This window comes from Pinus tabuliformis, chromosome 4_2 (genome assembly GCF_031772625.1).
Source record: "Pinus tabuliformis cultivar Carrire ecotype Pingquan chromosome 4_2, CPIR1, whole genome shotgun sequence".
Taxonomy (NCBI): Eukaryota; Viridiplantae; Streptophyta; class Pinopsida; order Pinales; family Pinaceae; genus Pinus; species Pinus tabuliformis.
In genome coordinates this window covers 516,022,562-516,166,740 of record NC_142304.1, presented here as the reverse complement: position 1 = coordinate 516,166,740, position 144,179 = coordinate 516,022,562, and the positions used below count along the sequence as shown (strand labels likewise).

The 144,179-nt window shown below is 36.3% G+C and overlaps 1 protein-coding gene across 4 annotated transcripts; it reads right to left on the bottom strand.

Moving 5' to 3' along the window:
• Positions 1 to 25,265: 25,265 nt before the first annotated feature.
• Positions 25,266 to 131,545, bottom strand: LOC149170253 (nicotianamine aminotransferase 1-like). Of its 4 annotated transcripts, none has more exons than XM_089428967.1 (4): positions 131,392 to 131,545; positions 130,707 to 130,975; positions 25,853 to 26,192; positions 25,266 to 25,522 (listed from the first exon to the last, which is right to left on the bottom strand). In XM_089428967.1, exons 1-4 carry the CDS (start codon positions 131,431 to 131,433, stop codon positions 25,271 to 25,273), a joined length of 903 nt encoding a protein of 300 aa, XP_089285093.1. In that variant the 5' UTR covers positions 131,434 to 131,545; the 3' UTR covers positions 25,266 to 25,270. The 4 variants fall into 4 exon arrangements, with proteins under 4 accessions (XP_089285093.1, XP_089285092.1, XP_089285089.1 ...); XM_089428966.1 differs by lacking the exons at positions 130,707 to 130,975; positions 131,392 to 131,545 and adding exons at positions 61,170 to 61,459; positions 61,659 to 61,829; XM_089428963.1 differs by lacking the exons at positions 130,707 to 130,975; positions 131,392 to 131,545 and adding exons at positions 39,544 to 39,833; positions 40,028 to 40,241.
• Positions 131,546 to 144,179: the final 12,634 nt, after the last annotated feature.

The following is a 144,179-nucleotide window of genomic DNA, read 5'->3' as shown; positions in this document are numbered from 1 at the left end:
CTGGTTTTGCTCTGCAACTATCTCTCGAGTATCTGACTATGCTTTGCTGACACTGAACTCTTGTACTTCCCGTATCACAATGTTCCTCGTGCTACTTTAAATACTTGGGCCCACATACCAAAGGTATTGGGCCAACTGAGGAATCCCATACACAACAACTTGATATGATCTATTGATTAAGCCCTCCTTTGCTACATCTAGATTTTGTTGTTTCTCATCCTTGGACCTTGCCCGATTTGGCATACTCGAGTATTATATCCTCCTCCATCTGAGGATAAGGTTGCAAACATAGCGAATTCATCCTCCAACCTCACGGAAAATCTTTGAGTTCCAAAACTACTTTTCCCTTAAGCAACTTTCTCATCCTTCTTTCTTTACTTTTCCATGAAAAATGCATCCTTAATCATCAAAAACCATTACACATTGCCTCAAGGAGTATATTTCAGTGATTTACAAGTTATTACTGTTATGTTTGCTATTTGAATAGGTTTTTGTCTTTCAGCTATTGAACACAGCCACATTTCGCAGCTAATCGGCTGTTCCGTAGCCATCTTCACGCTTTTGTAGGTTACAGGTGTCAAGAGAGGAAAAGGATCACATGGGTAGCTGGGAAAAACATCAGAGCATGGATCGTATCCTATCCATCTGGCCTAGATCGATGAGGAGGGATCCGGTTAAAGGAAAGTCAACTATAGAGAAACCTATGGCAAACAAGACTCTATTTTGCAGACGGTTCTCAGTGATGGGATCCAAAGCATTCTCCTGAGACCACAGACTTCATATGCCACCTGTGCAAATGGAATCTAACAAGCCACTACCATAGATTTATGTTTCCAAGTAACCAGGGACAAGAATTCCGCATACTGGCCTATCTACGTGTTTTGTTGTAGCTAATTTCTCTCTTCAAAACAGTTGTATATTTTTCTATAAATACCAGCGTGTAGAACGCAGAACAAGTCCAAGTTTTTGCTTATGTAATAGTTCAGATTTCCGCTTTATAATTTGAATAACTCAGTGCTCTGTTTTAATATTAAAGATTGTTTTCAATGGATACCTGAAGCGTTGTGTAATTGAGTGCTTATAATCCGAGACCTTTGCAGAGGGCCCCTGCGTGGTCAAGGGTACATTTTATTTCTGTTTTGTCTTTCATAGTTCAATTGTAAATTCACTGTGTTTTTTTTCATAATGTTTATAATCGTTTTCTAACTCTGTTTATAATGCAACTTGTGTCATCTTTTCACTAACTCAGAATAGTTTCATTTCAGCGCAGAATAGTTCTTGGTTTTCACTGCTTTCTAGTTTCTTACCAGTGGTTTTAGGCAGTGTTGCACTAATCGCCAAAAAATTGCAATAAAATCGTTTTATCGCGATTTTCAAAAAAAAAAGAATAAAAATCGAGTTTTTTTTAGCCGATTTTTTGGGGAAAAATCGTGGGAAAAAAAAAAAAAATTATTATTATTTTTTGTTTTTTTTAAGTAGGAATAAGTGACCCAAGCTACCCCTGTCACCAGTAGAGGACATGGTCTACCTCCTGTAGCTCCTAGTTCTTCAGCTTCTAGAGCACAGCAGAGTCTACTGCCAACTCCACCGACATCTACATCTAGAGGGGCAAAGGAAATCAGTAGTATTAGACTTTAGTTATTTGGTTCATTTCATTGTATATGACATTATGACTCATGATATGAGATACATTATTATATTTTTTGTTGATATTTTGAGGCTGAGTTGGGAGTCATGAGTCAGGACTTACTATTCAGGACATGATTCACTGTTATGTGTGATGTGGCACTAGAAATGATATTAAACATCTTATATATTAGTTCTTTTATCATATTTATGTGTCAATGTATTTATTTTATGTTGTAAATGCTTTAGAAATTAAAAAAATTGCAAAAAAATGAATATTTTTTAATGTTACGATTTTTTCCCGATTTTTACCGATTTTTTCCAATTTTTTCCCCATGCCAATAATATCTCGATAACGATTAGTGCAACATTGGTTTTAGGTTGATGTCAGTAGCATAAATTGATTCATTTCATTTGTTGTTCATTAGTTTTTTAGATTTTGAATTAAGTTGTTCAATGCCATTTTCTTATTAGTCTAGTAGCTCATGTTATAAATGAATATTTCTAAAAGCCCTTTCAGTTGATGGTTAATCTTCAAACTAAGTGGTGAAATGTTCCATTTGTAAATGAGTCTTTCTCTACATTTTTATGTTTACTTTTCTTAGAATAATGAAGAATGAAATCTCTCAAAATGCTATCACAAGGAGGTGGTTCTCCGTAAATTGTATAGCAGAGTGACAAAAATACTTCATTTAGCCTTGCTTTCATAATAGAATAATTGCAACTTCATTTTCAATTATAGTTTTTCACTTAGTTTAGCTGCAATTCCATCTTCAGTTGTTCATTAAAATTTTGATTCTGAAAATAGATTAGACAATAATGATAATCTTATTTCCAGTATTTCATTTTTATCATAGATAGCTACAATCTCATTTTCTCATTTAAGCTTTGGTTTTGTAATTAAGTAGATAGTAGTCTTAAGTCCTTTCAGTGTATGTTTTGGAAACTATCATAATAGTAAGAAGAGAAGCTTTGTTTTCATTTTTCTTGTTTAAAACTTTACTTCCAAATCTGGCTTAAAGCACTTTTGGCTCTCATTTCATTTCTCTAGATTCTTAGCAGCAATAGATTAAGATTTTGTAGATTACATTGCAGAACATTAGGAATCAAAGAGCAAAACCCCAAAACAAACATAAACTCAAAAATAGTGAGGTAAGAAGGGTTATCTAGCACATATAGTGCACTACACTTCATCAGTTTACGATACCCGGATTGCTAATTTATGTAGCAATTTAGGAAACTAAATTGACTGAACATTTTGGCACCGTTGTCGGGGAAGTGTAACTAGGTAGCCTTATCTCTTACATTCAAAAAAAAAAAAAAAACAAAACAAAACAATGGCATGCATAGAAAACGAGACTCTAGGGGTAGATTTATAGCTAGGGGCAGAAGTTCGATTTCCACAACTCCACCTACTCCACCAAGAGCTAGAAAAGACACACCTCCATCCCAGACTCATACTCCCAGCCATAGGATTCCTGGAATTCAAGTGGCAGCAACTCAATTAGAAGATTCTCCCACTTCATCTACTAAAACAGACTTAGGAGAGAAGACCTTTTTCACCTCTACAGGGGAGCCTATTGTAGTTGAGGAAGTAGGAATACCTAGTGAAGAAGAAGATGCAGAAACTCTCTCCCATAATCCATTAATAGAAGAACCAGAGGACTCTGAAGAAACTATAATGGTAGAAGAAAAACAAGATGGAGAATTCTCACTATTTGGAGGAGGGGGTAGAGGGAGAGGTAGAGGAAACAATGGAGGAGGTAGAGGTAATAATGGAAGAGGCAGAGGAAATAGGGAAGTAGATAACTCATTTGGATTCCCTATAGTAGATGAGGAAACACTTACCACAATGAAAAACATTTCACCATCTGTCCTCTCAAAAACTCAAATTGTTCCCTTCAACACTAAAAGGGGTTGCCTTGAAGTGGTTTATGGGGTTAGTCACTCAATCCATTAGAACTTGGAATGACATGAAACAGGCATTTTTGGATAGATATTTAGATTATTGTATGCCTACCAATCATAAGGATGAAGTGTTCAAAATGATGCAAAAGGAAGATGAAAACTTAGAGGATTTGCTTGAGAGATTCAACTATAATTTGAAAAGAGCTAAGATGAACAATCTAGATGAAGAAACTTTGAAAGCTCTTTTGTTAAAGGCCATTAGAGATGAATGGATAGATATCCTTAACATGATGGGGAAGGGAGACATCTCTCAACTTCCATTGAATGACATAGCAGAACTATGTGTTCATCTCTCAAGAGGGAAATCTAAAACCAGGAAAGGACCGAGAGATCCTTCTCTTGTTAGAGCAAACAAATCTGCAACCGGATCTGTAAGTAGGGCAGAAATTGGCAATATGCTTGATGAGTTTAAAACTGATATTTTAGGGAGCCTTAGTGAGCAGCTAGACACCCTCAAAATCCAAAACAAGCAGAAAATAGAGGTTGATGCTTTAGCCATCTTTTGTCCAAAATGCAGAGAAAAAAACATGCTCTAAGGGAATGCCCTTTAGATGCAAAATTGTAGAAACTTGTATGATCTGTTCAGAAAGTCATGAGACCAAGGGTTGTCCTTCAATCCTAGGTCTTAAGGTTGTCTTTCAAGAGGAAATGTCCCAAATTCTATAGAACCTCTTTGTTTTGTTGCAACAAGACCTTGGCAGGGGCAACAAAATCAAGGATTTAAAACCCAACGTATTTTCAGCCCCACCAAATTGGAATTCTTGGCAGCAACCTTGGCCTCAACCTCAAACTCAGTATCAATCTCAACCATGGGCACAAGGGGTACAAAATCCTTATGGGAGATTTGCTCAATATTATCAATATCCTCCATCTTATCAGAGCTATCCTCCCCCACAAAATCAACAGCAAAATCAGCAACCACAACTTCCAAATCAAAGCCCTCAACTTTCATTGCCATTTCCACAACAACCTCCACAACAAAGTCAAAATCCTCAACTCTTACTTCCATTTCAACAAAAACCAAATCAACTACCAGCCAACCATTGCCAAACCCCAATAATAAAAACCCTCAAAATGCTTACATGGTAGAAGGACAACAATTTCCTACTTACATGATTGCTCCTCTAGATCTTAATGATGTTCAACTTAGATCTGGTAGGATATTAGAAAAGGAAAAACCTTCTATAGTCATTCAAGAACAAGATGCTTCTGAGGATGATTCTCTAAAAGTCAATAAAAATTTTTGAGGGAACATCCCTCCAAAACCAAACCATTGAAAAAGGAAAACAAAAAGAGTCAATAAACACAACTCCTATCATTGAGCAACCAGCATCTATTTCTACACCTCCTTTTCCTGAGAGATTACAAATTGATAGAGGAGTAGAAAAACAGATCTTGTTGCCCAATTATGACTTCCTAGATGAATTGAAGAATGTTTGTATCAAAATTCCTTTGTTACAAGCCATTAGAGAAATTCCAATTCTAGCTAAAGACAATAAAGGAGTTGAGCATCAAAAGACCAGGAAGAAAACCAAGAGAAACAAAAAGAATTCACCTGGTAGGAAAGATAGTAGATATCATGATGGGAAAGATTGCCATGCAGAAATATGTGGATCCAGGAAGTCCAATTGTCAAGACACATATAAATGGGATTGAAATTCCAAACACATTGATTGACTTAGGGGCAGCAATAAACATTATGAGTAGACAAACTATGGAGCAGCTTAAACTTCCTAACCTTCTTTACACACCTACCTTACTACAACTTGCAGATAGATCAGTAATTAAACCAGATGGTGTGCTAGAAGACATTTCAGTCTCCTTAGATTCTTGGGAATATCCTGTTGATTTCATGATTTTAACTCCCAAGAATAATCTAGGAGGACACCCACTCATATTAGGAAGACCTTGGTTGGCCACAGCTGATGCTTTTATTAGTTGTAGATCTGGTGACATGTACATTTCTGATGGTAATTCAACAAAGAAATTTACTTTGTATCCTCTAGCAAAAGCAATCACAGAAATAGATGACAAGGAATGGATCGATGATGAAGATGTTATTCAACCTATCTTTACTATATCAAAAATTAGTGAAGATAGTCAAATTTTGAACACATTGGAAAATTTTGAAACATCTTCAAAATATGATCATGCACAATTCCAGGAAAAATCTAATGTTGAATACTTGTCATCTAGGCAGATGTCTCTCTATTCTATGGAAGAGTTTGGTAGCTCTACAATTGAAATTTTTCCAAGAAGGACAATGAACATAAACAAAAATTTGGAGAAACTACAACAAGAAGAGCTAACCAAAATATTACAAAAGCATTCTACTGCATTTGCATGGGAGTATACTGACATGAAAGGTATTGATCCTAAGACTTGCATCCATCATATCTATATTGAGGAAAACAGTAGACCAATCAGACAACCTCAAAGAAGAATGAATCCAAATCTTAGGGAGATTGTGAAAGAAGAGCTCCAAAAATTACTCAATGTAAACTTCATTTACCCAATCTCAGATAGCCAATGGGTTTCTCCTTTGGTAATTGTGCCTAAAAGAATGGTAAATGGAGGGTGTGCATTGATTACCGAGAATTGAATAAAGCAACCTTGAAAGATCACTTTCCTTTGCCCTTTATAGATTAGGTATTAGATACATTAGCAGGTAAAAAGTATTTCTCATTCTTGGATGGTTTTAGTGGTTATAATCAAATTCAAGTAGCACCTGAGGATCAGGATAAAACCACATTTACTTGTCCATGGGGAACTTTTGCCTACCGAGTGCTTCATTTTGGGTTATGTAATGCACCAGCAACATTCCAAAGAGCAGTACTAGGAATTTTTTCTGATCTAAAACACAATTGTGTAGAGGTGTATATGGATGATTTTACAGTCTATGGTAACACATTTGAAGAAGCTTTGGAAAATTTGGAAAAAGTCCTTAAAAGATGTAAAGAAACAAACCTTTTACTAAGCCATGAAAAATTCTTTATGATGTTTACAGAAGGTATTGTTTTAGGACATCACATTTCAGAAGATGGGATTAAAGTGGACAAATCAAAAGTTGAAGTCATCTCTAAGTTACCAATTCCAAATTGCCAAAAAGATGTTAGAAGTTTTCTAGGATTTACAGGATATATAGAAGGTTTATAAAAAACTTTACCAAAGTAGCATCTCCACTCTTCAAATTGCTTACAAAATATTGTGAATAAGCAAAAATATCTGAAGCACCTATCTTAAGAGGACCAAATTGGAAACTTCATTTCCATATTTCTACAGATGCTTCAGATGCAGCTCTAGGCGCTGTATTGGGACAAAAAGATTTGATTCCTTATGCCATTTACTACACAAGTAAAAATTTGACACCCACTGAGTTGAATTATACTGTGACTGAAAAAGAATTCTTAGTTGTTGTTCATGCAATTAACAAGTTCAGACACTATATAACAGGCTATGAAACTTTTGTTCATACAGATCACTTTGCAATTAGATATTTGATTAATAAACCTATTACTAATGGCAGAGTTACAAGATGGCTTTTACTTTTGCAAGAATTCAACATTACTATGCTAGATAGACCTAGAAAACAAAACACAGTTGCTGATTTCTTGTGAGGATTCAGAATATCAAAGAAGACTCTCTAGTTGAGGATAAGTTTCCCGATGAATATCTATTTGCAGTAACTACTCAAACTCCTTGGTTTGCAGATGTTGCTACCTTCACATTTATTTCCTAGAGAGAAAAGAAAGATTATTCAAGATAGTGCAAGATATTCATGGATCACTAACGAATTGTATAAAACAGGGCCAGATCTTATGATCAGAAGATGTGTCAGGGAAGATGAAATGCCTGATATTCTCAAAGCATGTCATGATGAGCCGTGTGGTGGACACTTTGCTGACAAGAGGACAGCCTATAAAATCCTTTCTTTAGGATATTATTGGCCATCCATCTTCAAAGATGCTAAAGAATATGTCAGAAGGTGCAACAACTGCCAAAGGGTAGGGAAACCTGCCCCCTCAAATGAAATGCCATTACAACCTCAGGTACTTATCGAACCCTTTGAAAAATGGGCTTTAGACTTTATTGGACCTATTAATCCTCCATCCAAGCAGAAAAAGTATATATTGGTATGCACTGATTATGTCACCAAATGGGTAGAAGCCAAAGCATTACTTTTTGCTAATGAAAAATCTATAGTTAGTTTTCTTTTTGAGGATATTTTTACTCGCTTTGGTGTTCCAAGAGAAATTGTGACAGATCAGGGAACTCAATTCACATCCAACATGATGAAGAGGCTTATGGAAGAGTACAAGATCAAGCATAGGAAATCCACTCCCTATCATCCACAAGCAAATGGTCAAGTGGAGTCTACAAATAAAGTGATTGAAGGAATCCTCACCAAGACTGTGCATCTACATAGAAGAGATTGGGCAGAAATGCTTCCTGAAGCCTTGTGGGCTTATAGAACTACATGGAGGAACACAACAGGACATACACGTTATGAACTTGTTTATGGAAAGCAAGTCCTGTTCCCCATAGAGTTCCAAGTCAAAACTTTCAAGATGGCAGTCCAGTTGGGGATGGATTTATCAGAAGCTCAAAAGCATAGACTGAAGCAGTGAAATGAACTTGATGAAATCAGATAAGAGGTTGTTCAAAGAACTGGTCTAGTTCAGCAACAAAGGGCTAAGTGGCATGGCAAATACATCAAGGACAAAAGGTTTCAAAAGGGAGATTGGGCACTGTTATTTGATTCAAAGTTTAAGGATTTTCAACGAAAGTTTCAAATTCATTGGCTTGGGCCATATGAGATTGAAAAAGTTTTCAGTAATGGAGCAGTAAGAATCAGAACAATAGATGAGAATCAAACTCCTCTCCTTGTGAATGGTCATAGGTTGAAAATTTATCAAAAACCAATCTCAAAGGAGGAGTTCATCAAGATCTTTCAAAATAATTCTGAAATGAAGTTGGTGAAGAAGAATCCTTCTTCTCCACCAACTTAGTCTTCGTTCTTTTCATCATATCTAAAAAAAAAAATGTATAAGATTGAAAACCAATTACTGATTGGCATGCTTATACAAAAAATACAGGGTGAAAATCAGAAGACTCTGACACCCTATATTTTCCAAAAAAATGGTGACTCATTATGCATTCTGAAAAATTCATTGTTTTATTTCATTTCATTCTATTTTACTTCTGCAAGTTTCACTTCACTCCACTACCATATTCCACCAATAAATTTTTCTTCTCCAGCATTTCTTCCATCTCCATTTTTCATTTTCCATTTTGTCATATTTTCATCCACACAGTCATCTCCATTTCATTCATTCATAAAGTCACATTTTATTCTCTGTTTTACATTCCGCAGTTGTTCTCACGTTCCGCAGTTGTTCCAGTTCTGTAGCTAATCCTATTCTGTAGCCAATCTGACTCTGCAGTAACAGTTTGATCATTAGTTCAAGAATAAAGAGGCCAGTTCATAATAAATTTCATATGCAGGTAATGGAAGAGAAAAAACTTTTGAAGAGATATCAACATCTAAGCACCTGCAGAAGCAAACAACAAAAGATTAGCAATCGGAAGTTATGGTTCTAGAGGTAAGAACAAAACCATAGAAAATTTTAGGGTGAATGTTCGCCCTTTGACGAAATTAAGGGGTTTTAAATTTTTAGTGGGCGAATATTTTGTATCATAGTACATTTTTACAGATCACCTCAAATAGCCCACCTTATATTAATGGAGAGGGTAAAAAAAGTAAATTTAGCCCTTGAAATTAGGAGTTACAACCTTTCATTCGCCCATTTTCAAGAATAGGTTTTATTTAAGTGAATCCATTCGCCCATTTTCAAGAATAGGTTTTATTTAAGTGAATCCTATGGGCCAAAGGCCCAAATACCATATTTATAAAAGAGGTATGGTAATTTAATAAAAATAGAAATAAATGAGAGGTATGGTAAATAAATTAAATAAAAAATTATATTTACTCCATAAGTCACCTTATATACATGCAAGGGTGTAAACAAATAAAAATATAAGTAAAGTGGAGGTATGGTAAATAAATAAAAATATAAATAAACTAGACGCATGGTAAATAAATAAAACCTCTTTTTTATTTAGTCCATAACCCTCGTTCTATTTATGAAAGCTCAAGAAAAAGGTTTTATTTAAGTGAATCTATGGGCAAATACCATATTTGTAAAAGAGGTATGGTAAATTAATAAAAATATAAATAAACGAGAGGTATGGTAAACAAATAAAACATTTTTTTATATTTACTCCATAAGTCACCTTATATTTACGAACACTCAAAAATGCGTTATATTTAGTTGAAACCTATGGGCAAAATACTATGGGACAAATACCATGGACTAGATTGTTATTAATACCATACAAAAAAACATTATTAACCCTAATTTAGTATTAATAAAAATAAAAATGGCACATGGTATTGACCCATGTTATTCACCTGGAATGTAGCCTATTTAAATGGAGGAATTAAACTAGCATAGATCCATCTTTACTCTGGATCTACTAACCCCAGAGGTATAAAATATCGTGATATGCAAACTAACATAGAGTGAAAAAATATTTGATCCGATCAAGAGTAAAAATGAATGTTGTAATTTAATGTACGTTAAACATTTTAGCTTCGTTAAAATAAAAAATAGAATAAAAATCAACTATTACTTTTATTAATTTTTATAAATTACTAATAGTAATTTTTAAGCTCCAAGTTTATGATAACCCATGGTATTGACCCATGGTAATACCATGGTATTCATGTGAGCATAGACTATTTAAAGGGGAAATTCTATCATCTTAGATCCATCTTAATTCTGGGTCTACCAAGTGCTCAGAGGGATAAATAGATTTCATCCCCCTAAGAGTGGTAGATGTGGAGTTAAGATGGATATAGGTTGGTTTTTATGATAATGAAGATATTAAATAGACTTAGGAAATTATATTGTAAAAACATCTTAAGGTGAATGGTTAAGGCATAGACATTGGACAAGTATATTTGTATACTTCTGTTTTAAACTAAAACAAATCCAGGGGTAAAAGGAATGGATTGATTACACTAGTCATCCTTCTACAACTTTCCAACATATGCTGGAGTAAACAGATTGTAATTTGGGTAATTTTTCTAATTGCAAACAGGAACATACTTGTGTATTGGCAGGGTGGTTACGAGGTCCCTAGAAGTGATGAATTTGAATTTTTCTTGGTTTTATATATAGTATTAGGTTTTTTCTCATGCTTTCTGTGAATGGCACGGGTGAATTTTATCCTACACCTACTAGGTTATCGATATGTAATTTCGGTAATTTTGATTTCAAAAGATATTTCAAAGAAATGCAATGATTTCATTTGTGTATTCAATAAACACAAGATTTTATAATTGAGTAAAATATTCGCCATGCCTAGTGAGAGATTCGCCAAAAAATTATATATACATATCATATTATTGATAAAATCGCCTTCCATTTTTCCTATATACCATGGAGATTCGCCCATTTATTATAAATGTAAATTTAGGGGGGGTTCTTAAAATTTTCCCTAAACAAAACCCTATTTCAAAAAGCAATACAAAACATAAATTGGATAACCGTATAATCACACTACTCCTTGATTTATCATTATGAGATTTGATTGTCGTGATGATTCCACCACACCTTCCAACTTTAATGCCTAACGGTCTAATGATGCAATCTCTGTTTTTAACTCGTACTTAACTGTACTTCTCCAGCACACCTGTTAAATGGTTAGATTCATGACATAACCCATTTGAATACGACTCTTCAAAACCCTACTGTTCATTTATTACACCGAGTTCTCTCTTATACCTCCGCAACCTTCTTGTGCATACAAACACGCTACTACATTAAGCAGATAGTCATTCTGTTTTCGTAGTCTCTGTATATAACAGTCCCTCTGTTTTTCACATAGTTTACGTGCGCAACGACTCCATTTCATATATCCTCTGCACACTCTGTTTTCACGTATTCCATGCAAACAGCTTCTCTGTTTTCATATACCCTGTATGTACAACCATGTTATTTCATGCTCATAGTCTCTGTCATTTCATCCCCATATCCATAGCTATCTTTGCTTCCATATACCAGTTGTTCCACTGCCGTATCCACAGTCTTCTTCACACAGTCACTTCATTTTCAGATAGTAAAGGGAATTTTGAAGAATAGCAGAGAACAGAAGTGATGGGTCTCATCGTCAGAACAGAGCCTATAGGAGTGAAGTACCTGGAAGGTTATCCTCAGTTAAAAGGAATGTTGAAGAAAGCTAGCTGGTTGAGTTTCATTGAGAAATTCGATGGTCATCATAAAGAAGTCACCAAATCATTTGCTAGATTGTTTGATGGGATGGACGTGGAGATTGGTGACATAAAGTTTACAGTGACCGAGTCTTTTATGTTGAAGCAACCGAGCTACCAAGAGTAGGAGAGAGGTGGTTCAAGAATAAAGAATATCATGATGAAACTTGGAAAGTCATTCTCCAAAATCCAAGTATGGATACTTCAGTTTTTAAGAGAGGAATTCCCATCTCTGCACTTAAGGGTAAATGGAGTAGCATGTTATTAATTTATCACATGCGAGGGAAGATTTGGTTCCATGTATGTATATCACATAAGACTGTTGATGAATTTTCTTGAAAACAGAACCATCAATCTCCCATTTTTCCTGTTGAATAGTTTGAGGAGAATGGCCACTACTGTTCAGAAGAAAATGGAAGCCATAGAAACCAATCTTTATCACCATGGTCTAGTAAAAATTTTAGTTGAATATCACTTAAAGAGTGTAGGAGACACATGGGAGAACTTTTTGATCAGAAACTTTTTCCAAGATGCACCAGAATTGCCTGAGGGAAGTTCTGTGAAAAGAAGTAGGAGAAGGAAAACCAGTCTCACCATTCAAAATACTCCTGAAACTTCAGCTCAGAAAAACAGTGAAGAAGAGCCCATCTCTGAAACATTAACAGAAATCAGAAAGCAGACAAAATGGAGGAGAAATATGAAAGAAAAAGTTGAGGAAATCCATAGAAATACTCCTGAACCTTCATCAAAGGATAAACAATTACTTTCTAAGAGCTTAGTCAACATCTGGGATCAGTGCAAGAAAGAGAAAGAAAAGGGAAAAAGAAGAGAGGTTTTAGAGGAAGAAACCATAGGCTCCCAAAGTTTGAGGAGAAGTTCTAGACTCAAGGGCAAAGTGAAGAAAGCAAAATCAAAAGAGACCCAGTTCATAGATTTGGGAGAGGAAACTCCAACTCAGTCCTAAGACAATATCTCATTTGAGCAGAGCCCACAACACTCTCCTCAACAAAACTTTGAAAACAACCCAAAGAGAACCTCTCCAGGAATTGATCCAATCCAACAGTAGATTTATGATTACATTGAGTCACTAGAGAAAAGGAATACATTAGTGGATCAAGGAACTTCATCCAACCCTGAGCAGCCAGCCACATCACAAGAGACTTTGACTAGCTCACTTAAGCAGGAAATCTATGAGCTAGAGGTTCTAAATAGGCACATCCAGAGGGAAAATGAAGCCTTAAAAGAACAAAACAAGTTGGATAAGATTATCCATGATAACACTATGCTTCATTTGGGTCTTTGGCACAAGAAGAACAGAAAACTAAAAAGGAAAAACAAGAAGCTAAAAAAGGCTCTCATTAACCTCAAGTATAGATTTCTCATGAGGAAGCCTAGGATGGCAGTTGCAGCAAAGAAAAGCAAGAAGAGGTTGGATGTTTTGGCTAAAGTCTCAGAGCAAATGCAGTAGGAGGAGGGAGTTCACAATTTTGATTGCATGGGGACATGCAATAGTCTCACAGTGGGGGTATGTTGAGTTCCAAAACTACCTTTCCCTTAAGCAACTTTCTCATCCTTCTTTCTTTGCTTTTCCATGAAAAATGCATCCTTAATCATCAAAAACCATTACACATTGCCTCAAGGAGTATATTTCAGTGATTTACAAGTTATATTGTCATGTTTGCTATTTGAATAGGTTTTTGTCTTTCAGCTATGGAACGCAACCACATTCCACAGCTAATCGGTTGTTCCGCAGCCATCTTCACGCTTTTGTAGGTTACAGGTGTCAAGAGAGGAAAAGGATCACATGGGTCGCTGGGAAAACATCAGAGCATGGATCGTATCCTATCCTTCTAGCCTAGATCGATGAGGACTCCGGTCAAAGGGAAGTCAACTATAGAAACCTATGGCAAACAAGACTCTGTTTTGCACACGGTTCTCAGTGATGGGATCCAAAGCAGTCTCCTGAGACAACGGACTTCATATGCCACCTGTGCAAATGGAATCTAACAAGCCACTACCATAGATTTATGTTTCCAAGTAACCAGGGACAAGAATTCTGCATACTGGCATGTCTACGTGTTTTGTTGTAGCTGATTTCTCTCTTCAAAACAGTTGTATATTTTTCTATAAATAACAACGTGTAGAATGCAGAACAAGTCCAAGTTTTTGCTTATGTAATAGTTCAGATTTCCGCTTTGTAATTTGAAGAACTCAGTTCTCTGTTTTAATATAAAGACTATGTTTTCAATGGATACCTGAAGCATTGTTGATTGAGTGCTTATAATCCGAGACCTTTGCAGAGGGCCCCTACGTGGTCAAGGGTACATTTCATTTCTGTTTTGTCTTTCATATCTCAATTGTAAATTCACTGTGTTTTTTTCATAATTTTTATAATCGTTTTCTAACTCTGTTTATAATGCAGCTTGTGTCATCTTTTCACTAACTCAGAGTAGTTTCATTTCAGCGTAGAATAGTTCTTTGGTTTTCACTGCTTTCTAGTTTCTTATCAGTAGTTTTAGGTTGATGTCAGTAGCATAAATTGATTCATTTCATTTGTTGTTCATTAGTTTTTTAGATTTTGAATTAAGCTGTTCAATTCCATTTTCTTATTAGTCTAGTAGCTCATGTTATAAATGAATATTTCTAAAAGCCCTTTCAGTTGATGGTTAATCTTCAAACTAAGTGGTGAAATGTTTCATTTGTGAATGAGTCTTTCTCTGCATTTTTATGTTTACTTTTTTTAGAATAATGAAAAATGAAATCTCTCAAAATGCTATCACAAGGAGGTAGTTCTCCCTAAATTGTATAACAAAGTGACAAAAATACTTCATTTAGCCTTGCTTTCATAATAGAATAATTGCAACTTCATTTTCAATTATAGTTTTTCACTTAGTTTAGCTGCAATTCCATCTTCAGTTGTTTATTAAAGTTTTGATTCTGCAAATAGATTAGACAATAATGATAATCTTATTTCCAGTATTTCATTTTTATCATAGATAGCTGTAATCTCATTTTCTCATTTAAGCTTTGGTTTTGTAATTAAGTAGATAGTAGTCTTAAGTCCTTTCAGTTTATGTTTTGGAAACTATCATAATAGCAAGAAGAAAAGCTTTGTTTTCATTTTCTTGTTTAAAACTTTACTTCCAAATCTGGCTTAAAGCACTTTTGGCTCTCATTTCATTTCTCTAGATTCTTAGCAGTAGTAGATTAAGATTTTGTAGATTACATTGCAGAACATTAGGAATCAAAAGAGCAAAACCCCAAAACAAACATAAACTCAAAAATAATGAGGTAAAAAAGGTTATCTAGCACATATAGTGCACTACACTTCATCAGTTTACAATACTCGAATTGATAATTTATGTAGCAATTTAGGAAACTAAATTGACTGAACAAAATCCTCAATCTTTGTCGATGTTGTTGTCTGCTTTCCCTTCTTGTCCTTCTTCCTCTTCAGACACTAACTAACATAGTGACCAACCTCACCACATTTGAAGCACTTGACCATTGGCAGGTCTTTCTTCTTCCTTTCTCCTTTAGAGTCCTGTCCTTGCTGGGACCTTTCTTCGCTTTTACCTTCCCTGCAAGAGCGATGCTTTCCTCTTCCTTCTCCACCTTCGGTCCCTTGCAACTGCTGCTAGTAGTACCATCAACAAGACTAAGCCTTAGCTCTTCTTGAGTGAAGTCACTCCACAGGCATTCCGGATCTGGTAGCTTATCTCATCCAGTAATCACCTGAACAAACGTATGCCATTCCTTGGTAAACTCATTTAGAGTTCAACGCACCATTTCACCTCTGTTGGCTTCTCTCCAAGCGTTGCAAGTTCATAGGATGTTATCTCACCCTTTCACATTTTGACTGTCCTCAACTTCTCTTTGAGAATCATCTTCTGACTCTCGGAAGGATCCTGGTACAACTTGACGATGGCATCCCACATCTCCTTTGCAATTCCCTTCTCTGCAATATGCGGGACAATATGATCTCATACTCCGTCGAGGACCATCCTCTTAGCCTTGGCCATGTCCTTCCTGTAATCATGTAACAAGATAGGATCTACTAGTACAGCTACAATTGTTGTCACAAACTCCTTCAAACCATGCTCATCCAAAAGGAATAGCATCTTGGCCTTCCAGATGCCAAAGTTGGAGGCTCCATCCAAACTATCCTGATCTCTAGTCTCGTTGCAACCATCTTCTTTGAAAACTGCGAAACTCAATAAACTAGAGAAATTAACTCACTCCTATTGGCAAATCAATCTAGAAATACTGAGTTTCCTCTACACTAACTCGGCTTCCTTCTGCAGATTTGCACCCTCAGCCTTTGGAACTCGCACTGCATCCTGCAACTCGACCTGGCAATTGAGAAATGCTCCGAAAATTCTTTCCAGTGAATATATTGCCTCCCTCTGTCCTCCAAAGCTACTCGCACCTCCTCTAGCAACTGGAAATGAAATTACTACTTCAAATCTATGAACTAGGTAAATTGGTTATTCTTTTTGTTGCTTTATCCCTCCTCCTACAGATAAATCAGTCTTTCTCTGAGTCTGAGAATACTGGAGAAATGAAACCCTCGTGTGCTTTCTCTTCCTTGCCCTGTGCTAATCTACTACTACAAAACCCTTATGCTGCAAATATTTGTGCTAGATCGGTCTTTCTCTGAGTCCGAGAATACTGGAGAAATGAAACCCTCGTGTGCTTTCTCTTCCTTGCCCTGTGCTAATCTGCTACTACAAAACCCTTATGCTGCAAAAATTTGCGCTAGATCTGCTCTGCGAAACTTTGATCTGCTCACTGGAAGCCCTTCTGGCAACCTCACTGTCTGTTGCTACTACTCCAAGACAATTCACACTTTTCCTCTGAACTGGATTGGAAGTCGAACTGCTGCCTCTCTGCAATTTGTACTGCCTAGATAGGTCGGGGCAGATCTAGTTCTTTGTGCTTCAGATCTCCTCTGAACTGCACAACCCTCGCTTCTAGAGCCTCTGATCCAATCTTTACTACTTTGATCCCATGTGAAATTTCCTCGATAGCAAATACACTAGATATTTATCTTCTAACTACTGTACTTTATTTGTCTTCTATAAATTACTTTATGGCAAATAGCAATAAATTCACTATTGCAATCTTCACAATTAAAAACGTTGCCTAATATAAAAAATGGAACTAAGAAAATATGCACACATAAAAATATGACACCATTATTTATGGACAATTGTCCTTGGAAAAACCCCGAAGAGAAAATTAGTGTAGTAGATGAGAGTTTTATTATTATCTTCAACAATTTGAGAAATATTACAATTGCTTGCCTTTCATTAGCAAGCCTCCGACAAATACTAATCTCTACTGGCAAAATTTTATTGGAGACTAATTGTCTCCCTTTGGAAACCAATTCGACCTCCTAGCCACTCGCACTTCCTCCTGGCACTCGTACTGCCCTCCTGAAATGCGTAGATTTAGCTAAGGATAACTCGCACATCCTTGGGAACTCTTTCCTGCAAGTCGTTCTACCTCCTGTCGCTGCTTAGACCCACTCGCTCAACCTCCAGGAAATAGATCCGGCCTCTGGCAATTGAAACGTGGTCTTTCCGACAAATCACACTCGATAAATTGGCTAACTCGCATTGTTATTTTTGGCCTCCTTCTGCAAATAATTTGGCCTCCTCTTCCTGTCTCCCAAAACTAGAAAATAATGAGGAAATCTCCTCCAAACTCTTGCTCCCAAATATTTGTTGAAACCCTTGCCTCTAATGCTTCCCTAGCTTCAATTGTGCCCTTGTTGAATACTTGCCACTGGGTAGTTGAACTACTCAGCTCAAAATTGATGCCTTCTCCAAACCCTTCGACCTGCTCTTATAATCTCTTATTGGAGTCTCAATGGCCACAATCATATCTCAACCGATGGCTAAGATCATGTTGACTTCATCCATGGACGTCTCTAGAGAAAAATCGAACTTCCCCAATTAATTCACTTTAATTAACCAATTTTCCTAAGTTAGACTTATGAAATATTTAATTATTGGCTAATTAATTTAATTGAGGTGTCTCCAAGTCTTTTCTCGCGAAACCTTTTTTGGGTTTTGGAGATCTCGTGTTCCTTAGCATCTTAGAGATCATAAAGACTAGAACACTAGTTTGTCGCTACCCCAAAAACTAACATCATCTTGTAAGTGCCTAATGTTGATGGAATTTTTCTCTTGAATTTGTTTAATGCATGGAATTGTTGCTTCTAGAATGTGCTAAGTGTGCCATAATTATTGAAAATTAATTTTGAAATACTTTCTAGTTGGGCATTGCATATGTTATTCAATGTATGGCAGGTAATGAATGTTCCTAATGGAGGAAATTCTTTAAACTCTCAATGAAACTCCATTATCTTTTGAAGTGGGTAAATGCTTAATCTTGGTGCCTAGGGCATCATTTTTAAGCCTCCTTAGAGATGATTTAGCTCATATTAAGCTTCCTAAGACTCCATATGCCCAAAAGACAAGGCACTAATCCAAGTCCTTGGTGGTCAAACTTACTTTTTCTCCATAAATTCTCCTCTCTAAATTTCGGTCCTCTTAAGGTAGGATGACTATTTGGGGCATAGAGTGAATTGCATAGCAAGAGGTTTGGTGGGATTCCAAGAGCCTAAACATCAAGCCTAGGGTCTTGACTACATGACCTCAAAGTTTGGTGGGCATCCACTTGGATTTCATCCATAAAATCTCTTGCCCTAAGTGTTGCCCTAAGAGGGAAACCCTAGCTAGTTTTTCCTCGACTTAGGGACTTCCTTGAGGGTTGTATGAGCTTAGTACTTGATGAAGTATATCATTAGAAGCTCTTTCTTCTCATTGCCTTGATCTTGGAAGTACCTTCATCCACGACAATTCATGAAAACCGAGGTCATGTGCAATCCATTACTAGGTCTCTCATAGAGTGTGAAATGCCTTTGAAGCCTTATATCACAACCTTTGAGAATTCCTTGAGAGGTCCTCTTGCATCACCTTGCACCTTAAACCCTAGAATAACTATTATAGGTGACCATTATCTTACCAAGACTCCTCCCATCAGTGAAAGTACATAAAGAGCATTGGAACCCTTGTTGTGGTGACAGTGGACCATTGTCCCATTTTTAGCACTTAGTCTAGCTCTTGTCTTGTAGGTTTACCTCTCCAAGGCCTGCTAAATTTTGTGGTAACAAGGCCTAGAACTTGGTATTCTTGGACTTCCAAGTAGCATTAAAGCACCATCTCTCTTGTTAGGATTCATATTCTTCAAGAAAAATCGAATTGCAGTAATATATGTGGTACCCTAGAACCTTACCAAACAATAGGTTGTTTCCAATCTCTCCAGTCCTCACTACGAAATTTCCTTGAATGCGGAAAACAGAGTTCATTCTTCTAATTGATTAGTAGTTTATTTGTTTATGGCAAATAACGAATAAAGCACTCATGCATTATTCACAATAAAAATATGCTGCGGAATATAAAAATCAGGAACTGAGAAATAGATGCATACATAAAAAATAGACATCAATATTTTTAGACTAAACGTCCCCTGAAAAACCCTGAAGGGAAAATTGATGCAACAGACGAGGGTTTATTTTATTATGCAACAATTTGAGAATAATTACAATCTAGATGCCCAATTGGCTACCCTCTGGAAATATATTGGTAAAATAAACGGGTGATCAAAGATCTCCTCTACTAATCAACTCGGACTCCTCTGGCTAGTTCGAACCCCACACTGGCTACTCACACTGTTACCTCTAGATAACTTGCATTGCCTGGAAACTAACTCAGAGTGAGTCGTCATATCTCCCTTTGTCACTAGTAACCACTCACTCTACCTTTCAGAAATAGATTTGGCCTCTAGCTACTGATTTGTGGCTCTTCTGACAACTCGCACTGGGCTTTCTGGCAATTTGCACTACTTGTACGACCTCCCTATAAATGAATTTCGGTTTTTCTTGCCACTTCGACACTAGAAAATCACTGGGAAACTCTCTAGAATCCTGCTCCCAAATTATTTGTTGCTCCCTCTCTCTGATGCTCTCCCTCTAGCTTGAACTACGCCCTTATTGAATAATGCAAATTGGGTAGCTTGATCTGTCGAGATGATCACTCTAATGCAACTGATGCTTTCTCCAAGCCCTTTGACCTGCTCTCGTAATCTCTCGTTGAGACATCAACAGCCATGATTTAATCTCGATTGGCGACTAAGATCAATTAGACTTCATCAATAGAAGTCTCTAGAGCAATCTCAAACATCCTTAATTAATTATCTTTAATTTACCACTTTTCCTAAGTTAGACTTAGGAAATAATTTAATTATGGCAAATTAATTTAATTAAGGTGTTTCCCAAGCTTATCTCGCGAAACCTTTTCTGGGTTTTGGAGATCTAGTGTTCCTTAGCCTCTTAGCATCATCTGATACTAGAACACCTGTATGATGCCACCATATACTAACACTCACAGAAAACACCAGTTTGCGTTGGCCTTTGAAAATCATCAATTCTCATAACAAGAGACCTTTTGTACTTGGTCGCACACCCATTCCTCGCCCAAAGTAGCTTTATCTCTTTCAAACTAAATCAATGGTCAAAATAAGCAATATATTCCCCAAAGTGGAGTTTTTTTCCACCTAGAATTAAAGATCGGTTCAGTAAAAGACTCGATCAAGCTATAGTTAGTATTTTGTACATCTTGTTACCAAATCCAACATCAAATATTCTTCCAAACACAAAATTTTGTCTATAAACTATTCCGAAAAAAGCTCTTTAACTCTTGCCACACCATGTTGAGCAAAGTGATCTTGAATCATTTTCCTTGCTCTGAAACTAGCTTCTTTTGTTCATCCTGAAAAAGGAAAAACTCATTTCTTCTACTGTGGCACATGCAGATGAGTTTCTATGCTTCTCCAACTGACAAGATGTATCTATCGATTAATCACCGTCTTTTTCGTGGTCTTCTAGGTTAGTATGCGCTCTTACAATAACAAAAAATTTCATATAAGCATGCCTTCTATTAGTATTTTCAACAACCAAGTTACCCACATGCCCATTTGATGTTTTGTTCAGAAAAGTCTCCGGCATTATGTTTAATAACGATCACAATCACGGGGGCCACTGTAATCTACTAAGCATAACCCACGAAAGAACATGTGATAAAAATTGTGAGAACGAACATGGCTACAGTTGCCCAGACAAATTATGCAGCGCCTACAGCGCGCAGCCCTATGACTACCCTACCAATTTGGCCCTTTCAGCTGACTCGGGTTTCGACCTCGGCTCACCCTTCTGCTGGACAAAACAATAACTTAGCCTTCTCTAGAACAGATCTCCTTCAACAGAACTTCTAACTTGTGGCTACTCCTTTAACACCTACTTCGATACCATGTTGAATTTTCTACAAGATGAACCTATCGAGAAATCTATGCCAAAAACCAAGTCCAAACTTTAGTCACTTCATCCTTTTGTTTTTTCTCCCTCATGTCTTACTCTAGAAGAGAGATGATGATGAGTGAGTGATCAAATAAAGTGCCACATCATCTATATATATACAAGTTGAATGGGTGCATTTACCCCAAGCGACACACCCTTTCATGGTGGGGCCAACTTGTCCCTTTTGAGCTTACATGAAACCCAAGAATAAAATTTGTTTTATTTTAATTTCTATAATTTTTCTAAGTCAACTTAAGAGGCCTCTTGGCAAGTGGGAATACCTCCCAATGCTACACAAAAATCAACAAAGAATACATTCAAGATTGATCAATCATCAAATCACCCCTTGATTCATATTAGCCTTCCTCAAAGCATTAAGAGAGAGCACATGATTGCATAATGGTTAAAGTATATGTCGATGGATGACCCACCTTCCTTGAAGAAGGAATGTCGGATGGAGAAAGAAATCTGACCATAGCAATTTGTGGAGGGTCAATGGCATCATGTCATGTTGATCAATAGGGCTAGTGGTTGGTTAGCTGTCCAAGTTTAACGCCCTAAGTCAGATAAAACAGAAACTGATGAAATTTAACTTCACAGTGAATTCATAACCTGAATTTAACAATTCACAGAAGCTCTAAGTTTGAAAAATTAACAGAATTTTAATGAAATTTATACTCAGAATATCCAAAGAAACTAAAATTCAACCATTCATTTACAGGTACTTACCTAAATTTTCGTTTGAAGTCAATCCCGAACTGTGGTACCTCCAAATTTACTCCCATTACTAAAGTGACCAAAACCTCCTTGCCAAACTGGGCACAATCTCGGTACCCAGCTCCAAAATACTTCAAAATTGAAGCACTCTGGTCCCCGTGCCCAAAATCTTCAAGAACAATCAAGACTTCACTCTCCGTTTGTGGCTCTCTGTTGTAAATTCCTCCTCTCCTCTGAAAGCAAACTTCCCTTTCTTATATAGGGCCCTCATATGTTTCAGAGCGGTGATTTCCCGTTCCAGATTCCTCCAGCGAAGGGTTAAGGTGATAAGTTTTGGTTTACGTCTGAACAAGCATCCGCCACCTACATCTATGGTTGATAGCATGCTCCTTTTAACTCTTATTGTATTCATATACCACATATATGCTACGTGACTTTATATTATATATATAATGGATTTGGTTAACTTTGCATAGTGGGTCTTTTATGCTTTATTTTCGTTTAGTTCATCATTGGTATATAATATTCATACGTACTTTGGTCCTTGTTATTTTGTTTTTTTAGATAATATAACATATGTATCTTTTAGTTAATATTTATTTCCTTTAATTCCTTTGTATTTTATTTAATATATAATTTCATTAATATAATTAATAATTATCAAAAGCCCCAAGGGTTAGCTCAACTAGTCAAATAAGTGCCTTGCCGTTCGGGAGGTCATAGGGTCAATTCTCCCCGAAGCCCTTGGGGTTAGGCCTAGCTATTGGTCACAGGGCTTGATACCCTTGATCAAGCTCAAATATTTTTGTGGACGTAGCAGCCACCCAGTGACCGTGGGTGTCCGTGAACCACGCGTGAAAAAAAAATTAATAATTATCAATAATTAATACAATATTAAGTTATGATTCTTATTTAGTTAACATAATTAATAATATTATAGTTACCCTTTTATTTTATATAATACTCTGAATTTACTTTTGTTCTGAATAATATGTTAAATATATATTATCATGGTGGTATATATAGCAAGTCATCCACCTTAATATGTTCATTATATTCTGACAAGTTTAGGTATTTACTCAGTATGTCAATAATTCATTCATTGGACTTTTCATAAATGGTTAGCACATATACTAATGCAGTACATGCGATACATGCATATGTAGCTATCATATGCATGTCTCGCATGCATGCTTATATTTCTATGTTCCCTATAACTCGAGGTGGGTCATTACACCAAGGACAAGAAAAATTTCTCCTATGGGTTACCCACTTTTTAGTGGGTAATAAGGACAAGAATGGTTCATTTGGAAATGTTGTGAGAAGATAGTTTCCTTGCAGGCTTCCAATCACAAGCTTCATAATGAAGTTGCATCCTTACAAGGTATTAATGACAAGTATATTAGTGAGATTGCTTCATTGAAGCATACCATTGCCCATTTGCAGAATAACAATACAAGGCTTAAGAAGCAGTTTAATTCCAGATGGAAACTAATATCTGACATCAAAATGAGATCAATTTATTGTCTCTGTTGCCCAGTTTCGTGGGGAGCCTATTCCATTTCAGAGTGATATTATCTATCTCTTTAACAAATATGAAAGCTGAGGCATGATTGTGATCCAATGATGCAAATATCATTTTGGGGAACATATCACGAATATCAAGACTTGAAGCATGATCATGATCCAATGTTGCAAATATCATTTTGGGAATATATCATCGAGAGTCCAGAATGAAACTTATTGGGAACACCAGGGAAAATACTGAAAAGTTATCAGCAAAGAACATACTTAAATTAAAATAATTCTGAAAACACCAGAAAATTTGGCAACCTGAAAAACTTCGGAGAATTCACAAAGATTGGGAGAAATCAGAGATATTTGCAACATTGTTATGATCTCCTCCCCTTCAGTTGGATGACATAAACAATTTCATCCAGAATTTGCAGAGCAACAGTCAAGACCTTGTAGATGCAGTAAGTGATTTGATAAGTACTAAAGGCACATTAGAAGTTCTATCATAACAAATTGCAAAATTTTGCCTCTTTCTTTTTTGAGGAATACAAATAATCTTTGTTAGCGTTGATTGAAGGAAAGGCCAATGCAACAGGAAAGCTTCTTCCAAGACAGCTAGGGCTTAAAAAACTCCCAGGCCTTCTATATGCATTACAAAACAAAGGCGCCAACAACTTTATCATACGATGCTGTGAGCAAAAGGGTTTAAAACAAAACTCCTTGCCAAGAACGCTTCGCAAGCAAAAAGCCCTGTTTAATCCAATGTATGAGAAGGGACTTATTTTTTAAGGGATGAATGGGAATCTCAGTAGGGGGAGAACGCATGTTTTCTTGAATAAGAATCAACAAACTTGAATTCGTTTTCTTTTTCATTTATTTTATTTATTAATAGGAGATTTGGTTGTCTTATTGTAATTTTCTACAAGGGTCAGCCCAAAAGAATTCATAGTTTTGAAATTTCCAATCTTGTTAACGCCTCCCAGAACCAATCATCAAGATACACACAAGAAGGAACAGGCATTATCAAATTATTAGATATGTAAATAGTTATAAAAAAATAATTATACGATTTAGTAGGATTTAGTGTATGCTTCTAAGTTTGATTGATTGTTTTAATCTGTGGCTCATTTATCATATGTAATATACTTAGTATATGACATATATCTTTGATACAAAAGTTGATTGCCAGTTCAAAGAATATTGTTTTGCTCTTAAGAGGAGAAACAGATCCAATATTAGTCAGCAGTATTGCAACAGATATAAATCAGAACTAATAGACACCGATTAATAAACACCCTTCTTTGCATGTTGAGCTTCAACACCATAAAATTTAAGTTTGCAAGAATAGGTACTTTAGCATGAAGATTTTCACAGTCATTAACTTGATGTTGATGTAAGCTTCTGGTAAACTGTGCGTTGTGTTCAATGATGTGCCCGACGTTTCGGAGTGTTCACCTGAAATGTCGGGCACATCAGCGAAAATAACACACAGTTTACCAGTAAGCTTACATCAACATCAAGAATAGCTACTGTTTGTATCCATCATTAGTCATGAATATTCAACAGTATCCTGACATAAACAAAAAACCTAAAACGTAAGAAAAGATATGCCCTCAATTCATTTGGGAAAGATATCAAGTCTATCCATGGAACATTCTCTGCCACTTCAATTTAGCAGTTTTTCATCATACAAAATAGTTATTAATTACAGTACAAACCTGAGATTTCCTCAGAATACCATCTGGATCACATGTCGCAAGCCAACCAATCCGCCAACCAGGAACCATCCATTTCTTCGATATGCTCCCAAGAGTAATTACCGGTACAGTTGATGCAAAGAATCCCATTGGAATGAATGGCTTCTCACCAAAGACAATATGAGCATAGACTTCATCTGAGATTATTAACAAACCTAACCTTTTAGCTGTCTCTGCAACCTGCATGGTAGTTTAAACTTTCAATTTACCAACAAAAGAAAACAAGAAATGTCATAGGTATATCTATGCACAGATCAATGCAAAGCCTTGTCCTCTTAATAGATTATAGACAGGTTTTTAGAAGAATAAGAAAATTGAGGTGGAAATAAATATCTTTCCATGATAAAAACATTTTCCTCTCATGGACCATGAATATCTAGCTCAATATCTAGCTGCAGCAAATTATATATCAACTTCGATTAATAGAAGATATTTAAATTAGTAGTTCATGCAAATAAGAGAAGCCATCAGTATAGAAACAGTTAATTATGTCGCCAAATTACAGCCCACCTTAGCCAAATGATCATGGGTAAAAGTAGTGCCGCATGGGTTGCTTGGATTGATAATAACCATTGCCACTGTGTTGCTGTCTGCAATTGTATGAAGTTGATCTAGATTGATTTCCCAACCCCTTTCTGGAACTAAATCATAATGCCTTGCTTCAATGCCTTTGTATGCCATTAATGCTTCATATGCTGGAAATCCTGGTCTTGGGAGGAGAATATTTGCACCTTCACGAGCCAAAACTGAGAGAACCAAATCAATTGCTTGTGAACAGCCACAAGTCAGGTAAACATCATCCTCAGACAGCTTAAAGGGCAACCCACGAGAAAGATAATCTGCAACCACTCTGAAAGTGAAGCTATGCAGATCAGCATGACAAAAAGGTTATGGAAAAAATTATGATGGTCTTACTTTCATAAATGGTAGCTAAATCTTTGAAATTCGTAAAATTAGAAAGATGAAGGCCTGTCAAAATCATGAATCACAGGAACAACTACTCCACTACTAATTCACTTTTCAGTGTGACTCATCATTTACTGTAAGTATAACAATCCCACTACTATTTCTTATTGCACTTATTCTGATTTATGTTAAGTACTTCATTATCGATGTTTGCACAGTGTTGGGAACAATATGTAGCCCTTAAATATGTAATTGTTTATTGTTACAACTCTAGGTTTAGATTATTGTATTTAAATCTTAGAGTAGATAAACACCAAATCATGAAACACACAGACCAAACACCATGGGACAAAATATAGCCATAGCAGACAAAGTATCAATAGAATATAATATTCCAGCTGAAGTAAAGCCAAGTGTAAACAGTAATAGGGCTTGTGATGTCAACCCTAAAATGAAAAAATTCACCATGGAAATGGGGTGATTTTGAGGCAATGATTTACAAACCACCTGTAGAGCCCTTCCAAAATCATAACGCACTTGCCCTAGTTGAATTTGGCCCTAGCCCTAGCCTAGCGGCTTGCCTTAAAGGGCCGAAAATTCGGAAACGAGAAAATTTGAGTTTAAGGAGGTTTTATGGTGTGATCTCCTATGCGGAAAGGCTAGTGCTTGATTTTGGGTGATGGAGTCTAGAGAGAGATCTACTTATGAAGAAATCAAGCCCTAGAATGGAGTAATGGATAATGAAAAACCCTAGCTATCATTTTATGAGGGAATAAAATCATTAAGGAGCGATTGACATGAAGGATCAATCAAGGGATTGTCACACACTCTTAAGGGTAATGCATACAATACCATTGCCAAGATTTCATAGAAAAAATATTCAATAACAACTAGCACATAGAAACCCTAATAAATAATCATTCCATGCAATAGCCATAAAAGATATTCAACAATGTAGAATAATTACAAGAAAATGCATGAGCCAATCCTTTATTATTCCAAAATGACGTCTCCAAAGCAAGAGGATGTCTCCACAAGAAAATACTCCACAAAAGATCACATCTCCACAACAAATAAGTCTATTTTAGCTAGGTCGAAACCTCTTAGAGAGGTTGAATTGATCCACAAGTGATGATGAAAAGACAGATGAGGTGACCTCTATTTATATGATGTCTACCTCAATTAATTTGTGACTAATGAAGCCCCTAAATCAAATATGACATAAAATAACCTTAGATTACAAGCCAACCCACTAGTTATGTGACAAAATAAGCCATAAATGCCCATAGGTGCGAGTCGTAGGCTCTAGAAAAGCTAACATCATGCCCTTTTAGGACTCCAAATGACATGTCATGCCGAGATGAGGTCTGGAAAAGTGTCATGGTGTCAAAATCATCCAAAATTTGATGAATGTCCTTAAATCCTCCTATGGGGTCCCAAGTCCAGCTAGGGTGTCATCAAGTCATCTCCATGAGTCTCCAACTGTCAAAATAGGGCCTCCTTCGTCTAGTGTTAGGGCTTCCCCAGGTGCAACAAGCCCTCCCAAGCCTATCAATGGGAGACCATCCTCATCTGGGCTTTTAATCAGGTCCTTCCGATCAAGTTGTGTCAAGACCAACCTATGGGCATGCTAGGTCCAGTGGTGTCATCATGAGGAATCCTACGTACTAGGTCAAAGTGGACCAACGTCCTAGGTCCTAAGGGTGCTCTTAGGCATGCAACATCTACTCAAGTCATCAGGAGGCTGAACTTTCTCAACATTGATCTGCTAAGCCATCTATCTCTTTAAAGAGGCACAGGTACCTACGAAATGGGTGCCCTCAAGGCCTGGGTGTTGTGGACCACCTAATAAAAACAACATGAACTCAAGTGAAAGCAACCATCCATCAGAGACTAAGATCATATGTGCATCTAAGTGGACCAAACTTGAATGTTAGGGGCACATTAATACTTCAAACAAGAATCACCTTCCAATATCTAACTAGACCAAGTTCCATAAAGGTGTTCCCTACCTTGATAGAGGTGGCTAATGGTCAACCCTATTAGGTGCTTCCAACCCTCAAGGGGAGGTGGCATTTCCAAGGTCAACCCCTCAATCAATTGGTGTTAGTGTAAATGTATGAGAATGGAGGATAAAGGCTGCATGGCCAAGTGCCATGGTCATCGAGACCAACAAATAGGGAGTCCACATCTTGAGTGTATGAATGTAAGGAGGGATAAATCGTGGAGGCATGAGTTACCCTACTAGACCTGCTTTCCCACCCCTCTAGTGCGCCTTTTACTTCTTCTCAATAATGCTTTGTATTACAGTGCATAGCTCAAGGGTTAGAGCTTGCTCTTTATGATGTAGCATTTATACTACCCCTTAAGATGAGACAGTTCATCGCTCATCAAGGCTGGGACATGTAAGGTTTCCTTTTGATGTAAAGGAGCATCATGTGCTCAAGAATCAAGTGATGACTAATGAGAAGGGTAGAGCTCATGCTAGGCTTTTTCCCACACGCTAACTTATGTCCCAACCATCTTTTGCATCTTGATTTTCTTCTTTTTGTTTTATTATGGCCATGTATGCTTTTTTTATTCTTTTAGCTACATCAACATCCAAGGAAATAGTTTTTCGGCCCTACTCAATGAGTATGGACATGTGGGTCCCAAATCCTAATGAACCAATGACAAGTTAGACCCAAAGAAAGGAGGTGTTATATGGGGCTTGTAATGTGTGATGTAAAGTCTCACGTATGGTATAGGGGATAATGAACATGCTATCTCAATTCAAGTTTTCCAAGTAGTGCCCCTCTTATGACCCTAAGGCCTTGAGGGAGGTTCACTAGACTAGGGCTAAAGATTAAACCAGTGTTGCAAACATCTTGATTTTATCTCAAAATCACGATTTTTTGGCCTAGCCGATGTTTGCCGATTTTTAAAGATATTTTTATGGTATCTTAATTTTTCCGATATTTGTCGATTTTTTAAAGATATTTTCCAAATTTTTAAGATTTTTTGGTTTTCCAGACCCTTGCCGATTTTATCCCGATGTCGATGTTCGCAACATTGGATTAAACCCCCTAATAAGGTAAGAGAATAGATTCACAGTCAAAATCAATCAATCTTCTAGATTACCCCTTTATCCATACCAAATGCCCAAAACAAACAAGTATAAACACCCAATTGCAAAATGATCAAAGTACCTCTTGAATAGCATCCCGCATTCATTCAAGTGCAAATGTCGGATGGTAAGAGGCACATGGTTGATGCAAATGGTGGAGGCACATGGCATATCATCGTCAAATAGTTGATCCGAATTGGATCATTATATTGTTTTTCATCCATCTCGATGCATTTGGAGTGGAAAAAGTGGAGGAATCAGCTCACGGGACCATTTTTACCAGTGGACCCAGTTTGGCAAAACGGGGTCTGAAACCTTCCGGGAGCTATTTGAGGCATCACACGACGTTTTTGGGGGTAAAAATTTGGTGCAATAGTGCAGCACCTTTACATGTTATTCTACACGCAGATCTTTCCAACAGCGCAAGAAGCATGTCAATCAAAGTTTGTATGCAAAATTTATGCCATGCAGAAGTTGACCTTCCTATTTTCACACCTACAGTTCAGGAGGATGTCACGTCAACCCCCATTATTCTTGGAAAAGGGGCTAGCGACGTGTTTGTGATGTAAAGGACTCTAGAAGCATCTATTTTGTAACTCTAGTTAAGAGTTGATGTAATCAAACTTAACCACTAATAGGCTATCAGGTTGCGTTATAACGGGGCCACTAGGAGGAAGAGGCATTCCATTCTTTCGAGAGCATTTTGTTCCATAGTTGAGCAAAGATATCTAGAAGAGATAGGAGGTAGAGCACACACAGAGGATCTGTGCACTATAGCAGCCCAAGGGCTACAAGCATTACTTCTTTGTACCTGCATCCATATTTCCAGATAGAGAAAAACAGCGATGCGGCCTCACCTTCCAGTTGGGTTTTCACCCGAAAGGGTTTCCCAGAGAGCATATCTTGTGTCTTATGTGTGTTTGAGCTTATTTTTGCGTTTTCTACTTTTATGCATAATTTCCATTCGCATGCATGTGCTAATTACAGTTAAATCCACAAATCTTAAAGTTTAATAAACTGTAATAGTGTAAAATTTCAGTATTTTAATATATTATTATTAGATCTGTTGTGATGAACTGTCCAGTGGAATATCCACAGCAGTTTACGGATCATTTGGTATCAAATTCAGGTTTCTTTGGGTATTTTGTGGAGATTGTAAGGATCTAGATCGACAAGGCCGAAAATCGTAAAACCCTAATCATAGGCAACGAATCTATAAACGAACCTCGTGATCCTGCAGAGGTGAGGTTTTTGTGGCTCGAACAACAAGTCGCGGATATAAACCGCAATGTAAACCTCCTCATGGCAACCCTAAGCAATAAGATGTGGATATTTGGAGAAGATGGGGGTTCAAATGCAGAGGACAAATCAGAAGGGTGATTAGAAGATCGGGAAGACATGGAGAACCAGCCGAAAAAAGAACCCAGAAAAGATCAACCCAATTCGAGTGTCGTGAATCAATCCTTGTTTAAAATGGAAGCAAAGTCGATATCAATCCATACCACGGCGAGATCGACACTCTAAAGATGAACCATTGGAAGCAGCAACTGGAAGTTTATTTTAGCATCCATCAGAACGAGGAAGAGCAAAATATCTCATTCGCGTGGCTAAATTAAGAGGGCCATGCACTGACTTGGCGGGAGAGCCACACAGAAACCCTGAGGTTGGAGGGAGAACCTCCAGTGACTAAGTGGGAGGATTTCAAAACCCTCATTAAGTCACAGTTTTATCCCATTGGGTATGTGGAGGACCAGTGGATCCGGTGGCATTACTTCAAGCAAAAGTCAAGCCAAAGTGTGCAGGAGTACACCACAGAATTCAGAAAGATGGCTATAATGTTGGGATCTCTCCAAAGAACCCAGATGTACTCCTCAAATATTTGGGGAGTCTGCACCGCCATCTGCATGAGCAAGTGATATTGTTCAAGCCCAAATCGGTTGACGAGGCTTGTGTACAGGCACATTACCTAGAGAACATAGGCCTGAAAAGAGCGCAACCAAGTGGATCGAAGCAAAAAGAGCAACAGGAAGTTTCTATCGAGGGGAAGAAGAAGCAAAAAGGGGGAAAAGATAAAAAGACGACAACCACAGCACATGAGTGCAAAGATCCTAGCAACCACTGAAACATTGATGGCCATACAAAGAAGTGTTGGAAGTTGCATCCAGAGCTAAACCTAAAGAACAAGAAGAAAGATAATAAGAAGAAGAATCTCATGGCTACTGATTCGAGCAACCAAGTTGGAAACAACTCAAATGTGGATGAGAAGATCGTTTGTACATCAGTGTAGAAGGAGGTGAATCTAAGTAGCCTTCAGCAACAGGAAGAGAAAGAAATGACCAAAATCTTCTATATAAAGATACAAGTCAAGAAGACAAAGATTGATGCTATGTTTGACTCGGGATCACGGGCGAATCTCATTGCAGCAAAGCTAGTCAAGAAGTTAGGGTTGGAAGTTCGTGATCATCCAAACCCATATCCACTGGGATGGGTAAATAAGGATGCAGAGCTGAAGGTAACAAAACAATGCAAAATTAGATTTTCTCTCAGTGTTGATTTTATGGATGAAGTAGATCTGGATGTGGTACCCCTTGATGTATGTGGAGTCGTGTTTGGGAGTCCATACATGTACATGTGTGATGCAATATTCATGAGGAGAGTTAACCAGTACTGACTCATCAAGGATGGAAAATCGTTCATCATGGACGCAAAGAAAGGCAAGTCGAAAATTTCACTGGTAAGTGCCAACCAAGCCAAGAAATTGATCAGTTCCAGCAAGAAGTGTGTTTTATTGTTTTTAAGAGAAAATCAGTCTGAAGAGGAGTCAATAAGAGGCAAGGTATCCCTGGAGGGATGTACTAAGAACATAAACAACAATTGGAGGAGTTGTTACAAGCATACAAGGATGTGTTCCGAGAGCCTAAAGGGTTACCACCTAAGAGAGAAGCAGAGCACAAGATCCAACTATTGCTAGACTCCCCATTGCCATTTATTGGGATGTATAGTTAGTCTATTATAGAATCATGTGAGGTGAAGAAACAACTGTTGGAACAGGGTGTCATTCGACCGAGTACATCACCATGTGGGTCGCCCATCATCATTGGACCTAAGAAGGATGGGACATCGCGGATGTGTATAGATTATAGGCCATTGAATAAAATCACGCTCAAGAACAGATACCCCCTACCCAAGATAGATGATCTACTAGATCAGTTGCAGCAAGCAAAGTATTTCACCAAGTTGGACTTGAAGTCTGGATATCACCAGGTTCGAGTCAAAGAAGAAGATACATGGAAGACCGCTTTCAAAACCAGACAAGCTTTGTATGAGTGGTTAGTTATGCCATTTGGCTTATGTAATGCACCAACTACATTTATGAGATTAATGAATGATGTACTACGCCTTTTTATAGATTCATTTGTTATTGTTTATTTGGATGATATACTGGTATATAGCGCTACTTGGGAGGAGCTTATGTCACATTTGACGCAGGTGCTGGAAACATTGAAGAAGCACCAGCTAAAAGAAAATCTCAAGAAGTGTGAGTTTGCGCAGCAGTCCTTGGTGTATCTGGGGTATGTGACTGGTGGAGGAGAGTTCAAGATACATCCTTCCAAGATGGAGGCCATCATGAAATAGTTGGTGCCTACTAATGTTTATGAGGTCAGAAGTTTCATTAGTGTAGCACAGTACCTAACGAAATTCATAGCCTCATTTTCAGTGGTAGTAGCACCACTCCACGCCATAACAACAAGTGGCAAGAGTTTCTAGCGGGGAAAAGGTCAACGAAGGGCTTTTGAGGAGTTAAAGAAGAAGATCAGTCAAGCACGAGTTCTGGCATTACCAAACTTACAGCAGCCTTTCAAAGTGGAGACAGATGCAAGTGGGTATGCTATGGGAGTTGTCTTGATGCAGGGAGGAAGGCTTGTATGTTACCATTTTGTAGTTTTTCATGGGGCAATTCTTAACTACCCTACCTACGATAAGGGGTTCTATGCCATGGTGCAAGTTGTGAAGAAGTGGAAGCACTATCTAATGGGAAAGGAGACAGTAATCCACACGGATCACCAGTCGTTACAGTGCTTGCAGGCCCAGAGTAAGCTATAGCAGAACAGGCATTACAAGTGGATGGGGTTTTTACAACAGTTTCATTTGGTGAACAAGTATAAGAAGGGCAGCACAAACAAGTTGGCCGATATGCTTTCAAGGCCACCCACATCAAAGATTACATCTTTGGGGACTCTTATGGACATGGAGCCCTTCACCCATGATGCATACAAAGAGGCATATTCAGAAGATGAGGACTTCAAGGAGGTGTATCAGCAGTTGCAGATTCAAAGTCATGTGCACGATGGCAACAACACCGTTGACTACCATCTCTAGGATGGGTTACTTTACAGCTTGGATAAGCTATGTATTCCTAAAGGTGAGAGTTTGCAGCTGATTAGAGAGGATCACAACTCCAAGGTTGCAGGGAACTTTGGTGTATGGAAGACCGTGGCTAACTTGCAAAGGTATGTGTATTGGCCCAAGATGCAAGAGCAGGTAGCTAGGTTCATAATAGGATGCATGCTTTGTTGTACAAGCCTAGCAATAGGAAACAGGGTCTATATCGTCCCTTACTTGTACCAACTTGTCCTTTGGAAGGCATTTCCATGGACTTTGTGGGAGGTTTACCGACAACCAGGAAGGGATATGATTACCTGTTCATGGTAGTTGACAGGTTCAGCAAGATGTGTGTTTTGATGCCCTGTAAAAAGACCATCAGCGGATAGGTCTGGGTGCACTTTGGGATACCAAGGAGCATCATTTCAAACAAGGACACATGATTTCTCAGTGCATTTTGGACTACATTGTGGGAGAAGATGGACACAAAGTTGAAGAGATCTACAACATTCCATCCACAGACAAATGGGCAGACAGAAATAGTCAACAGGACTTTGGTGCAGCTTCTGAGGGGATACAATCAGAAGCATCCGAAGATCTGGGATGAAAATCTGGTATATATACAACATTCTTATAACAAAGCAGCCCACACTTCTACAGGAAAGTCCCCATTTGAGACTTGTTTTGGATATTTGCCACCTTCACCTTTGGATATTTCATATGGGCAACAAGGAGGAGTGAGGGAAGATCTTACAGGAGATGCTTTGAGGGCTAAAAAATTTATAGAGAACATCAGGCAAATCCATCTACAAGTACAAGATACACTGCAGAAGTCGCAGGAGAAGTATAAGGCCAGGCATGATCAACACATAACAGAGAAATCATTCAAGGTGGGAGACAGAGTATAGCTACAGTTGAACAAAGAGAGGCTACAGGGGCTTGGTAAGAAAATCAAAGCTCTAAGGTATGGTCCTTTTGAGATACTAGAAAAGGTGGGTGATGATGCCTGTCGACTCTATTTACCACCATATATGCGCATTTACTCAGTTGTGAATGTAGAGAATTTGAAACTCTATGAGCCTTCCATGCTAAATCAGGAAGAGGAATATGTCCTACATTCTGTGGAGGATTTGGCACCATACGTTTAGGTAGAGTTGACAGAAGATACAGTTTTGCAAAAGAGGTCCAAAACTACAAGACAAGGGCAACATGACCTTTGGCAGATTGGGTTGAAGGGACAACTTCCAAGCAAAGCTAAATGGTACACCAAAGAGAAGGTGGAGGAAAAATTTCCTCACCTTATTCAGTAAAAGCTTTTGGGGACCAAAATCCTCCCAAAATGTGGAGTTGTGATCTAAATTGGATCATCATATTGTTTGTCATCCATCTCGATGCATTTGGAGTGTAAAAAGTGGAGTTATCATCTCATGGGACCATTTTTACCAACGGGACCCAATTTGGCGAAACAGGGTCTGAAACCTTCCAGGTGCATTTTGAGGCATCAAACAACCTTGTTTAGGGGTAATACTTTGTCGCTCTTGCGCGACACCTTTTATATATTCTACACACAAAGATCTTTCCAACAATGCAAGAAGCGCGTCAATCGGAGTCTGTATGCAAAATTTATGTCACTCAGAAGTTGACCCTCCTATTTTCACACCTATAGTTCAGGAGGATGTTGCGTCAGCTCCCATTATTCATGGAAAAGGGGCTAGACACGTGTTTGTGATGTAAAAGACTCTAGAAAAGTCTATTTTGTAACTCTAGTTAAGAGTTGATTTAGTCAAACTTAACCACTAGTAGGCTATCGGGTTGTGTTATAACCGGGCCACTAGGAGGAAGAAGCATTCCATTCTTTTGAGAGAATTTTGTTCCATAGCTGAGCAAAGATAGCCAAGAGAGATAGGAAGTATGGCACACACAGAGGATCTGTGCACTATAGCAACCCACGGGCCACAGGCATTACTTCTTTATATCTGCAACCATATTTCCAGAAAGAGAAAGAGAGCGAAGCGGCCTCACCTTCTAGCTAGGTTTTCTCCCTAAAGGGTTTCCCAGAGAGCATATCTTGTGTCTTATGTGCGTGTGAGCTTATTGTTTCATTCTCTACTTTTCTGCTTAATTTTCATTCGCATGCATCCGCTAATTACAGTTAAACCCATAGATCTTAAAGTTTAATAAATTATAATAGTGTAAAATTTCAATATTTTAATATATTATTATTAGATCTGTTGTGACGAACTGTCTAGTGGAATATCCAAGGAAGTTTATGGATCAATAGTGGTTGTCAGGGGTTGTTCGCTGGCTATCTATCCAACTGGCTATCAAATGTAGGAGAAAAGTTTTCTTCTATGGGGTTACCCATTTTGGTGGGTAACAGGGCCAAAAGTGCAAGTCTTGGGAAACTTAGCTAAACAGTCTTTATTATAGCACAGAAGATGCTTCCGCTCATTCAAATATTTTTCATAAGATGGTTATTGCTTGCATGTGATAATCAACAATGCACTCAATAAAAAGAAAAAAGGTTTTACCCATGGTAAATTTATATCATGAAGCATATGTTATCTTTCCCTCCTATGGGGCCTTGCCCTTGGGCTCCTATTAAGAGGTGTGATTACCTAGAGAATTTACAAAGCTTTCAAATATTTACAATTGAAGCTTTGATGTTTACAATAGCTAAATTTGGGGATATTACGTGAAAAGCTTGAAAGAAGATGATAAATTAGAAAATAATGGTTACAAAAAAACTAGCGTAATGGATAGATAAAAAATTATATGGAAAAAACAGGGAATGTTGCATGAAAACCTTGAAAGAAGATGATAGCATAGTGGATAGATCAAAAAATACAAGAAAAAAATTTGCGTATGTTTCATGAAAGCCTTACAAAAGATGATAAATTAGAAAACACTTGTTACAAACTTACACCAAACTAAGTACAAAGAATCAACCAAACTAGCGTAATGGAAAGAATCAAAGAGAAAAAATACAAGAGAAAAAAAATGAAAATAACAATAGCAATGTAGAATGAAATTGCATTATATAGTTGGAATTGTACAAATTGAGCATGTTCAAAAAAGCATAACATGAATCCATAGGTGTTCCAAGGTCCAAGATGGACAACACTATACGGGAACACAAAACAATGCATGAATTATAGTAGCTCCAAAACCCCTTATTGGAAGAGAGTCAAGGGAGTCATGGAGAAAAATCTGCCAATGGATAGTCACCAGTGTTGTGATGGTAGCAAACCTTTCAAATGCGGTCCCAAGCCCAAATCCTTCACACATAATTCCGGGTTGCAAAATCACAGCCTTTCACACACATTTCCCAACTCATATGGCTAACAATAGCATGCTCCTACCACCATCACCCAATGGATGCAGCATAATGAGATGAATAAAGGACACTTAGGGGCTAGTTCTCACAGTATCTAGCCACAATTCAGCCAGTTCGCAAGCAACAACACAGCAGCTAGACAAGATGGAAAAATTCAAGGGCGCAAACCAACAAAGTTTCACCATGATCACTATGAAAGAATACTAACATGAGCACTCTTCACTGCTATCGGTATTTAAAGAGGCTTCCAAAGGTTTCTAAGGTTTTAAAAGTAGTACGTAGCAGTTTAATTGCCAGATTATTAGTGGCTTGTTGAGGAAATTACATTTCTTTAATTCAGTGCAGCTTTATGAGAGACTGGACCTGCAAAATCTACAGAATACAATTAGGAACATGCCACTTGTCCCCATACATATTCATTTACAGGGATCATTGAAAACCTTGGGCAATGCCCAAGGTAGAATTTACATTACGAAACTTGGCCTATTTTTTCCTTGCATGGGTCCTTGGCCTTGGGCTCACATTATAACATAGAACAGAATCTTTATAAGGGTTTCACATATTTACAATTCGGGGTCACATCAAGGCATATAATTACAAAGAACATTTATAAGACTTTCACATATTTATGATCAAAGCCTTTGTTGTTTGCAATAGCCAAAATTGTTGGCACCATATGAAAACCTTGAAATAAGATAATAAATTAGAAAATAATTACTACACCAAAAATTAAAACTAAGTACAAGAACCAAGCAGGTTGACCTAACGGATTCATGAAAAATACCCAAAAATAATTGCGACAGAGAACGGAATTGCATTATGCAATCGCAACTGTACAGATTGAACATGTCAAATGAGCATAGCACGAAGCCTATTAGGCAAAAAGAACCGTGAAAAGTAACAAAGGTCCTTCGACAACCTAATTCGCACTAACAAACAAAATTGCATTATGCTTTAGTACCTCATAACAATAGTGCACAATGCACTAAAATATCAATATGTACTAAGCAAATGTGTCCGGGCACTTGTGAACTAATACTAGTTTGTGGACCAACCTCTCTACCTACAAGCAATTGCTTGCATATGTGGCCATAGAAACACTGCAAGTTGGTATCATAACTTCAATGGATGTTTGTTTTTGTTGTGTTGTTTCAAAAAAAGATATAAAAGAGCAAATCCAAAAAAGTCACTAAAGCAAAGTTGGATGAAATCTTTGAGAAGTTTGCAAAAGAAATCAGGTTGTTGGAAAAGGACCACAGACATTAAGCCAAAACCTCAAGCTATGAGGATGAAGAGGAGGTAAACCCTAACGGAATGGGAGGTAACAACCATCCAAAGTCGTCTGCCTCACAAAACTGTCACAGGCCCATTTTCAACCTTTAGATAAAGATCCCATAATACAACTTTGGAGGTGAAGTAGAAGTGCATGCATGGTTAAACAAGATCAAATTAGCATTCAAGGTGCAACAGACTCACAACCAAGAGGATAAGTAAATGTGACCCTACAACATTTGGATGGAACAGCTCATAACTTGGGGCGAAAGATGCATTGTTAGAAACCAAAGACGGGACTCTGGTGAGTTTGCAGATGCATTAACCAAGAGAACAGACTGTAACTAGGAAGATCCCTACAATGTTCAACTCATGCACATGTTCTAGAAGGACGTGACAGTCAAAGAATACGCTGAGAAGTTACATATCTTGGAGTCAAAAGCCATTGTCTCTGCAAATCTGGTACAAAACATCTACATCTCAAATATGAGGTTAGAAATTTGAACCAAGGTAAGAATGTTTGAGCCGATATATTTGGACAACACCATCACTGTAGTTAGAAGAGCAGAGTGTCATGTTGAAGCTATCCAGAGAAAGGTACTTCGCTCTAGTATAAATGGTTATGGAAATAATAGGAAGACCAAGGAAAAGTATGAAAAGTCTCAACCCAAAAGCCCTAGCCACTAGCCTGGCCAAAGATCTAATCCCTCAAATTCCTTTGACGTAAGTGCTCTCAGCCATACTTTAAGGGACATTTCTGTAAACCTCATAAATTTTTTATGGTGAAGATCTGAATTTAAATATAAGGAGGATGCTCTTCTTGAACAATAAATGAAAACTTTGGGCCACAAGAACAATCGCCTCCACCATTAGAAACAGAGGAGCCTACGATCTCCGTTGCTGCAATGATTGAGTCGAGTTGTCTGCATACCTTCAAGTTTTGTGCGTATTAAAAATCAACAACACGTCGTTCAGGTTGATCCCACGTTACCCCGAACATCCCAATAAGAAATAAGTTAACCGATTGCGTTTCCGTCTTGATGCATACGATCACTTCCCCATGAGCATCACAGACCCTAACAGGTGTGACCCACATGGACTCACAGTGGAGGACTATACCCTCAATTATGACTTTTCAATTTTTTTCTTTTTTAAAGAATATTTAATCGTAAGGGCAAAAGTTTACTTGATTATTACCTTCTGCTTTGTGGCAGGCCATTACCAGGAGAATAGCCATTATATTTACCAGTTCTAATGACCTCTATTAACGCATCTTCAACATGAACGGACGTTCTGAAGCACTCGAATGCAGAGGGATCTCCATTACCGAGAGGAATTATGCTCTTCCCGTCAGGATTCAAATGCGACATCACATAGTCCAGAACACCTCGAACTCCTAACATGTTATGGCTACATCCCATGATGGAGTCACTTGGACTGAAATTCCACTTGTTGGAGCCTGTGCAGGCTGTCTGTAAACATTCATCCTTGATAAACAATAAATTTCACGTCAAATGTGGGGCACAATCTTGAAATACAAGGCAAAGTAAAGAATGAACAAATTTAAAGAAAACTTCACTCTCATTTAATAGAGTAAGCGTTAACAAATTGGCTGGTCAGTAATCTCACACTGAACTTGAGTTTAAAATAAGAGAACCCAAACACATGTGAGGGGGGCTACCTTTACCATGACACCGTTACAATCAGCTAGCTGCTTCGGCTCCGCCATGGTTCTGGTGAAGAATGTCTCGAACAGAAGCAGAGTAGAGGAAGGAAGGCAATCTAAGAATTTAATAGTTTCGACTATTTTATCGCAGGCAGTTGACTTGCAGCTTGCCGTTGTTATGGTCTTTAGATGGGAATTCTCGGCATTTTCGGAGGATCGTCCTCAGTGCACGCAGAATTAAAAGTGTATGTTTTTTCTAAATCATTGTTGAAATCTAGTTGTATATAAAATTAGGTTTGAATTTGAATCAGGAAAAATCAATTTTTTTTTATTGAATAATTCAATGATATTTCATTTTTGAAATTTTATGGTTAATATTTCAGTATATTTAAATTGAGTTATAATATAAATTAATAAATGTTTTTTGAGGAGAGTTTTTTTTTTTTGAAAATTACATCAAAATTTATTTTGCTATGCGTTTGAATTAGTAAGTGTGGTTTATTGTATGGATAAGATGAAGAACTACATGGTTACAGAGCGCAAATCAATTGATGGCTAGAAAAAATAGGGATTATTGACCAAGGAAATGGACTCTGCAAAAACGATAATTGGTTACAGAGCGCAAATCAATCGATGGCTAGAAAAAATAACGATTATTGACCAAGGAAATGGACTCTGCAACAATGATAATTGACTTGACCAAGAAATAAAGATGGGAAAATTAATTGTTTAATTAATTAATTAATTAGATAGTTAATTGTTAGATCTATTAATCTCTATTCACTTAAACTACAACTAAAATCTAATCAGGAGAGAGAGCTCTGGAGCCCGCGGAGAGCACGCCTGTGACGAGAGCAACCAAAGCTCGCCAACACGACTGCCTTCTGGAATGACCACCTAGCTGATGGATGAACCAGCCCTCGCAAGCTGCCATAGCCCTCCAAGCTTAGACCTCTTCGACATTCCAGCCCGTCCATGACACGTTTCGGCCTCTTCACCGCGACAAACATCCTTTTCAGAAATCTTGCTACCTCGCTCATCCGACTATCCACCTGGCATTGTTTTGAGGAACATGCATGTTTGTGCGCCTTCCTCGGACATCTGCCTCTACGTCGATATTCCTTAATCCTCTTTTAAGCTCTCCTCCTCCGTCTGTTGCGGGATTTTTCGCTCTCCGCTGTTCACCGTCCTCGTCTGCGCGTGGCTTGGACACGCCTGTTTTGAGACCGACGGTTTTGCTGCTCTTGCGCATCTACAGGTGTTCTCGTCCGTGGGCTACATCTCTATATCAGGTCAGTCTATCGACTTTTTCTGTAAATGCTCTTTTTTCCTCTTATAGAATTTACAATGATTTATGTTATGAACCTGAGGCTTGAGTGTTTTTTAGTTCAGCGTAATGCTCCGTAATCTGTCTGTTTTTAGGTTGATATTTTCCCCCTAAGAGACCCTACCTTCTAGCCAGCCTCGGTAAACTTCTTCCTGTCCAGAATGTTCAAAGCGTTTTTTCAAAAACTTAGTAATTTTTTCTATGTTTACAAGCCATGCTCAGACTTTAGGCTCAGAATTGGGCAATGGTGGTGTGTCTTTGAGGTCTACTGTTGCTGTATTACATGCCTCTGAGACCCCAGTTTCGAATCCTCTGAACTCACAAGTTCTGGTTTGGCTCTCCCTTCTATCACCGGAAAAATTACTCGGTGATCGTCATACCTTTTCCGGCAATACAACAATTTTCAAAAAAAATCTTTGGAAATTGAGTCTGACGTCCATCCTTTATTTCCACTTGTGTCATCTTATCACAATATCCTCAGATTTTTCTTTTTTAAACCAAATCGGTGGCCGGCTGCTAGCTCTATTTAATGTTCTCTTTCATACTCTGACTTCCCCCTCTGAATTAATCAATTCAGATCTGTCCTTCCTCGGTTCACTTCCGTTTTCTCGATCATTCTTTATGCCCTTTCATTGTCAGAACAAATCCATAACATATCCAGGCAATTACTCCATCCACGCCTTTCCTCCTGACAGATGACAGTGAGCCTTTTCCTTGGTACTTAACCGGATTTTCTCGATTCCCTGGAAGATTTTAAAATGGACGACAGGTTGGATGCCGATGCCACGGAGGCATTAATCAAAGCCACCTTGGAGGCTGAGAAGACGCGGAACAATGCCACGTACCCAGGGAGCTGGCATTCAACTTTAGACGAGGTATTGGCCCTACCAACCTCTTTCAAGGCCGACAAGATAAGAAAACATTCATCCCCCTTGAAAGATGATAAGGCGGCGACACAGAAGGCACCTCCCCCTCTCCAGAACCGTTACAATAGGTCGAAGAATCCTGTCAAAACTGCGGCTCCGCCCTCAGCAATTAACCTTGACAGCCCCTTCCTAACAGAAAGGATCGAAAGTCTTCAAAATCTAGCGCTGATCGGGAGATGGCATTTCCCTGAGATGAACGACACAGAGATGAGGAAATGGCTGTCAATCCACTGGAAACCGGTCATAGGCTACACCCCTGTCATCTCCAGCCTCATGAAGGAGTGGTATTGTTTCCACTTCCTTCACCCTGCCGATCTTGAGGCCATTCTAAAAGGTCCATGGGTTTTCAATCGGAGTTTTCTTGCTTTATATAGATGGTATATCGGATATGATCCTTTAAAAAACACCCCCTCAAACAGCCTCATTTGGGTAAAGCTCCCAAATCTCCCGCTCGAGCTCTGGTCAAAGGAAACCCTCGAGATGATAGGAAACTCTATTGGTCGATTTATCTATGTCGACCCATGGTGCTTGGGTGAAAAGGACAAGAGGATAGCTTGGATCCTCATTGAGAAGACCTATAAAGGTGGATACCCAGATCACATTGAAATAGCCTGGCGGAACCAGTCCATAAAGCAACGGTTAGATTTCTGGGGAATTCCGTTCAGGTGCGCTACTTGCCACAAAACGGGCCATCTCATCAAAAACTGCCCTCATAAAAGGATTCCAAAAAGCCGACTCTTCAGCCGCAAAGATAGAAATCTATCCTCATCGGCTAGCATCTCTGCCACCGAGCTGCTTGATGAACAGTTACTCGTTGCTTCCCCCCCGCGGGACAATTCCCAGCACACAAGACCACAACCTAGAATCCCGGACTTTTCTTTCGAAGTTCCGAACAGCAGCCCTCCAGTTCTTCATTGCCCTCATATTCCGGAGCCAGAGGACGACAAGCCTGTTCCTTCCCCCGCCCCTCTTCGAGTCGATCATCTCTCTATTGGCTCTCTTCCCATCCCCATTTCATCCTCCCCCTCTCCCCCTGATCACCCCCCCTTATCCCATAATAAGGGCAAACTGCCTTGTGGGTCGATCACTCCGGTTAACTCTCCTGCATCTTCACCGGTCAACCAATCCGACTCTGACCTAGATTTCCTCCTCAGCAGAAAATCTCTTGAATTGGAACCTTTAACCATTCACAAGCCTCGGCTCCAATCTTCCCCCCTCATAAGCCCGGATTCTGCCAAAAACATTACTGTCCGAAAAAAAGGAAAAGGTGGGAGCAGACACTTCAGAGGAAGGACTACTATGACAGACAAAGGGATTCAGAACCTTTCTTTGGTTGAAGTCCCCATCCATGGAATGTCGGAAACACAGCCTCTTAGAGCATGTACGGCTGGACAGTCTTCCAAATGACCCACATTATCTCCATGAACATCAGGGGCCTTGGCGTTGACCCCAAATTCTTAACGCTGAAGGATCTTTTTCATTCCTCAAGCCCGCGAATAATTCTCATCCAGGAGACCATGCATAGCAGTGAGGCATCTATTTCATACTTTAGGAAAATGCTCCCATCGTGGTATATGGTGGCCACTGGAGCTCAAGGTCTGTCAGGTGGCTTAGCGACTCTATGGGACCCTCTCAGAATCAGAGCCAAAGCCTACAGGTGTTTTGCAGGAATCATCATCGCGGCTTCCATCAGGGGCAAAAAACACCCAATCAACATTCTAAATTTGTACGTGCCATATAGAAATAGAGCTCCCTTCTGGGACAGATTTTTTGCATCAGATATATTTGATATTGAAAATCTGATGATTGCAGGAGATTTGAATCTAACGCTGAGTCCAGATGAATGTTGGGGAAACTGTAAAAAAATCGATCCACTTGCAGAAAAAATTAAACTCCAGCTTCTAAATAACAACTTGATAGACATCGCCCCAGCAAAAATGAAGCCAACATGGACAAATGGTCGCTCTGATAATGCCTATATAGCTAAAAGAATGACCGTTTCCTTATGCACATCAGCATCATTGATAACATGGGAATGCCTTTTTCTTCAGTTGGAAACACTCATGTTTCGGATCATAGACCTATTTTTCTCTCCTGGCAAGATAAAAAAATCAAAACTGGATATCATTTCAAGTTCAACAGATCTCTTCTTCAGGATCCAATCTTCAATGAACACATCTCAAAAGCTTGGAATGATCTATCCACAGGTCCAGACTCCCATCTATTGCTTTTTAGAGATAAAATGGCAGTAATAAGGAAAATGGTTAAGAAATGGCAGATCGAAAAAAGGAAAAAGGACAGGATGGAGCTCAGAAAAATTCAAAGAGAGTTGGATGACATTCAAAGGGTCTTGGACAATGGCAAATGTACGCTCAGCATGAAATGCACCATAATGGATCTTGAAAAGAAAAGAATAAAACTCCTAAAGCAAGAGGAATTATATTGGAGGCTCAAAAGCAGAGCCTTATGGCTCAAAGAAGGCGACAAAAACACGAAGTTCTTCCATAACTTCGCTAATGCCAGACGAGAGAAAAATGCCATATGGAAGATAAAGAATGGAAATGGGGAATTATTGGTTTCCCAACATGATATCGCAAAAGAGGCGGTAGAACATTTTAAAAAACAGTATAGCAGGGAGCCAGATGCTGCCATCCAGGATATTCTCTGGGGCATTGAGTTAGTCCCTCAGATGTTCAATGATGAAAAAAATGAAGCCCTGTTCAGTCCGATTACTGAAGAGGAACTCCATCGAACTATAAAGTCATTTAAGCCAGACAAAAGCCCCGGCATTGACGGCTGGTCAATCGAATTCTTCTCCCATTTCTTCGACCTCATCAAGTTCGACCTGCTAAAGATGGTGGATGCAACTAGGATGTCGGGCAGTATTCACAACCTCATCTCTTCCACTTTGATTGCCTTAATTCCAAAAACGAGGGAGGCAGAATCTTTCAGCGAATTCAGACCTATTTCTTTATGCAATATCTCTTTTAAGATCATTACAAAGATCATTGCAGAAAGAGTTAAAGGTACTTTGGCTTCATTCTTAACTAAGGACCAGTATGCTTTTTTGAAGGGCCGTAACATCATGGACGCAGTCGCAAATACACAGGAATGCCTTTATTCCATGGCTACAAACAATATTGAGGCGGAAATCATGAAGTTAGACCTGCAGAAAGCTTTTGACTGCCTCGATTGGGGTTTTATCAAATGCCTTCTTGCAAAGATCGGTCTGAGGGCTTGTGCCATTCGATGGATCATGGCGTGCGTGGAGAATGTGAACTACGCAGTCATCATTAATGGAATCCCCTCCCATTTCTTCCAGGCCGAAAGAGGCTTGCGCCAGGGCTGCCCCCTTTCTCCTCTTCTTTTCATTTTAGCCATGAATTCTCTCAGCACTCACATCAACAAAGCAGTTGCAGACAACAGATGTATGCCTATAAAGATCTGCAGACAAGTAGATATATCGCATAATCTCTTCGTTGATGATGTACTCCTTTTCGCAATGCTCTGTATATCAACATGGAACAACTTGAAGTGCATTTTAGACAGATTTCAAAAGGCCACGGGTCTATTTATCAACAAAAGGAAATCCACTCTTTATTATAATTCTGACAATATGGAAACAGTAAAAGCGATTTCAGAATTATTTGGCATCGAATCCAAACCCATATACGAGGGACTCAAATATCTGGGTTTTCACCTCAAGGCAAAAGGCTATTCTAAGCTTGATTGGCTCTGGTTAACCGCAAGATTTTATAAAAAGATCTCAGCCTGGGAACATCGAAGCTTATCTTTAGCAGGCAGGGTCATTTTATCCCAATCAGTATTGCTGCAGATGGTCGTTTATTGGGCGCACCTCTTTTTTCTCCTGGCAAGTATTATTCATGAGCTAAACAAAATCACGGCCAACTTCATCTGGGGTGGTAAGTCGGAGAGATTGAAAATCCACCTCTCCAAACTGGATCATATCTCCTTGCCTAAACGCCTGGGTGGGTGGGGGTTAATGAATCTGAGATCTTTTGGAATGGCCCTCTTATGCAAAACGCTATGGCGTGGGACTTTTGGAGAAAGTCCATGGAGTGACACTATCAAATTTAAATATCTAAAAGGTAAAAATCTTGAATTCTGGTACCGAGCCAGATCCATAGGCACCAAACAGGGATCAGCAATCTGGTTAAGTCTCCGGAAAATACAGAGTCTCTTCCTTAAAAATCTCAAATGGAAAATTCATTCAGGCCATCGTATCTTCATCGGTATTGACTCCATTGCCTGCTGCCGGGGATCTTTTTCTTTCCCTGATCCACTCTTATTTGCACTTCACAGAAAAGGATTTTTTACATGGAACCATCTCATCTCTGATTGGCATGGCTCTGTTCCCCAATGGAAGGACGCGAAAGACCTTCGCCTCCCCGATGACCTCTGCTCTTCATGGATCGCCGTTCAATCTTCTCTTAAAGGTAGTGGAATCCGTAGACATGGCTCCCTAGATTGCCTTGTTTGGTCAAGCGCTCAGGACCATGCACGCGTGAAGGAAATCTATCTTGGCATCATCTCTTCAAGGGCATTGCATGCGACCCCAATCTTCCCCATGTCTTTCTGGAAAACTGGATGCCCCCCAGGATGATCTTCTTCGCATGGCTGGTCTACTACAACAAGAATCTCTCATGGGATAATCTGAGAAGAAGAGGATGGCAAGGTCCCAGCCGATGCAGGATGTGCGAATCTGACGAAGAAACAAATCTACATATGTTTGTCCAATGCAGATCTTCACAGCTTATCTGGTATGATTTAGCAATTTATTTTGGTTTTCCACATGTTGTCTTTGACTCTATTCATGCAGCTTTCGCTTGGTGGAGCTCCCAACAAAAGCCAATGAGCTTCCTTTTCATCATCATGATATGGTGCGCCTGGATCTGGAGGAACCACAATATCTTCCGGGATTCAAAAGCTCCCTTTTCCAATATTTTCCTTTGCATCATTGCGCTATTTGAATCAATTTTAGCATAGCTATCCAACAATTATCTGTTTTTTTGTATTTTGGTAATTTTGATCCAAGATGTGATGCATATATGCTTTACAGTGTTTATTAAATCACAGGTCAATCTGCCTTATGATTTCTTTTTCTGGACTATCTGTTTTCTGATCATTTCTCTATATCATAGACTGTGGCTTCAAATGCCACCTTTATGTACATCACAGACAATTATATTATCTTAATATAATCAAATCTTGCTTTTTTTCTCTAAAAAAAAAAAAAAAAAAAACTAAAATCTAATCACTTAATATACTCTATATTACTTAAAACCATATAAACTATAGGAATTATTCTAGGATATATAAATGATTATTAATTAGATAACTAAGTTTGTTATATAGTTGAGTAATTAAATCAGTGTATTTATTTAACTATATATATAACAAAATATGAACATATATATTTATTTAAATGATTATTAATTAGATAACTAAGTTTGTTATATAGTTGACTAATTTAAGTTAGTGTATATATTTATTAATTAGATAACTAAATGTGTTATATAGTTAACTAATTAAATCAGTGTATTTATTTAACTATATATGTAACAAAATATGGAGTATTTTCTTAAATAAAAATAAAACGAAATTATGTTAATTCTATTATATGTAACTATTTTTAATTTATTAGAAAATTGGATTATGAAATTTATATATCTTTCAATCTAATAATGGGATGAATGGGATTAAAACTAATGTTTAATAATCAATCAAATGATTATTTTATATGTTTATAATTATTTTAGTTATGTTTAGTTGTAAAATATTATTTATTTATATAACAAGTTCAATAAAGCCAAATAAGGTAATTATTTTAAAAAAAAAAATTATAACCTAATAACAAAAACATCTTTTATATATATATATATATATATATATATATATATATATATATATATATATATATAGCAAAGGGGAAACAACAACCCAGAAGAGGAAAAAACCAAAGAAGAAATCAAAAACAAGAGGGAAACAGGGGCGAGCTTGGAGGAAAGGGCAGGTATCTAACAGCTACTGATCTTCCATCCGTCATCCCTGTTGAGATTACTCGGCCTCCTTTCAATTTCTATGGCCTCCCTAAACTTCCGGTGATGAAAATGCGCAATTTTGGCAATTACCCGGCCTCCTCAATACAAATATGGTGCTTAGTCTTCTCCACATGCTCTGCCAGAGCTGAAGACCGAGTCCTTCCATGTTTGATGTCTACTGAGTGCTCATGAAGGTGCTCTATTAATCATAGGATTCATGAGCACTCAGTGGACATCAAACATGAAAAGACCCCTGGCAGAGCATGGGGAGAAGACTAAGCACCATATTTGTATTGGGGAGGCCCTGGTAATTGCCAAAATTACGCATTTTCATCACTGGAAGTTTAGGGAGGCCATAGAAATTGAAAAGTGACCAAGTAATCTCGCCCCCTCTTTTTCTCTTGTTTTTAATTTCTTCTTTGGTTTTTTCCTCCTCTTATGGGTTGTTGTTTCTCCTTTGCTTCTATTATATATATAATTATTATTATTTTTAAATATTTTATTTTTATTTTCATTTATTTATTTATTTATTTTATGTGTATTTTTATTTATATATATATTTATTTTTGTTTTTATCGATAAGATGTTTTTGTTATTATATATATTTATTTTTATTTATATTTATATATAAGTATGAGTGTGATTATACCAAATACCAATAAAATTGTTAGAATTGTTCCTATGATATATTGTCCTTTGTGTAGTGAAATCTGATACATTTGAGGGATTGCTTAATAAATCATATTTCAATAGATGTCTCCTAGGTACATCTTACAAAATCTTTCTGAGGAAAAACAAAACTTGCAACAAGCATACATAGGTGCATATTATTGTTTTCCTCTGTCTGGAGTAATCTCCCTTTTTGCCTACCTGCATCACTGGAATCTTTGAGGTTGAGATTCATGGCAGAGATTTGATCATGTAAAGCTACAATCTGTAAACAAAGTTTGTTTGTTTGTTTCATCTATTTGTCTCACCAACCTTCCCTTCAGGTTTTGGATTATGGAGATTGACAACAGTTGTCAGCTGCTCCTACTGCTTCATATCAGTGAGAAACATGTCCAGTTGCATTCTGTCCATTTGTGCTAAATCTGTGTACCTCTTTCCTAGCACTTACATCTGGTACACCCCACTTTGTTGTTCACGCCATGTTGCAGTCTTTCCACCGCCTTGTCGCCTGCACGTGCAAGAAGACAAACAAGGATTCATGTTGCTCCTGGCACTTTCCCTTTCTCCCGGTGCAGTACTTAATAAACAACACGTCAAATGTGGCGCATAATCTTAAAATAAAAACTGAACAAATTTAAAGAAAACTTCACGGGTTAATAAATTGCTCGGTCAGTGATCTCACACTGAACTTGAGCTTAAAATAACAAAACCCAAACGCAGGTGAGTTGACTACCTTTACCTTTACACCATTATAGGCCTCCAGTTGCTTCCGCTCCACCATGGTTTTGGTGAGGATTTTTTTGGAACGGACCCAAATTAAAGTAAGGAAAAACAATCTAACTATTTAATAGTTTCAAATATTTTATGGCTAGATCTTGACTCGTGGTTGTTATGGTGTTAGGTGGGAATTTTATTTTTATCTAATTGTAGGATGTCTCCACAAGAAAATACTCCACAAAAAATCACATCTCCACAACAAATAAGTCTATTTTAGCTAGGTCAAAATCTCTTAGAGAGGTTGAATTGATCCACAAGTGATGATGAAAAGACAAATGAGGTGACCTCTATTTATATGAGGTCTACCTCAACTAATTTGTGACTAATGAAGCCCCTAAATCAAATATGACATAAAATAACCTTAGATTACAAGCCAACCCACTAGTTATGTGACAAAATAAGCCATAAATGCCCATAGGTGCGAGTCGTAGGCTCTAGAAAAGCTAACATCATGCCCTTTTAGGACTCCAAATGACATGTCATGCCGAGATGAGGTCTGGAAAAGTGTCATGGTGTCAAAATCATCCAAAATTTGATGAATGTCCTTAAATCCTCCTCTGGGGTCCCAAGTCCAGCTAGGGTGTCATCAAGTCATCTCCATGAGTCTCCAACTGTCAAAATAGGGCCTCCTTCGTCTAGTGTTAGGGCTTCCCCAGGTGCAACAAGCCCTCCCAAGCCTATCAATGGGAGACCATCCTCATCTGGGCTTTTAATCAGGTCCTTCCGATCAAGTTGTGTCAAGACCAACCTGTGGGCATGCTAGGTCCAGTGGTGTCATCATGAGGAATCCTATGTACTAGGTCAAAGTGGACCAACGTCCTGGGTCCTAAGGGTGCTCTTAGGTATGCAACATCTACTCAAGTCATCAGGAGGCTGAACTTTCTCAACATTGATCTGCTAAGCCATCTATCTCTTTAAAAAGGCATGGGTACCTGCAAAATGGGTGCCCTCAAGGCTTGGGTGTTGTGGACCACCTGATAAAAACAGCATGAACTCAAGTGAAAGCAACCATCCATCAGAGACTAAGATCATATGTGCATCTAAGTGGACCAAACTTGAATGTTAGGGGCATATTAATACTTTAAACAAGAATCACCTTCCAATATCTAACTAGACCAAGTTCCATAAAGGTGTTCCCTACCTTGATAGAGGTGGCTAATGGTCAACCCTATTATGTGTTTCCAACCCTCAAGGGGAGGTGGCATTTCCAAGGTCAACCCCTCAATCAATTGGTGTTAGTGTAAATGTATGAGAAAGGAGAATAAAGGCTACATGGCCAAGTGCCATGGTCATCGAGACCAACAGATGGGGAGTCCACATCTTGAGTGTATGAATGTAAGGAGGGATAAATCGTGGAGGCATGAGTGACCCTACTAGACCTGCTTTCCCACCCCTCTAGTGCGCCTTTTACTTCTTCTCAATAATTCTTTGTATTACGGTGCATAGCTTAAGGGTTAGAGCTTGCTCTTTATGATGTAGCATTTATACTACCCCTTAAGATGAGACAGTTCATCGCTCATCAAGGTTGGGACATGTAAGGGTTCCTTTTGATGTAAAGGAGCATCATGTGCTCAAGAATCAAATGATGACTAATGAGAAGGGTAGAGCTCATGCTAGGCTTTTTCCCACGCGCTAACTTATGTCCCAGCCATCTTTTGCATCTTGATTTTCTTCTTTTTGTTTTATTATGGCCATGTTATGCTTTTTTTATTCTTTTAGCTACATCAACATCCAAGGAAATAGTTTTTCGAACCTACTCAAGGAGTATGGACATGTGGGTCCCAAATCCTAATGAACCAATGACAAGTTAGACCCGAAGAAAGGAGGTATTATATGGGGCTTGTAATGTGTGATGTAAAGTCTCACGTATGGTATAGGGGATAATGAACATGCTATCTCAATTCAAGTTTTCCAAGTAGTGCCCCTCTTATGAACCTAAGGACTTATGGGAGGTTCACTAGACTACGGCTAAAGATTAAACCAGTGTTGCGAACATCTCGATAACATCCCAATTTTAACTCAAAATCACAATTTTTTGGCCTAGCCGATGTTTGCCAATTTTTAAAGATATTTTTATGGTATCTTAATTTTTCCGATGTTTGTCGATTTTTTACCAATATTTTCCAGATTTTTAAGGTTTTTTGGTTTTCCATACCCTTGTCGATTTTATCCCGATGTCGATGTTCGCAACATTGGATTAAACCCCCTAATATGGTAAGAGAATAGATTCACAGTCAAAATCAATCAATCTTCTAGATCACCCCTTTATCCATACCAAATGCCCAAAACAAACAAGTATAAACACCCAATTGCAAAATGATCAAAGTACCTCTCGAATAGCATCCCGCATTCATTCAAGTGCAAATGTCGGATGGTAAGAGGCACATGGTTGATGCAAATGGTGGAGGCACATGGCATATCATCGTCAAATAGTTGATCCAAATTGGATCATTATATTGTTTGTCATCCATCTCGATGCATTTGGAGTGGAAAAAGTGGAGGAATCAGCTCACGAGACCATTTTTACCAGCGGACCCAGTTTGGCAAAACGAGGTCTGAAACCTTCCGGGAGCTATTTGAGGCATCACACAACGTTTTTGGGGGTAAAAATTTGGTGCAATAGCGCAGCACCTTTACAGTTATTCTACACACAGATCTTTCCAACGGCGCAAAAAGCACGTCAATTAAAGTTTGTATGCAGAATTTATGCCATGCAAAAGTTGACCTTCCTATTTTCACACCTACAGTTCGAGAGGATGTCACGTCAACCCCCATTATTCTTGGAAAAGGGGCTAGCGACGTGTTTGTGATGTAAAAGACTCTAGAAGCATCTATTTTGTAACTCTAGTTAAGAGTTGATGTAATCAAACTTAACCACTAATAGGCTATCGAGTTGCGTTATAACGAGGCCACTAGGAGGAAGAGGCATTCCATTCTTTCGAGAGCATTTTGTTCCATAGTTGAGCAAAGGTATCCAGAAGAGATAGGAGGTAGAGCACACACACAGGATCTGTGCACTATAGCAGCCCAAGGGCCACAAGCATTACTTCTTTGTACCTGCATCCATATTTCCAGATAGAGAAAAAGAGCGATGCAGCCTCACCTTCCAGCCAAATTTTCTCCTGAAAGGGTTTCCCAGGGAGCATATCTTGTGTCTTATGTGTGTTTGAGCTTATTTTTGCGTTCTCTACTTTTCTGTATAATTTCCATTGCATGCATGTGCTAATTACAGTTAAATCCACAGATCTTAAAGTTTAATAAACTGTAATAGTGTAAAATTTCAGTATTTTAATATATTATTATTAGATCTATTGTGACGAATTGTCCAGTGGAATATCCAAGACAGTTTACGGATCATTTGGTATCGGGTTCAGGTTTCTTTGGGTATTTTGTGGAGATTGTAAGGATCTAGATCGACGAAGCTGAAAATCGTAAAACCCTAATCATAGGCGACGAATCTATAAACGAACCTCGTGATCCTGCAGAGGTGAGGTTTTTGTGGCTTGAACAACAAGTCGCGGATATAAACCGCAATGTAAACCTCCTCATGGCGGCCCTAAGCAATAAGATGTGGATATTTGGAGAAGATGGGGGTTCGAATGCAGAGGACAAATCAGAAGGGTGATCGAAAGATCGGGAAGACATGGAGAACCAACCGAAAAAAGAACCCAGAAAAGATCAACCCAATTCGAGTGTCGTGAATCAATCCCTGTTTAAAATGGAAGCAAAGTCGATATCAATCTGTACCACAGCGAGATCAACACTCTGAAGATGAACCATTGGAAGCAGCAACTGGAAGTTTATTTCAGCATCCATCAGAACAAAGAAGAGAAAAATATCTCATTCGCGCGACTAAAATTAGAGGGCCATGCACTGACTTGGTGGGAGAGCCACACGGAAACCCTGAGGTTGGAGGGAGAACCTCCAGTGACTAAGTGGGAGGATTTCAAAACCCTCATTAAGTCACAGTTTTATCCCATTGGGTACGTGGAGGACCAGTGGATCCGATGGCATTACTTCAAGCAAAAGTCAAGCCAAAGTGTGCAGGAGTACACCACAGAATTCAGAAAGATGGCTATAATGTTGGGATCTCTCCAAAGAACCCAGATGTACTCCTCAAATATTTGGGGGGTCTGCACCGCCATCTACGTGAGCAAGTGATATTGTTCAAGCCCAAATCGGTCGACGAGGCTTGTGTACAAGCACATTACCTAGAGAACATAGGCCTGAAAAGAGCGCAATCAAGTGGATCGAAGCAGAAAGAGCAACAAGAAGCTTCTATGGAGGGGAAGAAGAAGCAAATAGGGGGAAAAGATAAAAAGACGACAACCACAGCACACCAGTGCAAAGATCCTAGCAACCACTGAAACATTGATGGCCATACAAAGAAGTGTTGGAAGTTGCATCCAGAAATAAACCCGAAGAACAAGAAGAAAGATAATAAGAAGAAGAATCTCATGGCCACTGATTCGAGCAACCAAGTTGAAAACAGCTCGGACGTGGATGAGAAGATCGTTTGTATATCAGTGTAGAAGGAGGTGAATCTGAGTAGCCTTCGGCAACAAGAAGAGAAAGAAATGACCAAACTCTTCTATATAAAGATACAAGTCAAGAAGACAAAGATTGATGCTATGTTTTACTCAGGATCGTGGGCGAATCTCATTGCAGCAAAGCTGGTCAAGAAGTTAGGGTTGGAAGTTCGTGATCATCCAAACCCATTTCCACTGGGATGGGTAAATAAGGATGCAGAGCTGAAGGTAACAAAACAATGCAAAATTAGATTTTCTCTCAGTGTTGATTTTATGGATGAAGTAGGTATGGATGTGGTACCCCTTGATGTATGTGGAGTCATGTTTGGGAGTCCATACATGTACATGTGTGATGCAATATTCATGAGGAGAGTTAACCAGTACCGAATCATCAAGGATGGAAAATCGTTCATCATGAACGCACAGAAAGGAAAGTCGAAAATTTCACTGGTAAGTGCCAACCAAGCCAAGAAATTGATCAGTTCCAGCAAGAAGTGTGTTTTATTGTTTTTAAGAGAAAGTCAGTCTGAAGAGGAGTCAATACGAGGCAAGGCATCCTTAGAGGGATGTACTAAGAACATAAACAACAATTGGAGGAGTTGTTACAAGCATACAAGGATGTGTTCCCAGAGCCTAAAGGGTTACCACCTAAGAGAGAAGCAGAGCACAAGATCCAACTATTGCCAGACTCCCCATTGCCATTTATTGGGCTATATAGGCAGTCTATTATAGAATCATGTGAGGTGAAGAAACAGCTGCTGGAATAGGGTGTCATTCGATCGAGTACATCACCATGTGGGTCGCCCATCATCATTGGACCTAAGAAGGATGGGACATCGCGGATGTGTATAGATTACAGGGCATTGAATAAAATCACGCTCAAGAACAGATACCCCCTCCCCAAGATAGATGGTCTGCTAGATCAGTTGCAGCAAGCAAAGTATTTCACCAAGCTGGACTTGAAGTCTGGATATCACCAAGTTCGAGTCAAAGAAGAAGATACATGGAAGACCGCTTTCAAAACCAGACAAGCTTTGTATGAGTGGTTAGTTATGCCATTTGGCCTATGTAATGCACCAACTATATTTATGAGATTAATGAATGATGTACTACGCCCTTTTATAGATTCATTTGTTATTGTTTATTTGGATGATATACTGGTATATAGCACTACTTGGGAGGAGCATATGTCACATTTGACGCAGGTGCTGGAAACATTGAAGAAGCACCAGCTAATAGAAAATCTCAAGAAGTGTGAGTTTGCGCAGCAGTCCTTGGTGTATCTGGGGTATGTGATCGGTGAATGAGAGTTGAAGATAGATCCTTCCAAGATGGAGGCCATCATGAAATAGACGGTGCCTACTAATGTTTGTGAGGTCAGAAGTTTCATTGGTGCAGCACAGTACCTAACGAAATTCATAGCCTCGTTTTGAGTGGTAGCAACACCACTCCACGCCATAACAGCAAGTGGCAAAAGTTTCTAGTGGGGAAAAGGTCAACAAAGGGCTTTCGAGGAGTTAAAGAAGAAGATCAGTCAAGCACCAGTTCTGGCATTACCAAACTTACAGCAGCCTTTCGAAGTGGAGACAGATGCAAGTGGGTATGCTATGGGAGTTCTCTTGATGCAGGGACGAAGGCTTGTATGTTACCATTTTGTAGTTTTTCATGCGGCAATTCTTAACTACCCTACCTATGATAAGGGGCCTTATGCCATGGTGCAAGTTGTGAAGAAGTGGAAGCACTATCTAATGGGAAAGGAGACAGTGATCCACGCGGATCACCAGTCGTTACAGTGCTTGCAGGCCCAGAATAAGCTACAGCAGACCAGGCATTACAAGTGGATGGGGTTTTTACAACAGTTTCATTTGGTGAACAAGTATAAGAAGGGCATCACAAACAAGTTGGCCGATATGCTTTCAAGGCCACCCACATCAAAGATTACATCTTTGGGGACTCTTATGGACATGGAGCCCTTCACCCATGATGCATACAAAGAGACATATTCAAAAGATGAGGACTTTAAGGAGGTGTATCAGCAGTTGTAGATTCAGAGTCATGTGCACGATGGCAACAACACCTTTGACTACAATCTCTAGGATGGGTTACTTTACAGGTTGGATATGCTATGTATTCCTAAAGGGGAGCGTTTGCAGCTGATTAGAGAGGATCACAACTCCAAGGTTGCAGGGCACTTTGGTGTAGGGAAGACCGTGGCTAACTTGCAAAGGTATGTGTATTGGCCCAAGATGCAAGAGCAGGTAGCTAGTTTCATAGTAGGATGCATGCTTTGTTGTACAAGCCTAGCAATAGGAAACAGGGTCTATATCGTCCCTTACTTGTACCAACTTGTCCTTTGGAAGGCATTTCCATGGACTTTGTGGGAGGCTTACCGACAACCAAGAAGGCACATGATTACCTATTCATGGTAGTTGACAGGTTCAGCAAGATGTGTGTTCTGATGCCCTATAAAAAGACCATCAACGGATAGGTCTGGGTGCACTTTGGGATACCAAGGAGAATCATTTCAAACAAGGACACATGATTTCTCAGTGCATTCTGGACTACATTGTGGGAGAAGATGGACACAAATTTGAAGAGATCTACAACATTCCATCCACAGACAAATGGGCAGACAGAAATAGTCAATAGGACTTTGGTGCAGCTTCCGAGGGGATACAATCAGAAGCATCCGAAGATCTGGGATGAAAATCTGGTATATATACAGCATTCTTATAATAGAGTAGCCCACACTTCTACAGGAAAGTCCCCATTTGAGACTTGTTTTGGATATTTGCCACCTTCACCTTTGGATATTTCATATGGGTTACAAGGAGGAGTGAGGGAAGATCTTACAGGAGATGCTTTGAGGGCTAAAAAATTTATAGAGAAGATCAGGCAAATCCATCTACAAGTACAAGAAACACTGCAAAAGTTGCAGGAGAAGTATAAGGCCAGGCATGATCAACACATAACAGAGAAATCATTCAAGGTGGGAGACAGAGTATAGCTACAGTTGAACAAAGAGAGGTTGCAGGGGCTTGGTAAGAAAATCAAAGCTCTAAGGTATGGTCCTTTTGAGATACTAGAAAAGGTGGGTGATGATGCATATCGACTCTATTTACCACCATATATGCGCATTTACTCAGTTGTGAATGTAGAGAATTTGAAACTCTATGAGCCTTCCATGCTAGATCAGGAAGAGGAATAGGTCCTACATTCTGTGGAGGATTTGGCACCATACGTTCAGGTAGAGTTGACAGAAGATACAATTTTGCAAAAGAGGTCCAAACTACAAGACAAGGGCAACATGACCTTTGGCAGATTGGGTTGAAGGGACAACTTCCAAGCAAAGCTAAATGGTACACCAAAGAGAAGGTGGAGGAAAAATTTCCTCACCTCATTCAATAAAAGCTTTTGGGGACCAAAAGCCTCCCAAAATGTGGAGTTGTGATCTAAATTGGATCATCATATTGTTTGTCATCGATCTCGATGCATTTGGAGTGTAAAAAGTGGAGTTATCATCTCATGGGACCATTTTTACCGGCGGGACCCAATTTGGCGAAACGGGGTCTGAAACCTTCCACGTGCATTTTGAGGCATGAAACAACCTTGTTTGGGGGTAAAATTTTGTCATTTCTGCGTGACACCTTTTATATATTCTACACACAGAGATCTTTCCAACAACGCAAGAAGCGCGTCAATCGAAGTCTGTATGAAAAAGTTATGTCACTCAGAAGTTGACCTTCCTATTTTCACACCTATAGTTCGGGAGGATGTCGCGTCAGCCCCCATTATTCATGGAAAATGGGGTAGACACATGTTTGTGATGTAAAAGACTCTAGAAAAGTCTATTTTGTAACTCTAGTTAAGAGTTGATTTAGTCAAACTTAACCACTAGTAGGCTATCGGGTTGTGTTATAACCGGGCCACTAGGAGGAAGAGGCATTCCATTCTTTCAAGAGAATTTTGTTCCATAGCTGAGCAAAGATAGCCAAGAGAGATAGGAAGTATGGCACACATAGAGGATCTGTGCACTATAGCAGCCCACGGGCCACAGTCATTACTTCTTTGTATCTGCAGCCATATTTCCAAAAAGAGAAAGAGAGCGAAGCAGCCTCACCTTCCAGCTGAGTTTTCTCCCTAAAGGGTTTCCCAGAGAGCATATCTTGTGTCTTATTTGCGTGTGAGCTTATTGTTTCATTCTCTACTTTTCTGCATAATTTTCATTCGCATGCATGCACTAATTACAGTTAAATCCATAGATCTTAAAGTTTAATCAATTGTAATAGTGTAAATTTTCAATATTCTAATATATTATTATTAGATCTGTTGCGACAAACTGTCCAGTGGAATATCCATGGAAGTTTATGGATCAATAGTGGTTGTCAGGGGTTGTTGGTTGGCTATCTATCCAACTGGCTATCAAATGTAGGAGAAAAGTTTTCTTCTATGGGGTTACCCATTTTGGTGGGTAACAAGGCCAAAAGTGCAAGTCTTGGGAAACTTAGCTAAACAATCTTTATTATAGCACAGAAGATGCTTCCACTCATTCAAATATTTTTCATAAGATGGTTATTGCTTGCATGTGATAATCAACAATGCACTCAATAAAAAGAAAAAAGGTTTTACCCATGGTAAATTTATATCATGAAGCATATGTTATCTTTCCCTCCTATGGGGCCTTGCCCTTGGGCTCCTATTAAGAGGTGTGATTACCTAGAAAATTTACAAAGCTTTCAAATATTTACAATTGAAGCTTTGATGTTTACAATAGCTAAATTTGGGGATATTACATGAAAAGCTTGAAAGAAGATGATAAATTAGAAAATAATGGTTACAAAAAAACTAGCGTAATGGATAGATAAAAAATTATAAGGAAAAAACTGGGAATGTTGCATGAAAACCTTGAAAGAAGATGATAGCATAGTGGATAGATCAAAAATACAAGGAAAAAATTTGCGTATATTTCATGAAAGCCTTACAAAAGATGATAAATTAGAAAACACTTGTTACACCAAACTAAGTACAAAGAACCAACCAAACTAGCGTAATGGAAAGAATCAAAGAGAAAAAATACAAGAGAAAAAAAATGAAAATAACAATAGCAATGTAGAATGCAATTGCATTATATAGTTGGAATTGTACAAATTGAGCATGTTCAAAAAAGTATAACATGAATCCATAGGTGTTCCAAGGTGCAAGATGGACAACACTATAGGGGAACACAAAACAACGCATGAATTACAGTAGCTCCAAAACCCCTTATTGGAAGAGAGTCAAGAGAGTCATGGAGAAAAATCTGCCAATGGATAGTCACCAGTGTTGTGATGGTAACAAACCTTTCAAATGCGGTCCCAAGCCCAAATCCTTCACACATAATTCCGGGTTGCAAAATCACAGCCTTTCACACACATTTCCCAACTCATATGGCTAACAATAGCATGCTCCTACCACCATCACCCAATGGATGCAACATAATGAGATGAATAAAGGACACTTAGGGGCTAGTTCTCACAGTATCTAGCCACAATTCATCCAGTTCGCAAGCAACAACACAGCAGCTAGACAAGCTGGAAAAATTCAAGGGCGCAAACCAACAAAGTTTCACCATGATCACTATGAAAGAATACTAACGTGAGCACTCTTCACCGCAATCGGTATTTATAGAGGCTTCCAAAGGTTTCTAAGGTTTTAAAAGTAGTACGTAGCAGTTTAATTACCAGATTATTAGTGGCTTGTTGAGGAAATTACATTTCTTTAATTCAGTGCAACTTTATGAGAGACTGGACCTGCAAAATCTACAGAATACAATTAGGAACATGCCACTTGTCCCCATACATATTCATTTACAGGGATCATTGAAAACCTTGGGCAATGCCCAAGGTAGAATTTACATTACGAAACTTGGCCTATCTTTTCCTTGCATGGGTCCTTGGCCTTGGGCTCACATAAAGACGTATTTTTACATAGAACAGAATCTTTATAAGGGTTTCACATATTTACAATTCGGGGTCACATCAAGGCATATAATTACAAAGAACATTTATAAGACTTTCACATATTTATGATCAAAGCCTTTGTTGTTTGCAATAGCCAAAATTGTTGGCACCATATGAAAACCTTGAAATAAGATAATAAATTAGAAAATAATTACTACACCAAAAATTAAAACTAAGTACAAGAACCAAGCAGGTTGCCTAACGGATTCATGAAAAATACCCAAAAATAATTGCGACAGAGAACGGAATTGCATTATGCAATCGCAATTGTACAGATTGAACATGTCAAATGAGCACAGCACGAAGCCTATTAGGCAAAAAGAACCGTGAAAAGTAACAAAGGTCCTTCGACAACCTAATTCGCACTAACAAACAAAATTGCATTATGCTTTAGTACCTCATAACAATAGTGCACAATGCACTAAAATATCAATATGTACTAAGCAAATGTGTCCGGGCACTTGTGAACTAATACTAGTTTGTGGACCAACCTCTCTACCTACAAGCAATTGCTTGCATATGTGGCCATAGAAACACTGCAAGTTGGTATCATAACTTCAATGGATGTTTGTTTTTGTTGTGTTGTTTCAAAAAAAGATATAAAAGAGCAAATCCAAAAAAGTCACTAAAGCAAAGTTGGATGAAATCTTTGAGAAGTTTGTAAAAGAAATCAGGTTGTTGGAAAAGGACCACAGACATTAAGCCAAAACCTCAAGCTATGAGGATGAAGAGGAGGTAAACCGTAAGGGAATGGGAGGTAACAACCAATTATGACTTTCCCTCAATTATACCCTCAATTATGACTTTCCAATTTTATTTTATTTTAAGAATATTTAATCGTAAGGGCAAAAGTTTACTTGAGTATTACCTTCTGCTTTGTGGCAGGCCATTACCAGGAGAATAGCCATTATATTTACCAGTTCTAATGGCCTCTATTAACGCATCTTCAACATGAACGGACGTTCTGAAGCACTCGAATGCAGAGGGATCTCCATGACCGAGAGGAATTATGCTCTTCCCGTCAGGATTCAGATGCGACATCACATAGTCCAGAACAGCTCGAATTCCTAATATGTTATGGCTAAATCCCATGATGGCGTCACTTGGACTGAAATTCCACTTGTTGGAGCCTGTGCAGGCTGTCTGTAAACATTCATCCTTGATAAACAATAAATTTCACGTCAAATGTGGGGCACAATCTTGAAATACAAGGCAAAGTAAAGAATGAACAAATTTAAAGAAAACTTCACTCTCATTTAGCAGAGTAAGTGTTAACAAATTGGCTGGTCAGTAATCTCACACTGAACTTGACCTTAAAATAAGAGAACCCAAACGCATGTGAGGGGACTGCCTTTACCTTGACACCATTACAATCATCTAGCTGCTTCGTCTCCGCCATGGTTCTGGGTGAGGAATGCCTCGAACAGACGCAGAGTAGAGGAAGGAAGGCAATCTAAGAATTTAATAGTTTCGAATATTTTATCTGCAGCTTGCGGTTCTTATGGTGGTTCTTATGGTGTTAAGTCGGAATTCTCGGCATTTTCGGAGGATCGTCCTCAGTGCACGCAGAATTAAAAGTGTATGTTTTTTCTAAATCATCGTTGAAATCTAGTTGTATATAAAATTAAGTTTGAATTTGAATCAGGAAAAATCAAATTTCTTATTGAATAATTCAATGAAATTTTATGGTTAATATTTTAGTATATTTACATTGAGTTATAATATAAATTAATAAATGTGTTTTGAGGAGAGGTTTTTTTTTTTTTTAAATTACATCAAAATTTATTTTTCGGTGTCTTTGAACTAGTAAGTGTGGTTTATTGTATGGACAAGATGAAGAACTACATGGTTATAGAGAGCAAATCAATTGATGGCCAGAAAAAACGGCGATTATTGACTAAGGAAAATAAAAATAGGAAAATTAATTGTTTAATTAATTAATTAATTAGTTAGTTAATTGTTAGATATATTAATCTCTATTCACTTAAACTATAACTAAAATCTAATCACTTAATATACTCTATATTACTTAAAACTATATAAACTATACGAATTATTCTAGGATATATAAATGATTATTAATTAGATAACTAAGTTTGTTATATAGTTGACTAATTAAATCAGTGTATTTATTGAACATATATATTTATTTAAATGATTATTAATTAGATAACTAAGTTTGTTATATAGTTAACTAATTAAATCAGTGTATTTATTGAATATATATATTTATTTAAATGATTATTAATTAGATAACTAAGTTTGTTATATAGTCGACTAATTTAAATTAGTGTATATATTTAATTATATAAACTATAGGAATTATTTTAGGATATATAAATGATTATTAATTAGATAACTAAATTTATTATATAGTTGACTAATTAAATCAGTGTATTTATTTAAGTATATATGTAACAAAAGATGGAGTATTTTCTTAAATAAAAATAAAATGAAATTATGTTAATTCTATTATATGTAACTATTTTTAATTTATTAGAAAATTAGATTATGAAATTTATATATCTTTTAATCTAATAATGGGATGAATGGGAAGCCCCAAGAGTTAGCTCAATCGGTCAAATCAAGTGCCTCGCCAATGGGAGGTCACAGGGTCGAATCCCAAAAGCTCTTGGGGTTAGGTCAGTAAATAGGCCGAGGGGTGTTGATGCCTTCGGGTGGCGTCCACTCAGTGTTTAAAACCCTGGACGTAGCGGCTACCCACTGACCCGGTATCCGTGAACCAGTAAGTGAAAAAAAAATAATGGGATGAATGGGATTAAAACTAAGAGTTTAATAATCAATCAAATGATTATTTTATAGGTTTATAATTATTTTAGTTATGTTTAGTTGTAAAATATTATTTATTTATATAACAAGTTCAATAAAGCTAAATAAGGTAATTATTTAAAAAAAAATTATAACCTAATAACAAAAACATCTTTTATATATATATATAAGCAAAGGGGAAACAACAACCCATAAGAGGAGGAAAAAACCAAAGAAGAAATCAAGAGGGAAACAGGGGCGCGTTTGGAGGAAAGGGCAGGGATCTAACAGCTACTGATCTTCCATCGGTAATCCCTGTTGAGATTACTCTCCTTTCAATTTCTGTGGCCTCACTACCCAGCCTCCTCAATACAAATATGGTGCTTAGTCTTCTCTGCATGCTCTGCAAGGGTTGAAGACCGGGTCCTTCCATGTTTGATGTCCACTGAGTGCTCATGAAGGCGCTCTATTAATCATAGGATTCATGAGCACTCAGTTGACATCAAACATGAAAACCCTAGTAGAGCATGCGGAGAAGACTAAGCACCATATTTGTATTGGGGAGGCCCTGGTAACTGTCAAAATTACCGCATTTTCATCACCGGAAGTTTAGGGAGGCCATAGAAATTGAAAAGAGACCAAGTAATCTTGCCCCCTCTTTTTCTCTTGTTTTTAATTTCTTCTTTGGTTTTTTCCTCCTCTTATGGGTTGTTGTTTCCCCTTTGCTTCTATTATATATATAATTATTATTATTTTTAAATATTTTATTTTTATTTTCTTTTATTTATTTATTTGTTTTATGTTTTATTTATTTATATATTTATTTATTTATTTTTGTTTTTATTGATAAGATGTTTTTGTTTTTTCTCAATCAGTCTACTCCTATTATTTATACAAAAAAGTTACAGCAAGGCAGCTGCCTTGAAAAGTCTTGCCATGAAGTTGGAATTTTACAAGTTATGCTTGACCTCAGTACACAGAAGACCTACAACAGTATTTTTGACTTCGCATGAAACTCAAAATGATCCACAGCTAAACATCGCTAAACATAAACGAAACATTGACTGACAGAGCCCTGAAACATGCATTAACATCGAGACTCAAAAAAGGAGGCGAGCTCCTACTTCAGAAACTGCAAAGAGCGGAGGCACGGGCTGGATCAGTCGTCCTCGGAGGTATATGGCTCCTCAACGACCCTGCACCCGAATTGAAGTGAGTCCTCAGAGTCAGATTGATGAACCTCTGAGCCTGTAGGCTCTCCTCGTGCTGGCGCGCTTGGACCTGCTGTGGCTTCAGAATTCACCACAGAAAGACCTCCCATGACCTGGCGCTGATTATCAATCGGATTTGTCGTCCTCTGGTCTGCAAGAACCCCAGGATGGGCCGCTCCCGAACCCCGGACATCTTCACATTTTTCAATTGTAACTGAAACTATGAAAGTTGAGTTGGCTAAAGAACACGAGATGCGGTAGCGGACAGTGGGCTGAGCATTATGCTCACAATCATCATTCCTGACTCACCCTCGACCCCTGCCCCTGCCACTTCTGGTGGCTGGAGGATTGCTACGACCAAAATCCAACGCATCCGAGGAAGGGTACGAGATGGGGGTGGACCGCTGATGGGTGGCGCGACCGTTGGAACCGCCTCGCCTGCTCCCCATTCTGGGCCTTTCACGCGGCATGGTAACGTGCAGAGGCTTGTCCAAGGAGCGGATACACAGAGAGGAATAACAAAGAACCCAGTGCCCAGAGAGAAGCGGAAACGGAACCCCGACGAGTCTGGAAGAACCTGGAACCAGAGCCAAGCGAGTAGAGAATGCTCTTGAGCCGAGTGAGGGTATGACAGGCAGAAGCTCGCTAACAGAGTGGCTCAGGGATACATTCAGAGCAGCAACCCATAAGGCCACAGTGGTCTGCGATGAAGCCGCGGGAGTGATGGACTTATTGAACGCCATAGCGTAGATAACCAGGAGACTGTAGGAGGAAGTTAATGCGGCCTTTAATATACTTGTGCGAGACCAGCTCGCCCGCCCAGAGATATAACCCGTGGCGTGCTTGGGCTAACACCTGCCTATTCGGTGCGCCTCCATCGTACCATATGACCTGTCAAACACCTGCATCCAGGAGATAAGATGTTTTTGTTATTATATATATAGATTTATTGATAAGATGTTTTGTTATATATAAGTATGAGTGTGATTATACCAAATACCAATAAAATTGTTAGAATTGTTCATATGATATATTGTCCTTTCTGTAGTGAAATCTGATACATTTGAGAGATTGCATAATAAATCATATTTCAATAGATGTCTCTTAGGTACATCTTACAAAATCTTTGAGGAAAAACAAAACTTGCAACAAGCATACATAAGTGCATATTATTGTTTTCCTTAGTCTGGGAGTAATCTCCCTTTTTGCCTACCTGCATCACTAGAATCTTTGAGGTTGAGATTCATGGCAGAGATTTGATCATGTAAAACTACAGTCTGTCAACAAAGTTTGTTTGTTTGTTTCATCTATTTTTCTCACCAACCTTCCGTTCAGGTTTTGGATTATGGAGATTGACAATAGTTGTCAGCTGCTCCTACGGCTTCATATCAATGAGAAACATGTCCAGTTGCATTTTGTCCATTTGTGCTAGATCTGCGTACCTCTTTCCTAGCACTTACATATGCTAAACCCCACGTTGTTGTTCACGCCATGTTGCAGTCTTTCCACCTCCTTGTCGCCTGCACGTGCATAAACAAGGATTCACGTTGCTCCCTGCACTTTCCCTTTCTCCCGGTGCAGTAAATAAACAACACGTCAAATGTGGCGCATAATCTTAAGTGTGACTGTGGTATACTTAGATCACAATTTCGAAAAAAATTAGAAATTTGGGGTTGGGGTTGGGCATTTCACAGAAATTTTTGTAAATTTTGGTTCTTGCTGATTTGACATGTTTCAAGATATCAATAGTGCTAAACTTATTTCCAATATCAAAAACTAATTCAAACACTCTTGAGATTAGATTTATGGAAAAAAATATTACTATATTTCAAAAAAAAATTACTGTATTGACAAAATTATGGATTTCCTATATTTGGCATCAATCCAAAGAAAATTAAAAGTAAGATGGGGATGGGGATGGGGGTGGCGGTGCGGGTGAGGGTCGGAGGGTGCATTTCGCATAAATTTTTATAAATTTTGGTTATTGCTGATTTGACATGTTTCAAAGTATTAATAGTGCTAAATCTATTTCCAATATAAAAAACTAATTCAAACACTCTAGAGATTAGATTTCATGAAAAAAAATTATTGTATTGACAAAATTATGGATTTCCTATATTTGGCATGAATCCAAAGAAAATTAAAAATGAGATTTTTTTTTTTTAACAATCATTCTTGAAATCTAGTTGAACTAATCGGATGAATCAATCTGGTTGGCTATTAATTGTTGTGAAGTTTGTAATTTTAAATTTTGAATGTTGTGAAGTATGTAATTTTGAATTTTGAATATGTAATCTGGGTGGCTATTATTTGCTGTGAAGTTTGTAATTTTAAATTTTGAATGTTGTGAAGTATGTAATTTTAAATTTTGAATATATAAATTTATTTAGTATGGATTTTTTTTTAGGTTTTTATTATGTAATTTAAATAATAATATATAATTTAAATGGTTGGTTTTAATTTTTTATTTAGAAATTAAATAAAATTAGTTTTTAAAATATTAGAAATATTGAATAAATATTAATAAAATTAAATTTAAATTTGAGTGAGGGAAAAAACAATTTTGAATCTTATTTTTGAAATTTTGTTTAGTTAATATTTGAAATGAGATATGAGTGGTGGGGGCAAAACTATGGTGGAGATGGCTAAAGGAATTGATAACCCCTTGGGCCAAGCTATGGAAATAGAAGTATGCAAATAATTGGCAAGAAAGGGATCACATTCGAATGTCTGAGCTCATCAAGGGCTCCCACATTTGGAACAATGCATGGGAGAATAGAGCCATTGTTCAGAAGCATAGTTTCTGGGAGATCAGAGATGGAAACCTAGCTTGGTTTTGGGAGGACAACTGGCAGCAAGAACCTAACTTGTTAAGAGAAAAACTAGCCAATCTCAAGAATGACACTGATAGTAAAGGTTTACTCAAGGTAAGTGATTTCTGGGATCAGGCGAGGAACAAGGGCAAATGGAGAATATGGAAGGACCTGGTATATAGTGAAGAGACCCCTTTGAAGGCCCAGGCAGAAGCTCTTGCAGTGATCTTGGAACAGAGAAAGATTTTGACTTCAACATCGTCTGACCAACTGAGATGGGGAAGAAACAACGAAGGCAACTTCAACCTCAAAGAAGCCAAGAGAATGGCCTTAGGGCTCGACTTTCCAAACCCTGATAAGGTATGGAAGGAACTATGGCAGAACCCACACTGGATGAAAATCAAATTGTTCATGTGGTTGGTGCAACATAAAAAAAATTCTGACTTGGGAAAACCTTCGGAAAAGAGGTGTAGCCGGTCCATCTAGATGCCATTTGTGTGAATTACAAGAAGAAACAATGGAACACCTACTCAACCTCTGCCCATTCATCTCTTCCTTGTGGAACTGGGTGGCTTCAATCTTTAGACAAACGAATAGGGACAATTTAAGCATCACTGGCACTTTGAAGAATTGGAGGAAAAACTTCTCAGAAAATGAAATAATCAACAAAGCTTGGACTCTTCTTCCAGGCTTTTTAATCTAGGATGTCTGGAAAGAACATAACAATAGGATTTTCAAGAACAAAATTGGCTCATCCCAGAGCATCATAGCTCAGATCATTAGACAGCTCAAAGAGACTGTGGGAACCCTTCTAAAGAAACCCCCCGAGAACCCACCTCAAGACCAGGATGCAAAAATACTATTGCATTTGGGTCTCCAGTTGCCTTTCCCCTAGGGCATAAGCAAGATTATAAGTCATACAACAGTGGATAAGGACTTCTAGCAACCTCCTCCTCATGGTTTTTTGAAATTTAATATAGATGGAGCCTCTAAAGGAAACCCTGGGGTAGCTGGTTATGGCAGAGTCATAAGAGATGAGTAGGGATACATAAAAGTTATCTTTCATAGTCATTTGGGGAATGCCACTAATAATATGGCGGAACTCATGGCCTTAAAGCAATGCCTAGAGATCTTGATTGAATCAAATTTACATAATGCCATCATTGAAGTTGACTCTGAATTGATAATTAATTTGGTCAAGAAGATATGCAATGGAACAGCACCAGAAAGAGTGTCGAAACACTGGCAGTTATTGCAGGTCTATCAATGCATACAATCCCACCTGAGAGCCCTCTGGCGAATGAAAGAGTACTCTGTTCAAAAAGCAATAGAAGATATGATTGGATGATGATACCATAAGGGAAATTGAGTGAGGACTGTCACAGACAAGCTACCAAAGATAGGGAGCACTTTCAAAATATGAGAAATAAGCAGAGAGAATGCCAATGGAAACAACAAGAATTGAACCAATCACAGGGAAGAAGCAAGTGATAAATTGCGGGCAGGTTGGCAGGCGACTAACCAAAGATTGCCCTGAACTCCATCATCCAATGGATTTCGAGCGGAAAAATGCACGTAGGTTAATTCTTCAAATGGACCTGAAATATTATAGAGTGGTGGCTTATTTACTCTTCAGGTCCATAAGAAACAGCAAAGAGTGGGCAAGTTGACGAGATCTTTTAGGAAATCCTTCATCCTATGGATTTCGAGTAGAAAACTGCACGAAAGATAATTCTTCAAACGGACCCGAAAAATTATTGTGCTGTGGCTTATTTACGCTTCGGGTCCGTAAGTAAGGTTAAAGTGTGGGCAAGTTGTCATGATCTCCTTGGAACTCCTTCATCCTATGGATTTCTGGCGGAAAAACTGCATGATTGTTAATTCTTCATTCGGACCCGAAAAAGTATAGTGAGGCGGCTTATGTTTCTCTTCGGGTCCGTAAGAAGGGATAAAGTGTGGGCAAGGTGTCGACCCGAAATCAGCTTATGATCGTTGGATTGCACGAGGGGTGGATCGCATGGTCATCGCGATTAAAAGTTTATCGAAGGTTAAGGATGATGCTTGGGTCACTTGTGGCAGTTTTGTGGGCCTTCGGATCTGTGGGCCCTTGTTACCAAGGGCTTTCTGGTATTTTGTTGTACGAGAGTTGAGTACTTTGGAATCTTTCAACTTCTCCTTCCGGTTCGATTAGCAGGTCTCCAGTTCGCTGGTTATCCAGAGCGACACCCTAAGGGCGGACAGATCATGGTGTTATTTTGGATTCTTTGCACTCTATGTTGGGCAGATTGTTTTGTCAACTGTTCTTTTGTAGTCTTGTTGGAGTTAGGTTCGAGGTTTTGATTTCCCAGATGTCTGTTGAATTTTCACAGAGTTGATGCTATCATGTTGGGCTTTGTTAAAGAAGTGTACATTATGTATTTTTTAGATTAATGGAAGGTTCCACTCTTACTTGATAATAAAAAAAAAAAATTGAAATGAGATATGACATAATTGAATGAATCAATCTGATGGGCTATTAATTGTTTTGAAGTTTGTAATTTTAAATTTTGAATATATAAATGTATTTAGCATGGATTTTTTTTAATCTTTTATTACGTAATTTTAATAATAATATATAATTTAAATTGTTGTTTTAATTTTGTATTTAAAAATTAAATAAAATAATTTTAAAAATATCAAAAATATTGAATAAATTCGTTTCTTTAGGTCCGATAGACCAAAGTTTGGTCTCAGTGGAAGTTAACCACCACCATCATCATCAATAAAATTAAATTTGAGTAAGGAAAAAAACAATTTTGAATTTTATTTTTAAAATTTTGCTTAGTTAATATTTGGAATGAGATATGAAAGAAATTAATAATATTTTAGTAAATGTTGTATGGTGTTTGTGTGAAAAATTAAAAAATATATAATAGATAATTAAATATATTTTTTTTAATTAAAAAATAGAAAAAAAAAACGCAAAAAAATAATTCATGTATCTATCTTAAAAATAAGAAAAATTAAAACATATTCCTATTATCTTTCTTTTTTTTTTTTTTTTTCAAAAGGTGGAAAAACCTATCAAACTCAGTTTGTCAAACCAACAGTGAGGACAGCCATCTCTGGCTGCTATCCGCGAATGTCAGTTGACACATCACTGTTATCAAGGAAAACCACGCCACCTGAAATAACCCGCTGGTGGTCCGTAAGGGAGCAGACTTTCACTCCTGCCAGATGCCTCTGGGTCTTGGGCCGTTAACCTGTTTCCTTACGTCCGAGGAAGACGAGCTCTTAGCCAAGCAGAAGCAGTTTTAGGGCATACTCCAGGCCCAAACATATTCCTATTATCATAACCAAATAGGTCTTTACTATTTCATATTCATATATATATATATATATATATATATATACAATTAAATAATTTATAGCTTTTAATTAAATAATTTTTAACTTTTTCTATGAGTAATAAGTTTTTTAATTTCAATTTATTATGTTTTTAATTTTGATTTTTTTCAATCCATTTGTATAATAGACTTTATTTTTTTTCTATTTTAATGTACTGACTTTTAATTTTGATTTTTCTAATTTTTTTTTTTTGTATTTTTCTTTTCTTTTTATTTTCAATTAGTTATTTAAAAAGACTTTAATTTTTTTCACCAATAAAACAATTAAAATTTTAATATATTACAAAAATTATATATATATATATAAAAAGTCAACAATAAATCAAATGTTAACATCCTTACCTATTTCTATTAAAAATAGAAATTTTATAATAAATTTTTAGAAAATAAAATGATAATAATATATTTAATTATGTTATAAGTATTATTTAATTTGAGCTTGAACTATATTCTAAAATTGTTTCTATTTGGCTAACTTTCTACTTTGCTAAGAGTTAGTCTTCTTGACATAAAGAAAAAGCTAACAACCTAAGACCCAAGGGCATGGCTTTCCTTAAATAAAGATGATGTGTCAACATAGTAGCCAAGAAATGGTTATCCTCAATGCTAGTGATTTTCTTTAAATATAGATGATGAGTCAACATAGTAGCCAAAAAATGATTATCCTCAATACTAATTTGACAATTAAATTATGATAGATTTTTCTATTATGTAAAAAAATAAATATTATTTAATAAAAATAGATTTATATTTATACTATAAATAAAAATACAAAATTAATTAATACAAATTTATGAATATATATATATATATATATATATATATATATTTTTTAATATAAATTAAACATTTTAATATATAGATTATATTTAAATTCTAAATTTTATTTACTTAAAATTTAAGAAATATAATTAAACAATATAATAATATTAATTTTCTTAATATAATTTATAATTCACCATAAGATGAATTATAAGAAAATCATATAGATTTTTAGAATATATAACCAGTTTAATATGCAGCCTCTTGATTAATACTAATTCTTATGGAAAAAGTACCTAATACTTAGTTATATTAAGTGCATGATTTAAGATTAATTCTTATGGAAAAAGTACATAATACTTAGTTATATTAAGTGCATGATTTAAGCACCACAACCTTAGTGGAATGGGAATCCAATTGCTAATAATATATTGGTGCAGTCAGTGACAATTAAATAATTAAACTACCAAAAAAAATATTATGATTTATCAAATATATTAATGGAAAAAAGGTGAAAAAACATTGTTATTAGAGAGAATACAACTTATAGGTTAATAAGTATTTATTGTTAGAAATAAGTATGATAATGAATTGAAAGAAAATATTATGAAAAAAATCATATATTTAATTTTTTTGGATAATTAATTTATGAGGATATTTGGGGATAATATTGTTATTAGAATACAACAATAAGCAGCAAGCTTAGCGATTAGAGGTTTTTTTTTTAACAAATTTTAATTCTGACAAACTGATTTTAAACCACATAGAATTAGTCATCCACCAATTAAAAATTAAAAATACAAATTTTAAAATTTTAATTTTACCAAAACTTTAAAAAAACTTTGCAAGTAGTTTTTAAAAAAATGCAAATTAATTAAAAGTCAAAACATTTTGATCCAAACTAATTACAATATACTATACCTTCAAACAAATATAAAAATATAAAATAAAATACTTTAATTATTATATATACTCATTCGAATATCTATAAAAACTTGAACATTTAAGGAAACATCAAGAGGTTACAAGATCAATTCATTGAGCCATGTAGAATTGTAGGTTACTTTCTTTAGCGAACCCTTCATCAACAAATCATTTTAATATAATATATATAAACTAGTGAAATTTATTTTAATGTAGTGCAGTGTAAATTTTTTAACAATGCAAAAGTTATAAAAGTTTTGGATTGAATTTTTTTTTTTTCACCAAACTATTTTATTATTAAAAAATCGTATATTTTTATTTTTATTTTTTTGTCAATATTTAATAAATATAAATTTAAAGTAAATATTTACTAATATATTTCAATATTTAATAAATTTAAATTTAAAGAAAATATCTAATAATATATTTATAACTATAAAGGTGAATATAACTATAAAGGTGGTAGGTGCGAAGAGAATTCCCTTCAATCCCAATGAAATCAAGAAAACATTTTTGAATGAGAACTGGGTAGAACATTAAACAACTAAGTGGTGATAATAATTTGTTCCAAGGGTTGATGATAGTTGTATCAAAAGACTTATTGCAAATGGGGACTTGACATTAATCATCAAATTGATGCTAACAGACTCTCTACACCAAGTAATTGCAACTTTATAAGAACTATCATGAGAATAAGGAAAAAAGTTGCTAGGTTTGAAAGTGTGGAGTATTTTCATATCCTAAGGATGCTTAATAAAGAGGTAGATTGTCTAGCAGGGTCATTCTTATAGGCTACGATAAGATAACAACAAAAAGTGGGGACACACTTTTCCACGTGCCTTAAGCATTAGTCCATAGTTATGATTCAGACTTGCATAAGAGACAATCAACATGTTAATTTACATGGGTGGATCAACTAGTGTTCATAGTGACTGAGAAGCAATATGTCAATGGTGCTCTCTCAATCAATGATTAACATGGGAATAGGCTCATCAATTACTTTTGTTATTAGAGTTTTATTCTATGTGGAATAATGGATTTTGTTACAAGTTTGAAGTTTGGGGACTTTTGATGGTTTAGAGGCCTATTGTTCTTGGTTATGTTCCATCTTGGGATGAATTGAGGCTTTAAATTGGACTTAAGTTCTCTTGGATTGCCCTTGTGATGCCCTGTCACAGGTTCTTAACTCACATTTGCATGGCCTAAGTCTTATTGGCTCTTAGTTGCATGGCTCATGTTCTCTTGGCTCTTGGTTGCATGGTTCATGTTCTCTTGGCTTTATTTCACATGACTTGGCTTGGTCTAGTAGGCATGACTCATTCATCTCTATCTTTTTAGTTTAGTGGCTCGAATTTTGTCTGCTCCTCCTGAAGTCCCTTGGCTATCTTTGTGCAAATTTGTAAAAGGTTAGTCCTCTCTCATGCCTTTTTCTCTACTTCCCCTTTTCTAAGGAAATGTTTGAAAACAATCAAATAGTTGGGTATGCTAGAATTTAGATACAGGCAGGGTTAAGGTGATATGTAGTGTTAACAATATGGACCATTGGGCATCCTAGGAGATGCACATTGTGTGAGACCATCTGCATTAAAAGAGTTTTAAGAAAACAAGAAAAATATGTTGTTGATAATAAGAACTTGATTTTCTCAACTATTGGTAGGATGCAATTCAAGAAGCAGGTCAAAATTTCTAAATCTAACTTCACATTAGAAATCCTACACAATCAAAAGATACAAATTGAAGAATTTCAAGCTAAGTGTTTCCCTCTTCAACAATCAACTATGAGTCTAGTAAAAAGTACTACTCCAACTAATTCAAATGTTAGGTTGTCAAATAGATTTGTAGTGGAGAAAGCAAAAGAAGATGACACTGTGTAGCAACAATAAGAGGGTGTGGAAATGTGAACGTGGATCAAAATTTTCTAACCAACACACAAAACTAGGAGGGTGTGGAAATGTGAATATGGATCAAAGTATTCTAACCAACACAAAGAATTAGGAGGAAGCACACTATGACATACTTTTACCCATAATAATGTATAATGTTTTATATAGTTTACTTATGTTAAGAGCTTTTTTCTAAATCTACATTATATTAATAATAGTTATCCAAAATCTTTCACAAAGATTCTTTTATTTTACCTTCTAAATTATTAACAATTCTCATATATATATATATATATATATATATATATATATATATATATATATATCTTATGATAGGTTTTCCCACTGAGTAAAAATATAATTTAACTAATAATTTTTTTTAAGGAAAGAAATCAACCTCCCTCTTAGCCTTAGGGCTAGAATGAGGTTGTTGGTACCAAGCCAATGCACAAGTATACTCACTTAAGAGTTCATAAGACTAGAAACCAACAATATTCATTAGCTCAAAGTCATTACAACAATACTCATTACGACATTATAGCTCATCATTTCAATAGCAGGGATATGACACAGAGTGGGGAAGATAGCAACCATTCCACCCAACCACCCAAGGTAACCCCAATTGACATTATTACGTCGAGAGGCTCTCTACAACCCAATATGGGGGATTTAACCTATGATATGTAAGATTGCAAGTCAACATTTTTTAAATGTAGGCTCTATTTTAATCACGTTGTTTAATTGTTTAATCGTTTAATTTTATATTTCAATTTTATTTTATTTTTTTTCTCTATTAATATAATTATTTTTTTTAAAATGATTATGAGGATTTATATTATAAAAATAAATATGGGATCCAACCATGAACTATTACATTTCTTTAGAGTTTCCAATATCCCATGTGGGTTTGAGATTGAGAATGTAGGATCAATCCAAATCCTTGAACGAGAACTCCATATTATAAAAAATGTATTCCCTTTCCAACTAAATATTTTCCAAAATACTCCCAAGATCCAAATACATTTACATTCCATTTCTTACTACCTATCGATTTGACTTTGACTAACTTCTCATTTTCCTTGGCGAGATGATTTTTCCCTTTTTCCCAACTTGGATCCAACTTGTTTTTTCTACTAAATTCAAAGAATCACCTTTCTTTGAGTGATCTTTGTTGTCTTTGTCACTTTTTTCGTTTGACTTATCAACCCATGAATTTTCTTTTTCAGTCTTGGTTCCTATGAGTTCAATGGAGGATCTAGAATTCATAAGGGTTTGATGGGCATGAGCCTCCTATATCTCTGCTTTTGGTAGATCCTCTTTGACATGCACTTCTTCCTAACTTATTTTGCTTCCTCTTTGTCTTGGATCTCTTCTTCCTTGTATATTGTATAATGTTATATACAAGCACCTTCCCACCATTTGGGCCTCCAACTATTTTCCTGATTCTATTATTCTACAGTCACTTGGGACAATTCTTGATTACATGCCTTGTTTCATAACACATTCGACAATGGAATGAGACATTTTCATAGTCAATCTTCTAAACCCATACATAATTTGAAGCCATTAGGTTTATCTCGACAAGAAAGCCTTTATTAAAATCCATCTCCACGCATATTCAAGCATAAGTGGTCTTAAGGAAATGCTCAGTTTCTGAACTATGACAATAAAATTTCCCTATTGCATTTTGAATAGAAGTTAACTAAGAAATATTCCAAAGATGCAAGGGGAGGTTCAGGAGCCTTACCTAAACATAAATCAAGGGGATTGTTGTTGTAACTGAATCAAAAGAAGGAGACCAGGGTTGCATGAAGAGACCAACACTACCCCAAAACCAGGGTCTGGAATCCAAAATAATCAGGAGGTTGAACTCTCTCAAAATTGCATATGCTACACCATCTATCTCTCTAAAGAGGCATGGGTACCTGTGGAATGGGTGCTCTCAAGGCCTGGGTTGTTGTGGACCACTTAACAAAAAAAAATGAACTGGAGTGAAAGAAACCAGTCATCATAGACTAGGATCATATGTGCATCTAAGTGGACCAAACTTGAATGTTAGAAGCATGTTAATACTTCAAACAAGGATCACCTTCTAATATCTAACTAGACCAAGTTTCATAAAGGTGCTCCCTACCTTGATAGAGCTGGCTAATGGTCAACCCTATTAGGTGCTTCTAGCCCTTAATGGGAGGTGGCATTTCCAAGATCGACCCCTCAATAAATAGGTGTTAGTGTAAATGTATGAGAATGGAGGAGAAAAGACTTCATGGCCAAGGGCCACATGATCATCGAGACCAACAAATGGGGAGTCCACATCCCAAGTGTATGAATATAGGGGGGAGAAATCATGGAGGCATGAGTTACCCTGCTCGGTCTACTTTTCCCACCCCTATAGTGTTCCTTTTACTTCTTCTTGATAATGCTCTATGTTATTGTGCATAGATCAAGGGTTAGAGCCTGATCTTTATGATGTAGCATTAATATTACCCCTAAAGATAAGATAGTTCATCGCACATGCAAGGGTTCCTTTTGATGTGAAGGAGCATCATGTGCTCAGGAACCGGGTGATGGCTAATGAGAAGGATAGAGCTCATGCTAGGCTTTTTTCCATGTGTTAACTTATGTACCAACCATCTTTTGCATTTTGATTTTCTTCTTTTTGTTTTATTGTAGCCATGTTATGCTTTTTTTAGTCTTTTAGCTACATCAACCTCCAAGGCAATAGTTTTTTGGCCCTACTCAAGGAGTATGGACATGTGGGTGCTAAATCCTAATGAACCAATGACAAGTTAGACCTGAAGAATGGAGGTGGTATATGGGGCTTGTAATGTGTGATGGAAAGTGTCAAATATGGTATAGGGGATGGTGAACACGCTATCTCAATGCGGGTGTTCCAGGTAGTGCCCCTCATATGACCCTAAGGCCTTAAGGGAGGCCCCACTAGACTAGGGCTAAATATTAAACCCCCTATTAAGGTAAGAGAATAGATGTATAGTCAAGATCGATCAATCTTTCCGATCACCCATTTATCCATGCCAAATGCCCAAAACAAAAAAGTATAAGCATCTGATTGCAAAATTATCAAAGTACCTCTTGAATATCAGCCCACCTTCATTCAAGTGCAAATGTCGAAACGTGCAAGGCACATGGATGATGCAAATGGTGGAGGCACATGGCATATCATCATCAAATAATGGTTGTGAGGAGTTGCTGGTTGGTTGGATATGCAGTTAGCTATCAAATGTGGGAGAAAAGTTTTCTCCTACGGGGTTACCCATTTTGGTGGGTAACAAAGACAAATGCAAGTCTTGGAAAACTTAGCTAAATAGTCTTTATTATAGCACAGAAGATGCTTTTGCTCATTCAAATATTTTTCATAAGATGGTTGTTGCCTACATGTGAATCAAAAATGCACTCAATAAAAAGAAAAAGGTTTTACCCAAGGTAGATTTACATGATGGATCATATGTTATCTCTCCCTCCTATGGGGCCTTGCCCTTAGGCTCCGGTTATGAAGTATAATTACCTAGAAAATTTACAAAGCTTTCAAATATTTACAATTGAAGCTTCGATGTTTACAATAGCTAAATTTAGGGATATTGCATTGAAACCATGAAAGAAGATGATAGATTAGAAAATAATTGGTACAAGAAAACTTAGCATAAAGAACCAACCAAACTAGTGTAATGGATAGATAAAAAAATATAAGGAAAAAAGCTAGGAAATATTACATGAAAACCTTGAAAGAAGATAATAGCATAGTGGATAGGTAAAAAATACAAGAAAATAAATTGGGGATATTACATAAAAGCCTTGAAAGAAGATGATAAATTAGAAAACACTTGTTATACCAAAACAAAACCAAGTACAAAGAACCAACCAAACTAACATAATGGAAAGAATCGAAGATCAAAGATACAAGGGAAAAAAATGAAAATAACAATAGCGATGTAAAATGCAATTGCATTATGTAGTTTCAATTGTACAAATTGAGCATGTTCAAAAAAACATAACATGAATCGATAGGTCTTCCAAGGTGCAAGACAAATGAGACTATAGGGCAACAAAAAACAATGCATGACTTACAATAGCTCCATAACCCCTTACTCGAAGACAGTCATGGAGAAAGATCTGCCAATGGATAGTCACTACTGTTGTTATAGCAGCAAAGCTTTCAGATATGGGCCTAAGCCCAAATCCTTCAGACATAATTCTGGGTTGCTAACTCACAGCCTTTCACACACATTTCCAAAGTCAAATAGCTAATAATAGCATGCTCCTACCACAATCACCCAATGGATGCAACCTAATGAGATGAATAACTGACACTTAGGGGCTAATTCTCATAGTAACTAGCCACAATTCAACCAGTTTGCAAGCAACAACACTTTAGCTAGACAAACTTGAAAAATTCAGGGGCGCAAACCAACAAAGCTTCACCATGATCAATATGAAAGAATAATAACGTGAGCACTCTTAGCTACAATTGGTATTTATAGAGGCTTACAAAGGTTTCTAAAGTTTTAAAAGTAGTACGTAGCAGTTCAATTGTCATATTATTAGTGACTTCTTGAGGAAAATACATTTCTTTAATTCAAAGCAACTTTATGGGAGATTGGACCTACAAAATCTACAGAATACAATTAGGAACATACCACTTGTCCCAATACATATTCATTTACAGGGATCATTGAAAACCTTGAGCAATCCCCATGGTAGAATTTACATTATGAAACTTGGCCTATCTTTTCTTTGTATCGGTTCTTGGCTTTAGGCTCACATAAAAACATATTATTACATAAAATATAATCTTTATAAGGGTTTCGCATATTTACAATTTAAGATCACATCAAGACATGTTGGGTTTCACATATTTACAATTTAATATCACATCAAAACATTTAATTACAAAAAATATTTATAAGACTTTCACATATTTATGATCAAAGCCTCTGTTATTTGCAATAGCTAAAATTGTTTACCATATACAACTTTGAAATAAGATAATAAATTAGAAAACAATGGCTACACCAAAACTAAAACTAAGTACAAGAACCAAGTAAGTTGACCTAACGGATAGATGAAAAATACCCAAAAAAAGAATTGGGGCAGAGAACGGAATTGTATGATGAAATGGCAATGTTACAGATTGAACAGGTCAAATGAGAACAGCATGAGGCCTATTAGACCAAATGAACCGTGAAAAGTAACAAAACGTCCTTCGACAGCCTAATTCGCACTAGCAAACAACATCGCATTATGCTTTAGTACCTCATAACAATAGTGCACTATAATATCAATATGCATTAAACAAATGTGTCCGTGCACTTATGACCTAATACATGTTTGTGGACACTGCAATTTGGTATCATAGCTTCAATGGATGCTTGTTTTTGTTGGGTTGTTTAAAAAAAGACAATAAAGGAACAAATCCAAAAATGTCACTAAAGCAAAGTTGGATGAAAGAAATTTGCAAAATCAGGTGGTCAGAAAAGGACCATAGAAACTAAGCCAAAACCTCACCTCAAGCTAGGAGGATGAAGAGGAAGTAAACCCTAAGGGAATGGGAGGTAACAACCATCCAAAGTCGTCTGCCTTACAAAACTGTCACAAGGCCATTCTCAACCTGCAGAGAAAGAGCCCACAATACAACTTTGAAGGTGAAGTAGAAGTGCATGCATGGTTAAACAAGATCAAATTAGCATTCAAGGTGCAACAGACTCACAACTAAGAGAATAAGTAAATGTGACCCTGCAACATCTGGATTGAACAGCCCATACTTGGGGTGAAGCATGGATTGCTAGAAACCCAAAAAGGGACTCTCGTGAGTTTGCAGATGCTTAACCCAGAGAACAAACTGTAACTAGGAAGATCCCTACAAAGTTCAACTCATGCACATGTTCCAGAAGGGCATGACAGTCCAAGAATGCATTGAGAAGTTAAATGTCTTGGAGTTAAAAGCCATTATCTCTGCAAATCTGGTACAAAACATCTGCATCTCAAGTCTGAGGTTAGAAATTTGAACCAAGGTAAGAATGTTTGAACCTATATATTTGGACAACACCATCACTGTAGTTAGCAGAGCAGAGTGTCATGTTAAAGCTATCCAGACAAAGGTACTTGGCTCTAGTAAAAATGTTATGCAAATGATAGGAAGACCAAGGAAAAGTGAGTATGAAAAGTCTCAACCCAAAAGCCTTAGCCACCAGTCTGGCCAAAGATCTAATCCCTCAAATTCCTTTGACGTAAGTGCTCTCAGCGATGCTTGAAGGGACATGTCTGTAAACCTCAAACTTTTTATGGTGAAGTTCTGAATTTAAATCTAAGTTGGATGCTCTTCTATGATAACTGTGGGCCACAAGAACAATCGCCCCCACCATTAGAAACAGAGGAACCTACGATCTCCTTTGCTGCAATGATTTAGTCGGTTTGTCGGATACCTTCAAATTTTGTGGGTATTAGAAAACAACAACACGTCGTTCAGGTTGATCCCAGCCTTGCCCCGAACATCCAAATAAAAAATAAGTTAAACGATTGCGTTTCCATCTTGATGCATACGATCACTTCCCCATGAGCATCTCAGACCATAAAAGGTGTGACCCACATGGACTTACAGTGGAGGACTATACCTCAGTGATGACTTTTGAATTTTTTTTTTTTAAAGAATATTTGATCACAAGGGATATCCTCCCATTCTGGTTTTAAGGTACATCTTTGGCTTATTATGACCTGGGTTCAAGGAGTAAGCTTTTTTATCTGTGAGTTTTTGTTTTAGTTATGATATATCTATTTTAAGGTTGTTGGATATATTTTTGCTGTTATAGTTACAGTCGTTAAATTTGATACCAGGCCTCGCTCAGATTAATCAACCTCACCCAAATCTAATGAGTCACAAATTCACCACAGTTTAAACAAAAAAAACATATTTAATCACAAAACCAAAATTTACTTTATTATTACCTTCTTCTTTGTGGCAGGCCATGACCAAAAGAATAGCCGTTATATTTACCAGTTCTAATAGCTTCTATTAACACATCTTCAACATGAATGGACGTTCTGAAGCACTCGAACGCAGAGGGATCTCCATGACCGAGAGGAATTATGCTCTTCCCGTCAGGATTCATATGCGACATGACATACATCAACATACTTCGAATCCCTAACATGTTATGGCTAAATCCCATGACGGCCTCACTTGGCCTGAAATTCCACTTGTTGGAGCCTGTGCAGGCTGTCTGTAAACATTCATCCTTGATAAACAATAAATTTCACGTCAAATGTGGGGCACAATCTTGAAATACAGGGCAAAGTAAAGAATGAACCAATTTAAAGAAAACTTCACTCTCATTGAGCAGAATAAGTGTTAGCAAATTGGCTGGTCAGCAATCTCACACTCAACTTGAGTTTAAAATAAGAGAAACCAAATGCATGTGAGGAAACTGCCTTTACCTTGACACCGTTACAATCATCCAGGTGCTTTGGCTCCGCCATGGTTGTGGTGAGGAATTCCTCGAACAGAGGCAGAGTAGAGTAGGGAAGGCAATATGGTTGTCGTGAGGAGTTCCTCGAACAGATGCAGAGAGGTAGAGTAGAGTAGGGAAGGCAATCTAAGAATATAATAGTTTCAAATATTTTATCCCTGACCTTTGACGTGTGGATATTATGGTGTTTAGTGGAAATTATTTTTTTATATTTGGCATTTTCCTTCCATCCTCTCTTGCACGAAGAATTAAAAGTTTTCCTACATCGTCGTTAAAATCTAGTTGACATTCCCTGATGGGTGAGAATCCTGGAGTACGTGGCAAATTGAGTCTCATCACTGTAAATAACTGGTGTGCGGGTGGAGGAATGGCCTCCTTATCCTCTCGTCTGAACTGACGTATTCGGGTGTAAAGGCGTTGTGTGAAATATCTTAATGTCTGGTTGAGTGTGGACGTCAAGCGGGATGGCTCATAGCTATGGCTTTTGTGTTGGCATTTCAGTTCTGTGTTGTGTTTCTGGTTGGTATTCTGCGAGCAAACGGAAGCAACGACAATGGATTTTCAGAGCAGGGTGGCAGTTGTTGAACTTCCCCTCCGACTCTTGACAGTGTAAATTTACCATTGTTATTCTCCAAAGGCGGCACGCTGTGCTTCTCTGCGCATGCACAGAGTGCCTAAGGTGGTTCGAGTAAGTTGGTATTTCTAGTTACGTTGGAATTTAGAAGGTGTGAATTGTTGGTTTGTTGGACACTGTTGGAGGTGGTATAGTTGGTGGTGTTGTTGGGGGTGGCGGTCGCTGTGCGTGGGATACTCTGTCTCAGGCGTTTGGATCGAGAATTGGTGTGCCTTATGTCTCAGTGGGTGTTTTCTTGTGTGATGTGGGGATAACAGAATTGCCTCCATGAAGGTTGCTGTGGAGGTACGCTGGTGTGGTCTGCGAGAGGCCCCTTAGGGAGCTTCGGCCAATGGTGAGATTAACTCGTCCATTCTATCTCTATTTCCTCAAGCTCTCGACGCTCTGAAGGGTCAGAAACTTGGAGTGCACAATTGGTGGAGTGGTAGTAATCAAGTTGTTGTGTGTGGTTGTTTGTGGAGTAGTTTGGGTGACGAGAGGTCTGGGCTTTGGTTGAGGTGGTCTTGGCGATTTACAGCAGGTTGGGCCCAAAAAGTTGTCGGTGCCTCCAACACTCTTAGTCGAGTACAAATAGTGGTGTTGTTGGTTTGTTCAACATGCGGTCTCCCCTCAGCGTGGGTGTTCCTCCCTCCCTGCCAAGCCAGGCTCAGCGGAGCACAAGGACCAGGATAGGCCAATTCAATCTTTGGCACTGGGAATGGTGGCCGCTGGGACACGCCGGGGTGGCAAGACTATCGATCGCTCCCAGCAGATGGGTGTTGGAGTGCGTGGTGGTCGCGGCGTTAGCGAATAGACGACTTGTCGTGGAGGGCGGTCTCAACAACCTCAGTGACGTGGTGGTGTGTGTTAGTGTCAGTCTTTGAAACCTTCCTCCAGTGATCAAACATGCTCTTACAAAGTGATTTTAAGGTGTCAAGGTCAAATTTTGTCATTTCAATGAGTCTTCAAGCAAAATTTGGTCACTAGGTATTAGGTTTAGGGTTTGTTTTCACTCTTTTCAAAGTTGTCCAAATGTCGGTCCATGTCACCATTTAGTTGAGTGTACCATCATTCAAAGGGTTGTCATCATCATGTCAGGTTCCAATGGGTCATTTTACACCTTGTTCATGCTTTAGTCGTGCCTAGGTAAGGTTCATTTCCCTCTCCTAGGGTTTTGAAGGTAATGTCTCTTGGATGGTCAAATCATCAGCAAAACTTGTATCATGATGTTCATACACCCTCCCCTATCCTTAATGTACCTTATTAAACACTTCCCATGACTGATATCCCTTAAATTCCTCATTTTCACACAAACCCTAGTTTCTTGCTACAATTTGACAATTTTCTAGGCTAGGCCTGTGTTTTGTCCTTTTGGACCCCTTCCCCTCACTAAATCTTTGAAATTCCACTTTCCCCTGCTTCCTAACATCCCTCCCTACTTCCCAAAATTTTCTCAAGAATTTAGAAGCCCCTTATCCCCTTCATTTCACTTCATTTCGACAAATCCCCTGTTCCACACATCGGGATAGGTTTTACTCCAATGATGTTTATGAGCAAGAAAAGATGAATTTGTGAAAACGGAGAGAGGTTTTTGTCCAAAATAGGCCAAGGAAGAAAAACCTCCTTCACTTTTTACACAAGTGTCATGGTTTTAGAGAAATGACAAAAAAACAATTGCCTTAGGAGAATTGATGCACCTCTGAAGTGACCTTGGGAAAATCAATATTTCTCCTAGCTTGGTTGGCCAAATGACTTGCTTGATGAGTCAAATGATAACTAGACACAAAGAGATTTCCAATGAGCTATCATGAGCTCAATTTGAAGTTGATTAAGAATTTCAAAAGTTGACTGCAACAGCACTCTGCCTTTAGGTAGCCTCATTTTGCACATTTTGACTAGTCTTGAGAGATTTGACTCTTGACAGGGAAAATGAACTCCAAATTGAAAAATTCAAGTTGTGTTGGAAAGTAGACTCAATCTTCCCCTTGGAGTGGGTGTTCCTCCCTCCCTACCAAGCCAGGCTCAGCGGAGCACAAGGACCAGGATAGACCAATTCAATTCGTGGAGCTGGGAATGGTGGCCGCTGGGACACGCCGGGGTGGCATGACTATCGATCTCTCCCGGCAGATGGGTGTTGGAGTGCGTGGTGGTCGCAGCGTTAGCGAACAGATGACCTGTCGTGGAGGGCAGTCTCAACAACCTCAGTGACGTGGTGGTGTGCAACATGGTGGTAAGGTCAATCGGGGGTCTGGCAGACATTTAGCTCCCAGCCCGCGGGTAATTCAACACTGTTGTCTGGAGAATTGTCACGAGCTAATTCAAACTTTGTTGGATCGGGTGGAGTCAGCTGAAAGGATCCGAAGGGAGGAGCATGTTGAGCTGGTGGACACCCTGGATAGGATGCACTACTTTCAGTGCAAAGTTAGAGAGTGCATGGTGGTGGTCTGGTGTGGCCAAAACCATCTTTCAGAAAAAGTGGAAAAGCTGTAGACATGGATGGTGCACTTCGAAGGGCATGTCCAGTGCAACTTCTGCCCTCCACCTCCTCCAAGAATAGCCTTGAATAATGCAATGTGCATCACGTCGAATGACTAGCATGCCCTCAAGTGTTTTCTATGTGTTGTTTGTCTTTTGGTGTTTGTGGCCTTCCCGTTTATGGACGATGTCCTTAGTCTCTTTTTTGTATTTTTGTCACATGTTGCAAACAAGTGTCAACAAACTTGGTCGAGGTGAGACCACCTACTTTTTGTTACTCCGGATGTATATCTCTTTTGCGAGATGAATAGAATTTCGACTTAAAAAAAAAAACTAGTCGACATACCGATCGTTGTTAGGATGGTAATTTTAAATTTTGAATATCTTTTTTTTGGTCTTGGTTAAGAATGTAATTTTAAATTTTAAATATGTAAATTTATTTAATATTAAGAAAATTTTCACAGCCTTTTTATTATATAATTTTAGTAATAATTTACAATTTTAATTATCTTTATAAATTCATTTTAATTTCGATTTCCAAAGTGCCCAGAAAAATCAAATCTCTTTTTATTTTAAAAAAGATTGCATCTAAAGAGATTTGATTCCTTTGTGCTTAGTAGGCACAACCTCTCAAGGCTTGGTGCACACAGAATTAAAATAAATTTAAGCTGATTATTTAAAATTTCAACTTTTCTTTCACTTTTTTTTATAAATATATTGTCATATAGCTACATGTGACAAAAAAATAATTTTAAACATAGTTTGAACATCCAAACTTTCAAATAATTTATAACAAACTAAAATATTTATTCAGAAATATTTTAGTACATGCCTAAGTTTTTGTTAACATTTATGTAATTTCACTTCACATTAATAATATTTTTTTTAAATAGAAAATGTGTTTATAATTGAATAAAACAAATGTGAAGTTAAGCCTAAGTTTTTGTTAACATTTATGTAATTTCACTTCACATTAATAATATTTTTTTTAAATAGAAAATGTGTTTATAATTGAATACAACAAATGTGAAGTTAATTAATTATGTAGATGATGGTGGTTAATATTATACTTAAATTTTATAAATTTATAAAGTTAAAAAAATTAATATATAAGTATTATAGTTTACTTTTTTATATTTCAATTTTCAAAATTTTAAAATGAAAATTGTATTCATTATTAAAGAAATCAATTAAAGTTTTTGTAAAACCAAATAAAAAGATGAACTCCGATTAAAACCTATTAAAATTGATAATCTAATTTTGCTGGAATTTTATGAAAATTTGATTATAAAAAATAAAAAATTATACATATCTTATCTTTTTCAAATTTGAATTTGTATTTTTTTTAAATAACATATTTTTTTTAATTTTTTTTAATAATATATTTTTTATATTTAAAAATCTAAATTAATAATAATAATTTTTTTTAATTAAATTCTATTAAATAAAAAAAACGCAAGTTACATCAAAACACAAGCAACAAGAAACTCTTTAACATTTAGGTGTCACATCCCAGAAACTCTTTAACATTTAGGTGCCACACCCCAGAATTGTTTGTAAGTTTTTCTTTTCCTGCCTTTCTCGTATGTACATCAAACCAACCAACAGAGGTTACAATTGAAGATAATGTCATATACTCATTTTTTAGAGAGTTCCATCGCTATTGGCTCAACAGAGAACAAATTTTCTTTGTTATTGTCTCACTGGTTGAACTCATGGGTGCACTTATACCCTCCATAAAAACATTAAGGAGAATTTAGGGAATCATGCAAAAAAAAAATACCGTCATGAATTAGTAATTTTAAGTATATATATACACACACACACACAAAAAATTATCTTAATTTAAATATAATTATTTTTAACAATGTGAAAATTTATGAAAAATTTAGACTTTTTCACCAAACTATTTTTTTATTAAAAAATATTTAGCTTTATTTTTTCCATTTTTCTCAATATTTAATAAATATAAAATTAAAGTAAATATATTTCTCAATATTTAATAAATATAAAATTAAATAAAATATATATTAATATAATTATAACTGCAAGAGTTGTAAGTGTGATGCAACATCAAACAATTAAATGAAAGCAATATGTTTGTTCCAAAGGTGGAAGATTATTGATGATAGTTGTATCAAACAACTTACTATAATTGGAGATTAGACATTAATAATCAAATTGATGCTAATAGCCTCATCATAGAGTGATGGGAAGGTTAAAGAACCATCAAGAGAATAAAAAGGAAAGGCGCTAGGTTTAAAAGTGTGGAGTACTTCCATCTCTCAAGAACTATAAACATGTGGCATGTTCATTCATATAGGTTGCCCTAAAATAAGAAAAAAAAGCGGGGACACAATTTTACACATTCCTTGCAGGAGAAACAATCAACATGTTACACATTCATATAGGTTGCCCTAAAATAAGAAAAAAAAGCGGGGACACAATTTTACACATTCCTTGCAGGAGAAACAATCAACATGTTACTTCACATGGGTGGGTTAACTATTATTCACAACAACCAAGGAGTAATATGTCCATGGTACTTTCACACTCAATGATTAATGTGGTAGTAGGCTCATCAATTGCTTTTGTTATTAGAGTTTTATTCTAGGTGGAATAATGGATTTTGTTACAGGTTTGAAGTTTTGAGACTTTTTATGGTTTATAGGGCTATAGTTCTTGGTTATTTTCCATCTTAGGATAAATTAGATAAATTAGGGATCTGCATTGGACTTTGGTTCTCTTGGATTGCCCTTATGGGGCTTTATCTGAGATTCACAACTTAGGGTTGCATGTCTCGGGTTCTATTGGCTCTTTTTTGCATGGCTCATGTTCTCTTGGCTTTATTTCACATGGCTTGACTTGGTGATCTAGTAAGTATGACTCATTCAACTCTATCTTTTCGGTTTAGTGGCTAGAATTTTATTTGCTCCTCTTGAAGCCCTTTGGTTCTGTTTGTGCAAATTTGAAAAAGGTTAGTCCTCTCTTGGGCCTTTTACTCTATTTCTCCTTTTCTAAGGGAATGCTGGAAAGTAATTACATAGTTAGGTATGCTACATTGTTAGATACAAGCAAAGTCAAGGTGTGATGTAGTGTTAGCAATATGGAATATGGGCATTCTAGGAGATGCACATTGTGTGGAACATAATCATATAGTTAGGTATGCTACACTATTAGATACAAGCGGAGTTAAGGTGTTATGTAGTGTTAGCAATATGGAATATGGGCATCCTAGGAGATGCACATTGTGTGAGACCATAGACATTCAAAGAGTTTTAAGAAAGCATGAGGATTATATTCTTGATAATAGGAACTGGATTTCTCAAAAATTGGTTGGATGCAATTCAAGAAAATGGTCATAAATTCTAAGTATACCTTCATCCTTCATAGTCAAAAGAGACACATGAGTTTAGTAAAAAATACTACTTCAAACTATAAGTTGTCAAGTTGCCAATTTTGCGATAGAAGAAACAAAAAGAAATAACAACATGTAATAGAAATGAGAAAATATGAAAATGTAAATGTGAACCAATTTTTCTAAAAAAACCTAAAAAAAATAAAAAAAAAAACTCACTTTAACATATTTTTATATAGCATACTTTTACCCATAATAATATTTAATAAAATTTACTAATTTTAATTTTTTTCCCTTTAAAACCTATATTTATAATAATCACCCAAAATTTTCCACATAATTCTTTTGTCCTATCTTTTAAACAATTCCAAAAACAAAAAATTTAACTGTTATATTATCTTATATTAATGTTGTATTAACCAATACATATTTAACAATTTCTTAATACAAAATATATTCGTTATTATCATCCTATATTATTGAAGTATTAACCCATACTTATCTAACAATTTATTAATGCAAAATATATTCGTCATTATCTAAATTATTTGTTTCATATATTCGTCATTATCTAAATTATTTGTTTCTTTCTTAAAACTATTTTTATAAAAATAAAAATAAAAAATTTAACAGATCAGCTTTGCCAGCGCCATAACATTTTTTCCTCTTTGTCTTTCATAGAAAGAATATCCAAGTAAACTTTGTACACGTGGAGATTAAAAAATCTTATTGACTGTACGTATCGATTTTGGAAATCTTTAAAAAAAAAAATGCTCACGTGTTTCATCGATTCCTGGCGAGGAAGTTGTATGGAGAGGCCAGTCGATGGTGGGTTATTTTATTTTAAGTGGGGTTTAAGTTCAATTGAATTTCATATAATTTGGTTGGAAGTCGCTATTGCATTTTATACAAATAAAATAAAAAATTATAGAAATATTTTATTTATAATTTATATTTTATATATTAAAATATTAATACAGGTTTTAGTTATATTTGGGAGTAGAAAATATATATTTATGAATTTTTTTATATGTGTATATATCACTATAAATTTATTTTAAGTATGGATCTAATATGAGATTAGAGGGATTAAATTTCTTCATGTGCAAACTTCTTTAGAGTGTAAAATACAATGTGTTATTTTTCATTGTTTAAATTATATTTTTGAATGCTAAATAAAGTATATATGTGATCAATTAAAAATTGTAATCATAAAACTTATTTTTTTGTTGTATATAAATATATATGAAGTTGATATTGACATAAATTAGTTAACATAGATCTTCAAATAGTTTATATAAATCTCTTGCTGAAATATTTTTGGAAAAAATAAAATTTATTCACACATTTACAACATACTCATTTTTTTTAATTATTGGCGACATTATTTTTCTATTTAGAACATATTTTTTATTTTTTATATTTATTTTAAAAGGGCAGGGACTAACGAGCAAACTTACACATCCCCTCATATATTGGGGTATAGAATGAGTCTCTCTGCTGAAACACCTCCTCACACTGGGTTGTAGAATGAACATCTTGGCTCAAACTATAAATATTTTTTAAAATATTACATGTATATACCTGTGTTATTTTTGTTATAAACTTTCAAAATGTTATATGTCAACTCCATATTAAAAATGAATGAATTACAAATCTCCCTAAAGACACCTTATTAATAGAATAAGAATTCTTTCTTTTTGATATATATAAAATCTACATTAATTTTTTTTAACTAATAAAATATTTGTTATATATATATATATATATATATATATATATAGATACATACATACACAGTGGAATATTTCATTTATATTTTACATTCTACATTTTAAAATGTTAATACATGTGCCATTCATTTTTGGAAGTAGAAAACATAGATTCTCTCTCTCTCTCTCTCTCTCTCTCTCTCTCTCTATATATATATATATATATATCATTTTTGTTTATTAATATTTATAATGTTACATATCAACTTCATTTTAAAAAATGAATGAATTACAAATCTTTCTAAAGAAACTTATTAATGGAATAAGAATTCTTTATATATATATATATATATATCACATTTTATTAGTTCTTCTTTTTCTTTCTTTAAAAAGAGAGAGTCCTATGGATATATGTTTTCTAACCCAAATATGATTGGGGCATGTGTTAACATTTTAATGTGTAGAATGTGAATCATACATAAAATATTTCAATGTCAACTATGTATATACTATACAAAACAATATATATATCTTTTGTTTTTTATGGGCTTCCATAAGCTACTCACCTATCGAGGCCTAGGCAACCCTCATTTGGAGAAGGTCTTCCTATATGGGGCATTCATTAGAGTCTCACGGCCAAGCACCTTCTTGGCATGCTCTAATGACATGTGCATGGAGTCTTATGACCAAGTACCTGTTTGGTGTGCTCTAATGCACTACTCATGGAGTCTTATAGTAAAGGTCATGATTATGAATTGTTTGATGAGATAACAAAGTGCCATAGGTTGTAATGCCATCCAGACAATATTCTTCCTAAGTTTCCAGCTCCATGATTCCACGTGTTTCACAACATTTAACTTTCCATGAGATATACTCAAAATTTTCAAACAAGAAATTTTAATTTCCCAATCCTTGCTTCATCCAAAAGCATGAGACTTTTAGTCTTGTTGTTGGGCTCCCTTGTAGGTGTTGTTAATATGTCATGGTGGCTTTGGTCTCACACCCCATTCCAACACTTTGTCTACAACCTGATATTTCAATTAACCAATGTTTGTTAGTGTTATATACATGCAGTCTCCTTATTGCATAATTTCATTACTGTCTGAAGTGACTTTAGAATTGTTACACCCATAAAAATTCTATCACTCCAACTATCTTCCAATAAATTGAAATGATATTGTCATTGCACTTTACACATGTGCATCACATTTATTCCAAGAATTTCACAATACAATTAAACATTTATTTCAATATGCTAATGAGTCTTGATTGAGAATGCATTTCTCTAAATTCATTAGAACTTTAATTCTCCATTTCAAATCATTGCATATTCCATACCAAAGGCCTCCTACCTTCATCATACCTCTTCTTAGTATCCAAGAAAAACATGCATTAATTTGAAACATTTTTTTTCAAATTTAGTTAAAGGAATTCTTACCCAATTCCTTTCCTTTACCCTATTTAGCTAGGTTTACTACCTTCCTCATTTACTTTGTTTCCATTATCAACACTTTCAGGTGAAGCCTTTTGATGCATCCAACTAGTTGGTGTTATTTTTGTTGTTGCAATAATCAACAATTCTTGAAAGGGTCTCAACCTCACAAACCAATCACAAATTCATCAACTCAACTATTCATAGATATCAATGAAAAATTCATAAAGACATTTTTCATTTGTATCCAATTCAAGCATGTCCTTTTCCATGTTATTCACATGCTGTCAGTTTCCAACCTTTATCATTTTCATTAATGCTCACAACAATGTCAAGAGCATAAGCATAACATATTAATACTGATAATTATCAACAGTAGATCATTCTTGCCCACTTTCCCAATGGATGTTCCATGTGGTATGGAATCCATTAGATAACTTCATTTTGTTACCCAAAACATGGTAACTACCATTTCATCATTCGCATAGTGATCATATTTTTTATTTAAATATTGGCCATTCATCTTAATGTTATGATGGTTCTCAACTAATGGCCTTTTAGATCAAATGACATCATTATACCTTTATTTCAATTTCTCATCTCCCTCGTATTCATAGAAAAGATAATACACAAATATATCAACCATGCGCAATTTCATGAAAGAAAAATTACTCCTTATGCTATTTTCATAGTTGTCATGTCATTGTCCATTTTATTCATGTGGATCTAGCTAGTCCACCTAGCTATTGTGTCATCTTCTTCTACCTTTTACTATCACCCATCTGATGTACAAGATTCAATCAGGGTCTTGCACTTCCAGTTGGGTTTTTTTTCAACTATTTTCTGGAGACCTTTTTTTTTCCTTTCCCACAACCAACAAACCATTAAGACCAAACCATAAAAGGAAAGAAGAAATAATGAAAACAAATAAAATCCACAATAGAAACACATGAAAAATATACGAAGCGACATGGTCATGCTCAAAGTCAACAAACAAAACAACAAGGAAAATGTGAAGCCAATGATAATAACATAGTCATGTAAAACATCCCCATCATTCATTAGTTCCCAACAAACTCAATCCCTTATGTTTTGGTGTTTAGTGTGTCCATCACCAACATGTGCACAAAATTTTAAGCAGAGTCCTTCCCAAGGTTTATAACAACCTCAAAAATCTAACATCCCTCTAAATAATTCATGAAGGGACTTTTCAACATTTCAGAGAGCTTGAGGGGATGCTCCTTCCTCTCTTTCTAGATTACATGTTGCCAGGTCATGTGCCTAGAATTCACTTGAACCGTTCTTCTTCTTTCATTGTCTATTAGGGTAGTCCTTCTTTAGATGCATCTCTCCACAATGCCAACATGAAATTAGGTATATTTTCTCTCTAGCCCAATGATGCTCCTTTATGGCCTTGTCAGAATGACATTCCCCTATATCTTCGGAGGTTGATGTGTGTTGCAACAACTCTTTCATGTATGATAAGTGTTTTAGCATCATTTTGTTCAACCTTTCCTACTCTTTTTTATTTCTAATGAGCCTTTTATTCTTTGCCTTGCAACTCTTCAACTCAAGTTTCGAGCTCTTGAAGGTTTCTACTCTATCAGGGGAACTTTCCCCTTCTTGCTCATGATGGACTTGGTTTGTGCTATGTTGTACCATAATGTTGTCCTTCCTTTTATTTCTTGCTGCAACTAGGTCTTCTTATGTGTTGTCACACACATATAACTGTTAGTTATATAAACATAAACAATTTGTCTTGTTACCTTCCCATGCCAACACTAAACATGTTGGCCTAAAGTGTGCTAATTTATTGTTGTTCACATATCTAGAACTCATGTCAGCCACATATTCCAAAAATAAAAATGTGCATATCAACATGTTTATAACCATATCATTATTAAGTTTGAAATCAGGTGGAGTCGGCTAAAAGAGGAGCATGTTGAGCTGGTGGCCACCCTGGATAGGATGCACTACTTTCAGTGCCAAGTTAGAAAGCGCATGGTGGTGGTCTGGCGTGGCCAAAACCATCTTTAAGAAAAAGTGGAAAAGTTGGAGACATGGATGGTGCACTTCGAAGGGCATGTCGAGTTGCAACTTCCGCCCTCCACCTCTTCCAAGAATAGCCTTGGATAACACAACGTCCATCACGTCGAATGACTAGCATGCCCTCAAGTGTTTCCTATGTGTTGTTTGTCTTTTGGTGTTTGTGGCCTTCCCGTTTATGGACGATGTCCTTAGTCTCTTTTTTGTATTTTTGTCACATGTTGCAAACAATGGTCAACAAACTTGGTCAGGGTGAGACCACCTATTTTTTGTTACTCTGAATGTATATCTCTTTTGTGAGATGAATAGAATTTTGACTTACAAAAAAAAAAAAAAAATCTAGTTGACATAAGGGTCGTTGTTAGGATAGTAATTTTAAATTTTGAATATCTATTTTTTTGGTCTTGGTTGAGAATGTAATTTTAAATTTTAAATATATAAATTTATTTAATATTAAGAAAATTTTCACAACCTTTTTATTATATAATTTTAGTAATAATTTACAATTTTAATTATCTTTATAAATTCATTTTAATTTCGATTTCCAAAGTACCCTGAAAGATCAAATCTCTTTTCCCAAAGTGCCCAAAAAGATCAATTATCTTTTTATTCTAAAAAAGGTTGCATCTAAAGAGATTTGATTCCTCTGTGCTTAGTAGACCTCTCAAGGCTTGGTACACACAGAATTAAGATAGATTTAAGCCGATTACTTAAAACTTCAACTTTTCTTTCACTTTTTTTTTTTTTTTTTTAAATATATTGTCATATATCTACATGTGGCGAAAAAAAACAAATTTAAACATAGTTTGAACATCCAAACTTTCAAATAATTTATAACGAACTAAATGTCATGAATATATACTAAAATTTATCATATTTTAAATATAATTTTTTGTAACAATGTGAAAATTTATGAAAATTTTAGATTTTTTCACTAAACTATTTTTTTATTAAAAAATATTTAGCTTTTCCATTTTTCTCAATATTTAAGAAATATAAAATTAAAGTAAATATATACTAATATAATTATAACTTCAAGAGTTGTAAGTGTGATGCAACATCAAACAATTACGTGAAAGCAATATGTTTGTTCCAAAGGTGGAAGATTATTGATGATAGTTTTATCAAACGACTTATTATAATTGGAGATTAGACATTAATAATCAAATTGATGCTAAATGCCTCATCATAGGGTGATGGCAAGGTTATAAGAACCATCAAGAGAATAAAAAAGAAAAGCACTAGGTTTCAAAGTGTGGAGTACTTCCATCTCCTAAGAACTATAAACATCTCGCATGTTCATTCATATAGGTTGCCCTAAAATAAGAACAAAAAGTGGGGACACAATTCTACACATTCCTTGCATGAGAAACAATCAACATGTTAATTCACATGCATGGGTTAACTATTATTCACAACAACCAAGGAGTAATATGTCCATGGTACTTTCACACTCAATGATTAATGTGGTAGTAGGCTCATCAATTGCTTTTGTTATTAGAGTTTTATTCCAGGTGGAATAATGAATTTTGTTACAAGTTTGAAGTTTTGAGATTTTTTATGGTTTACAGGGATATTGTTCTTGGTTATTTTCCATCTTAAAATAAATTAGATAAATTAGGGATCTGCATTGGACTTCGGAATTTAATAAAATTTACTAATTTTAATTTTTTTCCATAAAATCTATATTTATAATAATCACCCAAAATTCTTTTGTGCTATCTTTTAAACAATTCCAAAAACAAAGAAATTAACTATTATATTATCTTATATTTAGGCCGATAGGCCTTCCTTTGAAAGGGACCTTTCGTCGTCTTTCTCATTTTGACGCTGACACCTGGCGAACTGACAATTAGCTTCGTCTTTGTTCCTTTGTTCCTCATGCTGACACGTGGCATCGGATTCCAATGGAACAACCGCGAGTTTTTCAGTCTTTCAGTCTCGTGCTGATAGGTGGCGTCAGAATAGAGCGGGATTCAGTTAAGTTCTTGTTAAGTTCTTGGAACGGATTCAGTGTTCTTATGCCTTTAGCGTCCTGTGGCGTCAGAATAGAGTGGGATTCAGTTAAGTTCTTCAGTGTTCTTATGCCTTTAGCGTCCTGTGGCGTCAGAATAGAGCGGGATTCAGTTAAGTTCTTGGAACGGATTCAGTGTTCTTATGCCTTTAGCGTCCTGAGTTCCTTAGACTTCTCATTGTTTATGTTCTGACTTGCTTAAACTTCTACTGTTCATGCCTGCAACTTACTGTTCATGCCTGCAACTTCCTGAGATATGTTAGGCACTTCTGCATTGATGGTATTGTTTAATGTGCTTTTGAGTGTAGTCATTTGTGGATAGTGTCTTTCTTTCTGAGCTCCTTAAAGTTATTTCCATGTCTTGAACTCTGTGAAGGATTTCAATTTTCCTCTTCAATTCTTGCAGGAAATCAGGACTTCTGATGGTATAATTTCCCTCTTTTTAAGTTCTCTAAAGCTGTTGCCACGATTTGAACTTTGTCAAGGATTCCAATATTTGATTTTCAAAACCTTTTCTGATAATTAGATGTCATAAGAGCAGTTTGGACTTTGACAGCAACCATATAATTTATAATTTGAAACAGTGGGATAATGAGAAAACTGGTGGTGGGTATTTCTTGCTTTATTTACTTGGCTACTTCATCTTTCTGCTGCTGCAAATCACCTGTCTTTGATTTTCTCCAGGCCGAGTTTCATGCGTTCCATGCAGCTATTCACTGTTGGAGCCAATTGCATCACCCTCGGACCACTGGCTGTAGCCATGTCAGGCTTTAGCCATTCAATACAGATTGCTTGGCTATCTTCATTCAATTCTCTATCTGATTCAATGGTTATTCTTCTCTGTGGGTTTCACCAGCTTCTGCATGTTGTTGTGCAGCTTCTGCATGTTGTTGTGCAGGTCATAAAACTGTGAAGCAAAACCTACAAATAAGTCCCCCTATTCTTCTCTCATCTCAGCCATGGCTCACAAGACTGAAACTGTTCCTGTGATTCCTCTATAAGGCATATTCTTTATCCACACATCCTGCCCTTTCTTCCCTTTTTCTTGAGCTTTTTAATGAAGCACATCGTCAAGAGCATTGGAATTTTTTGCCTTGTTTTTTGTGCTCAGGAGCAGGGTCATCAATGCGCAGATCAAGCCCCCGTCGTGAATCAGCATAGTCGGCGACGACGTCATGAGGTTCTTGAGCCACAGGATCAAAGAGTTTTCAGTGCATGCTCCACCATGCTCGAATGATGACGAAGTCGTGCTCACAAAAAATGACAATGCAGGGTTGGGCTGGTAGGAAGGCATCGAGCTCGGGTGATAAGAAGGCGTCGGGCTCGCAAAAGACGACGATGCAGGGTTGGGCTGGTAAGGAGGCATGAAGCTCGAAAGCCTCCCGGAACTCAATCTTGCGACCTCTATGCGCTCTGTTGGCTTGAATCCCTGCATAAATAAGAAAACCAGGGATCGTGGCCACAAAGTGGGAGTGGGATGTCATCATCAAAACCTTACCACTTTCCATTTCCTATTCTGCATAGTTATCTCTATACTCTTCGAGTTCGTTGTGCAAGGACATTGGGCTCATCGGCGATTCTCCACGTTTTAACTTTGCAAGGAACTTGTTGACACGTTAATACGTCTTCCCACCTCCTCCACAATAACTGACTCTTATTCCTACAATCGTGCATTGTTTTCATTCATTAAAAATGAAATTTACTATATGGTTCATCCATTTTCCATGTACTCAAAACATCCGTCATCGCTCGACGGTTCAAGTCTCCCCTTGTAGCTATGAAATATATGCGGTTGACAGTTCAAGTCCCGAGAGACAACTATTCAAAATGCGAGTTGGTAGCGATAATTTATCCACAATCTTTGAATTTTAATGCTTGGCAGTTGTTGCCTGAAAGCCGCAATATTGTTTATGATAACTAATGACACGTTCGCATCCTAACGGCATAGATACACATACTGATTTGTTTTAGTAGAACTGGCTAAAAGCGAACGTTGGGATTATGAAGTGAAGTTGGGATAATGAATTCGCTCATAAGAGTCCCCTTGCTTCCAGTTAAAGCTATCGCTCGATGGCGGCCCTTTCTACCCTTCTTACGTAGAAAGTTAGGGCTCGGTCTTGCTTGCTGGATGGGACGGAGTTTGACTAAGAATTCTCTAATCAACTCCGTTCTCGTCTCCTCGCTCCGAAAGTTAAAAATGGAAAATTCCCACTGGATTACATTTAGTGACTTTTTCCGGTAAAATTAAAAAGAGATGTTTCCATATTACCTTGAAATTAAGGAAAATCCTCGAATTGGCGAGCTACACTTGTAGATTAATAAATTTAAAAGTGAAAACCAGTATGATTCGATATTATCTTAGATTTATTGAAATTAAATCGAAAACCTTTGAATAAAGATGATGGAAACAAAAAATCTTGAGAATGAAAGGCTTCAATACAAACCCTTACGCAAATCCACAAGTGAAGGAAGATGAAACATATAATATATTTAACCTAGCAATATCTTTCCATGAAAAGCTTCAATACAAACCCTTATGCAAATCCACAAGTAAAGAGAGATGAATTAGATAATCTATTTAAGCTAGCAAGATCTTTTCACATTACGTTGAAATTTAAAAGTGAAAACCAGTATGATTTGATATTATCCTAGATTTATTGAAATTAAATCGAAAACCTTTGATGAAAAGCTTCAATACAAACCCTTACGCAAATCCACAAGTAAAGAGAGATGAATTAGATAATCTATTTAAGCTAGCAAGATCTTTTCACATTACGTTGAAATTTAAAAGTGAAAACCAGTATGATTTGATATTATCTTAGATTTATTGAAATTAAATCGAAAACCTTTGAATAAAGATGATGGAAACAAAAAATCTTGAGAATGAAAGGCTTCAATACAAACCCTTACGCAAATCCACAAGTGAAGGAAGATGAAACATATAATATATTTAACCTAGCAATATCTTTCCATGAAAAGCTTCAATACAAACCCTTATGCAAATCCACAAGTAAAGAGAGATGAATTAGATAATCTATTTAAGCTAGCAAGATCTTTTCACATTACGTTGAAATTTAAAAGTGAAAACCAGTATGATTTGATATTATACTAGATTTATTGAAATTAAATCGAAAACCTTAGTATGATTTGATATTATCCTAGATTTATTGAAATTAAATCGAAAACCTTTGATGAAAAGCTTCAATACAAACCCTTACGCAAATCCACAAGTAAAGAGAGATGAATTAGATAATCTATTTAAGGTAGCAAGATCTTTTCACATTACGTTGAAATTTAAAAGTGAAAACCAGTATGATTTGATATTATCCTAGATTTATTGAAATTAAATCGAAAACCTTTGATGAAAAGCTTCAATACAAACCCTTACGCAAATCCACAAGTAAAGAGAGATGAATTAGATCATCTATTTAAGCTAGCAAGATCTTTTCACATTACGTTGAAATTTAAAAGTGAAAACCAGTATGATTTGATATTATCTTAGATTTATTGAAATTAAATCGAAAACCTTTGAATAAAGATGATGGAAACAAAAAATCTTGAGAATGAAAGGCTTCCATACAAACCCTTACGCAAATCCACAAGTGAAGGAAGATGAAACATATAATATATTTAACCTAGCAATATCTTTCCATGAAAAGCTTCAATACAAACCCTTACGCAACTCCACAAGTAAAGAGAGATGAATTAGATAATCTATTTAAGCTAGCAAGATCTTTTCACATTACGTTGAAATTTAAAAGTGAAAACCAGTATGATTTGATATTATCTTAGATTTATTGAAATTAAATCGAAAACCTTTGAATAAAGATGATGGAAACAAAAAATCTTGAGAATGAAAGGCTTCAATACAAACCCTTACGCAAATCCACAAGTGAAGGAAGATGAAACATATAATATATTTAACCTAGCAATATCTTTGCATGAAAAGCTTCAATACAAACCCTTACGCAACTCCACAAGTAAAGAGAGATGAATTAGATAATCTATTTAAGCTAGCAAGATTTTTCACATTACGTTGAAATTAAGGAAAATCTTTGAATTGGCGAGTTTTTCTTGTAGATTGATACGTTTAAACATAAGAACCGGGAGATTCTTTCCTATTTGTCTTCTTCCCATTTGTCCTTCATTTAGAAATTTTATACAACATTACTTCTCATTGCACCAACGAGCTTGCTGGAAAAAAAGATACAAAGAGACATGATGTACTAAGTGTTAGACACATGTTGTACTAAGTGTTAGACAGACTTCTGTAATTTGATGGCTTTTGGTGGAAATCACTGTTGTAACACAAAGGGGTTTCATCCCTTGAGTGGAACACATTTTTATGTAATGTACTGGAGTTTTTATTCACGATGAGGGTTTTCTTGAGTTTAAAACTGTGTTGTGTGTCTCCCTGTTGTGGGTTTAGAAATCTTATGCAACATTACTTCTCATCACACCATAATGATACAGAGAGACAAGCACACGATGTCAAACAAACATCTGCAATCTGATGGCTATTAGTCAAAATCACTGTTGTGAGATAAAGGGGTTTTATCCCTTGAGTGGAACACATTTTTTATGTAACATACTGGAGTTTTGTTCCCAAAGAGGGTCTTCTCAAGTTTAAAACTGTCTGTTGTGTGTTTGCCTGTTGTGAGCTTAGAAATCGTACGCAACAGTACTTCTCATCATACCAATAAGCTTCCTGAAAAATTTGATAAGAGGGACAAGTCACACATCAGTGTCACAGTCAAACAAATTTCTGTAATTTGATGGCTATTGATGGAAATCACTGATTGTAAGATAAGTGGTTTTTATCCCCTATCTACAAATCAGTGATTTTGGGATCAAATCCCACAAGCTTTTGAAAGCAAAACCAATGAATTATCAATATAATTTTACCATAATAAAAAAACAATTAGAAGGCGTTTAGCGAGCTCAAATTGCTCAACCGTTAGGGCTTGAACCAACATCTCTTCTAGAGAAATTCAACAATTCTAATTTAATAATCCTATCGGCCTATCTTTGTACCTTTTGGGACAATTGCTAGTAATAATGTTATATTAACCCATACATATTTAACGATTTCTTAATACAAAATATATTCGTTATTATCATCCTATATTATTGTCGTATTAACCCATACTTATCTAACAATTTACTAATACAAAATATATTCGTAATTATCTAAATTATTTGTTTCTTTCTTAAAACTATAGTTATAAAAATAAAAATAGCTATAGTTATAAAAATTTAACAGATCAGCATTGCCAGCGTATAACATTTATTCCTCTTTGTCTTTCATAGAAAGAATATCCAAGTAAACGTTGTACTCTTTTAGGAAAAAAAAGCATATTTACACGTGGAGATTAAAACATCTCACCAATTTTGGAAGTGTTTCACCAATTTTGGAAGTGTTTGGAAAAAAAAATCGTCTTGACTTTACGTATCGATTTTAGAAATCTTAAAAAAAAACTAACGCTCTCGTCATATTTAGTTTTTCACGTGTTTTCATCGATTCCTGGCGAGGAAGTTGTATGGAGCGGCCAGTCGATGGTGGGTTATGTTATTTTAAATGGGGTTTAAGTTCAATTGAATTTCATATGATTTGGTTGGAAGTCGCCATTGCATAGTATACCAATAAAATTATAGAAATATTTTATTTATGATTTATATTTTATATATTAAAATATTAATACATGTTTTAATTATATTTGGAAGTAGAAAATATGTATTCATAATTTTTTTATATGTGTATATACCACTATAATTTTTTTTTTAAGTATGGATCTAACATGAGACTAGAGATCAAATTTCTTCATATGCAAACTTCTTTAGAGTGTAAAATACAATGTGTTATTTTTCATTGTTTAAATTATATTTTTGAATGCTAAATAAAGTATATATGTGATCAATTAAAAATTGTAATCATAAAAACTTATTTTTTTGCTGTATATAAATATATATGAAGTTGATATTGACATAAATTAGTTCACATAGATCTTCAAATAGTTTATATAAATCTATTGTTGAAATATTTTTGAAAAAAATAAAATTTATTCACACATTTACAACATACTCATCTTTTTTAATTATAGGCCACATTATTTTTCTATTTAGAACATATTTTTCTATTTTTTATATTTCTTTTAAAAGGGCAGCACATCCCCTCATATACTAGGGTGTAGAATGAGCCTCTCCGCTCAAACATCCCCTCACACTGGGTTGTAGAATGAACATCTTGACTCAAACTATAAATATTTTTTAAAATGTTACATATATATACGTGTGTTATTTTTGTTATAAACATTTAAAATGTTATATGTCAACTCTATATTAGAAATGAATGAATTACAAATCTCCCTAAAGACATTTTATTAATAGAATAAGAATTATGTCTTATATATATATATATATAAAATCCACATTAATTTTTTTTTAACTAATAAAATATTTGTTATATATATATGTATGTGATAGTGGAATATTTCATTTATATTTTACATTCTACATTTTAAAATGTTAATACATGTCCCAATCATTTTTGGAAGTAGAAAACATAGATTCTTTCTCTATATATATATATCATTTTTGTTATTAATATTTAAAATGTTACATATCAACTTCATTTTAAAAAATGAATGAATTACAAATCTTTCTAAAGAAACTTATTAATGGAATAAGAATTCCTCATATATATATATATAACACATTTTATTAGTTCTTCTTTTTCTTTCTTTAAAAAGAGAGAGAAAGTCCTATGGATATATGTTTTCTACCTCCAAATATGATTGGGGCATGTATTAACATTTTAATGTGTAGAATGTGAATCATACATAAAATATTTCAATGCCAACTATGTATATACTATACAAAACTTTATATATATATATATATATATATATATATATATATATATATATATATATATATATATATATCTTTTGTTTTGTATGGGCTTCCATCAGCTACTCACCTATCGAGGCCTAGGCAACCTTCATTTCGAGAAGATCTTCCTATATGGGGCATTCATTAGAGTCTCACGGCCAAGCGCCTTCCTGGCATGCTCTAATGACATGTGCATGGAGTCTTATAACCAAGTATCTGTTTGGTGTGATCCAATGCACTACTCATGGAGTCTTATAGTCAAGGTCATGATTATGAATTGCTTGCATGAGATAACAAAGTGCCACAGGATGTAATGCCATCCAGACAATATTCTTTCTTGGTTTCTAGCTCCATGATTCCACATGTTTCACAACATTTAACTTTCCATGAGATATACTCAAAATTTTCAAACTAGAAATTTTAATTTACCAATCCTTGCTTCATCCAAAAGCATGATCTCATTAGCATGAGACTTTTAATTATGTTGTTGGGCTCCCTTGTAGGTGGTATTAATATGTCATGGTGGCTTTGGTCTCACACCCCATTCCAACACTTTGTCTACAACCTGAAATTTTGAATTAACCAATGTTTGTTAGTGTTATATACATGCAGTCTCCTTATTGCATAAATTCATAACTGTCTGAAGTGACTTTAGAATTGTTACACCCATAAAAATTCTATCACTCCAACTATCTTCCAATAAATTGAAATGATATTGTCATTGCACTTTACACATATGCATCACATTTATTCCAAGAATTTCATAATACAAGTAAACGTTTATTTCAATAGACTAATGAGTCTCGATTGAGAAATGCATTTCTCTAAATTCATTAGAACTTTAATTCTCCATTTCACTTAGCAGGCTTACAAAAATCATTGCGATATTTCATACCAAAGGCCTCCTACCTTCACCATACCTCTTCTTGATATCCATGCAAAACATGCATTAATTTGAAACAATTTTTTTAAAATTTAGCTGAAGGAATTCTTACCCAATTCCTTTCCTTTACCCATTCAGCTAGGTTTACTTCCTTTAATTTCTTTCCATTATCAACACTTTCAGGTGAATCCTTTTGATGCATCCAACTAGTTGGTGTTATTTTTGTTGTTGCAATACTCAACAATTCTTGAAAGGGTGTCAACCTCACAAATCAGTCACAAATTCATCATCTCAACTATTTATAGATATCAATGAAAACTTCATAAAGGCATTTTTCATTTGTATCCAATTCAAGCATGTCCTTTTCCATGTTATTCACATGCTGTCAGTTTCCAAACTTTATCATTTTCATTAATGCTCACAACGATGTCAAGAGCATAAGCATAACATATTAATACTGATAATTATCAACAGTACCCACTTTCCCAATGGATGTTCCATGTGGTATGGAATCCATTAGATAACTTCATTGTGTTACCCAAAACATGGTAACTACCATTTCCACTTTCATATCATTCACATAGTGATCGTATTTTTTATTTAAAGATTGACCATTCATCTTACTGTTATGATGGTTCTCAACTAATGGCCTTTTAGACCAAATGGCATCATTATACCTTTATTTCATTTTCTCATCTTCCTCATATTCATAGAAGATATAATACACAAATATATCAACCATGCACAATTTCATTTAAGGAAACTTCCTCCTTATGCTATTTTCATAGTTGTTGTGTCATTGTCCATTTTATTCATGTGGATCCAGCTAGTCCACCTAGCTATTATGTCATCTTCTTTTGCCTTTTACTATCACCCATTTGATGTATAAGATTTAATCAAGGTCTTGCACTTCCAATTGGGTTTTTTTCAGCTCTTTTCTAGAGACCTTTTTTTTTCCTTTCCCACAACCAACAAACCATAAAGACCAAACCATAAAAGGAAAGAAGAAATAATGAAAACAAAGAAAATCCACAATAGAAACACATGAAAAAATATGGCTAAATCCCATGACGGCCTCACTTGGCCTGAAATTCCACTTGTTGGAGCTTGTGCAGGCTGTCTGTAAACATTCATCCTTGATAAAAAATAAATTTCATGTCAAATGCGGGGCACAATCTTGAAATACAAGGCAAAGTAAAGAATGAACCAATTTAAAGAAAACTTCACTCTCATTTAATAGAATAAGTGTTAAGCAAATTGGCTGGTCAGCAATCTCACACTCAACTTGAGTTTAAAATAAGAGAAACCAAATGCATGTGAGGAAATTGCCTTTACCTTGACACCGTTACAGTCATCCAAGTGCTTCAGCTTCGCCATGGTTGTGGTGAGGAATTCCTCGAACAGAGGCAGAGTAGAGTAGGGAAGGCAATATGGTTGTCGTGAGGAGTTCCTCGAACAAAGGCAGAGAGGCAGAGTAGAGTAGGGAAGGCAATCTAAGAATATAATAGTTTCAAATATTTTATCCCTGACCTTTGACTTGTGGATATTATGGTGTTTAGTGGAAATTATTTTTTATACGTTTCTGCTGAATATATTCGGCATTTTCCCTCCATCCTCTCTTAAGTGCACGAAGAATTAAAAGTTTTCCTACATTGTCGTTAAAATTTAGTTGACATTCCCCGATGGGGTGAGAATCCCGAAGTATGTGACAAATCGAGTCTCATGACTGCAAATAATTGGCGTGCGAGTGGAGCACTGGTCTCCCTATCCTCTCGTCTGAACCAACGTACTGGGGGTGTAAAGGCGCTATGTGAAACATCTTAATGTCTTGGCAAGTGTGGAAAACAAAGATCTAAGGAGCGGGATGGCTCATAGCTATGGCTTTTGTGTTGGCGTTGTAGTTCAGTGTTGTGCTCCTGGTTGGTATTCTGCAAGCAAATGAAAGCAACGATAGTGGATTTTCAGAGCATGGTGGCGATTGTCAAGCTTCCCCTTTGACTCTTAACAGTGTAAATTTACCATTGTTCTTCTCCAAAGGAGACACCCCGTGCTTTTCTGCGCATGCATAGAGGGCCTAAGGTGGTTCAAGTAAGTTGGTATTTCTAGTTATGTTGGAATTTAGAAGGTGCGAGTTGTTTGTTTGCTGGAGGCTGTTGGAGGTGGTATAGTTGGTGGTGTTGCTGGGGGTGGCGGTTACTCTGCGTGGGATACTCTATCTCAGGTGTTTGAACCGAGAATTGGTGTGCCTTATGTCTTAGTGGGTGTTTTCTTGTGTGATGTGGAGATAATAGAATTGCCTCCCTCAAGGTTATTATGGAGGTCTGTGAGAGGCCCTTAGGGAGCTTCGCCCAATGGTGAGATTAACTCGTCTATTCTATCTCTATTTTCTCAAGCTCTCGATGCTTTGAAGGGTCAGAACTTGGAGTGCACAATTGGTGGAGTGGCAGTAGTCAAGTTGTTGTGTGTGGTTGTTTGTGGAGTAGTTTGGGTGACGGGAGGTCTGGGCTTTGACTGAGGTGGTCTTGGCGATTTACAGTGGGTCGGGCCGAGAAGGTTGTCGGTGGCTCTAACACTCTTGAGCCGGTACAAATAGTGGTGTTATTGGTTTGTTCAACATGCAGCCTTCCCCTCGGTGTGGGTGTTCCTCCCTCCCTGCCAAGCCAGGCTCAACAGAGCACCGGGACCAGGATAGGCCAATTCAATCTGTGGAGCTGGGAATGGTGGAAATTGTGACGCGTCGGGGTGGCAAGATTGTCGATCGCTCTCAGCAGATGGGTGTTGGAGTGTGTGGTGGTTACGACGTTAGTGAACAGACGACTCGTCGTGGAGGGCGGTCTCAACAACCTTAGTGACATGGTGGTGTGCGGCGTGGTGGTAAGGTCAATCGGGGGTCTGGCAGACGTTTAGCTCCCAGCCTACGGGTAATTCAACACTGTTGTCTAGTGAATTGTCGTGAGCTAATTCGAACTTTGTTGGATCGGGTGGCGTCGGCTGAAAGGATCTGAAGGGAGGAGCATGCTGAGCCGGTGGCCACCTTAGATAGGATGCACTACTTTCAATGCCAAGTTAGAGAGCGCATGGTGGTGGTCTGGCGTGGCCAAAACCATTTTTCAGAAAAAGTGGAAAAACTAGAGACATGGATGGTGCACTTCGAAGGGTATGTCTAGTGAAACTTCCGCCCTCCGCCTCCTCCAAGAACAACCTTGGATAACCCAACATCCATCACGTCAAATGACTAGCATGCCCTCAAGTGTTTTCTATGTGTTGTTTGTCTTTTGGTGTTTGTGGCCTTCCCGTTTATGGACGATGTCCTTAGTCTTTTTTTTGTATTTTGGTCACATGTTGCAAACAATGGTCAACAAACCTGGTCAGGGTGAGACCAACTATTTTTTGTTACTCCAGATGTATATCTCTTTTGCGAGATGAATAGAATTTCGACTTACAAAAAAAAAATCTAGTCGACATATGGGTCATTATTAGGATAATAATTTTAAATTTTGAATATCTAATTTTATTGGTCTTGGTTAAGAACGTAATTTTAAATTTTAAATATATAAATTTATTTAATATTAAGAAAATTTTCACAACCTTTTTATTATATATATATATATATATATATTCGACAAAGACTAATTCTATTAACTGAAAAGTAAAATAATACTACAAGGTGTTGAGGCCTCGGATAACATCACCCGAGAACACTCAACGCAGCAAAACTACCCCAGTATAGGGCGAACCTGGGAGAACCAGTTATAGAAAGCTAGAGAACAGATGTAGAAACCAGAGATAGACCAGCATAACATAAGGAGAGACCCGAAAGCAAGACAAAAACTTTCCCTAGCTACCCAGAAGATCTTTATACTGCCACTGCCCGAGAGGAATAACAAAACCATCTGGCTGTAGATGCTGAACCAGAACTGCAATCAAAACTGCCTGAATTTGACCATATGAGACATCAGCAAAACCAAAAAAGTTTGGGCAGGCCCAGGTGGCCTTATACAACCACGTCCTCACTCAGAGGCACCTCCACCACCGGACACACAATGCCAATCCACATATCTTCGTTTCCTGCCTTCTCGCCCTCTGGGTTCGCCGTGGGGTGATGAGTGGCAATGGAATTACCTTCCCCGTCCACCGGGACAAAGGCTTCAGGAGGCAGAGTAATGCTGGGAGCATCGCCCCTGTCGAGCATCTTTCCCTTTCGATTCTCCGGGCTTCCCTCTGCTGTAAACTGCTCACTGCTCTGAGAAGGCTCAGACGCCACGCGCACCATAGGATGAAGCTGGTTTTCTTCTTCAGAGAGGATAATAGTGATATGAGTGGTGATCATTGGCCTATTGAGATTACTCTGAAACTTGAAGTGAGTGGTCTGAAACGCGCTGTTCGGAATCAGCCTGCGAGCAGGCGAATCCACCGGAGAGGAGGGGATATTAACAGGAGGCAGGGCAGGATCCACGGAACAACTAGCCTTTGAACGCCTTCGGCCACCTCGGCGTCCCCCGGAGGGACTCTTCATACGCTGGCGTACCATGTTTAGGTGATGAGGGGGAGGCACAGTAAGACCAGGGACGATGTTGGGAGGGCAATAAAACAGCACGGGGAACCACTTCGATCGCACAAGACAGGCCTGAGAGTACGATTAGGGTGGCACAATTCTAACCTCAGGGGCAATTGAAAGCTTACCGCTGATTGCAGAGACTAACCTGCCATCAAGACCCTTAGCATAACAAGACCACAAATAGGAGGGCGGGGTGCAGACAGGAAGCTTGCCTCTGTTAGCAGAGACCAGCTTTCCACCAAGACTCGCGGCTAGCCAGAGCCTGGAGCATGAAGGATGAACACTAATAGTGGGAAGGATAACCCAGAGCGCCATGATTATAACAGCAATAGGTTCACCTTGGACGGAGCGAGCCATTAATACAGAAATCCTACCAAATCTGCCTCTCTTAAGATTATCCATCTTGCGCCGGATGAAATCCTGGGATGCCACGCTGATCTGCAGCTGGTAGTACCATGCCTGTCCGTCAATCATTAAGAGCATTATATTTCATTAATTTCACCCGCATCCGAGTGTATATAATTTTAGTAATAATTTGTAATTTTAATTATTTTTATAAATTCATTTTAATTTCGGATCTCCAAAGTGCCGAGAAGGATCAAATCTCTTTTTATTCTAAAAAAGATTGCATCTAAAGAGATTTGATTCCTCTACGCTTGGTAGACACAACCTCTCAATGCTTGATGCACACAGAGTTAAAATAGATTTAGGCCGATTATTTAAAACTTACTTTTCTTTCACTTCTTTTTTTCCAATATATTGTCATATATCTACATGTGACAAAAAAAATTAAACATAGTTTGAACATCCAAACTTTCACATAATTTATAACCACCTAAAATATTCACAAATATTTTAGTACATGACTAAGGTTTTTGTTAACATTTATGTAATTTGACTTCACATTAATAAAAATTGTTTTCTGTTTTTTTTAATAGAAAATGTTTTTATAATTAAATTAATTAAATATGTAGATGATGGTGATTAATATTATATTTAAATTTTATAAATTAATTTATAAAGTTAAAAAACTTAATATATAAGTATTATAGTTAACTTTTTTAAATTTCAACTTTGAAAATGAAAATTGCATTCATTATTAAATAAATCAATTAAAATTTTTGTGAAACCAAATAAAAAGGTAAACTTCGATTAGAACCTACTAAAATTGATAACCTAATTTTAAGAAATAAAGAAAGAAATTTTATGAAAAATTGATTATAAAAAATAAAATAAATTACACATATTTTATCCTTTTTGAATTTGAATTTATATAACTTATTTTTAATTATTATTATTTTTAAAATTTAATAACATATTTTTTTCTTATATAAAAATTTAAATTAATCATAATAATATTTTTTTAATTAAAATTATATTAAATAAAAAATTGAAGTTACATGAGAACGCCACCAACAAGAAACTCTTTAACATTTAAGTGTCACACCCCAAAATTGTTTGTAAGTTTTTCTTTTCCCCTTTCTCATATGTATATCAACCCAACCAACCCAACCAACGGAGGTTACAATTCAGGATAATGTCATATACTCATTTTTTTGAAAGTTTCATCGCTATTGTTTCAATAGAGCACAAATTTTATTTGTTATTGTTTGAGTGGTTGAACTCATGGGTGCACTTCTACCCTCCATCAAAAGGAATTATGCAAAAAAAAACACTTTCATGAATTAGTAATTTTAAGTTTTTATATATATACTAAAATTTATCTTATTATATATATATATATATATATTAATTTTAAGTTTATATATATATATATATTAAAATTTATCTTTTTTTTTAATATATATATATATATATTTTAACAATGTGAAAATTTATGAAAATTTTAGATTTTTTCACCAATTTTTTTTTTATTAAAAAATATTTAACTTTATTTTTTCCATTCTTCTCAATATTTAATGAATATAAAATTAAAGTAAATATATTTCTCAATATTTAATAAATATAAAATTAGAGTAAATATATATTAATATAATTATAACTGCAAGAGTTGTAAGTGTGATGCAACATCAAACAATTAAGTGAAAGCAACATGTTTGTTCCAAAGGTGGAAGACTATTGATGATAGTTGTATCAAACGACTTATTATAATTGGAGATTAGACGTTAATAATAAAAATGATGTTAATAGCTTCATCATAGGGTGATGGCAAGGTTATAAGAGCAATCAAGAGAATAAAAAAGAAAGGCACTAGGTTTAATAGTGTGGAATACTTCCATATCCTAAGAAGTATAAACATCTAGCATGTTCATTCATATAGGTTTCCCTAAAATAAGAACAAAAAGTGGGGACACAATTTTACACATTCCTTAAATATTAATCCATAGCTATGATTAAGAATTGCATGAGAGACAATCAACATGTTAATTCACATGGGCAGGTTAACTATTATTCACAACGACCAAGCAGTAATATGTCTATGGTACTTTCACACTCAACGATTAATGTGGTAGTAGGCTCATCAATTGCTTTTGTTATTAGAGTTCTATTCTAGGTGGAATAATGGATTTTGTTACAAGTTTGAAGTTTGGAGACTTTTTATGGTTTATAGGGCTATTGTTCTTGGTTATTTTCCATCTTAGGATAAATTAGATAAATTAGGGATCTCCATTGGACTTTGGTTCTCTTGGATTGCCCTTATGGGGCTCTATCTCAAGTTCACAACTTAGTGTTGCATGCCTTAGGTTCTATTGGCTCTTTTTTGCATGGCTCATGTTCTCTTGGCTTTATTTCACATGGCTTGACTTGGTGGTCTAGTAGGTATGACTCATTCAACTCTATATTTTCGGGTTAGTGATTGGAATTTTGTTTGCTCCTCCTGAAGCCCTTTGGTTCTGTTTGTGCACATTTGCAAAAGGTTAGTTCTCTCTCATGGCGTCTACTCTACTTCTCCTTTTCTAAGGGAATGATGGAAAGTAATCATATAGTTAGGTATGCTACACTATTAGCTACATGTGGAGTTAAGGTGTTATGTAGTGTTAGCAATATGGAATATGGGTATCCTAGGAGATGCACATTGTGTGAGCCCGTAGACATTCAAAGAGTTTTAAGAAAGCATGAGGATTATCTTGTTGATAATAGGCACTGTATTTCTCAAGAATTGGTAGGATGCAATTCAAGAAAGTGGTCAATAATTCTAAATATACCTTCATCCTACATAGTTAAAAGAGACAAATCGCAGAATTTCAAGCTATGAGTCTAGTCAAAAATACTACTTTAACTATAAGTTGTCAATTTTGCAATGAAAGAAGCAAAAACAAATGACAATATGTAATAGAAATAAAAAAGTGTGGAAATGTAAATATGAACCAATTTTTCTAAAACCAAACTCAAAAAATAAAAATAAAAACTCATTGTAACGTACTTTTACCCATAATAATAATGTTTGATAAATTTTATTTAATTTTGAATTTTTCTTTTTACCTAAAATTTTCTCATAATTCTTTTGTCTTATTTTTTAAACAATTCCAAAAAAAATAAAAAATATCTTATATTAATTTATATTAAATCATACATATTTAACAATTTCTTAATACAAAATATATTCGTTATTATCATCCTATATTATTGTAGTATTAACCCATACATATTTAACAATTTATTAATACAAAATAAATCCGCAATTATCTAAATTATTTGTTTCTTATTAAAGAATTTTTTTTTTAACAGATCAGCATTTCCAGCTCAATAACATTTCTTCCTCTTTGTTTTTCATAGAAAGAATATCCAAGTAAACTTTGTACTCTACTAGGAAAAAATATATTTACACGTGGAGATTAAATAATATCTCACCAATTTTGGAAGTGTTTGAAAATAAATCTTATTGAACCAAAAAGTATAGGTTGGCCCAATCAGTTTTACAAATTGGCTCCATAAGTAAATGCATAAATATTATAAATAAAGGATATATGAGTGCATTTAAAGATCATCTAAGAAATAAGAGATCTGAGGTGTGCAAGAGAAGCTAGGGAATACTCTTGGGGTTATAAAGGTGGATCAAAAATGTGATTTGTGGAGTGAATGAGCCATCTTGGCATTTTCACTATAAATTTTCTTTTGGGATGTTTCAAATTATGAAGTTTTGAGAAGATAGAGGAGACATACAAAAGTGTCTTAGGTAAAAAAAAAAATCAGAGATTTAAGGAGACATACAAAGTGTCTTAGGTAAAAAAATTAGTATCACATTGCAAAATTGGATACATTGCTTGTTGTACAATTTTGTTCTTGAGAAGAGGCCAAAAACAACAATTTTTGGGAGAAGTAGACCTGATGAAGACATAAACAACAAGCAAACTCGGCGAAGGCAGAAGTAACAAGTGGACTTAGAAGGAAATAGTAACAACTAGAATTAGTGAAGTAGGTTGGTGCCTATGAATGTTTATAGCAGTGGAGATTGGTATCTCAAGTAGGTTGGTGTCTACAAATATTTGCATCAATGGAGATTGGTGTCTCGAGTAGGTTGATGTCTATGAATATTTGCAGCAGTGGGCATTAGTTTCTTGAGTAGGGTGGTGCCTACAAATATTTGTAGCAGTGGGGATTGGTTTCTCCAGTAGGTTGGTTCCTATGAATATTTGCAACAATGGGGATTGGTGTCTCTAGTAGGTTAGTGCCTACAAATAATTATGAAAAGAAGTTTCGTGGTTCTCTCGAAAGGGTTTCCACATAAATCTTGTGTTCCATGTTTTGTAGTTGATAGATCTCATATGTGATGGTTTTATTGTGGCTAATGAATGTTTATATAAGTAAAAATTGTCTTGTACTGATTCACACCCACCCCAAACAAGTATAAGTGTGCACTCAACACATATAGATTTCTTTTAAATCCATTATGAGTATTCCCAACATGCATAGCCATTTTGACCTCAACACTATATCATGACCACCCAAGTCAATGGAAAATAGATGGGTTTTGAGTTGATAGTGTCCTATTCAAAGTTTGACATATTCACATCTACCCCCACATTTCATAAAACCTACATTCGTGATCATGATATGAACGTTGTGAACTATGTGTACAAAACAATGGATTTCTTGTGTATTATGAGTACAAAACAATGAATATCTTGTGTACTATGTGTAAAACAATGGGTTTCTTTTGCCACCCTCTTGTGAATGAAATTGTGAGTACTACTACTATCAACTAGGACTACAACTTTCTAGTGCTTAATGTAGGCCATTAGTTTCAAGTTTTGTGAAGTTGAAATGCTTGATAAAGCATGCAAGGATATTTAGGGCTTCTTCATGAGGAAATGGAGGTTTAATATCTACCCGAGTATGAGTATTGGTGTCTTCAACTTGTAATGCATATATCTCTTTGGTAGTTATATCTTCAATCGTGGCATAATTGGTCCTATAAATTTGGAACAAATTATGTTCTTTACACCAATGACTTGGAACATATTTTTCATCACAGTTATAGTAGAGTCCACATCTTTAACAGTCTACCATTTACGTTGGAGACAACCTTTGTGCTTGGTCACTTACCTTGGGTTACCTAGGGGATCAAATATGCTAAAAAATAAAAATGCTTAAATTATCCTGAAAATAGTGCCAAATCATAGATCTCATCGTTCTGATTCCAACGATGCTTGAATTGCCTCAGTCTGACACTGTATGAGGAAGTTATCACATTCTGAAGTTTTTTGGCAAATAATTAGAAAGTCAACTTGTAAGGTTGACTAGGCAGCGGACTGGGCAATCCATATGATGATGTGACGCTAATGTCATCAGGGTGACTATGCAAGTACGGTGGTCATATGGGCTAATATCGTGCTAACACATGGCATGATCGAACAAGACAAGTGGTGAGTTTCTATTGGATGTGGTGATTGTGGTTGGGCCAACCACAGGTCACCACATGGCCCAATGGATGGCTACCATGTGGCCCTATTGGAGGCCACCATTTGGCTTTGTGTTATTGGTCAAAAAATTTGTTAACTAATCGACCTCGGTGGGGTTCGGCCCTAAGACCTCTGGCGAGCCAACCATCCGTCTTACCGTTAGACTGCACAATGATTCTTATTAGGTATAGTGGGCCATTTTTATTTATTGTAATGTATTGGGTATATTTTGGGGTGGGGGGGGCACATGGCCCTAGCCCCGAGACATATGGATATACCCATAACTAATATTCAAGGTAGAGGGGCTGGGGAGTTAGCCCCAGCCCCTGGTTCCAACGAATACCATGTAACCGTCGGTGATATACGCGGAGGGGAGGGGCATGTGGCGCCCTACCCGTGCCACAACCTGCAGCCACATGCCAACTAACAAGACTAGGTGTCGGGGTCGGCGAGGTGCGTGGCCTCTGGCACATGCCCCTAGTCACATTGTTGCCATGGGACGAGACCGAAGGCAGAAACTTGGGGCGTAGGGGTCAGTTAAATGTATGACAATTTGCACTACTTTCGACGGATTTGTCGCCAAATCCACACAAGTTTGTCGCCTCGCAGAACCGCCAAAGGCATAATTCATTCCCAGTTTTGACAAAGGGTCAATTTTGCAGGATATTTAGTGGGGAAATGAAGAAGGAGGCCTAACTTGGCCATTTTTCAACCTTTTTGAGCCCAAGAAGAGCCTACACAGGGGTTTTGGGTGTTCTAGACACAATGGCAGTGTTATTTTTTCAATTTGAGCATTGTATGCTGATGTAATTGATATTTTGAGCATATAATATAAAAGGCCAACATTGGAAGATGGACCTGAAGACGTAGCCTAGGAGGGGTGAAATCCATCATCAAATTGTTGCTTTGTGATGCTGCATGTTGTCTATTTTTCATTGCTAAAATTTGCAAAACTCAACTAAGTTTAATAAGTTTATGTGCTTTTGCAATTTCGATCCATTGCCCAAAAGATATCAACTAATTTGCAAAATTTTACAAGAAACCTTCAATTTTTAATATTTCAAATCAGTTTGGTATCAGAGCATGGTTGTTTTGAAGGTTTGACAATTTTTGCAAGTGTTTTCTTGAATTATTACAAGGTCTAAATTGAGAAGAGGAGAAGGAGTGCTTGAAGAACAAAACCCGCAAATTAGTTCAAGGAGGCCACAAACTCCACCAGTCATGGCACATGAAGAAGGACGAGAGCTAATGTCTGAGGATGAGAGAGCTTTCAAAAAGGATTTCTATGATATGCCAGAGATGGTGAAAGTGTTATACAATGAGAGGACAACAAGGATGCAAGGAGAAAGTTCTAATCAACAAAAAGGTAATGGTGGTGATGGGAGAAAGCCTCCACCTCCACCTCCTCCTTCACCTCCATCTTCACCTCCATCCTCACCTCCTTCTTCACCTCCTTCTTCACCTCCTTCAACACTTAGACATACTCCTCCTAAATCTCCAAAAGGACATGCTAAGTATCCTTTTCTTAAGCTTGATGTCAAGTTTGAATTGCTTATGTATAACAGGGAAGTAAATGCTGAAAAGTTGGATAATTGGGTTCATAAAATTGAAGTCTATTGCAAGATTCAAAAGATTGATGATGATGTTACAAAGTTCTAGCTTGCTTCTCTTCGTTTGGAAAGTGCGACCCTCATCTAGTGGGAGGCCAGAACTCAAGAAGATTTGAAGAAAAGTGGTAAAAGTATCTCTTCTTGGAATGATTTTATAGTTGCATTAATAAGGAAATTTTATCCATTAGCTTAGATGCAAAAAGCAATTATGGATTGGAATAATTTTAGACAAGCTAAAGGTTATAGTGTCTAAAGTTACACACAAGAATTTAGAAGAAGAGATTAATCTTGGGTGTTGATTTGTCTTCACAAGATACTCTCCTTAAATACATAGGTGGATTACATAGTTATTTGATACATACTATACTTATGTTTAATCCCACCAATCTAGATGAAGTATGTGTTCAAGCAACTCATTTAGAATCGAGAGGCAAGAATGTTCCTCAAGAGACTAGCAAGAAACCTTCCAAATATGGAGACAAAGGAAAGGGGAAGTTTAAAGGTAAAGGAAAAAATAATGCTATTGTCAAGAATGAGGGAGAAAAACTTATCTGTAAACATTGTTGAAAAGAAGGTCATGATGAAGACCACTGTTGGAAATTACATCCAAAAATGAGACCAGAGAAGTTCAATAACAAGGGGAAACAAAAGACTGCTGCTACAACTCAACAAGATCTAGGATCTTATTCAGGTTATGAAACCAAAATCACAGCCATGGGAGTAAAAGGTATAGCTTCTAATGCAAGTACTAGTTCTTCTAGCAAGCCTATTGAGTCTCAAAATGATAAAGAAAGAACTGAGCTTTTTTATATCAGGGTCATTATAAAACATACCAAAATTGATACATTGTTTGATAGTGGATCCCAAGTCAATCTTATTTCTGAAGCAATTGACAAGAAATTAAATCTAGAAACTACACCTCATACTAAACCTTACCCTTTGGGTTGGGTATGTGATGATGCCAAATTACAAGTAACAATAAAATGTAAACTCAAATTCACTATCACTACTAATTTTATAATTGAGGTAGAGCTTGATGTTGTACCACTTGATATATGCATAATTGTTTTAGGGAGTCCATACTTGTATGATCGAAAAACCATATTCTATCGTCATGAGAACAAATGTCATCTTTTTAAAGATGGAGTTGATTATATTGTTAGAGCACATCACAAGAAGATGAACTTATCTCTTGTTAGTGTTGGTTAGATGAAAAGGCATGTAAATGCTAGTAGGAATTTTGTGTTATTGATGATTAAAGCTAAAGATACTGTTGAATCTGAAGCTTTCACTGGACGTGAAAACTCAAGCATGAATTGGTTGAAGTTGATAACACTTATGACAAGATTTTTCAAGAACCTGAAGGGTTGCCTCCTAAAAGAGGAATCCAACATGAGATTCATTTGCAACATGATGCACCACTTCCAAATATTGACATGCATAGAATGTCAGTCTTGGAGAATGAAGAGAACAAGAAGCAAATTCAAGAGCTATTTGACAAAGGGATCATTAGGCCTAACACATCTCCTTGCGGGTATCCTATTATCTTAGTTCCAAAGAAAGATGGTACATGGTGCATGTGTGTGGATTTTAGAGCTTTGGACAAGATCATGGTAAAGAATCGTTATCTTCTTCCTTGCATTAATGATTTTCTAGATCAGTTAAAGGAAGTTGTTTACTTCATTAAGTTAGATTTGAGAAGTGGTTATCATCAGATAAAGATTGTTGAAGATGATATTTGGAAAACTACTTTCAAGACAAAACACGATTTATTTGAATGGTTAGTTATGTCGTTTGGGCTTTGCAATGCATTTGCAACATTCATGAGAGTTATGAATGATGTGTTGAGACCATTCCTTGATGATTTTGTCATAATATACTTAGATGATATTCTGATTTTCAATAAGACTCGTGAAGAACATGTCAAGCATGTGAAACAAGTTTTAGATGTCTTAAAAAAGGAGAAGTTATATTTGAAGATGTCTAAATGTGAATTTGGGAAAACCTCTTTGGTTTATTTGGGTCATATTGTAGGAGGGGGTGAATTGAAGATTGATCCCTCAAAAGTTGAAGTCATTGTGAATTGGACTAAACCCAACATGTATCATAAGTTAGGGGCTTCTTGGGAGCTACCCAATATTGGAGAAAATTTATCGCTAACTTCTCACTCATTGCAGCACCATTACATGCTTTGACAAGTGTGAAATAGGTCTTTCAGTGGGGAGGAAAGCATAAAAAATCCTTTGACACTTTGAAAGAGAAAATCAGTACAACACCAGTTCTAGCACTTCTAGATCTTAAGAAACCATTTGAGATTCAAACCGATGCAAGAATTATGTTATGGGAGAAATTTTGATGCAATATGGTAAGCCTATTTGTTATCATTATGAAACATTTACCAATGCAGTAATTAACTATCCAACTTATGATAAAGAGTTATATGCTTTGGTACAAAGCGTGAAGAAATGGAAGCGTTATTTGATGGGTAAAGAAATGATTATTCATACTGATCATCAACCTTTGCAATATTTAAAATCGCAAACCAAGCTACAACAAGCTAGACATTTCAGGTGGATGGGATTCCTACAACAATTTCATTTGGTAATCATGTACAAGAAAGGTATATACAACAAAGTTGCAAATATGTTATCAAGACCTTTTGTTAATGCATCCATCATTCTTAAACACAACTCAATCATGCATGAAAGTTATAATGAATAGTATGCTCAAGGTGAAGATTTTAAAGATGTTTATGTAACTTTGATTCAAGGAAATCATGTTAAAGAGTTGGATTATCATGTTCATAAATTTTTTTGTATCATCTTGGCAAGCTATATGTTCCACGGGGTGAAAGAGTCATTGTCATAAGGGAAGCCCACACTTCTCTTATTGTTGGTCACTTTGGTGTAGGCAAAACAATTTCTCAAATTCAGAGGTATTGTTATTAGCCTCGCATGAATGAAATTGTTTCAAGATATATAAAAGGATGTTCCAAGTGTGCTACTAGCAAGCCTAGCAATAGGAATTTGGGTTTGTACACTCCACTTCCTATTCCTTCTCGTCCTTGGGAAAGTATTTATATGGATTTTGTAGGGGGACTACCAATGTCTAGGAAAGGTAATAATTATCTATATGTTGTTGTGGATCATTTCAGCAAAATGTGTGTGTTGATGGCATGTAAGAAACATGTTACAACTGAAAAAACTACAAATATGTTCTTCCAAAATGTATGGGTTCACTTTGGGTTACCCACTTATATTATTTTTGATCGAGATTCTCGATTTGGCGGGAAGTTCTGGTTGAGTTTATGGGAAATCATGGACTCCAAGTTGAAGAAGAGCACCGCATTTCATCCACAAACCAACAACCAGACAAAAGTAGTGAACAAAACCGTAGTGCATCTCCTTTGAGGATATTGTGGTAAGCATCCTAAACTTTTGGATGAGCATTTGCATTACATCCAACATGCCTACGTGCCAAGCATTCATCTATGCAAGTATGTCCATTTCAAGCTTGTTTGGGTTATTTTCCAAAGTCTCATTTGGATTTCATATTTGGTAAAGATATTGAACTAGATGAACATAGTGATGTGGACAAAGCCAAGCATTTCATTGAAGAAATACAACTAGTGCATCAAAGAGTACAAGAACAACTAGAGAAAAGCAAAGCAAAGTACAAAGCAAGACATGACAAGCATCGAGTAGATCATTATTTCCAAGTGGGAGATCAAGTTTGGTTGTATATCAGTAAGGAAAGACTTCAAGGTGAAGGTGAAAAGCTCAAGCCAATCAGATATGGTCTTTTCAAAATCTTGGAGAAGATTAGTAGCAATGCTTTCTAATTAGATTTGCCACCTTACATGCAAATTTATTTTGTTGTGAATGTGGAAAACTTAAGATTGTATGAGCCTCCAATGATTGATGATCATGAAGAGAATGTTCAGATTCCATCTATAAAATATTTTTCTCCTGAATATTTAAATGAGTTGTAGGAAGACTCAATTCTTGACATGAGAATAAGGACTTCACACAAAGACAATGTGGAGTATCTTCGAGTGGGGCTCAAAGGTACCAATATAAGTAAAGCAAGTTGGATTGAGATTGAGAAAGTGAGGGAGTTGTACCCTCACTTGATGAGTAAAAACAGACTTTTGGTGGTCCAAAAGCTTCTAGTGGGGAGGAATGATTTAGGGGATCAAAAATATGCTCAAAAATCAAAGTGATCAACTTCTCCCAAAAACAGTTCCAAATCATAGATCTTGTCGTTCTGATTCCAATGATGCTTGAATTTCTTCAATCTGACATGTATGAGAAAGTTATCGCGTTTTGTTTTTTTTGGGAAACAACTAAACTTGCAGGGTTGACTAGGCAATTGACTGGGCAGGATATACGATGACGTGGAACTGACGTCAATAGGGTGACCGTGCAAGTATGGTCGCTGAACGATCCAATCTCGTGCTAACACGAGGCATGATTAGACAAGACAAGTGGCGAGTTTCTATTGATGTGGTGATCGTGGTTGGGCCAACCACATACCACCACATAGCCCAATGGATGGCTGCCATGTGGCCTTATGGGAGGCCACCACGTGGCTCTGCGTTATTGATCAAAGTTTTTTTTAACGAGCTGACTGACCTCGGCAGGGTTTGACCCCGAGACCTTTGGCGATCCAACCATCTGTCTTACAGTTAGACCACATAGTGATTCTTATTATGTATAGTGGGCTATCTTTATTTGCTGTAATGTATTGGGCACATTTGTGGGGCCGGGGTTGGGGGGGGGGAGTGGGCTTTCCCGACCGGCCCATCCCTAGTCACATTATATAATAAAGAACCGTGGTGAAAGGCAGAGGGGCGGGCACATAGCCCTAGCCCCGAGACATATGGATATACTTGCGACTGAGAGCCAAGTCAAAGGGGGTGGGGAGTTAGCCCCAACCCTCTGTTCCAATGAATACCACATAATTGTTGATGATATACGTGGAGGGGCGGGGCGCATGGCACCCTACTCTAGAGTACATGCCAACTAACATGACTAGGTGTCAGGGTTAGCAGGGCACATGGCCTCTGGCCTGTACCCCCGGTCACATTGTTGCCTTGTGACCATACCAGAGGCAAAAACTTGGGGTGTGGAGGTTGATTAAACGCCCAAAAATTTGCACCATTTTCAGTGGATTTGTCGTCGAACCCGCGTGAGTTTGTCACCTCGCAAAACCACCAACGAAAGAATTTATTGCCAATTTTGACAGAGGGTCAATTTTGCAAGACAGTTAGCATGGAAATGAAGAAGGATGCCTAACTTAGAAATTATCAGCCTTTTTGAGCCCAAGAAGAGCCTACCCGGTTTTTGGGTGTCCTAAACACAATGGAAATGTTATTTTTTCAATTTGAGCATTGTATGTTGATGTAATTGACATTTTGAGCATATAATATAAAGGGCCAACATTGGAAGCTAGACCTGGAGACGTAGCCCAGGAGGGGTGAACTTCGTCATCAAATTGTTGTTTTGTGATGTTGCATGTTGTCTTTTTTTCACTGTTAAAATCTGCAAAATGTAACTAAGTTTAATAAGTTAATGTGCTTTTTCAATTTCGATCCATTGCCCACAAGACATATACTAACTTGCAAAATTTTACAGGAAACCTTCAATTTTTAATTGCATATTAGTTTGGGGAGGGTGAGTGTAGGGTGTTATAGCTCAAATTCTTTGTAGTGTTCTCGATTTTTTTCACAAGATGTTAAAATCATGATGAGCCAAAAAAGTGATGATTTTGTAGTATGTGACCATGATGGGATGATAGATGTACAAGTATTGGTCAGTTCATGACTAGTCCTTTAAGTCCCATTCTCATGATACTTAGTTTTACTACTTCTACCAACTATCACTTGATGTTAGTAACTCCCATCAAGTTGCACATTTATATTTTGGTTAGGTATTCAAGCATCATGAGATAGATCTATTAGGACGAATGACTTACATGAACCTTAACTACTCACATCTTTTATTTGCTATGTAAAGGTGACTACACTTTGTAAGGGTTGTCACACCCATGGTTTAGTACACCTAATTTACTCCACATGGACCCTCTTTTTCTTATGTATGTACTGCATTTTGGCTATAAACCCTTGGAGGTGTTTCTACTCATGCTTATCTAGTTTCATATCTCCCAAAGTAGTCTCGTAGTTCTTAAGGAACATCATGTATATTGAGGCATTGGTCATACTCTCTTAGGCACAAATGGGCTATTTACATCCACATGGACACCCTCTATACATTTCGTGATGAAGATGCTAAAGAACTCTCATTGTTTTGGCATTTTTGAGCCAATTTCCATCATTATTGAGAGTAAACCAACATATGTAGGCATTTATGACAATTGTGGAGTTTATTTTGAGCATATTTGAGCTTGGAGGGTTCACTTAAGTGATGTGTCACCTTAAGGTTATGAAATGGAAATCACTTAAGGCCACTTTGATGATAGGGATGTAACTTAAGGACACAACTTGAAAAATAATGAGTTGAGCTTCATTTTACATCATTGTACTTTTGTGACTTGAAGAGTCATTCCCATGCTTCATGGAAGTACCTTCACATGAGGTATGGGCATGGATATCCATTTGAGGCACATTTTAAAGGTTAATGAGCATTATTTGAGGCTTTGTTGGAGTTGTTTTAAAGGATTTGGTGAGGATTTTCCCCTTTTGGGGAGTTTTATGTCACCTCTTTTTTTAGGGCTTCAAGCATGTAAAACATCATTTAATTGTATTTTGACTTAGTCACAAAGTTTCATGGATGACAAGTCACCTTTGAGTGGTTCCTAGGATAAAATTAAGGAATAAAGAATGGGAAGGAGCTGTGAGCTTCATTTATAAATGGAGGCCCTCCTTCGATAATACTCTCTCGAGCCATTAATATAATATCTTTATTTAATGTTTTGGTGTCAAATCCTTTGAGCTATCTTTTTCTTGGTTCATCAAAGATAACACTATGGATGGTTTAAGGCTTCTACTAGCTAGTAAGATTGATCCATTGAAGGGCCAACTTTTGTCACTTGGAAGTAGGGAAAATTTTAAGGATGGAAATTTATCTAAAAGTTTAGAAACCTTAGCAAATCTTACTAGTTCTTACTATGAAAACTATAAAATTTTTGGCAATATTTTTGTGAAAATATTCAAATATTCAAAGATTATATATATACCCTAAAATTTCAATGATTTATAAGCTAAAATAATTTTATACTATAAAATTTGAAAGAACCAATTTTAGAAAAAATGGAAATTAGTGAATCTTTTTTCAAAAAAAAACATGGAAAATTAGCCCACCTACAAATACTAGCCCCTAAAATTTTTCCTACTTAGAAGGAGGACACATATGATTTGTATCTCTCACATTCTCCTTAGTGCAATAAGCACTCAATACCTTATTATTATTATTATTATCTTTATGCTCCTTGATAGGGGTTTAAGTATTCTCTTCCCTTCAATTGCGGATCTTGTTGGTGAAGGCTATTCCTTTTGAATTGTAGGGCCTTTGTTTTCATGACTTGTCTTTATTAGAGAAAATATTACTTGGACTCATCTTATTTGACTCCATAAGCCCTAAGTGGAGATAAGGCACTAAGCTTACTCCTAACTACCAACCAAAAAAGACCCAAATTCAAATATTTTTATTTTAAGTCATATAAAATAAGGAAATACAAAAAATATATAAAATATATACCATTAAAAATATTGATTTATTGTCTAGTGCAAAGTTAACAAATTATCTTCATTTTCTAGACGTTTTTATCCAAGGGTTTATGATAATAGTGTTGATTTCTAATCCTAAATGGGAAAACCCACCCTACAAATTTGTGCTCAAAGTTTTTATTTAACATATTATGAGTTGATTTAAGGTCTTTACCAATTCTAGAATTTAATTTATGCAAAAGAAATGAAAACTTGAAACCCTAAAGCTAGGGTTTAACCATAAAAGATACATTCTAATGCTATCATAATTTATATTTCATTCATGAATTGTTTATCAAGCTTATTTAACATAATATAATGCTGACATTCATCTCCTAAGTGCTTCATTGTGCTCGAATTTCATTTTAAAGATTTTAGATGAAACCCGAGGGGGATTCACTACCTAGTCATATACTTTAATGCCAATATCATATTTGTATAATTTTTAAAACTCGTATTTTATCATTGTTGAGTTATTTTTACATAGTTTATTCATTTCTCTAGATAATGTATCCATGATTTAGCATTTAAAGTGCTTTCAAGCACTCTTGTGTGGCTTTTCCTCACTCTAAATTTGAATTTTCCATGTTTTTATTCATAAATCACTCTCTAGAAATTGTGGACAAAAGCAATCTGGTTCACAATCTTGTTCACCTTAGAACATACTATCAAGTATATCATTGGTCCTTGATTTATGCAATAATATTTTACTCTTACATGGTAAAAGGTATTTTTTCTCTCACTTGAAGAACGATTTCATAGCGTTGATTTATGTTTTATTTTTAATACATTTTATAATCATATTTTAGCATTCATTAATCATCTCATAACTCTTATTATTAGGTGGTGATCGATGCCATAGCTTCTTGTTGCCCTAAGAGGCACCCTACAATCCAATATGGGGGAGATGTTGAAATGGCACATTAGATAAAATAATAATAATAATAATAATACATAATGTTGACTCAATTAAAAAATAATACAGAATAATAGCAATAAATCAATTCAATTCAATTTTTTATATTTTAATTTTGTTTTTATTAATAAAATTACAACCAATTCTTTAAAGAAAAAATCATAATGTATATATCACATTAAAATAAATTTTACTAATAATGATTCAACTTAGTAGCTATAATATTTCAGAACATATAATTAATAAACATATAAAAACTTAATAAATTTATTTAATAAACATATAATTAAAAATAAAAACAGTCTATATATAAAGATATGAAATTTATGTATAATATAAAAACAACTATATATTTAAAATCATTTTACCATAGTAATTATAAAATAGTAATTAAAATAATGATTCATATTCATAACTATTATTTCATATATATTTAAATGTAATCAATAAACATATAAAAACATAATACTTACAATAAACTTTTTTTCTAACACACACACACACACACATATAAAGATGTGAAATTTATATAAATATAAATAATATTGTTAAGGACCAACATAGACCCATATTAACTATGGATCTACAAGGTACTGAGAAGAATCAAATATCTTAAGGTGCAAATCTTTCCTCAAGTTTTGCACTCTAAAAGAGGTTTTCGCCTAGAGAGATTTGATCCCTTTAGGCACTTGGTAGATCCATAGGTAAGATGGATCTATGATAGTTCTTAAAAATGCTATTTATGACCCCAATTGTGAATGTCACACAATTTTGATTGAAATCTGCTATGTGTATAAAAAGATATCCAATTTATGAAATTCACGACTCTCACTAGGAAAACCACTAAAAATTTGTCAATTTTAAATTGTGGATAACTTCACTTCCCAAACTTCATTTTGGACATATCTATATATATATATATATTTTTTTAAATTGAGTATTTTTTAGAGAGGAATTTAGTTCTCAGTTTATATTATGTCGTCCCATTTTTCCAAAAAATATCAATAAAGGAAGAAAAAATTCTCCAACTTTGTGCCAAAAAATTCTCCCCCTTCGTGCCCAAGAAATAGCTCTAATACTAATTGTACTGTAATTCACATAAAATATAGTGCAAACCCAAACACACAAGACAAAAGAGAGATAAATCTTAAGAATAATCTCTTTGATATAAATAAAAAATAGAGAGTCATGTTCATTTTCCTATTCAAAGTGGAAAATTCCAAGAGGAATGCTCCAAATACAACAATAATTCTTGAAAAAACATTAGATAACCTTATAATCAACATATAACTATCCATAGATAATCTTAACTAACTATGGGACCACTTATAATGAAATCAAACTGGCTAATTTACACCTTATTAACAAATAAAACCATTTTTACATTGTGAAACTATTAACTAACTAGGCATTATTCAATGAAGGTGGTCTCATGCATTAATAAAACATCTAAAATAACGGAGTTAGGGTATGCGCCTAACAAAGGAAACTTAGAATTTGTGAGTAGAAGGATATATGTTACAAGTATAAGGATTAAGTCCTACCTGACATCCAAGGTGCCATAGACAAGACCATCATGATCTCAAAGAAAAAAAACATTAGATCTACTTTTTCCCATCTCCTCATAACATTATAAAAAATTCTCCATATGTAGGTGAAGGTTTCAATTGATCCAGGCACTCACATAGGCACCTATCAAGTTCCTTTCTTGTGCATTGAGTATTATCAATGAAATCGACCATTTGAGTTATGTTAGTGTTAAATAACATTGTGTTGATATTCTCCATAATAGAATATATTATTTATCCCTTATCAAACACCTCCATAAAACCAATCATAACGACAAAATACAAACAATTCAGTCAAAATTGATCTCTATTACAAATGAAAAAATAGCCTAAAGCAATAGAAATAAAATAACATTTCAATTACCTTTATAAGGGAAAGGGTCTTAAAATTAGCCACAGATTTCTGATTGTGACCAAACTTTTTTCCTTGACCTTTCATTTGTTAAATTTTCTCAAACCATGGTGAATATATTCTACACCCTAAAAGAATTTCTACAGGACAACATAAAATTTAAAGCTACTCAAAACTTCACTATGTAATTAATGCCAAAGTTTATAAATAGTTACCATAGAAATATAAAATGGAAACACAATAAATTCATTGCCAAAACTTGTTGCTTTTCATTACTTCAGAAAATGAAAATATGCAACAAGAAAACAATGAAATTCTATTATTAAATATTGAACTGAAAAATGAATGGATAAACTTATACCTCTTCCTTCTGATTTATAGACTAAGAAGAAGAGTAGGTATAATGAATATGGACACATGCATAATAGTGCCCCAACTACAAATGATCCAAGGTATGTAAGCATGCATCTTCAAGATATATGCCTTAACTACTAGGTTGCACAAACTTCATTAAACTAAGCTAGGCTGCATGCACCTTACATAAATAATGCATGTAAACTTATATTAGAAACATAATGCATGCAAATCCTAACTAAAGCAAAATAGGAAATATAATTAAATTGCTAAATAGAAAATGCATCTAAACTAGAACTAAATTGAGGATGATGCATGCATGCCCAAAACCCTCTATTTCTATCTCCTCCACTAAATTCTCGCGTGCCCTCATTACTATTATAATACAAAATTGTTGAAGGGGAGTTGTACAAAATCGATATACAATTGTAGAGAACACAACTAGAGGAGGGTTGCCTTGCTATCATATTGACCTACACACCTGTTACACATGCTTTCTTTGTGTGCACCTAGCTCTCCTCTACTTGCTTCTAACACTAATGGCGCTCTACCATACACTTTTAAGGTATTGAAACACCAACACTCCCTCTTACCAAGGAAAGTGTTCTAAAAGTGTATTGAAACACCAACGCTCCCTCTTACCAAGGAAAGTGTTCTCTGCTAGACATAAGATACTCCCTCTATATCTATAACCTCTCCCTTGTTGGGGTCTTGGTAAAAAAGTTGACCACCAATAAACCTAAAGAAACATAAATATGGATCAATGTTTCCTTATGTACTTTGGACTCCCTTTAAAATCTTTAAGGTGAATACCTTATATACAAGGAACACTATATCAACAACTTGTGAACCTTATTTCCCCTTCATACCATTTTTGGTCAAACCTTCTCACACCACATCATGCATTATTATGAGTTATACTATAATGAAATCATATGTATATAGAGACAAGACAGGTGTATCAAATCTATCATAAAACAAATTGCAAACTTAGAAGGTCCAACATTATTGATATTCAATTCGAAAAGTGGTGGTGCATGCATTAACCCACTTAGGGAAACTCCCTCTTCCTAGGAGGATCCTTTGACAACTAGAGTTAGAGTCTCATCAAGATTATCTCCCTCTTCTTAAGAGATTTCTTCTATAACAACCTTACCCTAGTACTTTTCCATACTCCCATAAACTATATTCAAGGAATCAACTATTGTTTCAATAGCTAATTCTGTAACTATCTCCTGAAGGCTGGAGGTGCATTCCTCCATCATGGATTCATACCATACCTACTAAAATAGACCTATGAGTTGTGCATAAAGGTGATATTCTTGCACTCCTCTAGCCATACTTTGACCAAATCCATGGTTGTAGTCTCTAATGGTGACTTTTTGGTTATCAATCTTAGCCAAACATTATATATCTACTATTCAAAAAACTGAAAGAGGTCTCTTAGTTAACTTGCAAACATATAAGATAAAATCTAGCTCATGAACATCACTTGAAGGCATTTGGGAATACATAGAGCCCAATTCCTTCATAAGATACATGGCACCATCACCCAACTCCACACACAATCCTCCCTCTTGCTCTTGAAACCTACTAAAGTTCTTTCTATCACAAGTCATATGTACGAAAGATTTATTTTCCACATACCATCCAACACTTGATATTGTGTTCATGTAAATACATGACACCATAACAAAGGTAGCATCAAGCATGGTAGTTAACTCGTTCACATATTAAGCTTATGCACTTCCTATAAACTCTTGTTACTACTATTGCTTTCCCTTTTCCTTTTTCCTCTCTAGGCACTAAGAAGCACAATGATTGTGCTTGTTTCATCTAAAGTAATAGATACGACTCAAGTATTTATTCCCCTAACATGAAGAACCTAGTTGTTCCTTCTTTCTCTTCTAGACCTTCCTAGGTCCTCCTTTCCTACTTTCTCTCCCCGCTTTCTCAATGAGTGCTAGGTCTAGTACATCATTCTCATCCTTGTAATTGGTTGAGATTTATTGTAGTCTCATTTCCGCTTCAATCAAAGAATCCCACAATTGCTCAAAGTCGAGTAATTTCTCCGAACCATGGATAACTTGGGCAAAGTTGTGCCATCAAGGACTAAAGCCATTCAAACAAAGGTGAACTGTCTCATTATCCTCAACCGTGTCTCCAACTATAGTAATATGATCTCTCAACTCTACTATCTTCATGGGACAACTCACCATTATCTTTATCTTGATCATGTCGATAGTGTTGAGTTTGTTATTTTAAAGCATCTTCCTGAATATGTTCACACTCTGGTACAAAGTTCCCAATGCATAATTCATATATTTTTTAGCCTTCTCCATGACATGACGGATCATTCAAACATTCACAAAATCCCATAGGGTTTACTTCATTTCCACTTCCTTCTTACATTTTGTGAGATCTTTGGGATTTATAGGTGGCACAACCACCTTCTCCACAAGGTACCATAAGTCTACCATTTTCAGAAGATTCTACAATATCAACTTCCATGGTGCAAAGTTGGAAGCTCCCTCTAGTAAGTGACTTTCATGAATATTGGGAACACCCAGTATTGCAATGCCATTGAACAAGCTTCAATCTCCACTTAGTGGGTAAGCTAGAGTTTCACACACCACAACTCTTCTTAGGGCTATGTGCTAATCATTAGTACAAATATACTTCAGTCATTGAAGCATAGATTGATTTCCAAATGAAAGTATCCAATAACTCTCTATCCCAAACAACTTGCCTTTCTATACATAGAATTTAGAAGATTTCAAAAACTAGGCTCTAATACCATGTTAAATTTTCCCAAACCATGGTAAAATAATTATGCAGTCCAAAATAATTCTTATATGAAACTAAATAGTTGAAACTTAAAGCTACTCAATACTATATTATGTAATTAATGTTAGAATTTATAAATGCATAAAATAAAAAACATATTATAATGGAAACATTATAAATTGACAATCAAAACCAATTATTGTTTTTCATTACTTTTAAAAATGAAATCTGCTATGAGAAAACAATGTACTACTAATTACTGAATTGAAAATTGAATGAATAAACTTATACCTCTTCCTTATCTTTTATAGATTGAGAAGAATAGTAGGTATAATGAATCTTTAGACATACACAATGGTGCCTCAAATGTAGATGATCTAAGATATGCAAACATACATCCTCCTTGAGATTTATGCCTTAACTACTAAGCTGCATGTATGTCACTAAATTGAATTGAGTTGCATGTGCCTTACCTAAATGATGCATGCAAACTTATATTTAAAACTTTATTCATGCAAATTATAGCTAAACCAAAATAAAAAATATAAAAGAATTGTGAAATATAAAAGACATCTAAATCAAAATTAAACTAAGGATAATGCCTGCCTGCTCCATTTATCTCTCCTCCAAAAATGCTTCTACACTCATCTTTGTCAATAATTTTTTAAAATACTAAAAACCCAACATCATTTAATTCATTAATCTTTACTTATAACATCTCTTAATTGAGATAATAATCTTTTTCTTAATCTAACCCCACTCTTCTATTTAATTATTTAAAATATTTTAACATATTTATAAGTCAAGTTTAAATAATACTAATCAATCTGAATTAACTTCTAACTTTGCTAATTTAACCTAAACATACTATACTATACTCTTTCTACAACATTAACTAAAAAACTTTGGATTACCAAGCTTTGTAATTGTTAATTAGACTAATAAGAGTGAACTGCAATGTACAACTTATTATGAATAAGACGTGTAGCAATGTTGAGGCTCATAATATTAAAAAATTATAATAATAAAAAGATAATATAATTTTTCTTTGGAAGAAATAATTCTCCTTGCGCTTTGACACTTAAACTAAAAATATAAATATTTTGCACTTAAACCAATATAAATAGAAAATTAATATTTTGCTAATATTAATGGGATGGATTCCCCTCCACCCTTTTCCCTTACATTTCTAGTATTAATAACTATTTTATAATCATGTAAATTTTTTTTGTATAAATGTATATTACTTTACTAAAAAGTCAAATCAATCATACAATTTTTTAATAATAATAATAATAATAATAAATTACATTCCATATTTATATATATTATTTAACATAATGTGAAATCAACAAAATATAATTTTTAAAATAAAATAAAATGTTCAATTTAATAAGAAATAAAATAGATGTGTGAAATTCTTTATTAGAAATCAAAATATAAGAAGAAATTAACTTTGTAATATTTTTTAAAAAATAGTATTATTAAAAAAAAATGTTAAATTAAAATTTTTTAAGCAAAATATTTACTTGGTTGAATTGAGGCTTCTATGATCTATAATAATTATATGAAGAAATTTTGGCATAAATCATATTCAGAAAATCATTGTCATGCTTTTCAAACCAACTAATTTGATTCATCATAAGAACAAGTTGAAAAACCAGATCTATAAATCAATCAACATAAATCTATTTTAATTTTATTAATATTTAAAAATTTTACATTATTATTATTTAATTTTAAACGATTTGATTATTAAATTTATAAAATTATACATTATTTATTGATTTTGAACATTTAACCTTTTAAAAAAAACATATACTCTTAATCATTAAACCTACTTAAGCTATAACAATTACAATTTAATGAATCTAAAATATAAAAATATCAATATAAATGATGTGATTATCGCAACAAAATACTCACATTAACAATTCTTATAAAAAAAATGTTGCCAGGGCATTTTTCAAAATTCAAAAAAATTGATCACAGGGCAACAACTAACAGAAATATTTACCTTCGGCTCTGCGGCAGGCCAACGGCAGGAGGGTATCCATTATATGTTCCACTTCTAATGGCCTCTACTAACGCATCTTCTGCAACAGTGGAGGTTCTGAAGCAATCGAACCCGGAGGGATCTCCATGGCCGAGAGGAATTTTGCTCTTCCCGATTGGATTCAAATGAGACATCACATAGTCCAACACGCCGCGAATCCCTACCATGTCCTGGCTGCATCCCTTCACGGCTTCGCTTGGCCTGAAATTCCACTTACTCAAATCTTTGACCTGTAAATATTCGTTCTTGTTAAGCAATTTTTCAAGTCAAATGAGGAAATTGACGCAGAAAGCAAACAGAGAAAAAATTCCTTTTCATGCTTTCATTTGATTTCCGCAAGAACCGCCTTATACACAGGTGCTGAAAAGGAACAGGTTTATACACAGAAAGCAAACACAGAAAAAATTCCTTTCCTGCATTTCTTTGATTTCCGCAAGAACAGAGTTAACAGATTTATTCGCAGAAAGCAAACAGAGAAATTTTTTATTTTCGTGCATTCATTTTATTTCCGCAAGAACAGAGTTAAAAGAAAAATTTAGGCTAATTCAGCTAAATAAAGTTCATAAATTCACAGTTTCGTGATCTTTTACTGAAGCTGAGCTTAAAGCAAAGATGATCTAAACGCGCTTCAGGCGATTTCCTTTACCTTTATGCCGTTACAGTCATTCAGCTGCATCGGCTTCGCCATGGTTGTGGTGTGGAATCCCTGGAGCAGAGCTGGGCTGGGTAATAGTTTCTGTTTCTGTGCCGTCTAGGTCTCTTCAACTTATAGCTGTTATGGTGGTCTGTGGGATATCGATTTAGGTGTGACTGTGAGAGGAGAGAATATTTTGAAGTTTCATTTCAAGAAATAATTTTAATAATTGTTAGGGTTTTATGAAAAAAAGTTAGGGTAATTTTATTTTAGTAAGTAAATTATTGTGAGTGTTTTATAGAATATTTTATAAAATCAATTAGTGAGATTTTGTTATGAAACCAACTCAAGAAAAGATAGAAAAGAAAGATCCACGCCTTAGAATTCAGCCTCTTCGAGGGGGCAACCTCCTTTACATTACATAAATGAACAATTCTTGGATGATACAAATGACAAAACCTCCTTTCTATATATAGGAGTCTAAGGAGTCACAATATAATCCAGCCGACCTAACAATAATAATATAAAGCCACAAAAAAACAATAGGGGGATTCTATGGGCACAGAAATAACAATATGGGGGTAATAGGGGCACAACAATATAAATAAGGGGTATAACTACAATAGTAATGGGGTAATCACTAGTATTATAGGGACCCAACATGGTAATCACTAGTATTATAGGGACCCAACATGCCCCTCTCCTTCAAAAAAGTGTTGTCCTCAACGCTTGAGTAGTTCTGGATACTTCTGCATAAAATTCTCATCCTCCCATGTGGAATCTTCAGCAGATAAGTTCTTCCACTTGATAAGATACTCTGAAATTGATCGATTTCGTAGCTGTCGAGTTCTTGTTTCTATGACTGCTTTTGGTTCCAATATAATTTTTCCTTCCTCATCAAGTTCTGGCAATATTGTTTGAATTGGGAGCTTGTCACCTATAACCTTCTTTAAACATGAAACATGGAAAACTGGGTGCAATCGAGAAGCTGCAGGAAGCTCCAATTTGTATGCCATAGTACCAATCTTTTGCAACACCTTGTACGGACCATAATACTTTGGTGATAATTTATTATCCTTCTTAGCTTGCTTTAGGGACATTTGCTTATATGGTTGTAGCCGTAGGAATACCCAATCACCTACATCAAAACTTCTTTCACTGCGATGTTGATCTGCCTGTTGTTTCATTCTATTTTGTGCCAACACGAGGTTATCCTTTAAGAGTTGGAGGACTTGTTGTTGATGTTCGATGTGATGTTCCACTGCCTGAACCTTAGAATTTTCTCTTAAATATGATGTGATGGATGGTGGTTGATACCCATAAAGTGCCATAAATGGGGTCATTTTTGTTGCTGTATGGAAGGAAGTGTTATACCACCATTCAGCCAGAGGCAACCATTTGACCCATTGTGTCTGTTTATCAGATACAAAGCAACGAAGATATCCTTCCAAACATTTGTTTACTATCTCAGTTTGCCCATCAGATTGAGGATGATAAGATGAGCTATGAGCTAACTGAGTACCAAGACAAGAAAATAATTCTGTCCAAAAATTTCCAGTGAAAATGGGATCTCTGTCACTTACAATAATCTTTGGGTTTCCATGTAGCTTTTGAACTGTTTCCATAAATGCAGTAGAAACTGTACTGGCTTTAAATGGATGTGATAATGCACAAAAGTGTGCATACTTGGTAAGTCTGTCAACTACCACCATGATGACACTCTTTCCCTCAGACTTGGGTAAACCTGTGATAAAATCCATTGAAACCTCCTCCCAACGTTGGCTTGGAATGGATAAAGGTTGTAATAGACCCGGTGTCTTAATTGTTTCAACTTTATTTTGCTGGCAAACCAAACATTCCGCCACAAACTTTTGAATATCTGATTTAAGGCCATCCCAAAAAAATTCCTTCTTAACCCTGTGGTAAGTTTTTAAAAATCCTGAGTGCCCTCCTAAGGGAGAAGTGTGCAATTCCATAAGAATCTTTTGTTTTAGCTGGGAATTCTTACAGAGGTATAAGCGATCTTTGTACCATAACGAATCATTTTTCCAGCTAAATGTATCAGAAGTACTGGAATCTTGTTGTAGCTTTCGAATAAGTGCCCACACTTCTTCGTCATTCTTCCATTCCTCCCTTGCTTCGTTTATCCAATCTGGTTGGATAATAGAAATGGCACACAACAATGCTTCCACATCCTCATCCTTTCTTGAGAGTGCATCTGCCACCACATTTTGCTTCCCTTTTTTGTAGATGATTTCAAAGTCATAACCCAACATCTTTGTGACCCACTTTTGTTGCTCTTCAGAGGATAATCTTTGTTCTAAAAAGTATTTAAGGCTATCATGATCCGTTTTTACCTTGAAGTGTCTTCCCATTAGGTAGGGTCGCCATTTCTTAAGTGCATGGAGTATTGCCAACATTTCCTTCTCATAAATAGCTTTGCTTAAAAACTTTCCCTTGATTGGACGACTTTCAAAAGCAATGGGTCTTTCATCTTGCATTAGAACAACACCAATTCCATTTCCTGAAGCATCACATTCCACAATAAAGGTTTTTGTGAAGTCCGGTGTAGCTAAGACCGGTGCTTGGCACATTGCCTCTTTAAGATGTTCAAAGGCCTTTGTTGCTTCCGGAGTCCATGAAAATGAATCTTTCTTCAATAATGTTGTTAGAGGTGCTGCTATTCTCCCATAATTCTTAACAAACTTGCGATAATACCCTGTCAACCCAAGAAATCCTCGCAGATGCTTTATGGATGTGGGGATTTTCCATTCCTTAATGGCTTTAATTTTGCTAGGGTCTACCTTAACTCCTTCATGAGATACAATATGACCCAAATATTCCACCTCCTGGACTCCAAAGAAACATTTGGATCTTTTTGCATATAATTGTTTCTCCTCCAATAGTTGTAGCACCCTGTCAACATGTTCAACATGATCCTTCCAAGACTTGCTGTAGATTAGTATATCATCAAAAAATAAGAAATGGTTTGAAAATTGAATTCATCAAACCTTGAAATGTTGAAGGTGCATTGGTAAGGCCAAAAGGCATGACCAAAAATTCATAATGACCCTCATGAGTTCTAAATGCCGTTTTTGGAATGTCTTCAATCTTCATTCTGATTTGATGATATCCCGAACGAAGATCCAACTTGGTGAAGTAAATTGATCCATGCAATTCATCCAGTAATTCATCAATAACAGGAATGGGGAACTTATCTTTAATAGTGAGCTTGTTGAGCTCCCTATAATCTGGACACATGCGCCATGATCCATCCTTCTTGTGCACCAATACTACTGGAGCTGAGAAAGAACTTTGACTCGGTTGAATTATACCAGCCTCTAGCATTTCTGCAACCATACGTTCAATTTCACTTTTTTGGACATAGGGATATCTGTACGGCCTGATGTTTGGAGGAACACTTCCTGGAATCAGATGAATAGCATGATCATGATCACGCATAGGTGGGAGACCTTTGGGAGTCTCAAATACCTTGGAATGATTGTCCAAGACTTTTTGGAGATCTGGAGAAATAGATGATTCCAATGTGGAAACATCTAGCGAACATAATTGTGCAATTACACCTCTTTGCTCCTTTTTTAGAAGCTTTGTCATACCATTAGAGCTGATTATCTTTCCTGGTTTCCCTGCAATACCCCTTAATTCAACTTCCTTTCCTTCCGAAGAAAATTTGATGAAAAGTTCTTGAAAATTAAAAGCTATTGTACCCAAGGATTGTAGCCATTGGACTCCTAGTACAACATCAGCACCTCCCATTGGAATGGAAAGCATTGGGCTAGTCAATACATATTCTCCCATGGATAGCTTGATATTATGGCACTTTCCAGAGCAATTTATTGTTCCTCCATTTGCAATCATCACTTGACACTCTGGTGCTGGATATAGGAAGCAATTCAATTCTTTTGCTACCCTACAATGAATAAAATTGTGGGTGCTTCCTGAATCAATCAACACTATTACCTTTTTCTTCTTGATTTGTCCTTCTATCTTGATGGTTTGAGGAGTGGTAATTCCCGCCAATGCATTACAAGATATGGTCGGATTTATTTGTTCTTCATCTAGGCTTTGTTCCTGGAATATATCCTCTTCTTTTGACCTTTCTTGCTCCTTTTCTTCTTCCTCTTCACAATCTATGTAGAATAATTTCTTCTCAGCACACTTATGACCTTTTGTGTATTTGCTATCACAATTGTAACAAAGCCCTTTTGCTCTTTTTTCTTCCAATTGTTGTGGTGTCAACCTTGTAGGTTGTGGAAGACTATGGGCAACAACACTTCCATCTTTATAGTTGTGAATGGTATGCTTCCTAGTTGCCATAATTTTGCTTTCCATTTTTCTTGCTAACCTGAATGCCTTCTCTAATGAATCAGGTTCCCAAAGGCGCACATCATGTTGGATATTATCCTTTAAAGACCCTATGAACACATCAATCCTATGCTCCTCTGGAATATCTTTTACCCTTATGTTCAATTTTTGGAACTCCTCAATGTGCTCCATTATTGAACCCTTTTGTTTGAGACTTATCAATTGGCTAAAAAAAGTGTTGCTTTTTGTATCCTCATAATGTGCTATCAATTCTTCCGTAAAAATTGCCCAAGTGATAAATTGTTTACGAGAACAAAGCCATTGATACCATACAAACTGATTTGGTTCCAAATATAAAGTTGCCATACGTACCTTTTGTGTGTTTTGCACATTATTGAGATCGAAGAATTGCTCCATCTGTAATATCCATGTGGCGGGATCCTTGCCATCAAACTTCCTCATATCGATTTTTGGAACATGGTGAGTCTTCGATCCAACATTAGAGTCTATGGAATCATGATTAACATTTCTTTTGTTCTCATCATGAGTTTCCTTTACTACCTTTTCACCATTAGTGACCCTTTCTTGTAGCAAGTTCTTCAATTCTTCCATGTCTGTCTTCAAATCTATCTTCAAATTTACCATCGAATCCTCCACCTTAGTTTCCATGCCCTTTATCTTAGATTCCACGCCATTTATCTTAGATTCCACGCCACTTATCTTAGCTTCTGTTAGCTTTTGTGAGCGTGACATTTGTTGCACTTGTTCTTGTAATTTTGATATATCATGTAGCATTTCTTCCTCTTCTTCATGAGTCATGCTAGAGCTTTCAGGTTCCTTACTAGGTGTTTGCATTTTCTTTCCTCGGGGCATCAGTTACCGATAATAATGCTTTACTATGCCCTTTGAATTCCGTTAAACCAAGTTTACATAAAATTAAAAAAAAAAACTACACACCTTTTTTCACTTGATAGAAGCCTGATATTGAATCTGATGTATCTCTGTAATTTCGGATCATCCAGTTCTGAAATTGCTACCTGTAGTAGCCTTCTGCGTCCTCTTTCCAATGCCACAAGTCTGAGCCAAATTGGATTCTCCAAGTAAGAGTTATGTGAAATCTCCCACAGTGACTTGCTTTTAGACTGGTTCAGTAGAGCGAAATTGTACGACGTGCCACGAGTCCCTGTTTCAACCTTTGAATCTCAAACACACATACAAGAAACTACAGTCCGTCCTCTTTTTGTACCTTTTTACGAAATTTCAATCCGATCCTCAGAGAGAGAGTTATGACGATTTTCCCCAGGTCACCTGTTTTGAATGTAATTCAGGAGTCTGCAAAAAGGCCAACTTCCTCAGATCATATCTCCAAAAATATCATGCGAAAAGCTCTGAAATTCGGACCCAAGGTTCAGCGGCAATTCGTCTCAAATGGGTTTTTTTTGCGACTTCTGAAACATCACAGAAACAAAGTTATAGCGAAAATGCCATGATGACCTGTTTGGAGCAGCGAAACCCTAGAATCCAAAGCTCTGATACCAAATGTTATGAAACCAACTCAAGAAAAGATAGAAAAGAAAGATCCACGCCTTAGAATTCAGCCTCTTCGAGGGGGCAACCTCCTTTACATTACATAAATTAACAATTCTTGGATGATACAAATGACAAAACCTCCTTTCTATATATAGGAGTCTAAGGAGTCACAATATAATCCAACCGACCTAACAATAATAATATAAAGCCACACAAATAACAATAGGGGGATTCTATGGGCACAGAAATAACAATATGGGGGGTAATAGGGGCACAACAATATAAATAAGGGGTATAACTACAATAGTAATGGGGTAATCACTAGTATTATAGGGACCCAACATGGTAATCACTAGTATTATAGGGACCCAACAGATTTAAACCGTTTTAATTTGAAAATAGGGAGTGAGAAGAGAACTGTTCTGTTTTAAAGGTTAATAATTAATCAATTTAGATTTGGTTTGTATTTCAAAAGGGATTTGAGTTTTATGGGCACTCGCTAGATCCAAAATTAAGATGGATCTAGATTGGTGTTTTTAAAATTACAAGATTCTTATTCATGGAGACACAAACCATAACTCATTTCATATCACACTTATTCGTATGACTTTTTTTTGGAGATAAACCTCAACCTTTAATTTGTGTATACTATTAAGAATATTTTAGAATATTCCATGGAGGTTAAATCCTAAGTCTATTTCAAAATAATTTCTAGCATTAATATATACTTTTTACAAGTAAACTTTTATTAAAAAAAATAATTCCATTATTTCTCTCCCTTTTACATATATACAATTTTTATAAAATTAAGAAAATTCTAAATTTCATGAATTAATGTTGCCCTCTCCAGGGCAGTATGGAAGAGAGATGTTGTAAGGTTATGTAAACATTTTGACACTGTCAAAATACATAACAATAAAAATAAAAATAAAATACATCTTATCTCTTAAGATGCAAATCTTTGTCTTATTATGTTATGTAAACATTTTACTGGGTCAAATAAAATAAAAAATAAAAATAACCATACCTTAAACATTTTTACTTGGTCAAAAATAAAACTAGGACAACCACATTCAAATCATTAATGTGGTTGATATAGCCGAAGACTTCATACATATAACAAAAGAAACTATTGCAACACGAAGAATGTCTTACATTTCCCTGATTAGCCATGTATAAAAAGGTTATGAGTCAACTTTAACTTGAGAAAAAAAAAAAACAAGAACTACACATCTTATTTTAAAATGGACAATTTTGCTAAATAAAATTTGATTATGTATAAATGAATGTTATAAATAATAATGAGGAACTTATCATTGAGGAATGTATTATAATTGGAATAATCTCAAATCTCTAGGAAATTGGTGGGCGGGGAGCCACTTGGCACAAATCTAATCTTTTAAATTTATTAAAAGTAATGTATCATTTTGCTAAATAAAATATGCTTATATATAAATGAATGTTATAAATAATAATGAGGAACTTATCATGGAGGAACTTATTAGAATTGGAATAATCTCAAATCCCTAGGGAATTGGTGGAAGAATCTAAATTTTTAAATTTATTAAAAGTTAATGCAACCTAACAAATTTAGATGAAGCATATGTTGAGCATATTCCCTTGAGAGTCAATCTACCACCTCAATTAAAAAATAAAAATAAAAGTCAACAGATGCTCAAGTTGAAATAAGAAGCTTTCGACAATAAAGAAAATTAAAAATAATTCTATGTTAAAACAAAAGAACTTTAAACTAAAATAATAAGGTAAACTTGACTTGGTGGTTGTTTTTGAGCTCTAGGTTTATGAGAACCCATGGCATTGACCCATGAGATTCATGTGGAATATAACCATTTTAAAGGAAGAAATTAAACTAACATAGATCCAATATCTTAACTCGATATACCAAGCACCTAAAGGATCAAATCTCTTGAGATTTAAACCTTTTTTAGAGTGAAAATGGATTTGATCCCTCTCTGCACTTGGTAGATCTGGAGTTAAGATGGATGTATGCTTATAATCAGATATAAAATGAAAAGTAAAAAATATTAAACTCAAGATTCAAAACTTTTAACTTTATTATGCCCCCCAAACCAATATATACATCTAATTAAAATTAAGATAATTGTAAATGTCATGAATTATTATTATTTTTTTTCCTTGGAATTTTTTTTTTAATTTTATTTCATTAGATAAATTATACAAAATTACCTTCTCAGAGTTCACTGAAGATCAAATACAGTTCCTACAGAAACCTTTTATGTCATGGCATAAAATAGTGGACCAAAAATATATGCATCCATATACATACACAACAAAGTGCATTTTCAATCATCCATGCATAAAATAGTAGATACAAAATATATGCATTTATATACATACACAACAAAGTGTCCTTTATATCATATCTACTGCTCATGATAGACAAAACCAGTGTCCAAAAATATACATCATGAACTGTTGAAACTGAAAGTAAACATAAATAGAGAAAAGTAAAACTGTGGTAAAACTATCCTCAAATATGAACATGTGCACCATGGTCCATGTAAGGCCTATGATAATATTCATAATGGTCTGATCCATTATGTTCCTCAATTAACCATTGCTCTTATGCGAAATCCAAGCTTGCTTTAGATAGTTGATCCACCGTGATATTCCTTTCCCTATATATGTAACATTTTTTAAATGGAGAATATCCTCTAATAGTGGAGCAAGAAGAATGTCATGACACTATTGAGCTTCTTTCAACCAATTAATAACTAGCAGGGAGTCCCCACAAACCTATAAGCTTTCACACCCTTTTTCTCTAGCAAAGTAAAACAAAAATTTATAGGCCAAAAGTTTAGCTAGATTGTTGGTGTCTAGACCCAAGCCCATTTTGATATGGAAGAAATGAATAGGAGAGAGATGTAGCACCACACCACCATCACATTTATTGTTCTGACAGGCACCGTAAAAAAAAATCCACGGTATTGACTAATTAGGTTATTCTTCAAAAGTGTGCCTTAGGCCAACAAAATCTTTGGATTGTGGAAAATGAGACAAAATGGAAATGCTTTTTGCTACCACCTTGTTCGGGCTAGAGAGTTTATCTTGAAAAATAGCCTTGTTGTGAGTGATCCAAATACCCCAACATATAATCAGCAAGAGGGCCTTGTGAGATTGGGTAATTGGAGACTGGAACCAACCCCTCCAGGCCTCCTCCACACTCCCACTATTCCACCTATAATTCAAACCAATACCAACTTTGCAAACATTCCAAGAAATGATGGTAAAGGGGAAGTTAAGGAATAAGTGATTCACCGTTTCCTCATCCAACTTGCAAAGGGAGCACCAACCTAGACCAATCTTTTGCCTCTTCTACATGATATACCAAGTTGGAACTTTGTTTTCGAGAGTACGCCACATAAAGACCTGAGATTTAAAAAGAATTTTTGACATCTGAAGTGGTTTCCACCACCATTTGGGGTCCCCCACCAGCTGTACAACATTTAAATGGATATACCCCACTTTTGGAGAATAATATTCGTGTGGAGAAAAGTCCAAACTAATTCATTGAGCCTATCCACTAGTCTAATATGAGCATCTTCCAGGGCTCTAATGTAAAGTAACCATGATGGTTGAAATTCATTAGAAATCCCCAAATCGCCAGTCGATTTTCAACCCTATTTCCAAAGGGCGGATAAATCCAAATTATCAATATGGCATAGTCTAGAGATTCCTCTATCCTGGAGAAGGTCGATTAGATGTTGGAGTAGAAAGTGGTGATTCCCACTGCCTGGCCAAGGATCAACACCCAACCTGACCTTTTAGCCATTTCCTACTCTCCATGCCAACCCTGACTTAATAAGCTCAAACAAGTTGAGAACCACTTGTAGAAATTTTGAATAATTTAACACATATTCAATGGAGATTATCCTGATCATGTACTAATGCGGAAAACATACACAATACATAAGCTCCTCTACGTTGATCAAGAATATAGCAACATCAATAACAATAAAACATCAAGAGCATTCACACATTAACACAGTATGTATCACGGGGAAAGCATCTCGCTAAAAACCCCACACTATCTGTATATTAATGATTGAGTCATGTAACATTACACAACATAATACTTCTCACAAGTATCTCCACCTTTGTTACACACAATACAGCTCAGATCTGATCTCCAAATCTCTTCCACTGCTTGCCTGCCTCCCCTGCTCAATACCTGCTCAAGAACTGATGAGAATGGAATCCCAAACTCGATTTTCACCTGCAAAATAGTCACTCACTCTTTGTGGACGTGAGCAAAGGCTAAAATGTGGGCCAAATACGTGAGCAAACTCATTGGCATACTCAATCCTTTGATTGTGCAAGATCTGGTGCACAACTATAGTCACAACTGATAGCAATCTGATTCTCTACCACCTGTCCCTGTTGAACTGAACATGCACTGACATGCAACTGAGTTAACTGATGTATTCTTTAGTTGTATTATGAGTTAATAATTAGTTTAACAACTCATCATTAGTCTATCTGCAGTTAGACTAACTACAACCAGTTTAACTAAGTTAAACTGAACACAACTCCATCAACTGTACCTCCAGTCCACTAAACTCAACTCACTTGAGTTCTAACTGAAGTCATGCATGCAACAACTCAACTGACTCATAAGAAAAACGAATTTCCTTCTGACAGCTGCATGTGCCACTTCCGTAGCTCAAACTGAAGTGCTCCAAGAGAATAAGATTAAGTTTATAGTCCAAATATTATTGTGAGATAATAATATTTGACTTTTCTATTTTTGACAGCCAGTCTAAAAATAGACTTGATCACTCACACTGTGATCACTCACACTTTCATCAAAAATAGAAGTCCATCTATTTTCCCAACTTGATCAATCATCCATAAACATAGACATGATCCATATGTCTAAAAATAGACATAGTCTAAAAATAGACTTGCGCCAAAAATAGCCTGCGGGCCCACTTAGTGAAGGCGACTCTTTTCACTAAGCTCCATCATCTTGTTGCAATCTCAACACTCCCTCTCGACAAGATATGGATTATCAGCAACCCCTATCCTGCCTCGGTGGTACTCGAATTTTCTCCTGGTGAGAGCCTTCGTCAGAATATCAGCATCCTGATCCTCCGTTGGAATGTACGAAAGTAACATGATCCTCCGCTGCACACAATCTCTGATATGATGGTACCTGATGTGCTTGGACCCGAAAAACCCGACCAGGATCATCCTCATCCACACAGATCTCTGCTTCCTGCTGTACCAAGAAACTACTGTCGATCCGATACTGAAGACCCCTCCTGATGTGCTCTTTCTGTCCGTTGGGCTCCCTGCCCAATCTGCATCCGTGAAGCCACATAGCTTCACCTCATCCTCCTGTCTGTACCACAAACCATATCCCGATGTGCCTCTCAAGTAGCGCAATACATGCTTGCCCGCCTTCCAGAAGAGCTTGGTAGGCTTAACCATAGCTTGTGAAAGCTGGTTAACTGCATAGCATATATCAGGTCGTGTATTGACCAAATACATCAGCGACCCCACCAACTGTCGATAAACAGTGGCATCCACTTCTTCTCCCGAAGTGGCATCCTCCTTCCTCCAACCTCCAGGAAGAGGAGTATTAACAGGCTTGCAGCCATGCATGTTGAACTTCTCCAGTATCTCCCGAGCATACTTGCCCTGAGAAACAAACAGTCCACCACTGCGCTGCCATATTTCCAATCCTAGGAAATAGTGAAGGAGGCCCAAATCCTTCATCTCAAACTCTGTAGCAAGATCCTTCTTGCATGACAGTATCAACAGCTCATCACCCGTTAGAATCAAATCATCAACATACAGTACAATGATAAGCAACTTACCCTCCACCACAATCTGGTATAGGTTCGGATCCGCCTCGCTCTTGGAGAATCCAAGTCCTGTGAAATAGCTGTCTATCCGTGTGTACCAAGCACGTGGTGCTTGCTTCAACCCATACAACGCTCTCTTGAGCCTGCACACATGCGACTCGCTGCTGAAGACTTCAAAGCCTTCGGGTTGCTCAATGTACACCTCCTCCTCAATGACTCCGTTGAGGAACGCAGTCTTCACATCCATCTGATGAATGTGCCATCCCATCTGCGCTGAGAGAGCAAGAATCGTCCGTATGGAAGAATACCTTGCGACAGGTGCAAAGGTCTCCTCATAATCGATCCCCTCAATCTGTGAAAAGCCTCGGGCAACAAATCTTGCCTTGTACTTCTCCACACTCCCGTCAGCTGCCTGCTTAACTTTGTAGATCCATCTCGAACCCACCACTGATTTCCCTTCCGGTCTAGGAACAATCTCCCATGCACTGTTTCTGATAATAGAATCATACTCTTCCACCATGGCGTCTACCCATGCGGGATCCTCCACAGCTTCCTCGAAAGAGGATGGCTCAGTCACAACACACTTGCTCATAAGAGCCATGTATCCAGTGTACCGATCAGGTGACTGTCTCTGCCTGCGTTGGGCTGTAGGTGGTCCTACAACTTTCTCTGCATCTTGAGCCAGTCGCTCAGCTTCTGTCAAGCGCTTTCGCCCTCTGATGGTTGGCGCTGCATGAGTGGTCTCTTCCACTCCATGAATCTCGTCCTGTGGCTGATCCACGTCCTGAAGCTCATCCTTAGGAACTAATAGCTCCTCATCTGCATGCAAGTGTAGCTCCCTCTCAAGCGAACACTTCATGGCTTTCTCCTCCTGAAATTTTATATCCCGTCGCACAACAGTTTTACCACTGTCTGGCAAATACACACAATAGTTGTGGGGTGTATCAGTGTACCCCACAAATATCCCAACCTCTGCAGTCGGCTCCAACTTCTTTCTGGCATCCTTCGTCACATGCATGTAAACGTTAGCACCAAAAATCCTCAAATGAGAAAGATCAGGCTTCTTACCAGAATAAGCCTCCTCGGGTGTAC

Excerpts from the sequence above, each read along its gene's own strand:
- LOC149170253 (XM_089428963.1), bottom strand. The coding sequence starts at position 40,075 with ATGGCGGAGCCGAAGCAGCTAGCTGATTGTAACGGTGTCATGGTAAAG. Across the intron at positions 39,834-40,027 it reads GTAACGGTGTCATGGTAAAG|GATGAATGTTTACAGACAGC; the intron begins GTAGCCCCCCTC and ends TTGTTTATCAAG. Across the intron at positions 26,193-39,543 it reads GGCCTGCCACAAAGCAGAAG|AGTGGTTGCAGATTATCTTT; the intron begins GTAATAATCAAG and ends CTTCACTTTCAG.